General features: G+C 37.8%; 16 protein-coding genes and 2 long non-coding RNA genes across 38 annotated transcripts in view; 9 read left to right on the top strand and 9 right to left on the bottom strand.

Moving 5' to 3' along the window:
• Positions 1–514: 514 nt before the first annotated feature.
• On the top strand, positions 515–14,253 carry LOC110858560 (mucin-2). Of its 3 annotated transcripts, XM_035858660.1 has the most exons (14): positions 515–796; positions 7,717–7,824; positions 8,531–8,759; positions 8,827–9,157; positions 9,227–10,410; positions 10,486–10,560; positions 10,636–11,041; positions 11,137–11,202; positions 11,266–11,292; positions 11,361–11,738; positions 11,804–12,007; positions 12,092–12,520; positions 12,951–13,074; positions 13,352–13,493. In XM_035858660.1, exons 1-13 carry the CDS (start codon positions 793–795, stop codon positions 13,029–13,031), a joined length of 3,522 nt encoding a protein of 1,173 aa, XP_035714553.1. In that variant the 5' UTR covers positions 515–792; the 3' UTR covers positions 13,032–13,074; positions 13,352–13,493. The 3 variants fall into 3 exon arrangements, with proteins under 3 accessions (XP_035714553.1, XP_021963068.1, XP_035714552.1); XM_022107376.2 differs by lacking the exon at positions 12,951–13,074 and having other exon boundaries at positions 13,352–14,253; XM_035858659.1 differs by lacking the exons at positions 12,951–13,074; positions 13,352–13,493 and adding an exon at positions 12,660–12,772.
• Positions 14,254–15,278: 1,025 nt separating this feature from the next.
• Positions 15,279–18,007, top strand: LOC110858399. 2 transcript variants are annotated; one of them, XM_022107169.2, is made up of 11 exons: positions 15,279–15,700; positions 15,775–15,849; positions 15,924–16,004; positions 16,108–16,189; positions 16,264–16,445; positions 16,512–16,665; positions 16,727–16,971; positions 17,047–17,104; positions 17,250–17,323; positions 17,402–17,485; positions 17,562–18,007. In XM_022107169.2, exons 1-11 carry the CDS (start codon positions 15,517–15,519, stop codon positions 17,621–17,623), a joined length of 1,281 nt encoding a protein of 426 aa, XP_021962861.1. In that variant the 5' UTR covers positions 15,279–15,516; the 3' UTR covers positions 17,624–18,007. The 2 variants fall into 2 exon arrangements, with proteins under 2 accessions (XP_021962861.1, XP_021962863.1); XM_022107171.2 differs by having other exon boundaries at positions 15,280–15,700; positions 15,778–15,849.
• On the bottom strand, positions 17,845–20,280 carry LOC110858398 (isocitrate lyase). Its single transcript, XM_022107168.2, has 5 exons — positions 20,053–20,280; positions 19,625–19,960; positions 19,462–19,547; positions 18,650–19,382; positions 17,845–18,589 (listed from the first exon to the last, which is right to left on the bottom strand). The coding sequence occupies exons 2-5, from the start codon at positions 19,949–19,951 to the stop codon at positions 18,284–18,286; spliced, it is 1,452 nt and encodes a 483-aa protein (XP_021962860.1). The 5' UTR covers positions 19,952–19,960; positions 20,053–20,280; the 3' UTR covers positions 17,845–18,283.
• A 3,520-nt stretch (positions 20,281–23,800) lies between these two features.
• On the top strand, positions 23,801–27,164 carry LOC110858471 (malate synthase). 2 transcript variants are annotated; one of them, XM_022107267.2, is made up of 8 exons: positions 23,801–24,255; positions 24,600–25,174; positions 25,258–25,426; positions 25,499–25,551; positions 25,641–25,748; positions 25,828–25,899; positions 25,993–26,167; positions 26,240–27,164. In XM_022107267.2, exons 2-8 carry the CDS (start codon positions 24,613–24,615, stop codon positions 26,943–26,945), a joined length of 1,845 nt encoding a protein of 614 aa, XP_021962959.1. In that variant the 5' UTR covers positions 23,801–24,255; positions 24,600–24,612; the 3' UTR covers positions 26,946–27,164. The 2 variants fall into 2 exon arrangements, with proteins under 2 accessions (XP_021962959.1, XP_021962960.1); XM_022107268.2 differs by having other exon boundaries at positions 24,571–25,174.
• On the bottom strand, positions 27,024–46,025 carry LOC110858470 (ATP-binding cassette sub-family A member 3). 4 transcript variants are annotated; one of them, XM_022107262.2, is made up of 38 exons: positions 45,720–46,025; positions 40,207–40,544; positions 38,871–39,283; positions 38,485–38,733; positions 38,023–38,123; positions 37,781–37,939; positions 37,665–37,696; positions 37,376–37,584; positions 37,125–37,301; positions 36,865–37,046; positions 36,669–36,777; positions 36,471–36,590; positions 36,347–36,397; positions 36,178–36,254; positions 36,050–36,106; positions 35,800–35,967; positions 35,694–35,714; positions 35,536–35,612; positions 35,400–35,463; positions 34,982–35,316; positions 34,689–34,914; positions 34,539–34,618; positions 31,525–31,585; positions 31,318–31,444; positions 30,713–31,192; positions 30,154–30,639; positions 29,956–30,063; positions 29,833–29,880; positions 29,565–29,687; positions 29,395–29,460; positions 29,054–29,299; positions 28,895–28,978; positions 28,684–28,712; positions 28,508–28,605; positions 28,385–28,419; positions 28,265–28,317; positions 28,068–28,202; positions 27,024–27,992 (listed from the first exon to the last, which is right to left on the bottom strand). In XM_022107262.2, the coding sequence occupies exons 2-38, from the start codon at positions 40,221–40,223 to the stop codon at positions 27,681–27,683; spliced, it is 5,415 nt and encodes a 1,804-aa protein (XP_021962954.1). In that variant the 5' UTR covers positions 40,224–40,544; positions 45,720–46,025; the 3' UTR covers positions 27,024–27,680. The 4 variants fall into 4 exon arrangements, with proteins under 4 accessions (XP_021962954.1, XP_021962955.1, XP_021962957.1 ...); XM_022107263.2 differs by lacking the exon at positions 45,720–46,025 and adding an exon at positions 44,168–44,698; XM_022107265.2 differs by lacking the exon at positions 45,720–46,025 and adding an exon at positions 41,648–41,785.
• On the top strand, positions 31,762–34,514 carry LOC110858472 (zinc finger protein 491). 3 transcript variants are annotated; one of them, XM_022107270.2, is made up of 9 exons: positions 31,762–31,919; positions 32,034–32,246; positions 32,316–32,363; positions 32,429–32,551; positions 32,611–32,727; positions 32,785–32,901; positions 32,960–33,202; positions 33,289–33,939; positions 34,008–34,420. In XM_022107270.2, the coding sequence occupies exons 1-7, from the start codon at positions 31,882–31,884 to the stop codon at positions 33,087–33,089; spliced, it is 786 nt and encodes a 261-aa protein (XP_021962962.1). In that variant the 5' UTR covers positions 31,762–31,881; the 3' UTR covers positions 33,090–33,202; positions 33,289–33,939; positions 34,008–34,420. The 3 variants fall into 3 exon arrangements, with proteins under 3 accessions (XP_021962962.1, XP_035714716.1, XP_021962961.2); XM_035858823.1 differs by having other exon boundaries at positions 33,015–33,939; XM_022107269.2 differs by lacking the exons at positions 31,762–31,919; positions 32,034–32,246; positions 32,316–32,363; ... (1 more) ...; positions 32,611–32,727; positions 32,785–32,901 and adding an exon at positions 34,477–34,514 and having other exon boundaries at positions 33,134–33,202; positions 34,008–34,200.
• Positions 46,026–52,017: 5,992 nt separating the features above from the next.
• On the top strand, positions 52,018–59,973 carry LOC110858408 (RNA-binding protein 24-B). 3 transcript variants are annotated; one of them, XM_022107179.2, is made up of 9 exons: positions 52,018–53,749; positions 55,468–55,653; positions 55,714–55,888; positions 55,960–56,052; positions 57,042–57,271; positions 57,338–57,488; positions 58,210–58,294; positions 58,992–59,297; positions 59,367–59,973. In XM_022107179.2, exons 4-9 carry the CDS (start codon positions 55,986–55,988, stop codon positions 59,512–59,514), a joined length of 987 nt encoding a protein of 328 aa, XP_021962871.1. In that variant the 5' UTR covers positions 52,018–53,749; positions 55,468–55,653; positions 55,714–55,888; positions 55,960–55,985; the 3' UTR covers positions 59,515–59,973. The 3 variants fall into 3 exon arrangements, with proteins under 3 accessions (XP_021962871.1, XP_021962872.1, XP_021962873.1); XM_022107180.2 differs by having other exon boundaries at positions 52,021–53,749; positions 55,960–56,040; XM_022107181.2 differs by having other exon boundaries at positions 52,026–53,749; positions 59,382–59,973.
• A 358-nt stretch (positions 59,974–60,331) lies between these two features.
• LOC110858600 lies at positions 60,332–61,197 on the bottom strand. The gene is made up of 2 exons (XR_002548760.2): positions 60,777–61,197; positions 60,332–60,701 (listed from the first exon to the last, which is right to left on the bottom strand). It is a non-coding gene; the product is annotated as an uncharacterized LOC110858600 (long non-coding RNA).
• A 1,497-nt stretch (positions 61,198–62,694) lies between these two features.
• Positions 62,695–64,250, top strand: LOC118438452. Its single transcript, XM_035858765.1, has 3 exons — positions 62,695–63,657; positions 63,722–63,904; positions 63,990–64,250. Exons 1-3 carry the CDS (start codon positions 62,695–62,697, stop codon positions 64,053–64,055), a joined length of 1,212 nt encoding a protein of 403 aa, XP_035714658.1. The 3' UTR covers positions 64,056–64,250.
• LOC110858454 (ubiquitin-conjugating enzyme E2 2) lies at positions 64,097–65,387 on the bottom strand. The gene is made up of 2 exons (XM_022107243.2): positions 65,130–65,387; positions 64,097–65,028 (listed from the first exon to the last, which is right to left on the bottom strand). The coding sequence occupies exon 2, from the start codon at positions 64,970–64,972 to the stop codon at positions 64,391–64,393; it is 582 nt and encodes a 193-aa protein (XP_021962935.1). The 5' UTR covers positions 64,973–65,028; positions 65,130–65,387; the 3' UTR covers positions 64,097–64,390.
• Positions 65,388–65,784: 397 nt separating this feature from the next.
• LOC110858559 (eukaryotic peptide chain release factor subunit 1) lies at positions 65,785–69,117 on the bottom strand. The gene is made up of 7 exons (XM_022107375.2): positions 68,407–69,117; positions 67,514–68,345; positions 67,249–67,430; positions 67,011–67,150; positions 66,319–66,621; positions 66,115–66,244; positions 65,785–66,038 (listed from the first exon to the last, which is right to left on the bottom strand). The coding sequence occupies exons 2-7, from the start codon at positions 67,624–67,626 to the stop codon at positions 65,905–65,907; spliced, it is 1,002 nt and encodes a 333-aa protein (XP_021963067.1). The 5' UTR covers positions 67,627–68,345; positions 68,407–69,117; the 3' UTR covers positions 65,785–65,904.
• LOC118438442 lies at positions 65,910–67,556 on the top strand. The gene is made up of 3 exons (XR_004836798.1): positions 65,910–66,040; positions 66,321–66,408; positions 66,471–67,556. It is a non-coding gene; the product is annotated as an uncharacterized LOC118438442 (long non-coding RNA).
• A 3,104-nt stretch (positions 69,118–72,221) lies between the features above and the next one.
• On the bottom strand, positions 72,222–73,896 carry LOC110858492. Its single transcript, XM_022107295.2, has 2 exons — positions 73,647–73,896; positions 72,222–73,586 (listed from the first exon to the last, which is right to left on the bottom strand). Exons 1-2 carry the CDS (start codon positions 73,748–73,750, stop codon positions 73,232–73,234), a joined length of 459 nt encoding a protein of 152 aa, XP_021962987.1. The 5' UTR covers positions 73,751–73,896; the 3' UTR covers positions 72,222–73,231.
• An 8,623-nt stretch (positions 73,897–82,519) lies between these two features.
• Positions 82,520–111,062, top strand: LOC110858557 (neuropeptide SIFamide receptor). 3 transcript variants are annotated; one of them, XM_035858833.1, is made up of 13 exons: positions 82,520–82,997; positions 83,425–83,669; positions 95,103–95,527; positions 95,986–96,088; positions 96,156–96,217; positions 107,730–107,829; positions 107,899–107,991; positions 108,093–108,162; positions 108,731–108,918; positions 109,090–109,268; positions 109,338–109,393; positions 109,479–109,583; positions 109,740–111,062. In XM_035858833.1, exons 3-13 carry the CDS (start codon positions 95,179–95,181, stop codon positions 109,824–109,826), a joined length of 1,392 nt encoding a protein of 463 aa, XP_035714726.1. In that variant the 5' UTR covers positions 82,520–82,997; positions 83,425–83,669; positions 95,103–95,178; the 3' UTR covers positions 109,827–111,062. The 3 variants fall into 3 exon arrangements, with proteins under 3 accessions (XP_035714726.1, XP_035714725.1, XP_021963066.1); XM_035858832.1 differs by lacking the exon at positions 82,520–82,997 and having other exon boundaries at positions 83,089–83,669; XM_022107374.2 differs by lacking the exon at positions 82,520–82,997 and having other exon boundaries at positions 83,090–83,669; positions 109,658–111,062.
• On the bottom strand, positions 92,726–94,155 carry LOC110858453. 2 transcript variants are annotated; one of them, XM_022107242.2, is made up of 2 exons: positions 93,998–94,155; positions 92,726–93,529 (listed from the first exon to the last, which is right to left on the bottom strand). In XM_022107242.2, exon 2 carries the CDS (start codon positions 93,513–93,515, stop codon positions 93,168–93,170), a length of 348 nt encoding a protein of 115 aa, XP_021962934.1. In that variant the 5' UTR covers positions 93,516–93,529; positions 93,998–94,155; the 3' UTR covers positions 92,726–93,167. The 2 variants fall into 2 exon arrangements, with proteins under 2 accessions (XP_021962934.1, XP_035714730.1); XM_035858837.1 differs by lacking the exon at positions 93,998–94,155 and adding an exon at positions 93,876–93,894.
• A 538-nt stretch (positions 111,063–111,600) lies between the features above and the next one.
• Positions 111,601–117,069, top strand: LOC110858386. Of its 7 annotated transcripts, XR_004836823.1 has the most exons (8): positions 112,677–113,492; positions 114,046–114,142; positions 114,829–114,929; positions 115,006–115,385; positions 115,455–115,724; positions 115,812–115,913; positions 116,664–116,709; positions 116,792–117,069. XR_004836823.1 is itself a non-coding variant. In XM_035858835.1 (6 exons), the coding sequence occupies exons 2-6, from the start codon at positions 113,436–113,438 to the stop codon at positions 115,624–115,626; spliced, it is 807 nt and encodes a 268-aa protein (XP_035714728.1). In that variant the 5' UTR covers positions 111,601–111,841; positions 113,092–113,435; the 3' UTR covers positions 115,627–116,059. The 7 variants fall into 7 exon arrangements, 4 of the variants coding, with proteins under 4 accessions (XP_035714728.1, XP_021962845.1, XP_035714729.1 ...); XR_004836822.1 differs by having other exon boundaries at positions 115,455–115,913; positions 116,792–117,068; XM_035858835.1 differs by lacking the exons at positions 116,664–116,709; positions 116,792–117,069 and adding an exon at positions 111,601–111,841 and having other exon boundaries at positions 113,092–113,492; positions 115,455–116,059.
• A 1-nt stretch (position 117,070) lies between these two features.
• LOC110858385 (mitochondrial amidoxime reducing component 2) lies at positions 117,071–118,666 on the bottom strand. Its single transcript, XM_022107152.2, has 6 exons — positions 118,314–118,666; positions 118,022–118,232; positions 117,772–117,943; positions 117,476–117,696; positions 117,332–117,406; positions 117,071–117,264 (listed from the first exon to the last, which is right to left on the bottom strand). The coding sequence occupies exons 1-6, from the start codon at positions 118,552–118,554 to the stop codon at positions 117,126–117,128; spliced, it is 1,059 nt and encodes a 352-aa protein (XP_021962844.1). The 5' UTR covers positions 118,555–118,666; the 3' UTR covers positions 117,071–117,125.
• Positions 118,667–120,123: 1,457 nt separating this feature from the next.
• The window catches only part of LOC110858556 (glycine receptor subunit alpha-4), a 23,536-nt gene continuing 21,763 nt past the window's right edge, over positions 120,124–121,896 (bottom strand). The window contains exon 19 of the mRNA XM_022107373.2: positions 120,124–121,896. This exon is cut by the window's right edge and continues 37 nt beyond it. Within this exon, the coding sequence (XP_021963065.2) occupies positions 121,631–121,896 (266 nt within the window). The 3' untranslated portion in view covers positions 120,124–121,630.

Here is a 121,896-nt window from a genome sequence, read left to right as displayed (position 1 = left end):
CTTATGTGTTATGGCCAGTCTCATCTTCACTCTCTGACTCATCACTAGATCACAAACAACAGCCAACCTGCTACTTATGTACTTACTACGGACGGACGGACGTTGAAGTTCAAGTTCATGCATCATGCTCGTATGTACATATGTGCCTTTCTCAAGCCTGGTTTCATTGCAAAAATTCGCAAACCACTTCAACATATCCATTTACGTATGGCACTTACTTCTTCTTCTTGCACCTGACTTTGTATTGTATCATCTTCTTCATACATACATCCCACAACCCTCTTTCTTCACATTCTTAACATTAGCTGAGGTTAAGGTTTGCACTGCATGGACGTGTCTATAAGCCATGGATGATTTCACATTTTATACCTTTGCGAATTCTGATCTGATCTTGTGCAATGTTGATGATATGATGATGTGATGTAATTTTGCATGCATTGTGGCTACACATACTATTCTTGTATGTATGAGTGCGAAATATAATATGGTCACTTTGAAACGGGCACTTTCAGTTGCCAATCAATCGGATTCGGAACATATTACAGTCTGTCTGCTGGGGAGCTGATTTTGGCAATCAGGAAAAATTGAGACGATTCGATCCTTGGCCAAATTGAGACTTTTTACTGATTTATTATTATTCGTAGTGACATTTTGTTCTTGAATTTGCATATAAGTGCTAAAATATAAAACATTCTGTGAAAGCACGAAACAAGGTGCGATACATATTTATTGAGAAATACGTTAGGAAATATTAAGAAGAATTGTGTCCCTGTGGACAGGAAGACCTGCAAAATGAGTAAGTACAAATATTCCGTAATTTCTTGTGAAATTAGGAAATCTAATGCTGACCTTAAATTTTTTTATAAAATATATCATTGATATTAGCACAGTTATTTCATAATGCGAGTACTCGCTTAATCCTTGTTTAGCATGTGTGGCATGTACTCACATGGGTCGAACTTTCTTTCTTTCTTTCATGATTGACACGGGATGACAATGATGGATTGCCGTGTGTAATCCTATTCTTTGCGTATGGTTCTTAATTTCATCTCCTGCTCAATCATGTACACACTCATTCAGCGATTTAGTGATAATAGCATTTCTCGTCAGTAATGAAATTATGTATGTAGCTGCAGAGATTGAGTGCAAAATAACTGCATATCAATCAGGCCATCCATTCATACGTACGTACATGCAGTGTTGTTGCGTTGCATTAATAACACAATAATAATAATGTAGTCATCAATAAAATCACAATAAGTGTCAAGATCAGGAAGATTCACACACTGATCTGATGATCAATTGATGCTTTCTCCATTCCATTATTACGAAGAAACTGTAAATATATTCTTCCTGTGTATATACAAATAAGTACATGCACACAAATGTAAATATATTCTCCCACGTCGTCACTTGCCATTTTTTAGCACTGTACTTGTCATTAAATTGGCACTAATGGTGAATGTCAGATAATGGATGGAGAGAGGTACATGACCAACTTGACATGAAGACAAATGAGAAAACCACGACTATGGAGTTTGAAGTTCGATTGAATCGTGTCATAATAATTATTGCCCGGAATGAGATGTAATTATCGAGGAAATGGCATCACATATAACGGAGAGCAGTCGTTCCGGAATGGTAATCCAATAATAAACATTGTACAAACAAACACGCTAATAATCTATCTTGCCAAATTAGTGGACTTATTGTGTTTGAATTTGCGTATGTACATATCTTGTCCCGACTGCAACTGTAATTAGTATGGAACAGAATCCATTTCCGCGTGTGCATATTAATATTCGACAAGTTTACAATTAAGGTTAAACTAAGAAACATTATTGCATAATCATGTGTTCAAAACGGAAGAAAAAGTACGTACGTACCTTATATTTAGGTACTCATTTTCTATGCAAATTTGCGAAAATCATTTTTGCATGAAATCGTAAAATGGTGGTTAATCATCACCCATTAAGGGAATCGGAGTCTCATAATTTCACCCTGTAGGTACACCAATCAGTCTTTATTCTCATCGCCCGAATGAAATCAAGTTCATCAAATACTCATTCACTACTTAAGGGCGTGTTTGAGAAGGATAAGTTCATGTCTAAAAATCATACAAGTTTGACGCTGTATGTACTAGAAATTCTAGTTTGATTATTGCTTCTTGTAAACTTTGGATAAATTCTTCTACAAAGCAATTAAAATTTAACTAGCTTAACACGACCGAATTTTATGATTCCAAGTCTAATTAGATATTTGCTCCAATACTCGTCTTCGCAAGTAATCACAATAAAAATGTACATTGTATACATACAAATCCATCCAACAAGGAAGTGTGCGTATTGTAGTTTGGTACCTTTTCACTAGGATATTCATAATATGACATGTGATTCGTTTCGGTAGTCGACACGCAATCAAAATGCTGTCTCGTTATTCAATTCATCATCTTCTTACTCATGTCATCAAACTGTTGTACAGTAGTCAATCTCAGGCTCATTTAAGTCTGTAATGTAGATGTGGTCATGAATTTTTCAATCGTTGAAAAGTTTACTTTCATGCAAAATAAATGCCTTATTTTCTTTAGATCATAGAAAAAGTGTATCATTTTATAAAGCTGAGTTGAGTATACATAAATATTTCACTTTTACAGTGTGCCCATAGTAGAAATGCGTACATAGTATTTGCTTATACAGCTTTTACCAGAAATTGGCAAGAATTTGCTCCACCTTACTTTTCCTATTGTTCACCTTGATTTAGAGAGACAATCAAATCAACAGCTCGTATGAATGTATGACCTTCCACTTTGTCAATCCGCGTGTGGTAGTGGTGGTGAAAAACCCCTTCGTATTTTAATCTTAACGCTTTTTCAATTGAATAAACTAATGAAATGCCCACCACAATAAACAACTTCATGCATATCTATGCATTCGTACCAAAAAAACAATCTGAAAGAATTTAAAACTACTGCCCACACGTCATACGATACCTAAACATCTTGAAGCTCAAGTGTTGCTTGGTACTAGTTTCAGCTAGCTAGCAAAATGTGATTGCGTCGAGCGAGACCTTAAGTATAATCCGGTCCCTGCCTGGACTGAGTGAATAAATTTGATATAAAACGCAATAAAATTTCAAAAGTCCCGTTCCTAATGGTTAACTCATCTGGTCAACAATAAAGTCAGCGAGCTCTTGCCAAAAGCGAAACTAAACTGGATTGATTTATGTCCCTGCTTCTTGCTCTTTCCTGTCCAAAGTCGTCGTCGTCGTCGTCGCGTCTTGCATAAATACTTTTCATGCAGATTTGGCTTCTCATTTAAAGAAATGCGAGTTGGTTGGCATAATAATATGGCGTTTGTACGTGTAATCAGCTAGAGTTTACACGAGAGTAAAGCTGAAGTGCGTAAATGAGACCAGTGGCCGCGGAAGCTGTGGGGACATTAACATTGTAAGATAAGGGAGGGAGGGGTTTGTATAGCATGGGCAGATGATGGGGACACCGAATAACCGTGGGAACACTGTCCACACGCTTCCGCGGCCATCGAATGAGACAGAATTAAGTGAAACGAATATTTATCAGCAGGTCTTTTGCTTGCTTGCAAGATAAGGAAAGTAATAGGACAAGTACTTCTCACTGATAGTTCAAGTCCATCCAATAACAACATGCACACAAACTCATTAACAACTCTTGGAACTTTTGCGAGATCAGGATTTCGTTGTCCTCGTATTTGCACACAGTTTCTGAGAAAAGACAAATATTTAATGTTAACCCAAACATCATCGTCAACCTTTGTTTCAGGCAGGCAGCATGCAACCAGAGGTACCTGACCTGCCGGTGATAGTAACGTAAATAAATATGAAAGAAACGGTGATGCTGTCGTTAACTTTATTATTGAGACCAGCTCATACCAGCAGGCAACAAAGAACGATTAATTAGTAAAGGAGGTGGATATGTGTCCACACTCGCGAGAAAAATTCCGATCTTGTTGTGAACAAATATCTAGCAAAACAAGGCACGCTACTAAAAAATTCAGGGATGAATCATTTTGTTATTGTATTTTGCAATATCATAAATAAATAGTTGACCAGTCCGAATGCAAGCAAGCACAGTTTCGTCGAAAACTTGGCAGAGTTTAAAGTCATCATATTTTATTTAAGTGTCTGAGGAGATGAGACAAACAAATTGAATTGAAATTACTAAAAATTATGGTGACTCAAATGGAAATCCGGGGGTATTTGAAACATCAAGTGGTAAAGATCATCATCAGTACGCCATTCGTGTCTTAATCGATCTAAAGATCGTTTACGGAGACCACTTGGCGTTTCCCCAGAATTAGGGATTGTTCAATTCCTAATAATAATAAGATTCACCACCCGAGTTAATTTATGCATTTGCATGCCGACTGAGTTTATTTTTGGTCGTGTTGAGTGTCCCGTTGATATTTATGAATGGCTTTTATTATGACTAATGGAGAACTAATTCAATTTGGGTGTTGACCTGTGTAGACGATATTGTTGGCGTTATTTAACTTCTAGCAGCACGATACCGGTGGTGCAAAACATGTTATGGACTTTGCTAATTTTCACTTAGGTGTCAATAATCTGACGGTAAATTGTCAGATCATTTTATTCACCTCGCAAATCATGCCTATTATTTAATATAATTTGTATTCTAATATAATATATGTACTTCTTGAATGAAATCAAGTTAAACATGTCAAAATGAATCTCAAAATGTGAGAAAATTGGCAATTATCTTATTTAATGAAGAGCGAAACTGAATAACCGGACAGATTTACAACTGTAATAAAATGCACAGGCATCAAAAGCCTAACGAGACAGGCGGATCGATAGGTGGTCTAATAAGAAGAGCAAAAATTGGGGATTTAATTGCACAAAAATGTTCCTCCGATATGTTTGACACCAGCTTATGAAACCAACTCCAACTTGTAAATATGCATGTAGTGCTTGGTTAATAAAGTGGATTTCGATGATAAGGAATAAGTCGATGAACAAAATATTGTTATTTGTGAAATCAATCGAAAGATTTGTTTGTACGTGGATTCTGAGTCTTCCCATAGCTTATGAGGTTGTCAGTTTGATATCGGCCATTTAATTAAATCCTTGAGTAAAAGTTGTTCTACAGGATTAATGGACTTCTCGTGTTTATGCTGATTAGTTGTAGGATTCATTTCCCTATATTTTTACATTTCTTGGTTGATTTCTGGCCTGGCGTTGTCCGGAGGATTCAGGTTTTTTTGTGCGAAAATGATTAGGAAACAACTAGCAGAAATATTCGTTTTGGTACAGGAGAAAGCTTGTATAAATCTTGAATAAGTCGTTCATATCGGATATTAACCTTTGTTTATCTCATTATAATTATCACGGTTGGTTTCATAATACATATTCCCTCCCTGGCTGGCTGGCTGTGCGTATGTACATACGTGTACCTGTCGTGAGCACAGATAAGATAATTCCAATTTTTAAAATGCTGACGCCTTTTTTTGCTAACTGACTTTCACACATGTTACAGACATGTGATCCTTCTGTTTAATTGCTTATTTCGATCCGAGGGTAGTTCAGTCAGCCGTTCAACAATGTCAATTTATGCAATTAATGCGAGTGTCAAGTCAATTCTGGACTGGATTTTAACAATGAGATCCTCAATTCAATGGTCAGGTTCAGTGCACCACAACAGTGTGACTGTTCACTAACTATTGTCGTTTATTATATCAGAGGAAGAGACACAACAAATTAGGTCCCACCGTCCTCATTAAAATGCAAATGTACATTTGAACAATTAAGATATGCAGTTTTCTCAGCCACCAACCAACTCGCCCAGCCCACTAAAAGAGAGACAAATGCCCACTGCATTAGAACAATGGACAATGCAGTCTTTTTATTTATTAGATTGGATTAATAAGGGGTTTGGTTTGATCAACTAAGTCTTTTAATCGTAATGCTCCTCATCAAACAGGACTTTTGTCTGGATATAAATATGTATGAATGAACGAATAAAGTTCCTTGACTCTTCTGCTAAAAGGATTAACTTTTAATTTCCACACCTATTTGCATATACATATTTAGAGTCGGGTAATATGATAATTGTCTAGGGTCTTGGGTGATCAAATTGGGATTTTTTTGGGGGTTGGGGATTAGCAGCAATTTTAAAATGGGACAATCAGTTCATTGTTGTCTCATATGTATTTGTATGGACCTTGAATATTTCTATTCCTCTGTTCATAAAATAGTGTATGCATGCACTAAGGACGCGAATTATGATGTCTACCGAGTTACCTACACCGTCTCTCCATAAACTTTCCTGCATCGGCACTTAACGTCACTTATTGTTACGTCAGGCAGGTCACTGCACTGCATTATTTATGTAGCTCCATATAGATAACGGTCTTCTTCCCACTCCGCCGTCGAGGAGTCGATAAGCAAGAATTATCATAATTTGACACGGGGAAAAAATTGCCAGCTACTGAAACCTACCACCAACAAAGTGCATTATTTATTACAACATTCTATCATTCTACACTTTTATGTAATATTGTTAACGATACGGAGCAAAATATCTGTAAATCCAGTCTTGTCCGATATAAGGCAATTTCGTAACAAGTTGGACAACACATGTATTTAGTAAGTGGAAAATAACGCCGTAAAATGTAATGACCAGCCTTCTAAGGTTATCTCGTATTAAATTTTTATGACTGCTGCAAATTCCAGGTGAAAAAATGTACCTTGTTAATCATAATTTTGCACATGCAACATTTTCCTTCCGCTGTAAACGCTGATTGTTGTGTTCTACTAACAAGTTCAAATTATAAAGGAAACAGCTACATACGATATTGAAAGACGCGTTGTTTTGTCGGTAAATTCTGAATGGGGCACTTTACCAATTAATTAAGCCGTCTTAATAAAACCAACTGGTTGGCAAAACTCATTAATCTCAACATTGTGTGGAATACACTTCCTAAAAAAACTCACGCAGTTGATCACCCTTGGTGGCAACATTTTTATTGTATGACTGACTACTGCTGACTGCTTGACAGGGATAATCAACTTTAGTCAGAATGACCATTGACCCATCCATCTGTCCGTGGCAAAAGAATTCTCTTTGTGCAAGACAAAAAGAACGACGGAGAATTATAAGAGAATTATACAGCGATAGAAAAAAACATTAATAAATGTGCTCTCTCCTCCCTTGAGAAGAATAAAATGCCGACTTTTCATTAAACAAAATTTTGAAAATTACTACATATAACGTACTTATAAACACTTCTGAGAAATAAAATGCTACATATGTATGCACGTCAGAAATTACAGAATTTATAGACACAAGCTTTTATTCACGTCAAATTGGTGGTTGGTTGTTGTAAATATGTGGGAGGATTAGCAGGGTTTTGACCATTATGTCACTCGCTTGGCTCACTCTCGCCTTGACCATGACCATTTATGTAAAGCCTTGCGTTGGGCAAAGCTAAAGCAGTTGAAACACGACTTTGTCATTTGACTGCACCACTGGAATGATTGCATTGCATATGGAATTTATGAATGGTATTGGGAGGTGGGGTGTGATGCATGCGGTGAGTTTGCCGTGGTGGTCCGTACTATCTTTTGATTTAGGCGTAATTATAGTAATTAGAATTTTTATAGGAGGAAGGTGCTTCGTCACCAGTAAATAAGTAATTGTCGTAATTAAACAATCAATTGCAGGGTGTCGTACTTGGAGCTGCTTTGAGTTCCTCCTGGTCGCCGGGGTCATAGGACTCGTCATTGCAGATGCAATTCCTCCCAATTCTAATCCGGAGGATAAAGTGATACGTGAGTTTAATGTTAATTTGGAATTTATAAGTCGTACTCTTAATAATGACAAGCACTAAATACTAACCTGACAAGTGGAATGACATCCAACTTGTCTTGTACCTTGTTCGATAACTGCCTAATGATTCGTGACGGTAATCCGGCCTTCGTACATATTTTATAACAAATCATGTTTTTTGATTTGGAAAATGACATTTCTGTCGATCGACAGCAGAGGGTAAAACTTTACAATAGGTATCAGCAACTAAGTATGTACTCGTATGCAAATTAGTAATCAGACTTACTGGAAGGTATGTACATACAACAGGGGTGTGGACAATTTAAATTGTTCACCCCTTCGCTAATATTTAAATCCTCGAGACATGTGTCAGTACGTTGCTTTATGCGAGCAAATTTACATGACGAATGAGGATTAAAGTGTCAAAGTTAAAACAATAACGCTTCTGAATTTATGATTGGGATCGATTGGAACAGTCACGTAGAGCAATTACACGAGTATTTGTACATGAATTAAACCCGTATTGGCTCAAGAACTGCCAATCAGTAAATCTCTAGTCAAAAGGATTTAATAGAACCAGAAATGAATAACATGCATGATTTCTCTAATGTTTGATTGAGTGGAAGAAGATTAGGAGCACAACACCATGAAGTATTTTGTTTTTTCCTTGTTCGTTCATCATTTAATACATATTTTTATGACTTCCAGCCAAACATAGGCGAGTGCGTGGGTCGAGAAAGTTCAAACGAGAAACGCAAGACTGCAAGGAACCCGGATTTTTCTCAAGTTCTATAGACTGTCGCCATTTCTATCGCTGCGTAGAAGTGGAACAGGACAATGCGTTGGATGGAACGATGACGTCGTACTCGTCGTCACCTCCCATTTATAAGAAATATTATTATGAATGCGCTCCCGGAACGATTTTTGACCCCACATTGTAATCATTTAAATACTATTTATTGAAGGGTAAACTTTGAGGACTAATTTTTTAACGTTTGGGACAGGTCGCAATGTAACTATCCAGAAAATGTGAACCCTAAACCGTCCTGTTACAAGGAACCAGCCCCAGCAGCTGCTCCCCCTGCAGTTTCAGACGATCCGTCGAAACCTTGCGACAAGGACAAGGAACAGACTGGCGCACAGACTGGACAGCAACCTGGAGGAGGAAGTCACCAACCTGGAAGCGGAGGTCACCATCCACCACCACCATCCACTGATGGAGAAAACAAATGCACGTCTGAGGGATTTTTTGGGGATGAGGAAAACTGTAAAGCGTTCTATCGATGTGTAGCCAAGGAAGATGGGACTTTCAGTATTTACTACTTTGATTGTGCTGTAAGTGCAAGGATTATTATGTACAAAGTGGAATAAAATGAGGCATTTTGAGACAATGATGTTTTACAGCCAGGAACTGTGTTCGATCAAGCAATCGGAAATTGTAACCATCCATGGGCATTGGACCCTTCTTCAAAATGCTATGAACCTTCGAGCAATAATGAAATTGGGGGTGGTGATGGTAGTGATGGAGGAAATCATCATCAGACTCCAGCACCGGCGACGCAAAGGCCTCCAGCAACTCAAAGGCCCCCAGCGACCCAACGACCTCCAGCGACTCAAAGGCCCCCAGCGACCCAAAGGCCTCCAGCGACCCAACGACCTCCAGCGACACAACCCCCAGCGACCCAACGACCTCCAGCGACTCAAAGGCCCCCAGCGACACAACCTCCAGCGACCCAACGACCTCCAGCGACTCAAAGACCCCCAGCGACCCAAAGGCCTCCAGTGACTCAACGACCTTCAGTCACACAACGACCTCCAGCGACACAAACGCCCGCACCAGATAACCATAATGAAGGGACGGATCATAATCATGAAGATGGAAAACCCTGCGACCACGATAAGCCTAAGCCAACTCCAAAACCAACACCTAAACCCACGACGCCAAAACCAACTACGACACAACCTCCAAAACCAGCAACAGGACCAGATTGCAACCACACTCAACCAATCTCAGAAGGAGGGCCTGATGGGAGCGGAGCATCTTCGGGCGAATGCACTTCTGAAGGGTTTCATCCTCACCCCACCGATTGTACAAAGTTCTTCAGATGCGTCGACTTTGGAAAGGAAAGTCTCACCAAGTTTGACTTTGACTGCGGACCTGGCACCGTTTATGACCCAGACTTGACCACTTGCAATCATCCGTGGGCCGTAAACCCCAACTCGCCGTGCTACCAAGGGAACAATAATGGTGGAGGGAGCAATAATGGTGGTGGTGGCGGTAGCGGAGGAGCTGGAGGAAGTGAAACAGATAATGGAACAGACCATGAAGTGCCCTCTGACAATACTCCGGGGGGAAGTGGAGGTCAGAACCAACAAGGCGGTGGAGGAGGCGGCAGCGGAGATGGTAACAATAAGCCATCGCAACCTTCAACTTCCCGACCTCAACCGTCGACCAGGCCTCCAACATCGAAACCGGACCAGCAAAAACCTCCCGCAGGCTCAACGACGCAACGACCCCCTTCATCCTCACAGACCTGCACGCAAGAAGGCTTCTACCCAGTTCCAAATGACTGCACTCGTTTCTACAGGTTCTAATCTTTAGTTTTATACATTTTATGAATTTGATGTAAATTTTACTAAATATTTATAAATTTGTGTTGCAGATGTGTCAATTTTGATGGGTCCTTTACCAAGTTTGATTTCGAATGTGGCCCCGGAACCATGTATCATCCAGACTTGTAGGCTTATTACTTATTATACAAATTAATAATTTGCACCTCTTGTGAAACAATAAACACCATCATAAATTTCAGAGTGACTTGCGTCCATCCATGGCAAATGCCTGCTGGCAGCCCATGCCGACCTGATCAGGGTACCTCGGAAGGAGGCAGTGGAAGTGGAGGCACCGGTGGTGGTGATGGTGGAAACAACAATGGTGGTGGTTCAGGATCCGGTGGCCAACAAACTACGCCAGACTCGACCAAACCATGCGATAAAGATAACAGCACCTCTCCAGTTGCCACTCCCACGGACGCCCCACGACCCACACCAGCACCGACGACGACTGCCCCTCCCACGACGACACAACCGCCCACGACTACTCAGGCAGTTACAGAATCAACCACGCCGGGAGACGAATCCGAGTCTGACGACTGCAAAAACCCAGTAATTGGCTGCTCTTCCGCTGGCTTTTTTGGTCATCCGACCGACTGTAAAAAGGTACATGCAAAAACTTTTTCTCGTCCTAAATAAGGTGTCTTAATGAAAAACACCATAATATGCAATCAGTATAATAACTCCTTTTCTTTTTGCAGTTTTACCGTTGCGTCGATTTCCATCAAACAGGAGAACGATACACAATCTTCCACTTTGACTGTGGGGTAAGTCTAATTAACACGAAAATTTTAATTATACAATTAATTTTTAACTTAATTTCATTCCAGGAAGGAACTATTTTCGATGAATCATTGGTAAGTTATTTTTTTCCTATTGCCATGAATTTTTTCTAGATTTCATATCTCATTTCAATCAATTCCAGAGCGTGTGCAACCATCCATGGGCCGTCCAACCACCGCCTCCATGCTCGAAATGTTCCGGTTCTAAGAACACCACGAAACCAGATTGTACTCAGACCGCGACCCCACCAGCACATTTGGAATCCGAATCGCCGACCCAATCGACCACCGAAATTCCTACCACGCAAGGATCCACTCAACAAACTACCGAAGTGACCACCCAACAATCCACCACGCCCCAATCAGAGTTCGAAACCGAGCCAACCACACCGGCAACCACAGCGACGACGATGACCACTGCGGAAGCAATTATACAAACGACGACCATGTGTCCAACCTACGTTTCTGAGACCACGGGGACAACAATTACTACAACTCCGATCACAATGACGACACCAATGGTTAGAAAATTACAAAATAATTAAATGTAGCAATTAAATTAATCAACCTTGATTATTGTTTAAAGGAAACCACAACGTATAAGCCCACTACGGTCCCTACTACAACAACCATGCCCACAACTACAACAATGGCAACGACGACAACAATGGCGACCACCACGACAATGGAGACGACTACAACAACACCCACAACGACGACGACGGTACCCACAACGACAACGACGGAACCAACGACGACGACGACAATGGCAACCACCACCACGACAGAGGTACACAAATTCATTCATTAGTGGCACACTGACTTGGTCTCGTAAGAAATTGTAACATTTGTCACCATAATATGTGCAAAATAGGCCACGACAACCACCATGATGCCCACGACGACCACCACCACGACGACTGAAGCACCCACCACGACCACCGAGCCCCCAGAAATTCCCGACTTTTTAATTAATTGCCGCGGAGGCAGCACTTCCCAACCACTTCGACCTCATCCACTCGATTGTACAAAATTCTACACGTGCAACTGGATCGAGGGCGCGTTCGTCGTTAAGGTTGAGAAATGTAAAGATGACAAAGTCTTTGTTCAAGATAAGCAAGAATGCATAGAAGCGAGCAAAGCACCCGAATGCAAAAATGAGACAATTGCCACAACGGAAGAATCCGAACTTCGGAGATGTGAACAAGTAATTGAGAATCACAGGAGGAACAAACCCTTCGTGATGGATCCCAAACCACAATTTGGTACACAAACACCAAGATATCCTCCACCTAATAATGGCGTAAGTTTTGATCCATAACAATTTAGGGCATTGTAAAAAAAACATGATTTTATTTAAGCAAATGATCGTCTTTAAAAATTTGACAATTTTTTAAAAATTTTGTTAAATGGAATATGTTTGTATATACGAATCTATACAGGATTTTGGAGGTGCAAAGTTAACCCACGTGGATAATGTGGATATTCGAGACCTTCATAACCCTTCATTTTTACATGCAAATTCTACCATGATAACACCCCTCGCCTAAAAAAACTACTCCACCCACCACCCTCCCTCCTTGCCCCACACCCATTAATGTAAATATTCTCTCTAAAAAAGCAACCAAAAGCACAAATACTCACTCAATTCCGTTCAAGCTGACCTGATCTGGATGAAATTTGTAAATAATGTGTAAGCCAAATAACTCTTCTTTGTAACCTTTGTATTTCAGAGCCTTGCCACAACTTCTACAACTCCTCAGTCAGCCATCGTCGACTATGGCGATGAGGACATAACTGTGATTCCTTCGTAGAATTATTGAACCCGTAGAATTGCCACCCACCCTTAATTAAAATGTATACAATGCATGTTTTGTATGATTTTCTAATTTAAATGCGTAATGTAATTACACAGCGTTACGGCAGCTTCTTTTTTGCTTTCTAACAAAAATTCGTACTTTCAACTTTGTAAATAAGTGAACAATTTATTTTGATAACAGCATTCTTTGTCTTGAAAATTATTTGCATGCACGCCTGATAATTTTGCATGAAAATAATAAGCATGTCATACATATTTACTTAAAAATTATACATTTCAAATTTTAATTACTAAAACTGTTAATTTAATTTGCAGACCAAGTTCATCAACTCTGACAATTCGTGCCCCGGGGAAGGAATTTACGGCGTGCCTGGTGACTGTGTCAGGTTCTACAAATGTGTCAAAAACAGGGGCGGTGTTATCATAAATTTACTCATGAAATGCCCAACATTTTATAAATTCTACAATGGGAAATGTATGAAAGAATCGACCATGCAAAAAATAGGTGTCTCTTGTGTGAGTGAAGAAAGAAGTCGTAGTTTAGAAGAGGAATTCAGCCTCACGACGGACGACGGCTTACCTGTAATTCACTTCAACCCCGAACTTATAGAAGGATCTGAGTCACTCATATAATTAAATTAGTAATTGGAATTGGACTTAAGTGGATTTAAATTGATGACGATGACGATAAAATGCATGAAAGTTTGTATTCTTTTACATGATTTTCATTCACATAGAGCTTTTTACACTTGAGATTTTGATCAATACTCTTTTTTGTTTTGATGTCCCATAAAAAAGTCATAAATTTCAAATACATTCAGAAACCAAAATAAGGGGAAGAGTCATTCTTAACGTGCCAATAATTATATGTCAATGTTTCTAATTGTTTTTTAACTGATTTCTATGTTGGGGAAAGTTTTTAAGTGATGATAAATAAGTAAGTACTTTCCTATTTCTCGGTGGTGAGAGTAGTAGTAATTAAGTAAATAAATAATAATGGTGCCTGTTTTCTATTCTATGTACTAATACGTATGGGAATAATTAATTAATTATGCATGAAATATCTCTCATGCAATGTGAATACTTTTTTAAGGGGGAATAAATGCTACTTGAAACATTTTAAGCCTAGTTTTTAGCAATAGCGTACTGTTTTATACAAATAGGTAGCCCAAATTCAGCAATAAAATGAATTTCTATTCAGTTGACGTTATTATTTACAGAATTTGTCACGTCTTTTCTTTTTGTTCTTGTTAATTTATTTGTCAAAATGTGTCAAAAACCACCCAAGACACAGGGGAAAAACCATTCGAGAGCTGAATTGCCCACTTATCTTGGCGTCGTCGTCGAGTGAAAGAGATGTCACCAAACAGCCAACAATCAAATGCTTAATACCAATTTTTGAAACTCTCTCAAGCGAAGAGAAATCTGCCCAGGACTAAAAACACACACGACGTCACGTAAAATACGATTCATTCATGCCTTCGAGAATTGGACTTTAGTGTGTCAACAGAGATCGGAATGAGAGCAAAGAAATCCGATATTGAAAGGATGCGGATGAGACGGCAGAAAATTTTGCTGATTGTCATCTCAAATCTTTTCATTTCATCCAATTTGCATACGAAGCAGCATTGTTCGTCATGCAGGGAAGGAAATGGTGATATGAAGCCTGAGTAAATAAATAAATCGTGCCATAGTTAGCAGCAGCAGTGAAGCCATGAACTTTGCATTTTGTTGCATTTAATCCATACTCCTCATCATTTATAGACGGAGGAGACACATTGACATAAAAGTTTTGCTTGGTCGTCGTGATCACTCCATTCTTGTGAAGATAATCTCTTCATACATAAATAGCGACTCAGAACTGGGCCTTTGTCCCTCAATTAAATGATCCAACCGTATGCAAGTAATGCAACCAACGCGCACTAAGGAGTGAGTGAGTGATGATGTGATGTGATACAAATCTTGAAATTTATTAATAGGCACATGCATTTAGAGACGTCTTGTAAAAGTCGATCATTTTGGTTGAGGGAGCAGTGGGTGGGAAAAGAGGATAAGAAGATGGCAGTATTACATGCCATGTATTTGCATATGTAGGATTGACCTCCGAGGGTGGGTCAATGAAAGCGACGTATGTACGTGGACATTATCAGTCTTCGTTACTTAAGTGCTTAAGTTTATCATCTTTACAATTCGAAATTTTTGAAACAAGGTCACAATATAAAAAGTCTCCGTCCGGGATCCGGTCCTCTCATTCAACAGTCAACGCCACAATAGTCACCACGCACGTGTAATTCCGGCAAATTTTGCAAATCTTTTGCAAATGGACGAACGCATCGGTATTTAATAATCTCAAGTTGTACGGGGACAGTGTGAAATAGGGAAAGTTTGATACGCTTTTTTTAGGAATTTTTTGTACACTTTTGTGAGAAAATTGGTGCAAATAAATAACTTTACGACAGAGAGTTGTTGCTAGCTTCAGAATGCGATCAAAGGACCGAGTGATCCTTGCGTCGTTTCTTTGCATTGGTATTTTTCTCGTTTTTGTTGGAGGGTCGCATGGGTCAGCCATCATCGAGGGGGGACGAAGAAGTGTCAGTGAGCTACAAGATGAACTCGAACTTGCGGAAAAGTTTCAAACTGTGACTGGAATCAGGGATCCAAAATGTAAGAAATCAATTTTTAGGGTGAAGGGGAGAATTTAATTTGAGAGATTTGTTATTATATCTGCGTTTAATTAGCAGTTATATCAATGCTGATGATGATACGCTTACAAAATAATCCATGCCAAGCTGAAACTGGGGGAAATGGGACATGTTAGTAGAATATTTTTTGTTTCATAATATTAAATGTATGCGTAGGCCACAAATAAAAATAAAATCTTTAAAAGGTTATCCAAGAAATCAGTGTCAATCTCTGGGAGGAACATCTTCTGGAACTTGCGCGTCCGGATTTGGAGTTTGTTGCACCTGTGCGTATAAATAAAGAGCTTTATGTAGATAAACATTCTCAAAGTTTCTATAAAAAAAATTATCTGAAATCACATTATTTTTATCTTTTTTAAAAATCACCAGTCCAAAAGTCTTGTAACTCTGAAACTAATCAGAACGTGACCTACTTTGTGAATCCTGAGTGGCCCGGAACTTTTGATGGGAGGTAAGTTGTCTTGTAATTAATAGTTTCATCCAGCTAAAATTTGCTTATTTTTTCCTACTTATCATTAATTTTAGTGTCGAATGTCCGATTACGGTGCAAAAAGTGGACTCGAATATTTGCCAATACCGATTGGACTTTGAAGAGTTCAGTTTAGCTCAACCCGAACCAGTTGACCACATTTGTGAGTCTGACGTTTTCGTCGTCGCGGGTGGTCGACCTGTTCCACCAATCTGCGGAGAAAATGGGGGCCAACACAGTAAGTGAATGCACGAAAAATCTACATAACACAATTCTAAAAAATGCTGACCCCTATATATTTAAGTGTACATTGATGCCGGTCCATCCTCGGGAAACATAAAGATCAACATTGTCACGAGTGGAGACTCTTTTGCGCGTCGTTGGCGAATAAAAATCTCCCAAGTTCAATGCAACGCTCAATATCGTGCCAGTGATTCCTGTCTCCAGCATCACACTGGGTAAGCACGCTAAAAAATATATTTTTGTGGAGACCTGTTTTACATTTTCTTTATTTTACAGGATGAGTGGGCGAATAAAGAGCTTCAATTACGGTGATCCACAAACAGTCGGTCCAGAATTCGGGATGCAACTGTCCGCTCAAGAATACTCGATCTGCATTCGGGCGGAAGAAGGATTCTGCGGGATTGTTTATGTCCCTTGCAAGGATTCAGCCGAACCAAGAGAAGCTTTCGTGATTTCATCAACTTCACAAAATAGTTCGGCCCCACAAAGAACAATGTCAGGAGCGGAACAATGTCCATCAGGTAACAGAACAATCTGGGCAGGAATTACGTAAAAATTTTGGTTTTTAAACTCAAGTTTAACATCTTTAATTACAGACTGGTTGGGAATTTCATGTGCCACTGACACCGGGAGGGAAATGCAGACTGATGGAAGGTAATCTACAGTCAATTCCTTTTAACTAATAGTAATTTTGTAAAAACACAAAATGCAAATTTTAATTTAACTTAATTATGATTGCTCGTTTCACCTAAGAAAATGGTTTTAAGATATTTTTAAAATACCTTTTGTATCTCCACAGTTCATGCGTGGACCGCATTTGCGGAGGCACCTTCACCAGCTTGTCTGGATCAACTTCTCATGCCCCCGTTTATTGTATGGCTATTATATTATTATGAATTACTTATCCTAAAATTTTTCCAACTAATGATTATCTTGTGATTAATTTAACAGCGTTCAGTCGTCCATTCACGGTCAAAGTACATTTCAACGACTTTGAGATGTCTGATCCAAGGGCTCCCGACCAAATGAATCGCGGTAATTTTTACTACTTAGCAATCCAATGTTTAAAATGAGCTTGACCTTTGACCTCTTCTGACCTGACTGTTTTCAGGATTTTGTCTCGATTACGTGCAGCAAAGCTGTCCTCAGAGTGGAAAGCGTTCTTTTGATTGATTGCCAGTCTCGCTACACTAGTTTTTTTTTATTCGAAAGTAATTTTATAACTTATGAATTATTTTATTAATTATTTACCATTCAAGTGTACCATTTTTATCCTGCGCTATTATGACCAAAACGAAATCTTAAATTATTTTGAAAGATGACCGACCAAAATGACGAGCAATATACTTAGCAAATGAAATATTACGCATTATGTAATTTGCAATATACATTAATTAAATTAAGAGTAATTAACTTTATTCATTCCATTAAAACTAAAATTAATCGCAAACAAACAAATTAAAATTAATATCAATACCTCAAAAAATATGTACATCACGGCATACCAAGTCTGAATAATTTGTGAAGGGGGAATTAAATTATCAGCAGAAAAATCAATAATCAAAACTTACAATGCCATTTATGGATAAAATTAATAATAAATTATCATGTAATACTAAAATTGCAAACTTTCTAAAATAATAAATATGTATAAAAAATACTCATTACGAATAAAGACATTATACAAGATTCTGTAAATGAAACAATTCAAAAAGCGTAAAATATAAACCTTCACGAACGAGATATAAGTACTATTTAAAAATTTTTAGGGTTGCATAATTCACGATCGATTACCATACGAAATATTTTTCGAAAGCTAATCCGGCATGATGATTAGTGTGCGGCAGCAGCAACTTTTTGTCCAACCTGTTGTCCTTTTTCTGGGACAAACTGAGCCTCTTCGGTGGACCCTTTGAGTGCCGTGGTTGAGCTGAGACCTTGTTGGACGACCTGAGTAACCGTGTCAAAATATCCAGTACCCACTTCTCGTTGATGTTTGACGGCAGAAAATCCGAAATCAGCAGCAGCAAACTCTTTCTCTTGCAAGTCGACAAACGCTGGCATTCCTCCCCTCGAGTAATTATAGGCAAGATCAAACATTCCATAGTTGAGTGAATGAAATCCGGCCAAAGTGATGAACTAATTCAGAACAGAAATTATGAAAGTTTCTTAAATTTTCCATAAAAAATAGTTTCCTACCTGGTACTTGTAGCCCATTGCAGCAATTTGTTCTTGGAACTTTTCAATGTCCTGATCCGCCAAATTCTTCCTCCAGTTAAAAGAAGGCGAGCAGTTGTAGGCCAACATCTTTCCGGGAAAGTCTGCATGAACGGCTTCAGCAAAGGCTTTGGCATACGCGAGGTTGGGCGTGGCCGTTTCACACCAAATAAGGTCAGCAACCGGAGCGTATGCCAGAGCTCGTGAGATGCTCTGGTCTAACCCAGGATTTGTCCTGTAGAATCCTTCCGGCGTTCTTTCTCCAGTCAGGAACGGTCGGTCGTTGGGGTCAACATCGCTCGTGATGAGGTTGGCAGCTTGAGCGTCCGTTCTGGCGATGAGAACGGTGTTGACTCCCATCGAGTCGGCGGCCAGTCGGGCAGCAACGAGTTTGTCGACAGCTTCTCGAGTGGGGACGAGGACTTTGCCGCCCATGTGACCACATTTCTTGGCGGATGCAAGCTGATCTTCGAAATGTACTCCGGCCGCGCCAGCCTCGATCATGCCTTTCATAAGCTCAAAGGCGTTCAGGACTCCTCCAAAACCTGCTTCAGCATCAGCCACGAGGGGAACAAACCAGTCGGAGACGGGAGATGGGGAAGCGTTTTCGACCTGTTCGGCGTAATGGAGTTGGTCTGCGCGTTGGAGGGTGCGGTTAATTTTGGCAACTAGAGAGGGGACAGAGTTTGCTGGGTAGAGGGATTGGTCAGGGTACCTAAAATCAGTAGAATCAGGTATAAAATTCGCAATTTTCACTAAATATTTGCATATGCAATTATACTGCTTTTGCTTACATGGACCCGGACTCATTCGCATCAGCAGCTACTTGCCATCCTGATACATAGACCGATTCTAATCCAGCTTTCACCTGTTGCATGGCCTAATAAAAAACTTTTGTTAATGTCGAATTCAAAATAAAATTGTAGAAATTTACGACTTCCTAATAAGTTTTCTTACTTGATTTCCGGTAACAGCTCCGAGCGAGCGGATGAATGGTCTCTTATGCAAAAGACTCCACAGACGGTCGGCCCCACGTTTGGCCAAGGTGTACTCAATGTCGACCGAACCCCGGATTCTTTCCACGTCCTCGGGGGTGTAACACCTCGTGATGCCTCTCCATCTCGGATTTTCCTTCCAGTCGCGACCCGTGCGTGCAATCCTCTCGATGGCGAGTTGACTAAGGGCGGGGGTCGCGGTGGGGGTGGTGGTGCTCAGGGGACGAATTGCTTGCAAAACTCCTCCCATCATGACCTTCTTCACTCCGATTTCTCCAGTTTTCAACATTATGAATTTCTGTCATACAAAACCCTTTGTTAAGCGATTATCTCATTAAGAATGACGGGGCTATGTGAGTCTCAAATTATGCAATCACCCAATTTACTTACCCGTTAATTAGTTTACTTTGACTGACACAAATGATGATAAATGATGATACGTGTTCCACTTTTATGTATGACTACAATCAGGTTAGAATAGCTTCTTACTGTTAAGTCAGACTTGTTGAAACAATGGTAAATAAATTGTGTGCGCGATTAGTTAGTGATTCTCGTTAGCAAAGTGTTCGAGTATTGAAACAGAACTGAGGTGGTTGGCTTTGAGGACCGACGCTTTTTGAACTTTTTCCTTGATGACGTCGTCTCGAGACTTTAAACCCTATCGACGACCCACAATGGACTGCTTAGGATAGGCAGGCAAACGTGTTTTCATACGAATAAGCATAGTGGTTAAACAAAAATCGTCAACATTGATGCTGCTGCGTGCCTTCTTACACACTCCTCACCCACCATTCAACATTATGTACACGGGTGGATTGGATATTGGATTATGCATTCATGTAACAACTAGAAGGTGGAAGAAGAATTGGTCCAGCAGTCCACTAAATAAACTGCATCAGTGGACTTTCTCTATTTAATACGTACCGTCTCCATTCAATTCATAACAAGTTGTTGGTATTATTCATCGTCAGAGGTCTTTTTGCCGTAGAGTTGGACTTTGCCCCATTTATTTGGTATTCCAAATCACTGCTCGATATGGATGGAAGTTGGACCCTGAACTGTTCCTTTTTTCGTAAAAGTTTGCGTACGCATCAACAACAATCCAGTTACAGACAGACAGAGTTCAGATGAAAACAATATCCTCGTCATATGACAAGCCAAATAACAACAATACATTCTTATCTCCCTGCCTGCCTGCGTGCCACTCCTCCAAAATATTTTTCTTGGAATTTATTTATTGGTTGGTGAGAAAACATTGGGGGATTGCATACATTGCACATCACGGCATGTGATTCATTTTGAGAAAAATTCATGATTTTTCCATGAATATTTCAACGATATACACTGTTTTCTTGGGGACACGAGTTTCGCGTCATCAATTAACACTGATCACATCACGGGGTCTTCTCCTCCATGAGTATTAATAATTAATTATGGCTTGCATAAACAAACAGCGATGTTTGCCTGGAATGAACTAGATTGGACTTTGGTCTGACTCCAATGACACTTTATTCATTATTCTGTATTGATTTTATTGATGCATGAGCCAATTTTTTGCAGCAGTTTCCTCCTGACATTTGAAGAATTTCCTTAAAATAGTGGATGGAATATCCATATTTTTTATTAGAGGGAGATGTCATGTCATGCGCTTAAATTAATTAATAGAAGCATTAAATTGTTAAAAAATCATGGAGGTTTTTTATCATTCTTTCAGTAGCGTGGGTCCATTTATGTGTGAATGTTAGTCTCAATTTATTGCATGACCTAGATCCAAATTGCATTGGTACATTGTAAATTGTGGGTATGCAAATAAGCATAACCATTTGTCTCCGTCTCCAAATATTACCAGCCACAGTTGGTTGGGAACAGTTTATGTTTCTGGTATTAACTGGTAATTTCAGGACTATAATTTTGAATAGGGCTTATAAAATAATGGGTTTTAGTTATAATGACCTTATGGAATATTACAAGACGTTACGAAACAATAAAAACCATTCGTTTCTTGAAGGATTCCGATATGTAATTCTGAATGCGGTGCGATTATCAATAAGGAAATGTCGGTGTTATTTATATTTATTTTAGTGAATTGACAAAAGTGATCCACATTGGACGGATAAGAATGATGACATCTTATGCATTTATTGTAACATGGAAGTCAATAGTCGCTAATTTTAAGTACAGTCAATCCTCTTATTCTTACTTTAATCTCAACAAATATGCGTTATAACTAATTTACTAGAGTGAAATAAATACATATAAATATTCATTTCGAGTCGAAGCTTCTGGTCCTTTCTGGAAATTTATTTCTGGTATGTGCTGGTTCCAATGATGACTAAGGAAGCATTGTCAATTGCATAATAATATAGAGAAAAACCAGGAAATGTAAGTAAAAGAGGCTTAAACGCAAGTCCACTTTCACAAAAAAATGAACCGTTATTCAAATATGTGTCTTGCTGGGAGTATAAGTCCCTGACCTAACACAATCAGAAGGCCTCATTATTATTGCTCTGCCTGTCATTAACTTTGTTCTGGAAGGGTCCACTAAGCCTTAAATGATGCGCAATTCTATGTACATATGTATACACTTAATATGCATATTTACTCATAATAAGGCGTGGTTATAGCAAACCTTGTAGTACCCTTTTGTCAATGTCAATGTAGCCTTGCTGATAAATTATCCATTCCATATTTTGTCAGGGGTAAGGCATATGCAATAATATGCATACGTAGATATGTAGCTGAAAGCATTTACCTGTTTTCATTTGTACGTACAACAACAATAATAAATAAGTTATTATTGCATCCATCATTTCCATATGTAGTTTCCTGGTAATCTTCCATTACGAAAATCAATTTGGTGTTTGCAATGCCAGGAAAATTTCCAGCTTTTCTTTAATTTTCCACTGGGTTGTCATACGTAATACTCACACAGATGCATATACGATATTTGCGCATTATTTGTCTCCGGCATTGTTATGATTTTGTGCAAAAAAATATCTACTGTTTAACCTCTGGAACATTCCATTCATCAAACAAAACATAAGCGCAACAATGAACATTGCACTTTGCACGGTGATCGAGTATGACTAACTAACCTCACCTTATCCATCTGTCAATTATCCATGTATTTTAAGACCAGACCACAACCATTAGGTTCAGTTCAGATCTGGATGTCAGTGGAGAATTCAGGTTCCACGTGGGATCACAAGATTAATTACATTACAAAAAAATACACATGTACATAAGTGCGTACATGACTCGAGTCTGGTCACAAAATTGAGACGAGTACGATGACAGCTGCATTTATGTATTTAGATGATTTAATTTCAGAGTCTGATTATTTTCATATCAAATACTTGATGTCTCATAAGTACGTATGTTTACCAACAGCAACAGCTTTCCTACATATATGAAAGCTCGTTATATTATTATGCCACGTCGTATTTATAGGACTTTATACGGACTAATGTTCGCAAAATTGGACCCGTGTTCTAAAGGTGAGACTGGTTATGTCGATGCGCAACAGCAGCAGCAGTAGCATCTCAAGAAATATTGAGTATTAATATTATAATTTTATTGGTTTCCAAATATAAGGAAATATTCCTGGACAATGTTATCCTTGAGAGATTGCTTTTATGCATTGCATATGTACGATATACATACATATTTATTTCGTAAATGCTCCAAAGTCACAAGACAAGATAGGGCACATCTGCATTTATAAAACCTTGTCAACTCCTCCTCCTCTCTTTCTGGTTCAATTCTTAAGTCAGTTTTCTGAATATTTTCCATATTTGCATCTACATAAATATACAATCATCATCATCATGGACTGGATTTGCCCCTAGCTTAAAGTAAGTAGAAGAGATGCAATAAACTACTGTACTTCTTCTGTCATGCTGTGCTATTAAAATTGTTGTTTATAAAATGGGGCAAGATGACCTTGGGTCCGTCCGACTTGTAACCATGCAGGCATGCACTATTACCAAACTGTGTAAAAATGTAAAGGCCTATTTATCTATCATTATTAATGCGCATCTTCCTCCTCTCTTGTTTGTATGTATGTACATATTGTTGTGTGGAGCACCATTCTCGTGAGAAAAACAAAGTGGAATCGTCCTCTGAAACGCCTCGTCGGTTGCCGGTGGTTCCAGTACAATTCTTCTTGTGTTGTTGTGAAGATTGGTACAAAGGTCACATTGTCACTGCGTTACACTGACTGACTGGTTGAGGTTTGGACCCATCGCCCATCGCTTTTTTTGTGGGTTGGATGATGGGTTGTTGTTGCTAGCTATTTATTTACTTATTGGTGTTTTCATGCTAAACCAGGAAAGGATATTTTTGTGTAATGTGGTGACTGCAGTATCCAATCCACAACTTCCAGTTGTATACAAACTATGGAACTGACTAAACCAGAATAGGAAACAGAGTTGTGAGGATATTATTAGTACATTTGCATATATCGGATAATTAGTTGACCACAGGAATTATATTTCCGATCGTAATATTTCTGGAAATTCAGCCAATTCAGTCAATCATCACGCCATTTACTGTTGCAAAGAATCCGGGCGAAACTCTAACATAGGCTTAAAGGTAATACGAAAATAATAAAATTGTGTCTCAATTTAGCAAAATTTTCGCTATTTCAATACAGTTGATGTCATCAAGTAAAATTTGCATGTATATAAATATTTTGTCATAAAAATAAATTCTTGTTTTTATTAACCTGTTTTAATCTGTTTATGTAATGTCTCATAAAATCCTCGTCTTCTTGACATCGTAAGATCACGAACTGAACAGCCAGCATCGCATGAGCATACGTATTCTGCAAGAAGTTGATGCTAATGTGCATGACAATTGCATGTGAACGTGACTGACTAACCCAAAGTTAATCCATTCCATATACAGATATGATACATCCCGATTTCGCAATATAGGAACAACAACAACATGTTAATCAAGATCATCCTCCGGCCACTTCACCCTCAAGGCGGATCTCTGACAAGATCCACCACTTCCAGCAGATGCTTCTCCAATTCCGCTCCGGCACAAAATTCTAATAAAAACCTGACAATATTTGGAAAATCAAAGTCATTCCTCTCTCCACGAGCCGTATTGGGAGCATCTTCTTATCAAGTCTTCAAAAAGCAGAGATCTACCATGGCGCAAATCGATTTAGCCGTCAATACGCAGAGTGGTTGCTTGGAATTTGTCATCCCACCGGATTCATCAACCAAAGAAATTCTTTCCAATGATGCGCTCGTTTTTCTTAAAAAACTTCACCGGAATTTTGAACCTCGGCGAAAAGAGATTCTGGAAGCGAGAGTGAGACGTCAGCAGGCCATTAATGAAGGTAAAGACGTACTGGACTTTCTCCCAAGCACAAAATTCATCAGAGACGACCCCACCTGGCACATTTCTCCACTTCCACCACAACTTCACAGACGCCGAGTCGAAATCACGGGTCCAGTCGATAGAAAAATGGTCATTAACGCGCTCAACTCGGGCGCAGGTAAGAGGATTCACAGGAATTTGCTAATTTATAAATTGGGCCTGTAATCAGATACTTAGATATTATTTTATAATTGTTTTCAGACTGTTACATGGCAGATTTCGAAGACTCGACAGCACCAACTTGGCAAAATCAAATTGCTGGGCAGGCAAATTTGAAGGACGCGATCAGAAGACGAATTGACTTCACTGCGCCAAATGGAAAGGAGTACAAGTTGGAAGATGAGGTGGCAACGTTGCTAGTTCGTCCAAGGTGATTAAATTTTAACAAATTAAATTCACGTATTATTTTATAGATTTTGAAGGAATAATGTTTGTATTGCAGGGGATGGCACCTGGACGAAAAACATCTCTTAATTGACGGAGAACGACTTTCTGGTAATCCACGTTACTTAATTTCGTCCTTTCCGGTAGTACTTTTGTGTATGCAAAATTTAATTCATGTTTACTTGACTGATTCATTCCAGGTTCGATTTTTGACTTTGGGCTCTATTTTTTTCACAATGCACAAGAACTCTTGGCCAGAGGAATGGGACCGTATTTTTATCTTCCAAAATTGCAGTCTCATCTTGAAGGTATTTTAACTATTGAGATTCTACTCATTTTTTTAAATCCAATTATGCCTGGACACAAGCTCATGATTTTTTTGCGCAGCTCGATTGTGGAATGACGTATTCGTCTTTGCCCAAGATGAGCTTGGCATCCCCCAGGGGACGATTAAAGCAAGTAAGGACACCGACCAGTAATCAATTAGTAACTCAGTTATTCATTATCTCTTAATTTTAGAAATATGTAATTATTTCGTTCCTTGAATTACAGCGGTTCTAATCGAGACAATAATGGCAGCATTTGAAATGGATGAAATTCTTTACGAACTCAAAAATCACAGTTCCGGGTTGAATGCGGGACGATGGGATTACATTTTTTCATGCATCAAGACATTCCAAAAGAAATCTCCACAAACGATTAATGGACCATTCGCATTTCCCGACAGGTTTAACGGAATATAAATACTATAAAATCTATCAATTTACTAATCATTGGCTTCGTTTCCCTTTTCAAACAGGAGCCAAATAACGATGAACGTCCCCTTCATGCGTGCCTACTGTCTCTCCCTCGTGCAAACTTGTCATCGCCGACACGCCCCCGCAATTGGAGGGATGAGCGCCTTGATCCCGATCAAGGATGACTCTGCCGCCAATGAGAAAGCCATGAGTGCCATCCGCGACGATAAGATACGAGACGCCAAGGATGGTTTCGATGGAGGTTGGGTGGCTCATCCTGGTTTGGTCAATCTTGCCATGGCCGAATTTGTCAAAGTTCTTGGGGACAATTCCAACCAAATTAAGAAACCCTTGCTTCTCGATTACGTCCCAAAAGCAGAAAATATCTTGAATTTCCAACCAACCGAACCGAAAATTACGGAGACTGGTTTGAGGTCCAATGTTCGAGTTGGAATTCAATATCTTGCCAGTTGGTTGGCCGGCGTGGGTTGTGTTCCAATCAATAATTTGATGGAAGACGCAGCTACGGCGGAGATCAGTCGGTCACAAATTTGGCAATGGATTCACTCATCGAAAGGCGTGTTGGACGATGGGAGGAAGGTGAACGACGCTTTAGTCGACGCCATTACGGCCGACGAGTTGACAAAGTTGAAAAAGAATTTCCCCAATGTCAAAACCTTTGATAAAGCTGCAGATATTTTCATCCGGTTGTCAAAAAGTCCGAATTTTGAAGAGTTTCTCACTCTCCCTTTGTACGAAACTTTCTAAAATGGGCGATATAAAAAAATTACTGTGTTGCTGCCTGATGGGATGAATGAGACGTTAAACTTGCATACAAAAGAAATATGTTGTTTAGAGAATCAAGAGGATTGACTCATTTATTCTAAATTATAATTAAGTACTAGATTAAAGTATGGCATTAAATTTGTTATTCCACTGATCAACATTATATTACATGATCAATAAAATAAAAATGATACATTCCAATCTTGGCATTTTGAGTATAAAGATATTTATGACAAATTTAATGTGTCATTAGAAACACAGTATCAAAATTTGTCTATCTGATTTTAAGTATACATTTGATTGAATATCTGTATTGCGTAAGTATTATTATGGCTGTTGATTACACCAACCAACCAATGCATCTGTTATCCATCCCTTTAATATAAAAAGAATGGATCCGCATCCGGTTATTTATACATATGACACGTGTCCATCTGCCAATTAGGCACTACCAATTAAGACAAGATATAAACAACCACAGTAGCAGGACAACCACGGTAGGAACGATTAATACCTCTTCTATCTAGAAACAAAATCTCAACATCCTTATTCACCAGATAAAAGTATGTACATTATTTGCACACGAATTAAATACCTCTCACAAAGGTAGACTAATATTACGTTTAGAGATAATAATATCATTCTTTAAGTAGTTATTACACTAATAAAATCAGACCGCGTATTAAATTTTAAATAAAATTAATTATAAAATCACAGTTAAATATTGCAACTCTTACACACCAAACCTAACCCAAGACAGGACGACTCTGCACTTCTGCCAGAATATTGTTTACGTGCGAAGGATAGAAACACTTCCTCCAAAGAGGTGAGTGAAACGGTGTAGTCTTCGATAAGACTTCCGTACGTGGCGTCGTCTTCGCCAGGAACAATCTTGAGACTTTGTCTTCTACTGGTTTCCGACATAATTTCGGGCACTGCTGGAATGTGCATTTTCTTTAATTCTTCCATATTCCTGAAAATCTCGTCCCATGGGATTGTCGAGTCGAGAAGTTGGAATTGGAGAATGTTCTGAAAATAAATAAATTGATATTTTATTTTTGATTGTTTCATGAAAAATCGTGGAATTAATTGGTATGTACGAACTTGATGCTCATCTTGCAGCTCGCAAGGGTCGAATCTAGTTGAGATTTCCGTTTTCATATGAGCTATTATGGGTGAATCGACATGGTGGTGGTGTTTAAGTCTTAGGACGAGCGTGTACCCGTGTGCAAACTTGTTCTGTAATAGGATGAAATAATTTTAGATTTCATTTAGTTTTCAAATCAAGTCAATAAACTTACTCGGAGATATTCTGCCGAACCCATGCATTGGAAACGTCCATTTACCATGATTCCTAAAATTAATTGGGATGTTAAATTTAGTATTAATAAATTTTTAATGAGCATGTAAGCATGTTTTACCTAATCTGGAGCACAGAACTTCAATTTCGTCCATGCTAAAATGAGACGAAGTAAATTATTTACTCAGGTCATTCTGAATTGCCGAGTTTCAATAGCAAATAAAACTAGTAAATATGCACAAACCTGTGTGACGTGAGTATCACAGACTGTCCTGAGGCTTTGGCAGATGAGATTACGTCCCAAAATTGACGTCGAGATGCAGGGTCGACTCCTGAAGTCGGCTAAAGTATTGATAATTAAGTATGTAATTAAATCCTGCAACGGATTACTCGTTGTAATATAATAAGTTATGGACAAACCTCATCCAGAAGGACGACTGGTGGGTCACCTATAATAAAACATTATACTTTAAAGTACAATTTTGGCAGATTTTTCTTACTTGAATTCGCTAAAAAATGTTTGCACTTCACCAATTTCAATTTCTCATGAGTATTACATAATTAGTCAATATTTTGACTTCATTGGTGTGAACTGGATTTAATAAAAAATTTCATAGTACAAATAAATTACCAATCATCGCAATTCCCACGCTCAGTCTACGCTTCATGCCACCACTGTAACTTCCACTGGGGACGTCGCCACTTTTTTCGAGTCCTTCAAAATGAGTTAACAAAATTAATAACTTGGGACAGAATTATCCCCAAACTATAATATTTATTCACAAAATACCCAATTTCAAAAGCCATTTGTCCACTTCTTTCCTGGTTTCACTGAAAGGAACGCCTCGCAGATGACAGAACAGAGTTAACATTTCTCGGCCACTTAGCGAGCTAATAATAGCATCAAATTGCGGACAATAACCAATGTTTGCGAAAAAGTCTTTCTTGTTTGTTCGTAAAGTGTTCATAAAACTGGATGCATTTCCGCTTGTTAAATCCTCATCTCCAGTGAGCATCCTAAAAGTCGTTGTTTTTCCTGGAAGAATTAAGATGCGATATTTTAAAAATAATTTTTCAAGTATGTCTTCCACATTTTAATTGCACAATAACTTGTATAACTAATTTATGTACCTGCTCCGTTGACACCAAGCAATCCAAAACATTCTCCGTAATGCACTCCAAAGTTAATTTCTCTCACTGCAAAAAAAAATTGCGTTGTTCCGTCGAATTATCGTAAAATTCGTTGATAAGCTTTATCTTGAAATTTCCGAATGCCTTGATTAAAAAATGAATAAGCTTACCAGCCGCAAATGATCCAAAGTTTTTACTCAAATCGCATACGACTAATGCGTCCTCAGATTTGGTCATTTTATGAACTCGTTCATTCTCCGCAGCCACATCTTCGTCAACCTTGTATCCCTCCGCTATAAATAAGTAATAATTTTCATTAAATCGGTAAAATCTAAATGATCACAGTTTACATAATTAATCATCTATTTTGGAGACGTTTCCAAATTATCACAGCATAATAAAATTATAAAATGTCATTTTGTAGGTAAGAATACCCACCTTTTTCCATTGCATCTAAAGATTTGCTCGTTCCAGCTTCGAATATTCCTGTAAAAATTGACAAAAAGCATTAAAATAAATTGGTTGAGATTAAAAACTATGAATGAAGATTGCATCACTTACCACCAATCTTGGCCCGAACCCTTTGAAGTACTCCGGACTCTATGAGAACCACGAGAATCTGATATACTAGCGCAATGATCATAACGTACATCACTTCTTGACCAATTCCTGGAAAAATTTAAATAAATACATATTTCAATGTATTTATCATAACGAAACAAACGAAATGATTTAAATATATTCCACGCATTTTTTTACCCGGAATCGTGTATTTTTTTGCATCCGTTGCAGACGTGTAAGTATAATTCCACGTGAAAAATTTCTCTGGTTCGAAACAGGCAGGTATATCTGGGGTGAATTCATTCGCAAATTCCAAACAGTTTGGACAACACTGACGCAGCTGTCCGTCAACTTGATATTTCGGGTTGCAAATAATATCCAGTTCTTTCGACGTGAGGATGTTGCATCTTGAATTGGAAGTCGCAATTGCAGCGAACCTCATTATACTCATGGACCCACCAAAGGAAGAAAAGAGTCGGAAAAACCATCGGAAAGGTAAAAGTGCCGTCGTCAAGTTGGCGTTATCAGCAAAGAAAATTATGATAGGGATCATCATTCCAAACAAAACGTGGATAATCGTGACCCACGCGAATGCAAATGGTGACGACGAAGAGAACAGGCTGAAAAGGTATGAGAAGGAAATGGCAGAGTATCCGTAGATTAGCAAAATCAGGATGATGGAGCCTGAAAATTTGATACAAAATAAATATGTAAGTAATCAATCTTGCAAAACTAGTTAGCCTCAATTTGATCTTACCAAATCCGTCATGCGCCGTGAAGGATCCCTCATTCTCAAAAATAGGAAATGCTATAACCATCAAAAGAATGGCCACCGTCATGATAAAAAAGTCCCAGACGAAAGAAGTTCCCCAAAAGGTCAGAGTATTTACACCCGTCATGAGTTGCAATTGTTTCGAGTTGGACAACCGTTCTTCCGTGGGAAATACGGCGTAACTTGCTGCAAAGAGGGCCAGACCGATGGGTACCAAGGCTCCAAACACGACGGGAACGAGCAACGTAAATGCTGGATTTGGTTGGGCTGCTTGGAGCGTGGCGAACAACTGGTTTTCCAAAGGATGGTAAGTAATGTCAATTGAATAATCTTTTTTGTCCGTCATGGACTTGAGGATAGTGTTGGTCGCCAAATTCATCGAAATTGGGGATGAGTGGAATGGAATCGAGTTGTACATGGCGTTCACGTAGGACGAGTTTAAGTAGGCGGCAATCATGTATTGGTCTGTACAAATTAAGGAATATTTGTAACAGTGGTGCCAATAAGCTTATCATTAGAAAATATTAAATATATATATGGATAAGTATGCGAAGTTTATGCTTCACTTTTTACTAATTACTGTTTAATACCTCGATATGCTCCCAAGTCGTAATCGGCAATTTTGATCAATTCGTCAATCAAATTGGTTGAATTTGGATTTATGTATTGCGGTTGACCATCTTTTCCAACCAGGTTCGAATAAATGTCCCCAGTTTCCTGCAAATGTGAATAAAATAAAATTTTCACTTGCTGAGTTTATCAAAAGTACTAACATATTTATCATTGATGAACCTCACCTTATCTGAACTCGAGTACAATGTGACAGCAGTTTTAAACTGGGAAATATTCATTTTCAACCTACAAAATCAAAATACGATGATTATCATGTGTTCACACCCACTAATAGAAACAATGGTATGCCACTATGCCTCCTTGTTCCTCTTCCATACCTTCTCATACCTTCCCCTGTACAACCTGCTGTGCATTCGTCATGCATTCATCCCCGTCATCATTCTGTGCTAACTGCCCAGTCTCTCTTCCGTTCCAAAAAAGAAACTCTCCCTTCCGTCTTTGCACAATTACTTTTTAAGTTCTTACGGAACTTTTAACTATTTTTTGAATTCGTAAAGTGTGGAATCGTTGATAGTGTCATAATGTCGGGACGATTGTCCAAATTTCAGGCGGAATCGAAGTGAGTAATTTGTACTATGTATATATGCTTATTATCATGTGTTTGTCCATTTAATAAATTGTGATGTTTAAGTTTCAAAACTTAATTGCATGTTATTAATTATTCATTTCACAGTGATATACCAGTATTAAACTGTAAGTGGGCCCCTAAATGTAAACGGGCATTTACGCTTGAATTCCTGCTGGAGGCTCATGAGAAAATTTGTCCCAACCAAAACACAAACACGCCGGATTCAAAAGCCACACCCTCCTCTAGAACCATGACTGCCACCACACCCACCGTGTTCATGAGCCCACCACACACACCCGCATCAGCGTCATCAACTATGTATGTATACAAGACGCATTTATTAATTATGTATGTATGATAAGTAATTATCAACATGTTCTCATTTAGCAAAATTGGTCAAAAAAGAAAGTCTGTTCCTGTTAGTGCTCCAGCGAAGTATGTACATATGTAAATTGCTATTAAGTATGTGACTAATGTTATGAATAATTATTATTATGCAGGAAGTATCGGTGCAAAAACTATAGCGTGTGTCACAAATCCTATGAATTGAAAGATAGCAAGTACAGACATGAACGATTGTGTGGACTATCGGAACAGGATAAGCAAGCACATCTTAAAGCCAAGTGAGTTAACTAATAAGGATAATAATAAATGAAATGTGAATTTTTATGATCAATTTTAGGTTTGGAGACAAACCTAGTCATGTCTGTATCAAGTGTGGAAAGGTTTTTGAACAGACGATCGAAAAACGTCATCACGAGGATGGATGTGCCTTCAACGCTGAACAATTAAGGATAAAGTAATACCATATATATAACGTATGATTTTAGCATTCGTAATTTTGACTAATGTATAGATATGTTGATGATCCTACTCACTTTTGCTCGAAGTGTGAGCGGTTCTTCGTGGACCCAGGTAACTGTCAGAGGCACGAAAGAAGTTGTGGCGTCGACAAGGAAGAAATGATGATAAGGTATGATTATTATTAGTCGTTTTATATATTATGAAATATGAAACAACGCAATTTTTAGGTTGGCTGGAGATCCGACCCACCTTTGTTCGAAGTGTGACCGTTTTTTCTTGCAGGCGTTGAACTGTCAGAGACACGAAGTAAGCTGTGGCGCCACAAAGGAGGAAATGATGATAAGGTATTTATGGTAAGGTAACCAGGTCAAGCGGCTTTAAGGGGCCAAGAGGTTGTGTTTCTCGGACAGACCGGTTTCAAAGGGGAGGATAGTTCGATGCAGGCAAGGAAACAAGAAGCCCTCGAAATAGTACATTTCTTTAATTAATCGACTTTTTTTATACATACACATGATTTTTAGTACGTGCATATGTTCATAATTATGTACATTTGCAGAGCTACGGCTATTATTCTAATCAGTACCAAGGACAGAAGATGTACTACATTAACTCGGAGAGAGAGCTGGCTAACTTGTCCCAAAATACAGATGCCGATTTGATGAAGATGCTATATAAAGCTGTGCGAGGGGACCCCATTTTCTGTTCTTGCATTGACTGCAAGTGTGAGGCATACTTTCATTATGATCTCGAGAAAGTTACCAAAGTTGACTTCCAACTGGCTGCGGGACAGGTGAGCAAGTCGCCACCACCCCCCTTGCCTCGACAAAGACCACGCCCATGCAACCCGTCAGCAATTCAGGCCGAAGTAGATCGTCTGTTCCGTACCTTGAAGAAAGAGATGGGACTTGTTCTCGCCATCCCCTTCAACGTCTACTCGGTCCTCCTCGTTAAAAAGGCAGATTTCCCCGGCTTATCAGACCCCCGTGCCGTAATCAACGCACTACTAGGGACAACGAGAGAAATTGTGGCTTGGCTCTACACTGGTAAAGGGGTTGAGGCAGAAAATGGGGGGATCCATGAACACCACTTTTACGGATCCAGTACGATCCAGAACGAACTGGTTGATGGCGATAAAATCGCCATCCAAATCGCCAGGATGATGTGCAATTCCCAGAAGGATGCGGAAGAGAAAGAGGCGTTCGTTTTGGTGAGCTACATATATACACACTTTCACATGTTAAGCATGTCTGTAAATATAAATTATTATATTTACAGTATGCATCTCAACTTGCTGCTCGGAAGAAAAGTGATGGAGGGGTTAGAATTGTACCAATAAACGTGAGGATGGAGTGGGTGGCCTGGCGACGATTGCCGTATGACACACGTAAATTGTCGCAGGAGTGTGGCGATAAGGGGGTAAAACCGTACTCTTTCACCAGCAAGGATGATAAGCCCATTTTTGAGGAGGGTGAGTTCCACTACCCAATCAATCTCCAACGACAGTTAAGCAGAAACGAGATCAAGGTTGTGAAGTTGCAGAGTAGACGTTGATTTTTTGTTATGATTTTTTTAAATGAATTTTTTTTTCGTATGTTTTCGGTTTTTTTACCGGTGCTACTATTTTTTATCCAACTGCTTGTTTCTGATACCGAATTATACAATAAACGATCAATAATAACTCGTAATAAGAGGTATGAGTGAGTGAATGAGGACATACAGAACGCTCCTTGTTTTTTTTAAATAGATAGAGAGCAAAAATCCTATTAAAAAAAGCGATTGAAGTTCAAACTACGGTGACGAACTTACGGTGGTGAAGACGTTGCTGGAGAATATGCAATGGTGCTGAGCAAAATTGCAGCAATCAGAAGCAATGGTGGAATCACGAACTAAAATCATGGACAATATAAATTTTTAGTAAAATTGAAATTATGAAAAATTTAATGTAATCTAATTTACCTGTGAAATTAGCAGTTTTTTGTTCCTGATTGTAAAGTTGTATTTCTTTTGGAAGAGTCCGAACAATTGGTGCATAAGGAGTCGTTGAGGCCGTCTTTGTTCTTCCTTTTCATTTCCACTCGTCCCATTCATGTTAATCCCGTTGGTGACCCCGTTCGGCTTTTCATTGTGTTTATCTTCTTCAATCATCAGCTCCCCATTTTCAAGGGCTTCCATTTCTCCAATTCTGTCAATAATTAAAACATATTTAATTTTCTGTAATAAATAAATAACTATGAAATGCAAAGACTCACTTCAAAAAGACTTGATCAATTGTGGAAAGAGAAAGTCCGACCGTAACAATTCCCAGACTTTCTTTCTCCGTGTTCAATTTTGAAAACACGTCAGGAAAGATTTCCAATGTTTTTGCATCATTTGGCAGTGACATTGAAATTTCGGTCTGATTGTTTTTATTGTGACCATTGCTGTGTCCATTGTTGTTATCGTTGGATTCCATGATTGCTCGGGGAATGAAGGATTGAACGACATCCAAAATTTCCTTGTTCCCAGATTCTCCTCCATTTGTAGTCAATTTCAGTGTGTAGCCAGTGCCATAATATTTTTTGAGGAAGAGTGGTGTTCCGCAGCACTTTAGATATTAAAAAATAGATTTAAATTAAAATCAGCAGCAGCATTTGTACAGACATAAATCGTATAAATATAAATGCATACCTTTATTTTTCCAGACGCCATCATAGCAATCCGGTCACCTAACACGTCAGCTTCTTCCATGAAACTTTATAAAAAAAGAGAAATTAAATATGTCACAAATTTTCGTTAAAATAATTTTATGGAATCGGAATATTACTGTGTGGTCAAGATTATGGTACGTTCTCCACGCATCTCCAAAAGTAAGTCCCAAATTACTCTCCTTGCTTCTGGGTCCTATCAAATAATATGAAATATAAAATAATTTATTTAAAAAAATCAATTACACGAAAGAGTTAAAATCTTAAATGTATGTACCATTCCGGATGTGCACTCATCCTACATTAGAAGAATTGTTCGTTAAACATTTGTTGACAATTAAATACCCATACATGTAAATCACACATAATAATTACCAACTTACCAGGATGACCACTTTAGATCCTCCAATTAAAGCCATTCCCAGCGACAGCTTTCTCTTCTGTCCCCCAGATAACTCGCAAGACATGTAATGCGTCTTTTCCTTTAAGGCTAACTTTGAAATTAAAGTTTTGGCATCCTTTGCAGCCTCTTGGTGACTCAGTCCTTTCAACTACATTGAGAATTTGGTCATACATTTAAAGAGTTCTCATATGCTGCAGAAGTAGAATAGTAAAATAAGTTATTTTTCTTACTCGTCCAAAGAGAATGAGATGCTCCCAAACGGTCAGGCGATCAAAGAGCATGTTATGCTAAAAATAATTAAAAAATTTAACAATATAGAAAAAATCTAGCATTTTTCTAGTAAATTAAAAATCCACACCTGTGGACACAATCCAAGGGATTCTCGCACTTGATCCATCTCACTTCTGATATCATAACCACTAACAGAAGCAGTTCCTAATAAGTATAAAATGAAAAACATTAATTTTACACAAATAACACATAATCTGGGCGAGTCGGACATTTGAAAGTAGTAATAAAATCAGTACCTCCGGATGGTGGGAACAGACCAGTTAATATTGACAGCGCAGTTGTTTTTCCTAAAATTATGATTTTAAATACATTTTGCATGTTCATTGGACTAAAAAAGCATTAATTTGTGACACAACTTACCTGCTCCATTGTGCCCAAGAAGTGCAGTAATTTGCCCTTCATATACTTTCAACGAAATTCCATCAACGGCACGTTTCTTGCCAAAGATTTTCTTAAGGTTCTGAATTGCCACTCCAACAGCTACATAATGAGAAAAAAAATGCATTTTATAAATACTTCCAGCTCTAGTATAGACATCTCCAATTTGTCCATTCTCACTTAGACCAACGGGTTCCTTTTCAAATCCTGGTCGCTCAATGGGAGCAGCCAGTGAAGCTCTTCGGGTTGCAATTGCCTTCGGAGTGTCGTCAGAGATCCATGTTGATTTCTAAATTGTCAGAAAACATGAAAAATTCCATGTATTTAACATTGCAAGAAGAATGACCAATGAGACATGATAACAAGTTATGTATACCTGGAAAATATAATACCAAGGCTTTCGGAGACCATATTTCGACGGGAGGACATTCTCAAGATAGATCGTCAACGTCACAAATATTACAGTATCCACCACAAACATGATGAGCACGTGGTACAAGGCAAACCCGTCAATGGGGCTTGTGGGTTGAAAAGCAGTTTGCCAATTGGCTCCGACACCTAGAAAATAATTATGTAAAAAGTATTATAAAATCAGAATCTTGGACAAAATTTGCTGATTCATTTTTAAAGTTTTACCTCGTGTTTCAAACGAGTACATGGCTTTCACGGCCCAATGCAACGCCATATTTGGAAAGAGACATGACACCAGTTTGCGCGTCAGTGTTACCGACTCTGCGTTTTGCTCCATTGGAACGGCCAACACCAAGTAGATGACCAACCAAGTAACGATTCCAAGAGCAGTTGCAGTCGTGGCTATAATTTTTAAAATCATGCCAATTAAATTTTGTCTTCATACACAATATATATTTCGCATAAATAAATATTACCTCGATCTGACAGAACTGAGACGAAGAAGCAATACGACGTTGCTGCGATGATGTAAAAGAAGAACACGACCCACCAAACGGTTGGATCACTGTACGGCAAAACTGGACCAGTTTCTTCGTTGAATGTCGTGAAAAATAGGAAAATTACGAGCGTCACAGAAATTACGAGGACTAGAAGCGAGTTGATCATCCATCCGAGCCAGTGAATCCTATGAAAAATACCATACATATTAATAGAACATAAATAAATATTTAAAAAAATATTTTTAAAGGGTTGTTTTAAAAGTACCAATTTGGGAGCCCCATAATTTTCATGAGTTCCTATAAGCAAACAATAAGTAAATATTTACTTCTAATGGAAAAGCCAATAGCAGACGCGTACACAAATATTTATTAATTTCTCACCTTGATTCCAGTCTCCCTTTCAGAAACAACTTTAATGATGATGGACGGGACGATGAAAACAAATCCAATGATCATAAACAACGGTACGGCCAGAGAGTTTAGCTGATCAAACCCTTTGTTTCTGACGTAAGGTGGGTACGGAAAAACTTGGTGATGGATCTAGAAAATTTCATCATTTCAAAATGATTTAAAATGCATTTTCTTCATAAAGTAATTTACAAAATGATAAACTTGAAACCAACCTCCGTATCAACCTCCTTTCCAGAAACCAAAGAAATCAGAATTTTATCGAGCAGAATTTGCAACCCAGTAAATCCTCCGTTCACGTATGAGAAAGCGTTATCTAAAAATAAGAAATAAAATTTGATGATGAAATCATGGAATTTTTCATTCATTTAATAGATTTCAGACCACATAATAAAATCAGTGATAGCTACATATCTTCAGAAACATAAAAATTATACTCTCGAAAAACTTGCTATCTATTTAATATATTCCCAGTGGATCATTATCTACTGCATTATAATGCCTACGTACATGTATCACGTAGCCAACACATACATAAAATTGTTTACTATCTCAACTTTTTGCTACTTGCTATTCATCTGAACTATTCAGACAAGTCTCCTGATATTAAATAATTGGGCACACGTGGGAATAGCCATGCATAAAAAACTGGGCTGTTTTTTTCTTAATCAGCTTACCATCCGATGGGCCAGCAAACTGAATCCAAGGAAAACTGCTTCGTGTTTCAATCGTGTAAATAGGCAACCGGACAATGTAGTCGAGTCTCCCGTCCGGAGTATTTTTAAGATCTTCGACATCTCCAGAGTGAAACGGCTTCCCGAAAACGATAGCTGCACGGACTCGTTGGACAAATTCCTTCGCCGACTCTAACTCGCTTTGCTCGTTAAATTCCTCCAATTCCGCCTCCGTATCGAATCCTTTCAATTCTGCACACAGATTTTATGATAGATCAACATTTTTAAAAAAGATCATGATAGTTTTGAGGAAAAATTGTCTCGGTAATAAACCAGTCTACATTTGAATAAATAAAGGTAAAAATTGAAATTGGTAATAAATTACGTACCCATTCTCTTTGCTTTTATCCTTCCAGCCATGTCCTCCATGATTTGTCTGGTTAAATTATTCTGTGGTACGTACGCCAAGAAGGACCTCTTTCTAAACAGCGTCCTCCTCGTCTCTCCCAGCATTTCCATCTCATCCTGCGACGGAAATATGGTCGTCGTATTCATCACAGTTTTATTATCGTCCACAATCTGCGTTCGGAGAAAGGCGAGCGCCAGGGCGACGAGGGTTGGCAGCAAGATTTCGAGGATGGTGACCATCCAGTGTCTTCTCCGTAAGAGGAGATTCTTCCAAAGGAGGAGGCCAAGCCGTTGACCGAATCCGGCCGACTTTTTCTTCTCCATTCTATTCTTCCTACCTTGTTTGGACACTTGATTTTCTCCCGACTTTTCGTCAGGAATGTCCTGCACCACGCTGTTATTATCATTGAAAGAAGGGGAGGAGGAGGAATTAGTTTGTGCAGGTTTCACGATAATAATTTCACTGTTCATTTCGACCCAAAGTCTTTTGCACCATTAACCAACAACGAGAGAGCAAATGGGTGAATTGACCAGATTTATTTCATGGGCAGCAGCCTTCGATTAATTCTAATTGAAGACCCGAGACACGCTAACCACTTTGAGCCATGCAAAAATTACCAACTAACTAAAGCACGACGAGACAGGAACTTTCCTTATTTTAATAAACCATTTTATTTATTATACTTGGTTGTCTGCACCTTGGTCAAACTCTGGAGGAGTGAATGAAGGCCAAGTAAAAATTCCATACCAAACCACGACCGAAACACGACTGCATAGTGAAATTGGGATTAAGCTCCATTTCAATATAAAAAAACCTACAATATGCAAATTATTGTAACACTAAATGGTATTTCTTCTAGGAGGAAATTATTCCAGAATTGTTGCGTTATATTCATTGCATTACTCAATAATTCCCATTTATTAATCGAGTATTGGCTGAATACGGACTCGTTCTTCTTGGTAAACAATAACTTCTTTTCATTGTCATTTCGTCGGTACAATCGACCATTATGCATACATCATTTTTGGACGTAATATTTGTAAACAGTTTTACTGTTTGCATTCAATTTCCAGGTAAAGTGATGTGTGTTAGTGAAGTTGAACCTGGCAAATGTTCTGGACAATTAATTCGCCTTGTGATTAATGATCCAACATTAGGTACGACTAATGACGTGACCTTGATGTTTGACACCAAATTGCTCTCTCGTATTCTTTAATGGATTACTATACCAATTTGCTATAAATTTGTAATCTGGCTTACGACACGATTTATACATATGCACCCCAATTAAAAACTTGTGTATGTAAAAAACTTACTATCGCTTGCTGGGCATCTTGCTGCTTCGTATTTAATTAAGGAAATTGATCCAGAGTTAGCAGTATTTCACAAACTTATGTATTATGCGGTCAGTCTTTAAAATTGCAAAATATTTCGCTGGACATTGACCAGCGTTACTTGTTTCCTTCAGGTCGATGAAACAGACGGTGGTTTTGGATGGATGGGTGGGTCATTCATCAGTTGGACATTGTTAAAATGTTGCACAAATGTTAATTCATAAACTTTTCATTGCGGGCTATCATATCACAATTGTTTTGAAATAACTCCAGTTGTTCCAGTGAAACGACGATGTTGGTTACAGAATCTGGTCCAGCCTCTGAAATTAGAAACATGTACACATATTTAGTAAGTTTTGGTAAGTGCTAAAAATTCAGTCATTGTGAAATCTGTTGCATTTTAATTTTTTGTTTCTTAAAGTAAACTCCATTTGTAGACATGCCTTATTGTGGAATGCATGCACATTCTCACAATTCTCATAATTAAGTGAACTAGGACTTTTGGACCAGAAGTAAAATAATACATATGCATGTATGCATTCATTATTGCAAAAGCTTGTTTTCCACTGGAGGATCATTTATGGTGAAGTAAATGCTGCAAACTGTTGTTATATTATTAAATGTGTGCATACATAAAAACTCTCCCAACAGACGAGGAATTGGATATTATCCGTGGGAAATTGACCACAATGAGGGAAACAGCGTTCACAAATCCTATTATTATTATTTGCATGCCCCTCTACATATATGCTATGTGCTATGTAAACGTATGTTGGCTATTTTTCCTCTGCTGTGAAAATTGATTTGATTTAAAAGGTTTTCAATTTCAGTGTTGAAATAATTGTGTATCCAGAAAGTGAAGCTATGAACTTGTAAAAACACCGCCTCACCACAAAATCCAACGTACTTCCCAACTTTATCATAAGGATATGAAACTTGTGGAAGGGAAATATCACGACTGGCGTTTTTTTTTAACCATAAAATATTTACGCACAAGCCATACAAAAATAAATTGGTTCTTTAACTTTACCAAAATTCCAGTAACATCTCGTTCCCAATACTTCCGAAATACGTCACGATGCCTTTCTTTTTAAAAATTGGAACTTTAACCACAAATGACGATCCTTAATTTAACCATTTGTTTTACGTAAAACTAGGGAATTACTGAATTTTTTTTCTTGGTTGTGCCAGCCTCCAAAATTTCCACTTCTTTTTTTTCCATTCCAATTGTAAAGTTTTTTTTAGTATGCATGCTCAAAGGACATTCATGCATATTCAAGTCTGCCGAGTCAGGCAGAATAGTGACAAAAAGTAAATAAATAAATATATTTTTCACGATCACACTCCCAACCTTTTTTCTACACATTTATCCAACCATTGCTCATACATACATACACACCTTTGTTCATACATAAATACATACCTGAAAAAGCTTAATGATGATGATGATACCTCTTATTTGAATACCTGACCGAGAGTGACAGGTTGAAATGCATACACGAAACCAAATGGCCAATATAATTTACTTAAATATGCTGTGGTCCCCCCTTCCTTTGCTCGACTAGCCTAATAACTGTACTTTAACTCAACAACTTAGCCTTTAATTTCCGTACCACAAAATTATTCCAACGAGAGTAGAGCAAACGTTGGACCGCATAAAAAAATCTGACATTTGTAAAAAAAACAAGATGCGGGTTTCTTCTTCTTCCTATTTATTATTATACCAGCACTTATGGTTTCACTGAAAGATTTCACATTTTATTTTCATCCGCGGTTTTATTGCTGAGTAATGAGTTTTCGAAAACGAAATCTAAATAAGCACATTTCTTAAAGTCTGTCACACACAGCACCCAAAAGAATGACCCACTTTTGTCCTCTTTATAAGTATTATTATTATTTTGACTGCTTCCTAATCAAAACGTGGTAACTTTCCTTTCGAAAATAACTTTAAACACGCGTCGCTGCAATGGATGTTTAGAAAATACCACGATTTCTGCAATTTTACCAAAGCACACACACACACAAAGAAGACGTAAAGTTTACTGACGTCCCTTCACGTGTATAACTTCTTCATCTTCCTTCCCAACCATTAAATCCAGCCTTATCCCTTCATAATTCGTCCCAAATCTTGGTGAGATCTTTGCACTTGCAAAATAATCTTCCAACACAAAAATACAGATTTCCCTTTCATTCCTATTCGCAATACTTATTCGCAGTCGGTCAATCAAGTCGCCATGATGTTATTAACAATGACGTGTTAACAACCTTTTCTGCGTAAGGTGGATGATGAAGTAAGAGAAGGCAAATACTAAATAAGTGACCATTACACGCCGTCCAATGCAATAATGCAACTTGCAATCGTCGTGCCGTGTCTGTAATTAGTCAAAGTTGGTAACAGAGCAGGCCATGGCTATATGTACTTCATACACAGATTGCTTAAATTGTGCTGCTGTTGTTGCTGAATTGAAGTAAGTGAACTTGTTGTGTGGCATTGCACTTGCAGTTTTTTTTCATTGATGAGGATTGCTTTGGTTGGATTGCTTTGCTCTTGGTTGATGATCCCTTATTGTAAATATATATTGTCTTCAATCAATAATAGAATGTATACATATACCTTTTTATTATCAGTATATGCATCCATGTAGATAAATACTATTCCGTAAAGTTCTGTACGTACGTATGCATTGCGTGTTTTTATTTATCAAAGTTGTTGACTGCAAGATCTTTATAAAAAAAAGTACTTTGCAAGATCTTTCAGTTAAGCAAATCGAGTCAAGTACACGCAAAGAATGAGCAGAATCGTCATTGCATGACATTCAATAGTATCTGCATCTACTTCTTACTTCATCTATTTATTCCATCTGCGACCTATGTGAGTATGTACATACAATCTACTACGGTTAAGGTGAGATGAAATGTGTGAAAATTGTATAGAATCAAGTAACTACATACGCGTAAAAGACAGTGGTGAAGATTTGGTAAAGAGAATTGCAAAATATTTTTGCTCTTTGTTGCAACCTTATTAGCTGCAATATTGTGTGTTTTGTGCAATTGTGGAAGTAAAAATTAATGAGATTAGTTCCGCTGTATGTTCATGCATGTGGTACGCACCTCGGTTTTGACGTATTTTATTTTATATGCGTATTACGGTAGGGATAATAATCAATTAGTCAATCGGATATGAATATGTATGTAACATGCGACTTAAAATTCTAGGTTTACGCATGTATGTATCAACTTTTTGAGGCGTATTAAAAAATGTGCTCTCAATCTTTGCATCGTTTGTGAATATTACAGAAAGTAAGCAAAATTGACGTAATTTGGTTTGATTTATTATATTCAGCAGCACCTTATGCATTTTCTTAAAAAGTGGCATCTGACATGCATGATTTACATGCATGCAACTCTATGTATCCTCAACTAAATAATGTTGCAATTCCAATTTTAATGTGTATCAATATGACTTTTGTGATGAGATTTTCCAAATTTTTATATATTTTTAATAGGATTATAAATTGTTTCAGTGTATTTTACATAAATATCTGTGCCTCCATTTGGAGGGATTTGAGCTTACTTGAGGCTTTTGTTTAATAAGATTGGCCATGTTTTTGTCAGATCATTTAAACTAGGACAACTTTCTTGTTGTACAGATTTTTCCAAGATTATTAACCTCCTACTCTAAATCTTGGTCAATTTAGGATGAAAAGTTGATAAATCCAACAATATTTCTGCTATTCAGCTCTTACTTTCTTCCGCCTTTTGTTTTACTTATCAATCCAAAAGCGATTAACAGCGCCACTCCTGAGATGATTATCATAAACTAATTGCTGCCATTAAGATACCGCATAAACTCTTATTAATTTTTCTGTTCCAAAATATTATACACATGATTTAAACTGATTTTGTACAATCTACAACACTGCAAATTATCTGTATTACTTACACCACAGCAATTTTGAGAAATCATGGGATTTCCAATGTATGTATCCAGCAAAGAACAAGATTCTCCCATCCACTTCACAATCACTTATGATAATTCACCCTGTGTACGAGTGTAGATTTGATTGATAGCTTTATCCTTCCCTGAAATTATTTTCGTTGTTGTGCATGCATTCACTGGAGGAGGTTTGAGCAAAAACTCCTCCACGTGGGGACAAAAACTATCACGAAACTTGGACTTTTCCGATTTCTGCAACTCACAATGAGACACCAATGCAAAAAATGGGTGGCGAGATTGTTGGGCTTTGTCATTAGCACGAATAAGTACAACACTAACTAAAACTCTCTTAATGCTGATTTGAATTCAACGACGATAATATAACGACAAAATGGAATGGTAGTATATTTTCAAATAGGAATGACGCTGGGTTAGATTCACCAAGTAATGTCCACTATCTTACGCAATGTGCACTATACGCTAGAAAATCAACCTGACCTGAAAGACATCTCCCTCGCATGTCTGCAAGCGAACTGAAATTTGCGGAATGGCTTTTGCTGCTTGATCATGTATGAAATGGAAATACAGGTTTTCTACTTTGCTTTGCTTTACCACCTGTGCTTACCTGTGGTGAGTATCTATTAGACAGGTAGGTAGGTCGGTCGGTAGGTGTGTGCATATGCATGTACTTAGGCAGCTAAGTAGATGGTAAAAACAATTGAAATTACTGAAGGAATAAAATTCATTTGGATGGAAAACTAATGTGCAGTAAAATCCCATATAAATGGATTTATAATATCCATGAACTAATATCTGATTCTTATTTGCAAAATACTTACAAGAAGAAGCAGAAGCTAGTAAAAAATATAGTCCAGTCAATTCTCCAGCCAATTTCTATTCCTTATTCTCATAGAGCTGAACATATACGTATAGGCAGAGGTCATGGATTTATTTATCGATGTGCGTATCTATACGTATGTACTTATTTTAAAGTATGGTATAAGTATCCTTATTCAGTTAACTTCCTACATGAAAATTGGTGGGATAAACGAAATCAATCCCAGAGTTGTAAGTACTACTGTTGGGGATAAGTGCAATTCCATAACTTGTGTGTGAGCTATGCTTTATAAAAATACATAAGTCCAGTTAAGAGTTTCCAGTCTCATATGTATGTATGCTACGTATAAAGAATAGTCTAGGATTGGCAAGAATGGGATAAAATGTTACGTTACGTTTGCTTGAACTAAAAAAAACAATTCACACGCTAAGATAATAATAGTGATACTGCATGACTAATTAGAATGGAAATTTCTTTATTTTTGTAGACAAGTCCAATGTCCAATAAGTTTCAGGACGCAGTTCATGCACGTAAAAACAGAGACTGGAGATAATTTCTCAGCTTTTTTGTATACTTTCTTCGTTCATTTCATTCTTTGTCGGTAATGACATTATTACCAAAATTCGTGTTTGCACTACAAAAACATAAGCCCATCAGTGCAAACTAATTTAGTACTTTGATACAGAGATTGCAACTTGTTCACACCATAAATCATATTACCTTTTTGCCGATCCTAATCCCGTAGAAAAACAATTTATGCGAGTTTTCCTATGAGTTGAGGTTTTTGATACTCATTAAAAAATGATTCGTTGATCTTTTCGGTGGTTGTCTCATCAGTGGAGAACAAATCGTTTTTTATAAATTATTTGATTTTGAATTTTTCTGCGACTTCCTCCATTAAAGGTTCGTTAATTTCATGGTGGATTATACATAAGCTAAACTTTAGTTTAATTCGTCTTCATGTAATCACCACGTAAATGCAAAGAACTGGACACGACACACACGGTAATCACCTACCTCACACTTCACCAGCTCTGACAAGAAGACTGAAAAACTTGACGTGTGTCCCTCGATAAAAATTAGCATGAAATCAGGGAGAAAAAAAGAATTGATAGAAAAACTTGCATAGTTCTGTTACGCCTTTTGTTCAGGTGGCATCATCAAAGTGCTGAGACGATGGGCAGACGTACATACACCGAATACCCACTAATTGCAAGACCATGATGTGTAAAATGTACATATATGAGTCTATCCATTCAGCATAATTAATTAAGAAACTAACTGGATACATACAAATACATGTGAATATATGCAACAATATACAGATGTACATATTTATAACTCTATATACACTACTATGCAGTGGCCGCGGAAGCTGTGGGGATACGTGGCGACATTAACATTGTAGGATGGGGGAGGAAGGGGTTTATATAATATGAGCAGACGATGGGGACATTAAATAGATAACCGTGGGGACATTCTCCCTCTGTCCCCTCAGCTTCCGAGGCTATTGAACATGTACGTACATATATGAGTTCATACGTCACATGTAATACTGCAGAAGAACAGTTGGTAAAAATAAATAGTTTCACGATCGAGAGTGGTTTGGTTACCTCGAGGAAAATTGTGGCTTGAATATTATGTCATCCATTATGATGACCCTGTTGACTTTGGAGTACGAGTCGATCAATTAAACGATCATTTTACAAGGCACACAACTACCCAAAAAGTTGAGATCCCTGAGGATCTCGCGACCTAATGAATTTCGAATAATTAATTCAGCAGTGGTGCATTTATTTGCACTTACTTAAAAGTGTAAAGGTAATAATATGCGTGTGTGTGTGTGCAAGATCAAACCTGTAAAAGCTAACACTTTTGATTTTGCCCTTGATTTTGGTCAGGTTTGTTATTTAATTACGACGGGGTCTCAATCATAATGCATCCAATGTACGTACTTACATGTGATATTGGCATTGATTTCTGACCAGATTTTTCTTACCTTTTCTTATTATCTTCGTTAAGTGAAGAAAAATAATACGCTTTTGGTTATATAATTTAAACGCAATTTTCCTTGTGGCATGGCAGTCATGTAAGGACGACCGAGCTGAAGGACCATTCTTCTTGCACTACTACTGTAAATTAAAATGTATGGAACTTCTCATCAACACAATGGTCGTAGTTGGTTGGTTGGTTGGATGACAAACAAATTGCATTCATGCTGACCAACTGATGATCAATTTCTAAAAAATAAGAATAGTGAAATTACAGCACGTCAATCATGCCGCAAGACGGCACGAAAAGCGGTGTAGTCAAGTCCAGTAATTTTTGGAATGACCTTTAACTTTAATTTGAAACAGGATCTTTTGCAGGAGCAAATACTTACGTCGTCGTCTTGAAATGACGCTAATTGCACGGTCCAAAGACCAATTTCATTCAACTTCTTATTCAAATTTTTACGTACGTATGCATGATGATTTTTGTGGTAAATAGCCAATTTCGTGTCTGGTTTAGTGACGTCGTTTTCGTCAAATTCATTACAATACTTTTGGTTGGAAGTACGTAGGTATGTGGGTTAAGTTAGGTAGGTTGGTCGGGTAACGATAGCTGACCACACGATCATCAACTTTGTTCTTTTTAATTTTTGTTTAAAAATCCAGACTGGAATTGGTAAGGCAATCCATTGTTTCAACTTTCAAGACTGTTATAATGCACCTTATTATACAACTTCTTGCATGACCATCATCAACCACGCACGCACGATCAGTTTGCTATCCTCCAAAGAAGAAGACATGACAATTGCTCAAGTTCATGATAAGTGGTAACTTGAATTTCTAGCTGGGACGAGGGCAAAGAGGTACATGGACAATCACAATGGAGGTCTCCCAACGTATGCTCCCAGATTTTGGACAACTAGTGTCAAGTCAATCGGTAATAATAAGTTTAATTAATATGAAATTTGCAAACGACACATCTGCAAATGCTCAGGTTTCGCGGAGATATTTGCTTCCGAGGAGGTTCAAGTTGACAAATTTTACATTTTCCAAAATTATTGCACATTTTCTTCTCTTAGGATGCAAATATCTCCGCCAAACCTGAGCATTGGCAGATAGTCCTTTTACAAATGTCATATTAATTAAATTTGTGATGGATTGACACTGACACTAGTTGCAATATTTGAGCATACATTGGGAGACCCCCATTTCTTTGTTGTGAAGTCAAATAAGCAACCCGTACGTATTTACTCACACCCAATGACAGGTAACTAATGGATCTTATCGCATCATAAACGGGTTCTAAAATTTTTACATCTGAGAACCAAATTGAAGTTTAATGTCGATAAAGAAATAAAATGCTTTATAATTGCTTGGGTCACTCTAATGCAAACCTTACTAAAATCAATAAATGAAAAAGTGGTTCTGCATTTTGCACTTGAAAATCAAGACTATACAATTTAAGACTAATGCAAAAATTGGATTTAATAAATTGGGCGCATTCCAGTTTCTAACCAGGTGCGGATTGAGAGCATCAGAAGACATCATGGAAAAGTTGGACTAGAAATTCTTCTTTTTTTGCAAATGTTGCGAAATTTTACAGAGATTATTTGACTGACAGATTGACCAAATGTGATGTCTTAAACAAGTTGAAAGATAATGATTGGTAAAATCTTAACCTTTCCATCCCTTTTTGTGTTAAAACTCCCAAGACCAAAGTTCAGCAAATCCGAACATTACCTGTACAACTCGCATTAGTCCAAAAATCCGTGTTATGTAATTTCTTTCAACTGACAATGTCTCACAGCAATAAATTCTGTTGCATGTCCCATTCAGAAGCTTGGCAAATGAGTAAACATTAATTTGATGAATTATTTCGCCGACTTGCTCTACAATTTGCTTGTTAAATTGCTCCCCTGTAAGCAGTGCATATGGGATTTGAAGAACAGTAATGGTCAACTAGTTGCGACACAAAATTGGAATTCACTCACACGCAATGCAACCACAAGAATTTTACTTTTTTATTTATTCCTCGACTCTGATTTGGAAAAGGGTATTTAATTCTGAACCATATTACGGACACTATTTAATGCGACAGCTCTTTGTATTAGAATAGTCGATAAAATCTACGTAGGGTAGGTCGTTTCAAGGAAGTACTCGTATGTGCAGTAATATGTATATCATGCTGTAAGATAAATATTTATCGCCATTTTATTCTGAACTTGATTTGAATCCAATATCGCAGACAGTTTAACATGCATCGTGTTCAAGTTCAAGTAGTTTGTGTAATAAGCAAAAAGGTGTAATAAGTAAGACTACGTAATATCTTGGGTTGGAAAATGAACCTTCCTCCAGTCTGAATTTTCAGACTTTCAACCTTGTCCTCGCCAAGTACATATTTCTTCTGTGCCGTGATAGATAATGCAACGCAACAAAATTATTACCGCACTAAAAATCAGCACCCCATCCAATCAAGCAGCATTTTATATTCATTCAAGTTTTGTGAGGTGTCTATTAAATGCAAATTTCCATCCTTGTCGTTGCTTGGTCTACCCTGCGACACACGTGTCGAGTTACTGCAAGAATGAAATGAACCCACAAGTAGGGTACGTATTATGAGAAAATTTTGACTTTTTTGTCAGCTCTATAACAATTAAAATTACTCGTAAACACTATGCACTACGAATTGGGTAGTGTTTATGTATCCATTAATTGGAGTCTTATTTACTGTCCAGACTATTCACTGAATTTTTACTCGTGTGTGAAAAATCCGATGTTTAATGGCTACTTTGGTACATAGTAGTTGCATTTCAGGTTCTTACCTCCGCACGATGGAGTTCTCCCAGGATATGCTCCCCGATTTTATGCAAAATAATGTCAATCAGTCGCAAATTTAATTAATATGAAATTTATAAAAGGCACGATCTGCCAATGCGCAGGTTTGGCAAAGATATTTGCATAAAGAAAGGAGAAAACGCCACAGTAAATTCGGAAAGCGTAAAATTTACCAACTTTAGAAGGTTTTCTGCTCTTCGGATACAAATATCTTTGCCAAAGACAGATCGTGCCTTTTGCAAATTTCATATTACTTAAATTTTGTGATGGATTGACACTAATTTGCCCAGAATCTGAGAGCATACGCTGGTTGACCTCCACTTTCAGTAGCTGAGGAGGTGGATGATCAGAAATTAACTCTGTAAATCATTTAATCACATCACATACAATGAGAAATATGTGTACGTTCCAGTTGAACGGAAACATGCATGTGTACTTCTCGGCGTGTGGGAACCTGAATGACTCATCCCACCAAATCAAACACAGAAATCACGAAAGTTCACAAAAACGAGAATTTATTTCAGAACAACAAAGGAAAACTTATCCAAACGACGATCGAGTAAACCTGGATTGGATTAGTCATAGCTCTTTTATTCCACTGACATCAATAGTGGTTGAAGATAATCATACAGCAAAAGTTGACAAGCCCAATAAATATTTACTTGAGTGACTCCATCACTTTTTTTACAGACCCGCACCCACCACAGACCGGTTTCTACGTTTCTTGGTAGTAAAAATATATTGCAAATCTCCACCTATTGTTTCTGCCGTCACAAATTTTAGGGACGTCCATTATCCTGGTACATAAAACATAAATAAATATGTGTACAAGATGCGGAAAATCTGTCTTGTGCAAAACCAGCAATTTGCACATAGCCCTGGACTGTGTGTAAATGCCTAAATTAAGTAAATGACACGTGTAATTGTACACATCGTGATGTCTGATATCGTGAACGGGGAAAATGTTTACATGAAAATGGATGCATTACACAACGTACAAAATCCTGGTCATAATAATGCTAATTCCAAAAATTCTAAGAAATTTTACATCCTGATTAGTAAAAAAACTAACTCTACAAATTGTTCACGTTTACATTACACAATATGTAATTGTTAGCCGAGGAGGCTGCAAAATTCACAGATTATCCAAGAAACAAGCAGCCAAGCCTTGTAATGTCATTTTTATTTTCACACTTTGTTACGTTACAACATGACAAGAACGACCAACTTGAACAGTTTTGTAAGCATGGAACATGTGCCCAACAGATGCCTTCCTTCACCACCACCACTTTTACTGTTTAAAGTTTAACCGATTCTCCATGTTTTACCCGTTCCGTACGTAAAGACAACCAAGCGGGGGTGGAGTGGATCGAGGTGAATGGAAAATTTGGGTTTTGTCCTCTCAAACAAAATCTCAAGTAGTAAAGTCAAGAAATACTGACAGGATACACCTTTTAAAGACTTTGTCCCGATCCGAACTCACCAAAAAGTTGGCCCTTCCCTCTCCCTCCGTTGAAACAAATCACACATCGCGATCATCATGGATCCTTTAATGATCCGGCTTACTAACTAAAACTACTAACTTGCAGTGTGTGGCCAATGACCCAAAATTTAACCCTGGACAAACCCAGGCATGGCGTATCTGTATACATATAAATCTTCATCAAAAGGATACACAGAAGTTGGACCCACTCGGACTTTCACACAACTGATGCTCTGTTCATAATCGACAATGTACATATGCAGCCAGGGTCCATTTTTTTAAATTGATACTTTAACACGAAACGGTTCAGCACCAGACGAGGACAGGCATCCCTTTACTTACGAATATTGCTCCTTTTCAATGGCCGCGGAAGCGTGAGGACAATGTCCCCACGGTTATTCAATGTCCTCATCGTCTTATATAAACCCTGCCCTCCCCTGCCCTCCAATATTAATGTCCCCACACCTTCCGCGGCCACTGCTCCTACATTTTCTTCCAATTTTGAAGATCCGAACTATACGTATCACACACATCGCGTCTCATCCTCCTTTTTGTCAGTCGGTTGGTACGAGCGGACGACACACATGCATAACCTTCCATGTTTATGACCGCATCTTTTTCCTTGGCTGTGATGTTGATATGACCCATGCCTGCCTGAAAGATCCTTCCACACAACGTGACGCGGCCTTCATTACATTTTTAGGGCCGACTTGGCTTTGTTTTAGTTAGCTAAATTTCTCGTTTCTGAATCAACCAACCCGAAAAGAAGGAAGGAACGAACCCACGCCATAATTTGTTTAAGTTTCAAGTTTGGCCGAGTTTTAAAGAAGAATTGAGCAACTCGAAAGAAATTTACTTGCTGCATGGGAAAACTTTTAGATTCGTTAACTCTTTTGAGGTTTAATTATCACTCGGACAAATTGTTGACGCTCTGCCAAAAGGAGTAAGTAAAATAATTATCTGCTGTATAAAACACTGCCAACTTATTTTCCCCGCAGCAAAAACTATAAATCTTAAATGAGAATATCAACATACGATGGACAAATGGCGTGACGACTAAATGTGCATCGAGTTGTAAAAGATTTCTAATTACATCATCATTACTGGTCTGGGAGACAATAATATTCCGAAAACTGTGATGTAGATCGTGTCCCCCGGAGAAGAAAAAAGTTGAACCTTCTTCACCCATTCTGTTCATAATTAATTACATCTTGTCGTCGTCTCGTGTATTTAGTTTTTCCTCATTTTATTTTTCCAATGACTTTTTGGTTGTGTATGTGTACGATCTAAAATTAGGAATTGAATGCTGCATGCTTCCCCTTTTTAAATTAACTTGGCACTCGTTACAGTTTAAAGACGTAGTTTTGTGGTGTTCTTGTGCTCCGCCGTGTAACAAATACTTGTGTACGAGGAGTAGACTCAAAATAATAATGAATACAATACGGAAGATGTAGAGACAGAGGAACCTTATTATTATTTCATTGGGGACGTGTACTCACCAATTGTTACTCAAGATCACAACGTACGTATGCACTTATCTCTTATTACTATTATGCTAATGCTAAATAAGCAATAGACAGAAAGGGCAGGAGAGAATAAGAAGCAATAAACCGAAAAAGGCATTTAACGCTTCACTTGACGGGAAAAAAAGAGGCAACAACTTACATACGCACGGAATGAATAATAAGCCAATTGAGGAAAGCAAGCGGATTAGTGGAAACTTTGAAACATAAAATTGTAAAACTTATTAACGGCACGAGCCACGAGCTGACACGACGACGAGAAAGGGTTCGAAAGCGTATACGATGCGTACTACCATAAGTTCCGAGTAACAGAGAACGTTCTGAGGACACTCAATGTCATCCGCTTATTGGAGAGGATACTAAATAATAAATTGTGGTATTGGTTGGTGGCGAGGTGAGGACGACGAAGAAGACGTTCTACCCGGAGATACATACATATTATTCACCGAGAAAGACGTTCTTCTTGGTTGGTTGGATTGAAAAACGGGTGGAATATTGAAGTGGGAAGGAACATGAGACACCGGGTTGACTTGTGGCTCATCTTCGTCTGGTTGCAAATAGCCGGGGATATATAGCACCCGACCCGAAGAAGTTCTGCATCTGTCTCTCCCTCCTCGTCCTCTCCGTCGTCTCAACTAAATTTAACTAAACGGGATTCATTTAACGGAGAGAGAGCTTCATTCCGAGTTCGACATCTTGGAAGAAGAATCCGTAATTCGGAGTGAGTGAAACTGCACAACCACGTCGGGCGCTTGAGTGGATACGCATTGGGAATATTTAAGAACATTGAAACTGAATTATTTACTGGAGTGATTGTAGTGTTGTTTAGTTTCGATTTTAATTGTGCTATTGTTTCGTGGAAATTGGGTGATTTATGGGAGAAATGCGAGACCTTCTTTTTTGCTGAACAATTTTAAGGTAATTTGTGGATATTTGTATGTGTTTGAAAATTGGAGACACTTTGGAGAGCCTTATTTTATGAAAAACTGAATTCCAATAGCAAATTAATCTAAAGTATAAGCAAAATATTTAAAATTTAAGGCAAAATTTTAATTAACTGCTATTCTAATTAGCAGGGCAATATTTTCAATTTATTCCTCCACGGTTTTAATTCGTTAGCAGCTCATATCCGCAAGCTACATAGTTTATTAGACGTTCTATCTAAATTTTAGAACACCACAAGTCTCACTTTCACGGGAGACTGCACAAACTCATCCCATCTCATACCGTGCAAAGTTTCATTCCACTGCCTAAAATTATTCCGAGCAAATATCTCCATTTCCATAAATTGTTCAGAGATCCATCCACCACGGCATCTCATCCGACTGGATAAACGACAAGCGACAGTTGGACAGGAATTCCAAGATTTGAAAGATCCATTAAATATTTCATGGCGTGTTTCGTCTTCTTCTTCTTCTTTACGTATCTCACGCCACGCCAGGCTCCCATTTCTTTCACCGTCCTCCTCCCTTCACTTTCTCCGCTCAACTTTTCAATCATTTTATATTACGACAAGAAGCCACTCGGCTCCCCGCAAGTTTTAAGACAGAGCAGAAACGAGGAGGCTGGTATAGAAATTCAAAATTTATTTGATATACATTGACTGCCTCGCATGTAAGATTTTACCCATTTTTGCCTTTCTTCTCCACTCCATACGTCTCGTCCATCCAGCGCTTTTACTTTGGTGAATATTACGACTGCGTATGTTTCATATCCATCAATCTCAATCCTCACCGGAGGGTCCACTTTTGTCTAATGGCAGGCAGGCAGACACAGACAACAAGCAAGAGCCGGGTAGCTGACGGACGGGAAGCTAGTATCTCTCCTCTAAAAAATTGTCTCTCCTACCGAAAAACAGTTTAAACGAGGAACAGGGTTTATTAAGATGAGAAAAAAATACCAAATGGCTTTGTCACTCTCGTTCCAAGATTTTATACCTTCCTGCAATATCCACAAAGATACGGTTGTGTGTAAATATGTAAGACGACGATGATCATACTTCTATTTAGTTGTCGGTTTCCTTCTTGCTTAATTTCATGAAGCCGACGACCATGATATGCTCACGTACGTATCGCAATTTATTTCCGTCCATGCAGAAGAGACAGATTTATGAGATGATGGTAACGAGTACGCAGGAATTTAAAAGGACTTCTTTTTCTCTCCTCTGAAACTATGTGTAGTTTGGAACATTTTCGAGAGGTATGTTGTAATTGCGATGTAATGAAATCAGTGCTGGGAGGAGTAGTCATGTAGCTGGCAGGCAATTCAAATGAAGGAAAAAGCAGAAGAAGAGGGTTGGTTGTAATAAGTATGCTGTTTCTGAAGGGAATCCTTTTCATCGGAGCATCTGCATGTACGAGAAAGAGAGAAAGAGCACGAGTTCCTAAATACTTTGAACGAGATGACAACTTAGTTTAGGGAAATAAGGTTCGGAAGATAAATAGGAAGTTGGGCAGAAATGAATGAATGTGTTCCGCAGCTGTTGCATGATAGAGGAAACATTTGGTATTTTAAAGAATTGTAAATCGCCCTGGTGGGATTTGAGTGCTTCCTTCACCCGAGGAGCGTTATTTATTATCGGGCAACAAAGTATGACAATGTGTCGCATGTATGTACGGATTTATTTGAAATTTCAGTGTCTCATCTTATCATCAGAAGTTCACGTAGAACCACACGCCGCCCCACACGACCAACCAACGCGCAGTGGACACCACTTTTTGCTTTCTCTTCACCCAAACAGTAACTGTGTCGGAGTCTGAGTGGTACAAAAACCACCCGGCTCTTGCCAGAAGGTGTTTGTCTTAAAAGCCGTCACGGTGAAGGTGAGTTTAATCATTTATTTAGACAGCATTTAGACTAATTGTTGATTATATAATTTTAAGCGCTCCGTGGACAGCCCGTGCTCCTCAGCCTCGGCCGCGGGAACGGGAAGCTCAGACCCTCCACCCACCAAAAAGCGCGCCGCACCCCTTCCAACGACTCTGGACGCTATCCTCCAACCGCGTCCAGCTGCCCCTACGTTCTACGTCCCTCCGACCACGCTCATCCTCCCCTCAGGTAAGGATCATCTGATAAGTGTTGCTGCAGATAAGACTGATTATCTATTAACTTAAATCTGAATCTTGTAGAAGACGCCCTCTCCGCTGCAACTGCGATGCTCGCCATGCCTGCAGCCACTCCCATCCCGACAGTCTACTCCACCGCGTCAGGTAACATTTATGGTATTTAAATTTTCAGTATTCTCATTTCTCATCACTTTTTTGCACCCGCATACAAAACCATGATTTCATACAGCCCATATGTAAATACATACGAAAATATGGCTCGCAGTTACTACATATTGTTTGAAATTGGATCCATTCATTTTGCATTATATTATTACCTTCTTCTCCCGTCCGTCAACCGTCTTAAATACCAGGAAGCCTACTCGACTATACGAATGCACGTATGGCTCCGATATTTAATTGCCGTGTTTAATGTTTACTGAAAGCATAATAAATTCCGAATCCTTTTAATTCAATCAAACCCTCCGTAATGACGCTTTCTTGGCAAGAATATCAAAACAACGAGGCAATATTTTCCGAGTGTGGTGGTTGTGTTTCAAGGTGTAATTTATGCATAAATATTTTACGCGAGTTGTATTTATAAAAAGTGCGATTTTTATACACACCAACATTTTTTTAGCAGTTAAGATATTCGTAGAAGAAAAAAAAACGTGAAATAAGATGCAAGACACTTTTTCCCATTCCCACGACCAGCATCAGATTCTTGTAGACGAGCCAAATTTCACAAACTCAGATTTGGATATCATTAATATTTTAAATGAAGTCGTTGACAAGGTTTGTGGCTTATCTGGGATGGAGTGTGACGACCCGAAGAGTAAAAAGTGCTCATACTTACTAGATTTCCCTGACGCTCCCAATAATAAGCTGGATAACAACAGTAGTACCGAGATTGGCAAGACATTTACTAAATTTATTATCAAACGAGGCTTCAGCAATCATCACAATTACTTAAAACAAAACGGAAATAAAAACCATACTAATAACAATAGTGAATATAAACCCAAAAAATCATCCGGTAGGATGCAAAATTCTCCAGGGAAAAATAGCTGGAGAAACCGTCGTGGTCGAGGTTATGAATCGTTTGTTGGATAAGATTTTAAAACGCATATTAAAATCAGAGCTTTCTTTTGTCTGATTAATTTCAGTCTCATCCGCAAACACTTCGGACTCTACGACAGACACGGTATCGACCATTTCTGGCCATCATGGCGGACCTTCCCAGAAGGATACCACGTGGACCAAGCTATTCGTAGGTGGGCTTCCGTACCACACCACGGACAAAAGTCTTCGCGATCACTTCAAGGTGTACGGCGAGATTGAGGAAGCCGTCGTCATCACGGACAGGCAGACGGGGAAGAGTCGTGGATATGGATTTGTAAGATAAGAAAAAAAATCAAAGATTCTGAGAACACGGTTTTTACAATGACTTTGACAAATCCAGGTCATTATGTCGGATCGTGCCTCGGCGGAACGGGCCTGCAAGGAACCCAACCCGATAATTGATGGGAGAAAGGCGAACGTTAATTTGGCCATTTTGGGAGCTAAACCCAGAGGCAACGTTGCTGCGGCGGCAGCCATTGCTGCCACTGGTGGTAAGTCGATGCTAAAATTGTTATTATGATAAGGTCAGGATCAAGTTAGATTAAGGGGAATTACAAATATTGTAAGAATTCTGTTGCGCCATATTGTACACGCCACTCATTCATCGTCACCTTAGCTCATCATCTCATCATGTGTGTTTTTTTTAATGGAAGAGCAGATTGTATGTATAACGCTCCTGCTGTAAAACTTCCATGATTTTTATTTATTTATTTGGTTGGGCTAAAACTATTGTTGTCTTTTGATTCCTTGTTATTACAAAGTTTTCCACGCAGTATTTGAGCATTCACACGTATTTATTTTTTTTGTGAAGTCGAGCAATTTGACAAATCTTTATTTTTTTGCGATTAATAATTTCTTATTTATTGGACTTTACTTGTTGGTGGTGTGTTACTGTTAATTGCTGGTGGTGCTCATATTTGATTGAAATTGATTGTAAATATCTACTTCTTCATTGATTTCAATATGTTTTTTTACAAAATTTTAATTAATTAATGAACTTTGACCTTGTTGGGTTGATGTGATGATTATCTATTTATTACACATATTTATTACTATGCGGCACTATTTATTTATTGATCAGTGATGATATGGAGAGAGAGAGTCGTAATTTGGTGGTATTGTAATTTGTACACATAATAATCTGTAATTGTAATGGAATTGGTTTTCTGGTTGTATTGCGATTGTTTGTTGTTTTTTGTTTGGTGTATTTAGCGTTTCCTTTCGCTGCTACTACAATTCATAGGGCAATAGGTTACCCTTCTGCTGCCACTTCAGCAGCCCTGTTGGCACAATATGGGTAAGTCTTAATCTTGTGATTGACCTGTGACCTCTAACTACACTACATTCATGCTGCACTCATAATATTCACTCACGCTCATGCATTATTATTAAATATTTATCATCTCTCGGGGTTTGGCGCAGTTTTATTTATTTACTTTTTTTAAAAAGCTTATACATAAATACCGTTGATAATTGCGGCTCATGAAAAACAAAATCCTGGATCAAGCGAGTTCAAATTTTGAACTAATTTGAGCCAGGATTCAAATCGGTCACTTTCTTGACAAGCTTTTCTTGGGAGCGCGATCAAAATGGTGTCTGTAAAGGTGCTTGAATTTTTTGAACAGTTTTGGGTCAGTGAAACAATTAGTTATCTAATAAATCATAACTATGCAGTGAAAAGTAGAGTAATATGTGATGTATTTTCACTTCGTGAAATTCAACAGGCATGCAAAACTTTTGTTTTCACTTCCCAAATCTTTGAAATTCTCATATGTATGTAGGACCGATTTTTGTGACAATAATGCGTTCAGTGGTTTTTTATTTTGGCCTGTTGTTCGTGAAAATTTTAGTGGGGAGTGGGTTTTAACGGTGGAGCATATTCAGGGGCGAGACATTATAGATAAATACTTGAAATTCAAACAGTCGAATATTTCCGAAATGTATTTCTCCCAAGTGACCACTTGAATTATGAAGTTGTTAAATACTATTTTCAGAATTCCTGCCAGCTACATTTATCCTCAAGCAGCAGCGACCAACGCGTACGGTGGGGCACCCTTGTTGCAGCACATCTCTGGTCTTCAAGCCTCTCAGGCAAACGCTACTTCGCCAGCGTTAGCCGCCGCCCTTGCGGCCCAACAGGCTCAACAAGTCTCACAACATCAGCTGTACGACGGTTATCATCACCATCAACAGGCCCAGACGCAGGTCAACGCTGCCGCCGCGGGTCACTTGGCCTCGCCATCTGCCGCTCAGTTTGCAGCGGCTCAGGCGTTCGCCGCATTGGCCGCGGATCCATACAAGTATGTGTACTTTTCTTACTTTGAGGGTAAAATTTATGGGACAGGAAAGGCTGAAGAATTAAAAAATAGTTTCTCCAATTTCAGCTACTTGGCCGCAGCGACGAATGGACAATACGCGACGTACATCCCGGCCGGAGCAGGTGGTGGGAGTGCGGCAGGGTCCCTTCAGCTGAACCCGTATGCTGCTGCAGTTGCTCAAGAATCTACAAGAATGTAGAGGCAAGAAAATAATAGCGACGAGATCTTGAAAAAAAATTAATTCGAAATTTTGATTTGTAATTTAATTTTGAAAAGTTGCAGAATTGTTATTGAATAGGTGGCAAAATTTTAGTCGTTGAATTGTTAATAGGAAGAAGAATATTTAGCTATTGTAATACGTATTTTGTGAACAACATTTATGTTAAGATGAAAGAAAAAAAAACAGAAATGATTTGTATTCAATTCGTGCCTTACTCCTGTGGGGATGAACAATTTAACAGTAATGATAATCATAAGTCTCCCTTTAACTCTCTTAGTAAGCATATCGCAAAATTATTATCGGACAAATTGTACTTTGTACATTGACTATGCAAAAACTAAAAATATTTATAATCATAATGACAAAAATCATGCGAGCAATTCAAATTTGAATAAAGAATTGTTACTAAATAAACACTAAATAAAAGTTCGAAATTAGGTCCTCTCAAGGCTCAAAAAATGAGCGAAATGAGCAATGAGCAGAAAAATAAAAAATCAGATTTTTCTGCTCAAACCTTGAACGTACCACTTTTTTTATCGATCATAATTCTTGAGAATCGTGATCTTTATTTGTGGGAAGTTCAATTATTTGTTTATCATTTTAATGGTTCTAAATTCAGTTTCATAATTCATACAATTCCGAAAATAACTGAACGTCAAGAGATATGAGAAATTTTATCATTGTGCATGGCTTTAACATGGCTTTAGAACTACTAAAGAAGAACTACTCTTTAGAACTACTTTGGGTTTCAACAACAGGCATTGTGAAAATATTGCAGGAGAATTAACGAACAGCATTATCTCAAATAATTCATTTTATATAGCAGCAATAAACAATTTTATGTATAAATCAAATGCTTAAAATTTAGATGTAATAGTTTCCAATTTAATTTTGAGTTCCAGTATTTTTATTTCGGCTTCGCTGAATCGTAATTTTATCGCATTGAAAATCATTAGATTTGATGTAATTGAAAGAAATGACCGCACTTTTGTCCAGAGTTTCGTCTTTCTCAGGGTCAATCCCAAAACCCGACTGGTTTAACTTCTCTTTAGTCTCTGTGTACGTTTTAAGAAATCTGTCAAATCCATTTTTTATTTGACTTTCTTCGCAATTAAGGGCAAAGCATCTTGGAGACGACGAAGGAATTCAGTGCGGTTGGTCACCTGCTAAAATATTTTTTTGCGATTAAGGATTTGGTTATTCAAAATTACATGTGGATAACAAATTATCATTTACCTTACCTTAAATGAGGTGTTATTGTTGACGACATAATATGCCATGTCAATTTTTACTTGTGCTGTCCAACGAAATATTTTTCGGCCGCCTACCTCCACGACGCTACTTTTGTTACAACAAATTACGGGATTTGCAACTTTTTCGACACTGGTACGCTTAACCTGGGTCTTGGGACCCATAATGATAAAGAATATGTTTTAGAGAACTTTACTTAATTTTTAAACGAAAAATTGAAGTAAACAAACAACTGATGTGCTGATGTGGAGCAGAATGAGCAGGATTATGAGAGAAAAAATCAACCCAAAACTCGATTTTTTTGTTGAGCAAGAAAATCTGATTTTGAGCGAAATCGCATGCGCACAGCCGAGCAGAAATGATCAGAATGAGCGATGAGCAGAAAAATCAAATCTTTTTTAGAGCTTTGAGAGGACCTATTGTATTATTTCGTTTCAAGGTAAACGAAGAAAATGTGTACATGGACTACACTAAATCGATAATTTCCATTACAATAGGTCCTCTCAAAGCTCTAAAAAAGATCGGATTTTTCTGCTCATCGCTCATTCTGATCTTTTCTGCTCGGCTGTGCGCATGCGATTTCGCTCAAAATCAGATTTTGTTGCTCAAGAAAAAAATCGAGTTTTGGGTTGATTTTTTCTCTCATAATCCTGCTCATTCTGCTCCACATCAGCACATCAGTTGTTTGTTTACTTCAATTTTTCGTTTAAAAATTAAGTAAAGTTCTCTAAAACATATTCTTTATCATTATGGGTCCCAAGACCAAGGTTAAGAGTACCAGTGTCGAAAAAGTTGCAATCCTGTAATTTGTCGCAACAAACGTAGCGTCGTGGAGGTAGGCGGCCGAAAAACTTTTCGCTGGACACTACAAATAAAAATTGACATGGCACATTATGTGGTCGACATTTATACCGCATTTAAGGTAAATGATGGTTTGTTATCCACATGTAATTTTGAATGACCAAATCCTTAAACGAAAAAAAATATTTGAGCAGGTGACCAAATGCACTGAACTACTTCGTCGTCTCCAAGATGCTTTGGCCCTTAACTGCGAAGAAAGTCAAATAAAAAATGATTTCTTAAAACGTACACAGAGACTAAAGAAAAGTTAATGGGTTTTGGGATTGACCCTGAGAAAGACGAAACTCTGGACAAAAGTGCGGTCGTTTCCTCCAATTACATCAAATCAAATTATTTTCAATTTTCAAAGTGAAGCCGAAATAAAAATACTGGAAATCAAAATTCAATTGGACACTCTTAAATCTAAATCCTAAATATATGACTTATATAATTGTTTATTGCTGCTGCATAAAATGAATTATTTGAGATAATGCTGTTCGTTTTAATTCTGCAATTTTTTCACAATGCCTGTTGTTGTAACACAGCCGCGTTAATATCACATAATGATAAAAATTCTCATATCTGTTGACGTTCAGCTATTTTCGGAATTTTATGAATTATGAAACTGAATTTAAAACCATGAAACTGGTAAATAAATAACTGAACTTCCCACAAATAAAGATCACGATTCTCAAGAATTATGATCAATAAAAAAAGTGGTACGTTCAAGGTTTGAGCAGAAAAATCGGATTTTTTATTTTTCTGCTCATTGCTCATTTCGCTCATTTTTTAAGCCTTGAGAGCTCCTAATACAATTAAACAAGTTGATTATCTTCTTACAAACAGCACGGCAATAAAAATACGACGCCAGCTAGAAAAACCCATTTCATATTTAATTACATACTTGTTCGTACATACGTAAATTAAATGGATTAATTAGTCACGCACCATTTTACGAATAGCATGATTAGTTTGCTAAAATTATGCTCCGGATCCGACCAAGAAATTTTTTTTATGGAAACAACTTATCGTCTTCAGACTGTAAGACCAGTTTGGCGATTTGCAAACATGGGAGCCGAAGGGTTTTCCACGTTTGTCTGGGACGGTTGGATTTTTGGCACAATTTTTCTGCAAAAACCGTGGGGTCAACCTCAATTCAAGTCCTACATCGCCATCCAGCCCATTTGGGCCTTGGCCTTTCTCCTAGTCCAAATCTATTTCACGTTAGATGCTGGCATAAATATTTCAACCTTTAACGTTCATCTTGTCAATGACAAACTTATTGAATACATAAACGCGGCGCTATTTATCCTGACCGGAACCACTCATCTGCTGACACTCTTGGTCTTCGCGGTAAATGCGAAGCTTATCGCCACACTTCTCAACAAGTTTTATTATTACAAGAAATCAGAAAACGGTCATCTTGGCTACAACAGCAGAATTACGTGGGGATGCATTTACAGCGTTAAATTGTTCAGTATTTTATTGCTCGTTGGACATGGAGCAATTAGCACGTTTCTTATTACAGAAAAATTAGCTGACGCCTCGGTACTGATCAAATTTTTGGGACCAGTTCTTTACTTCATTGTCGAATTTGTCGGATATGTGGCCATAGATTCGTCCACCATGATCGGATTGTTTCTAGTTACGACAACCGTCTTTCACTTGATGGAAGAGCATTCAGATTTTTGTACCTCTCTTGGAGAAGAAATCGCACTTTTGAGGATGGGAGATGGCGAATCAAAGAAACGGAATCGGATCGATGAGACCTTCATGAAGGAATACTACCTCAAGAAACTGGACGACTTGGAACAACTCTTTGCATCTGCGGACTGTTTCCTGGGACCCTTGTGTTTGATCACGATCTCAGGATCGGTCCTATTCTTGATTCCATGTGCGTACGGATTGGCTACCATTGAAGGATTAAACTATAAGGATACCGTCCTCATCAAGGCGTCGTTGGGGTTACAGATGGGGCTCAACATATGCAAGCTGACGGTACTGAGTCTTGGGCAGGTTGTGAAAAACCAGGTAAACATATAGATGATAAGATTTACTCTTTAATTAGGTGATAACAAGTACGTTAATTTTTCAGATGATAAAAAGAAGGAAGCATTTGGAAGAAATTCAAATATTTCAGGAAAACGATCAAATTGTGTTGTTTGAATCAAGAAAAGTAGACTTTGATCTCGTCGACGTGCTAAAGTTGTCACTTGACTTTGACTGGAGATTAAATGCGTGTGACTTTTTCAACGTCGACCTTCAATTATTGTCGGGGGTGAGTGATGCATATTTACATATTTGGCATAAAGGGAGATAAGGTAAAATATATATGTATGCGATTTATTGTTTATCTATTTTAGATTGCAACTACTGCAACAGCGTACGTTATAATTTTGTTGCAAATACAACTCTCAATGAAGTCGTAGATATACAGTGCACTGTTAATGTGTAAAGAGGAAATGGGAGATTAAATTCAAAAAAAAATGTTTATTCATCTTTCTGGCTGGATAATCAGATTTGTTATCTTGCACATATAAATTATTTTGTAAGTGTTACATCACCTTTATTTAAAGTCGTCACGTTAATCAGCTAAATTCAGTAAATTATGACATGAATAAAATTTAAAATAAAAGAATTACATTGATTATTGACGTTTTACGTATATATTATATATATACATATTTAGCGAGTAATGCGTTATAAATTAAATAAAGTAAATTGTTCTTTCATATAATTCCATGAAATTTCACCCTGCTGAAATTCATCCCAGGTTGTTGAAAGTATTTTCCGTACTTTCCAACGCAGCCCTTGACTCAGCAATCCCTTCTCTCACAATGTCCTCAAACTGCTCGGGATCAGTTTTATAATACAGTGCAGCCGTGGCGTTGAGAACGTCGTCCGTATTCGCGTCTGCCAGTACGAACTGGATTGAGACCAAAAATGACCACACGGTGTGGGCCGGACTCCACATCCGGTACAGCTGCTCCACACAAACGTCCCCATTTTTGGAAATATTAGGGTGAAACATGGACGTGGTGAATTTGAAGTTTGGCGGATGGTACGGGTACAGGTCAGAGAATAGCAAAGTTCCTTCAAAGTAACCTCCTTCATACTTTGTTCCGAGCGGACCCATGATCTGCACCGCCCACAAACGTACGTCGTTTTCCATAATCTGGGCCGATATTCCCCAAGGACATCCGTACTTGTTGAAATCTGAGTAGTCGGATAAAATCCGATTTTTCCACACGCAGTTCTCGTTGGCTTTCCCTTTCGCTGGCCGGTATTCTTGTGGGTCATCTTCTTCACTAGAGTCCAGATATTCTTGCAACATTATTGTCTCCATTTGTGGATTTGTATACAAGTTTGCGAATCCCGTGAGGAATATATTTCTTCGTTGGTCTGTTAATGAGGGCAGTATTAGTAATTAAATTTATGCACTAATTGGTTGATACGATTTGTTTTGATTATGTAATTTCTTATTAAAACGAACAAAACATTACCCTTGTTTTCCCAAGCCGCAGAAAAAAAATTCAGAAGACAACTATTTCCAGGAGTAGATACATGAAATGTATTATAAGATTTTGACCACCGCACCGACTAAGGTACGTCAATTCTATTTTAATAGCACTTTACGACGAGTGTTTACAGACACGTTTATCTACTCGCAAAAGTAAAACCAAACTGCATGAATGAATTTGTCAGAGTGGGAGCTACTACTCCGAAACGTGTGTTGAAGGAATTAAGAAGAGGATATCATGTCACCACAATTTGTGACTCACAAATATTTGCATATGTGCATGTAATCATATCTGCTATTTTTTATTGCTAGATATTCTTAGTGTGCAGCAGTGGTGGTGGTGGTCATGTAGTTGGTATTTAGATAATTGTTTGCAGAAACGTTGGTTTCGTGGAAATCAGTGTAGTATTCAATCAAGTTGTGCAATAAGTACATACATACACACGTAAATACGTAGAATATACGTTGGGTTTTACACGGTGAGAGTTACCTGGTTGTGCACGTTTTTTGTGTGCTAAATGTTTTGAGTATGCACTACCTCATAGTGCTGCTAATACATACATGCAACGTACTTACCAACGTTAAATGAAATTATTGCTATGCTTTGTTTTAATTAACGAAACGAAAAACGCTTTATGCAAGCAATGGGCAGTTTATTTTGCATTTAAACTTGCAAACTGAGGACTAATAAGTAAATACATAACGAAATAAGTTTATTTGCATATATATCTTGTTGTCTAAAAATTCGACCAAGATTTTTAGAATTGCCTTTGAACCTGTCTGATTAAGAGGCCATTTTTGTAATTCAAATATTGGAGTGAGCCTAGGCTCCAGAATTTTAGCAAGTGTTCGATTTGTGGGGGGTCCTCAACGTCTGGAATTATCTGGGTGTCTGTAAGAAATAAATTAATACATTAAATCTGATGAAAGTGGTATAATGCTAAATAATTTGCGCTTGCATTTCTTACCAATCATCCGTTTTTGTGCCGAAAACGATAACGTGCTTGTAAAATTGGACGTCAAAGTCAACGCTTTTTTAATGCCAATTACTCCACTCTCCGGAACTGGTACAACAATTATCGGAACACGCCTCAGTTGCTAAATTGAAGAGATTTACATAAACTGTGCCACTACTTGTTAAGTAACTAACTTTCTAAATATTTTGTTCTTACAGTGCTCAATAAATTCGAAAATGCGTCTAAGGTCAAGGTCACCCTTTTTTCTTGCTGGACTATTCCCAAGATAATGCCAAGAACGGGAAGGTTTGACTCCGAAATGAAGCACTTATCGCACATCAGTCTAAAATTTTCCTTTTGAACTACAGCATCCTCCTTATCATCGGTCATGTACTGAACAAAGTCTGCCTCGCCACTCTGGTGGTTTAGAACTCCCAAAGTGACGGATAACTTGTCAATGACTACAAGTCCAAAGTTGCACGCCAAACCCAGGTTGACGTGCAGGATTTCAGTGTGAAACTGCAGCATAGGGGCGTCAAATATTATGTAATATTGTCGACATAACGGTTTTGTATTACTAAAAATGTAGGTCTCCCAGCGTATGCTCTCAGATTTTGGCCAAATTAGTGCCGATCAATCACAAATTTAATAAATATGAAATTTGCAAAAGACATGACCTCCCTTGGCGGAAATATTGCATCCGAAGAGGAGAAAACGGACCTTAAAGTTGACAAATTTTACACTTTGCAAATTTTCTCCTCTTCGTATGCGAATATCTCTGCCAAACCTGAGCCCTGGCAGATCGTGGTTTTTTCAAATTTGGTGTCGATTAAATTAGTGATCGATTGACACGAGTTGGGTCAAAATCTGAGCGCATACGCTGGGAGACTTCCATCGTAAGAACACACTTTATCATCCCAAATATAAGTTGTTGCATCAATCTGAAGTTTCGGAGAGACCAATGGTATCCAAATACGGGTAATATCGTGCCCATCACTTTCCTCACTCATTTGCACTCCAGCAAATATGGCCAGTCCGGTTTCTGGTACTTTGAATTTACGAGTACGTTAAGTTAATATTTATGGACCAGCAACCAAAGTCAGTGAGATTAGTAAAGATATGTGTAGAACTATTTATAAATAGTACCAGTCATTTTGGGGTCGAATTTCGTAATCACCCATCCAATGGCTTTTTCTTTAAAGGAGTAACGCTCCTTGATTCGAGACCGCGAGACGATGCTTTTATCCAGGATTAATTTTTTCCGGATGTGTTGCAAATCTTGGCCATGTTGAAGGAGGAGTGAGAAGCAAAGGTTAAATTTCGATTTTCTATAGAATTATTTTAGATTAATAAAATATGTAAATATGCATGCAAATTATTATTCACGATAATTATTATTCAAGTTACTCACGATTCAAACTGTTTCAAGCTGCTCTTTAACACAGCGATCTTTTCAAATACTGCTTGTCCATCAGTCTTGATATCTGAGGACGAATCTGCTGAATCAGGACAATCTCCTTTCATGCTTGTGATTGATTTTCCAAGTATTGTAGATAAAAAAAGGTCAAAGTAGTCTTTGGGACTATGCTGATCGTAGTCAAAAATGGACAAAATGGGATGGAATTTATATTTCACGATTTATGATGCAAAATTTGCCAATCGTGGGATTCATTTAATTCTTCATAGCGACGCACTTATACATATATTTTATTATTTTGTACCCATCGAAGAAGATCAGTGGAAGATCCCTCATATATTTAGTGAGACTTGGAGATTGATTGCCGAAAGAAGTGATGTCTGATGTGTACTAATGCATCGTTGTGTTATGACTTAATTATTACAACTCTGCAGGTGTGCCATAACTATATGGAATTTAATATGACTCCAGAAACCGCTTCTTTTATTATAAAGAGACGAATATACAATGTATTATGAATATGCATTTACATACGCTAAACAAGCACCGTTATATAAATATTCATTTATTTGCACAAAACAATTGATACAAAAAGTTGGAAATATGTATAATACACATGCAAAGTGGACTATCCTTTCATCCCACTACAGGATGCTTTAGAAGAACTGGCTGAACACATCGTCTGGTCCACCTAGAAAACGTCTGACCCACTGGACATGGAAATATGACGGGCTTCACGAGGATGTTGTTGCTATCAGAAATTGACCCGTTTTTGAGAGGTTGAATCATTTCAGCTAGAGGATCTTTTGGCTTCTCGGTCCGCTCACTGAAAATATAATGAACAATAAAATATGCAATTTCCAGAAACTTAAAATGCTAACACTTACACAGGTCTACGATCGTAATAATGCTCTTTCCTTGAAGGATTCCTGAATGGATTTATCCCATCGAATATGAATTCTACTAATTGAGAAGAAACGCAGTGATGCGATATAATGGTCAATAATCCGAAAAGTATTAGAATTTGTAGTTTTGTCATTTTCACAATTTTTGAGCACTTTGCGTGCTTACACGAGAATGAAACCAAAGAATAAGTCAAGTCAAGTGGTATGCGTCATGATGTTATATGAGCACTTTTTCTCCTTCTTTGTCGTCGTACATACATAGTGTGCTCAATAAATTCGAGAATTTTTTCCCGCCTTCATGTTACGATAACCAGTTGAGATAAAAATTTATTTGGAATCAAACTAGAAAGGTAATTTTATGAGGAACAACATACTATGAGCAAGTTTTGGCTAGTTGCGTAGTTTTAATAATATCGAAGGGGACAACCTGGCATAGCGCAAAAATAGAACGCATAATAATTTTCACCACAACTACTTGATTTTCAATATTTCATATTTCCGAGGAATTATGCGATCAAGAGTGTATGGAACCACTAAACATCATCCTTAGGTCCCCTCCCTTACTGACAGAAAAAGATCCGGCCTACCTCGCACAGAAAGGGCAAAAACCATGGGGAAAGCGCCAGAAGTGAGAATTTTGGAAAATCGTCGCCGATTTCAAAAGAATTCAAAACTCCAATTGAGTGTGTCAAATATGATTCTTCAAATGACACTTTTGGAAGACCTTAGGGTTCCCCGAACACGTCGATACATATGCCATATTTTGAAAACCCAGGTGGAGAAGAACGAAACAATCGGATTCTGAGCTCCTCTTAAGAGGCACGGTAGGGAAAGTTACAAAAATATCATCATTAAGGATGATAGGGTTTCAAACGTCAAAAAAATATACCAGCGACGAAATGGACGGAATTACACGCATCTGGAATCAGACAACCCTAATGCGCAAAGAAGTTTTAAAAAATATTATTATTTTCGGTCTGAGATGACGCGAATTGGAAAAAATTGGGTGGTGAAAGCGTATTCGCACTTTTTACGCCAAAGTGTGACAATACGCAGGATTACTTACACCGATGAGGTCATAGAACTGGTTCGTCAACCTCAGAAGTCCAATCTATTCGAAACTGGGCGTTTGACCTTCAGTAGCTCTCTATTCTGGCACACGGAGCAAAAATTGTCCATATCGAGCGGCAAAACAATATTGTAGAGTTTTTTTCTTACTAACTATTACCTTCCGTCTCAACCGACGTAATTTTTCTGAACTGTGACATATGATTAAAGTTGGAGGCCTGGGTCTACTCTAAATCTCACATAACTTTGGAGCCCCTGAAATATCGCTTCCAAAAGTTCTGATTTAATATATAACAAAAAGCTATCGTGCCTCAAGGTGTAGATCTGCATGCATAGTTCGGGCTCACAATTATTTCACAGACAGAAATTTCTCGATGTAACTTCAGTTTCTTATTGCTATATAGTTTGGGCATTCCATGCATATGGAAGTTTGTAAATTTACCAATTCATCCGAGGGAAATTTAAAATAATGCAATTCTCGAAATTATTGAGCACACTATGTACATAAAAGTCGTTCAGTTTCGTGGCAAATCTTTTGCAAAGTTACAATTAGTCGTTCGTGGTACACACATACTTCTCAGATTCTCATATTTCAGGTTCCTTTCCTGCACATATGTCCATGCAATCATTCTGTATTTACCAAAGTTGGCCATTAAAAGTCAACACCTGCTGCGGAGGTAGAAACAAGTGCAAATGACGCCGTGATTAATAATACGTTCGATAATATTCTTCACCGCAGCACAAAAACTAGATGAAACTGGTCTCAATATAAAATACAATATTATAACAATCAAGATTATGTATCTAGAGATGCGATATCAAACTTGCTACATTGCCTGCAAAAATGATGGATTGAGTAGCCCAATCACTTCATCTTACCCGATAATTAATTAATTTTGTTCTTCCGAGAAATAGCCAAATTCTCGGTGAACAGAACATGTTGAACGCGTTAACATAATTAATTACTGAACTTTTATAAAACTGGGCCAATGTTATGCAATTTTTTGTTCCGATCCAAAATTGCATCGTACTAAAATTGTGAAAAGATCGATAAACTATTTTGAGCGAGGGTCGAAAAAATGAAAGTTTTTAAAAAAATAACATTAATGTCTTCTTTTGAGCCCGAGGCAGGACTTATGTGCCCGTCATGGTTGTCTGTCTGTCTATCAATTACGCTTACGTAAAACATACCAAATCGACTTGAAATTCTGCACACATGTAGAATCTGCAAAATTAGGAATCAAATTTGAAAATGTGTAAAATCTCTCGAAAAATGTAAAAGTTTTAGTGGTCGTACCCTCCTCAATTATTAATGACTCGGGCTAAATAAGGCTGCACTATGTTTTTTTTGTAAATGACCTTTTAATTGGTGTACTCACATTGTCCAAGTTTACTTTTCTTATCTAATCGCTCAAAGGTCTGCTCTAAATATTTAGTAGTTTTGCATTTTCTAAACTTGACTCATCGATACCGTGACTTCCGACAATCTAACTGCATCCACACATTAATTTTTCATTTCTTGGAATCTCCATTGCACATCGGTGGAATTTATGTGCGAGTGGGATTATCATCATGATACACATATTTGCATAGACAAAGCCCACACAAATTACCTCTAAATCATTACCCAAAGAACTACTATTTGTGCATGTAGCCCATGAAGGTGAAGGTCTTACAAGACATCAATGTCAGAGTTGATGTAATTTTCTAAGCTATAACACTAATTAATCCTTTACTCTTTATTTCCAAATCTTTGTAAATGTATTGTTCAGAAGAGAAAAAAATTGGAATACCAAACTTAACGCGACAACTTGAAGACAGATTGTTACAAACATTTAAGATTATAAATGATTAATGGCCAAATCCTGTTTATTCAACGCCATCAAAACATGAGTAATAGGATGCTCGTAATAATCCAAGTATGTACATATGTACGCACGTAGGTAGATTGTGTGCTGCTGTAAGTAGTCAAGTAAATTGTGGCTGAATGTCAATGTCAATGCCAACTCTTGATCTTGTGTTCATCAATTGAAGGAAATCAACCGCCCATTATTGGCATCCTTTAATAAAAATAAACTAATCTGGAATCCAGAACTAGATAATTCTCTTCTTATAAATGACAAATGAATTTCATCTTTTGAACTTTTAGATCCTGAGCATATTTATTTTTGTACAAAGTATTAAAAGTTTCCAAAAAAGCAGACATTCACTTTTTCAACTCGTGCCTATAATAATTCCTCAACTAGTTTTATAATCCATCAGAATTTTTCATTGTTTCCTTCTACAGTTTCCTTCTACAGTTTAATGCTGGAGAACAATGTGTGTCAAATCTGTGGCGTTGTTAATGAATCAGAAGGACGTTACCACTTCTTGTTTGTGACTGGCCGACAAGAATTTTATGCTTTACTTCAACTTTAGTTTGGCATATTTTATGGCAACAGTCACGATTGCTCATAATTTAGTGGATCATATACTTACGATTAGAGTATTATATAATGGCTGACACGAGTACTATAAAGCACACCTCCAATTTGGTGACGTTATAGAACGCAAGATTATATTTCTTTGCTACTAAATATTTATTTCGCCTGATTTGCTCTTACGTAGGTACGTACGTAGCTAAGTACAAGCACCTCTGATCTTTTCGACGTGATTTACGAATATGTTCCTCCACTTATGATGATGACAAATGATTTGAGTAATGAAATCGTATTGATACAGTTCAACAGTCTTATTTTATGCGAAGAAGGCTCGTCAAAATTGGCGAACGTCTTCCAATTCGTCAATTTAAATTGATTTATTTGTAAAATTTTAAAGATATTAAATCCCCGCATGGCTTGAAAACATGGGATGGAATTAGTTAATACTATCAGTGATAACAAGAGACAGTTATCGTCAGTGTTGTGTCTAGTTCATTAGACGGTTACATAAATTGATAGTTTGAGAAGTATTTTGCAAAATGATGGACTCAAGTTCGTAAATATTTGGCTTACTGGAGGAATCGTACATATTAAGACAGGTAATCATTTCTTTATCTCAATCTGTAATTACCACATTGCATGCAAATGTCACGAAATGGTTATTTTAAGGGACAATTTGATCGTTTTATCATTGCATATGCATAAATATGCTTTGATATTAAGGGTTTTTACCATGCTATTAAATATTGTAATATTTAATCATAATCGATTTTTAAAATGATGATGTGTATACACACATTCGCACATTGACGGAAAGGTGAGGACTTAAGATCAGCATTTTATATGAATGAGTTGATTGAAACGTACATAAAAACAGTTGGTTAAAGTACTTTGGTCAAAAGACATCTTTCATTATAGTAGGGGAAGCATAACTTCCATCAAAATTTGGCTCCCGCGTTCGTATCCCTACCATGCTAATAGTATGGGAAGGATACGAGCGCGGGATGATGGAGGTTATGCTTCCCCAGTATTATGTTATAATAATTATAACATAAATTATTTATTTTTAAACTTATATATTTCGCGAAATATCCGATTGATTTGACATTTAGGATATCTTTAGTCGTTATTGGCACTTCGTTATTCGCAATAAATATTAAACATAACATTCTTGGAGTCGTAACATAAAATAAAAATCGGACAAGTCAAACATAGCGTAGTCTATTGGTTAAAAAGTACTTGTAATTGCGTACGCTTGTCCAACACCTTTCGTAAAAACTTAATCAATAAAAAAATCTTGAGCCTCTCATTCACAAATTTTATCCCGGTGGGGCCGGTGCAGTTAAATTTCCGGCAGGAACCACAACCCCAAGAACGGGGTCAAAAACACCTCCAGCTTGAAAATGCACGGCTGCCTCTAACTCTGCATTATCCTCGCGTTGCTGCCTCCTCCGAACGAAGAATAGCCAGACGAGGAGGATTTGCAGTAGAAACACGAGCACTAGCGAAACGTTGAAGACATTTTGGTAGAAAGAGTTCTCATGCTCTCGAATGCGATTGTAAAAGTCTTCCGGTATCGGGGATGGCCTCTTGGTCACTGCAAAAACGCTGGCGGATGGGTGAAATCCTCCGTCAAAATCTGGCGTGTAATCGGCTGAATCCTCCATAAACGTGCTGGACAAATTACTAATTAAAAATATTGCCGAGCATATTTTTTAGACCAATTCTTCTCACCTAATATCGTTTGTGTAGGGGGCAGAGGCGTTAACGGGTACGAGAATCCGGTGGCGGGCCCCTTCCTTCCCCCGATGATATATCACTTTAAAAAATCTCTCCATCGTAATTTGTTTGACAATTTAAATTAGTGAGCTAAACGTAAATACTTTGACTAGGATGATGGTCGTACTTCGTTCGAAAAGGGCATAATTCATACTTAAAGGTTAATTTTTAAAGGCGAGATACATACAAACGAAGCCTTTTAAACCCAAGTATTTAAGAAATACAGCCTAAAAATGTGTGAAGGAAAGGGTCATATTTTTAAATGATACATTTGCATACATTCACTTCAAGACTACCTGCTTGTCTTAGAAAGATACAGGTTGAAGCAAACTCTTCATTGTTGTGTACACATTTTCCTGAAAACCTTAAACCTACGTCCCTCAATATGGTCATAAGTACTTAATACAGACAGATAATATGCATGGATTGGTACATATATATACATTCATATTATGCATTGTACATTCTTCAGAGTAAGAAAGGTTCACAGAAAACTTTCCAATCGAGGAGTTCATGGACATTTCATGGCACTATGCATATAATACAAATATATGTGGATATACTGCTTTCAGTACTCCCTCGAATTAAGGAAGTTGAATACTGTTACATAAAAAATATCGTAAAATATCGCTGTCAAAGAACATGACGTCAAATCAGGTTTGAAATCTTGGAGTATGAAATTATACTGGATTTTTCTTCCTCAGTTTATCTCAGGGCAAATGGCATGCATACTTATCTAATTGGAGTAGAAATTTAAACCTCCATTGACGATTAGCTGATTGGTGTATGCAAAATTGATGACACTCGTATCGGATTCTCATTCACGTACAAAGCTTATTTTTGCCAAAGCGACTTCTCTAATTGATACCATTTGCTTACTTGATTCTTTGGAACACGCATTATTTCACCCACGTGAATGGTTACTATTGTATAAGATTATTGCGTTTGTAGCAAACAAATTGCTGTTTCGTCTGAAATATGCACTAACAACGCACAAGCTTGCTCAATTTGCGTGATGTTAACGAAATCTCGTTCATTTATTGTCGAATTGTACTCCTCATCGTGTCATCAGTCTTGCAATCTATTTCAAAAAGTACGAAATATATCCTATAAAAAATTTCCAAGTTCTAATCTCACTCAATTCCACGCCACTTTTTGTTTCTTAGAAAAATAACCCATGATACATATTTCGCCATATTTCATGAAATCATTGGGCCCTAAATTATATACCTACTTGGAATAGGGCTAAAAATTCCTAATTATCAGATGGGCATGATTGACAATTGAAGAATCGGATATAAAAACGGTGTCAATTATCATCGACAGTCATTGGTCTCCACTTTTCCATAAAACTCGCAATTTGTAGAATATGTAACACATTATTCGAACGGCAACTTGACGACAAGTCTCATTACGTAAACCTACGTGCATCATTTCACAATTACAAATTGGCAAAAATGGCCAGAGTTTTCCGATCCTCTGCTAATCTTCTGTGTCTCATCTTACTGCAAAACTATTACGGAAAATCACTCCAACAAGAAAGTTCCAACATCGTAGATTTTTTTGAAGAGGAAAGTGAAATCGAAATCAGATACATTTTTGGAAAATGTGAACCCCCAAGTTCAACAAAGGTCGTCAGCAGCCTCCAATTTCATCAATTCACCCATTCCGACAACAAGAATCCTGTTGCAACAGTGCTCCAACTGGGGAAAACTCATTCCATGCATCGCCCTGCCTTGCGACGACTAACAATCGCAAAGATTTTAACTCTAAACGTGTTCGATTTGACTAAATGTCAGGCGACTCAGATATCCAACTCTGTCCACACCCTGCTCAAAACTTCTCGCTACTTTCACAAAGCGAACGACCACCACATCTTCATCTTGGACAATGACCAACTCAATTCACTCCCAATTTTTGACCCACCTTTGATCCACGTTGAGAAAAAAGTTGCGATTCACATCGAGAATGACCACATTAAGTTTCAAACCTTATGCTATTTCTGCAATGAGCTTGACATGAGACAAACTTCCAGCTCAATGTTGACGTATAGCGATAAATTAACCATTAACAAATTATTATCACGACTCTTTCCCGTCACGAAGAGTACATTTCATGGGAGAACATTTCGTGTAAGTTGCTCCACAAATGTTCGAGTTCGAATCAGTCTCCGGCCCAAAGGGGACGGGACTTGGATCTTGAATCCTGGCGTTTTCGAGAAACTTGCGACTCATTTGATCCAAAAGTTCAACTTCACGGCGTCCTTGAGACATGCAACTGGTGGAGGATCAACGGGAAAACAACTCCCCAATGGAACTTGGCAAGGATCAGTTGGCGACGTTTACAACGAAGACGCTGACATCGGTCTTTTAGGAGCCAATTCATTCGAACGTGCTCAACTTGTCTTATCCACGAAGCCCTTCGAGTACCAGTCCGTCGTACTGGTGACAGGGAAGCATTATCAAGTCCTCACCTGGAAGTTGTTATCCGCCCCGCTGGGAAAAAATGTGTGGATTGCGCTCGCCGCCTGCATCGTGGTTGCGGTTCTCTTCATCTTTCTGATGCAATTCTTTTTCAAAAATTTCATCCTGAAGTTTTTCACGTACCGAGAAAAGTCTAAAGTGAGACTTTGGAGGAATGGGAAACTTGTTGAAAATATTTTGGCTGCATTTTTCGAGCAAGAAATCCCAGACCTTAGTCCTCGCCCTTTGCGGATTTTTCTCGTACTCTGGGTCTTTATGGCGATGATTATCTCCACCGTGTACGAAAGCAAGTTGTACTCTTCCCTCGCATTTCCGCCTATCGAGCCTGGTAAATAATTTAGAGTTTTCTAACAATGGAGGTCTCCCAGTGTATTCTTTCAGATTTTGACCAAATTAGTGTCAATGGATCACAAATTTAATTAGTATGAAATTTGCAAAAGATACATACGCAAATGCGCAGGTTTGGCAGAGAGGGTTGCATCTAAAGTAAGAGAAAACGAGAATTTGGAAAATTTGGAAAATGTAAAATTTTTCCACTTTAGGGTGCAAATCCTCTTTGGATGCAAATTCCTCTGCCAAACCTGAGCATTGGCAGATTTTTACTTTTGTAAATTTGATGTCAATTAAATTTGCGATTGATTGATACTAATTTGGTCAAAATCGGAGAACACACTTTGGGAGACCTCCATTGTAAACACTTTCACTTGTACATACATACATACATTTTGTATCCATTCTGTTTTTCAACCTACCTAGAACCAAAGAATTTTCACGAATTGATCTCATCAAACTACGACTGGGGTTTGGACTGGGTTGGCGATATCGCTTACCTAGTGATGAAATCGTCCAATCAGTCCGTGGTACAGACCGTGTTTCGAAAAATGGACATCCACCGAGACTCCACGCTGTGTCTGAAAGAAGTCATTGTCCGAAATTATGCTTGCATCACGTACACGACGTTGGTGGACTTAATCTCGGCCAGGAATTTTTCCAACGTTGCGAAGGCCATCTTAAAGGAGTCCTCATTTTCAATGTACACGGCCGCCATCAGTTTGTGGCTCACGAAGGACTCGCCACTAGAGCCCTTGTTTAATGACGTGATTGGTCAACTTGTATCGCAAGGCTTCACCATCAAATTCTTGGACATGTTCACTTCGATGATGCGAAAGGGCCGGCATGTTTGGGAGGCTGCGTTGAAGAAGGAGGGAAAGAAGCCACCCCGAATATTGAGTGAAGAGCAGGAAGCAGGGATTCAACCTGGCGCAGTGAAAATTTCATGGAAGAAGATTCAAGGAGCTTTTCTTTTCGGATTTGTTGGTCTTTTTGTTGCTTCTGTAGGATTTTTGTGGGAATTTAAGAAGAATGTTTGCAATTCTGTTACAGAACTTACGTAGTTGGCAGATTTAAAGTCTTTTGAAAATTTGGATAACACGGAAGTGTGATCACATTTCAAATTATTTGAAAAGTTTAACTATCTGAAAAACTTAGATATTAAAAATGTTATCATCAAATTAGTAAAATGTATTTAGCCTTGGCCGATCTAAGATTTTATAACTGCGTGACGAAAATATGGCATGCAAAAACCTTTCATCGCAATATGCAGATTTTTGCAAGCTAAAATTATGCATGAAAGGGGGCGTGTTCCCATTTCTATGAAATATGAATCACTCCATACTACATTATTTACGAATTTTGTTGCTTTTAATTTCAATTCGGGAATGAATATTAACTTATTTACGTATTCCATAAATAATAATGATTTACAGAAATGAGGAAAGAGTTAAGAAAACTTTTGTAGTTTATACTACTCTGAATTTGAGTTATAGCTCTAACTTATCCAATCCAGAAATGGGCGTTAACGAAGATAAGTAATGAACATATGTCATAACTCGTAAATGTTTTTAAAGCGCATAAAATCAAATATGGTTAGTTAGTTAACAGTGACCTGTGTATGCACTTTTACTTCTTGCGACATGCTCCTAAAATCTTTGTAATTTTGTGCATATGATAGTTTGTTAAATAAGGAAAAACCACGAAATTAACGAGAAAAATAAATCTCCCATCCCATCTGCAACCAATAGATCAAACCGTAACAAATGTTTATCCACGTCGAGAGCAGACAACCACGCCAATCCTTCATTCCGATTGCTTCCTTAGCATCAACCATTTTCCACTGAAAATGTCATCCTCATAAATTAGGGGCACTGCACTTTCAGCTCTAATTATAAAATAGCAGCTCTTCTTTTAATGTTCCCAAATGTTTCCGAAACCCTTCTCCACGCTGTCTTTGACAAGTCAATAGCCAGCGAGCAGAGTGCAGGAGCAAATAACATGCCAGAAACAAATGGTGATGTTGGCGAAATGACGGAATAAAAAGAGCCTGCTTAGTTTGATGCCTTGTGCCAAATAAAAGTCGATATTTGCTCTGTGTGTTTGTACATACAGCTTGTATTTTATTGTTCCCTGTACCACGACCGACTCAAGATAAACTCTTATTCCGTCGGATAAGGCGGAGATGAAGCTCTATCGTGAATTGAGAAAGTTTGTCACATTCATTCACTTTCCTCTGATCTCATGTTACTGTCTCTGAGCGACATTTTTATTGACTTAATGCTTCCATCTCGTCACCAATTTCGATATTGACTGCTGCTGCTGCACAGCCTGGATCACCGACCCACCGAATGTGACATAATTGGGAAGCATGTGTATCTGTACAATTTCATTACGCGAGGAAAATAATGTCTCATTTTAATTGGGATATAAACTAAGTAAACCCTGTCGTAAAATAATTATCGAGAAATGCAATCTTAAATCTTCCTGGTTGACTGACTCATTTCCTTCATCTGCTCCTTTACAAGAATACTGACTCCGCTAGAATGTTTCGGCGTTCGGTCACGTTGCATAATTTCTTTTACATAACTACCATTTTGCATAATTATCAATTATGCAAAAAACAGCTTTGCATCTGAGCACAAATTGTAAGTTTAGATTAATTACGATCTGTTGGTTATTACCTTTATGAGTAATCCCATCCCACCCAAGCTTAATTATTAAATAACTATGTATCTATGTGAAATGTCATGTTATGAAAAATGATTTTTTTAAAATAAAAATTATGCAATTTGGCCATTATGCAAAGTTACATTATGTAAAGTGGCCTAGGACCATATATCTATTTGAAAGCAACGATTTTCTTCTGCAGGAACAATGTAGGCGACAGGCGGACAGCATAGCAGTCTTAAATTCCCACTCACTCACTACAAATTTCATTGAGTTAGTCTTGCTCCATTTTAAATTCACATCTTCTCGTTTAATGATCTTTCACATGGAAGGCAAAAAAAGTTGGCAAATCGCAAACTTAATTATAAAGCGAGCTTGGAGTTTATGGATCGTAAAATATTTTACGAGATTATTCAAATTTTTGGATGGTCAAGTGCTACGGATCGTGGTGTCATTTTACGTCTACGCAAAAGACTTTCAGAGAAGAGGGAAGAAATCTACTCCACGTTGCGAATTGGTCTCAACTTACGAGCACAAGCCACAAATTAACATGGACGAAAATGCACTCACAAATATCTTCCTTTTGCGAAAACCTTGCACTCTTTTCAAGGTTTATACTCTCGCAAATATTTTGTTGTTGCGAAAACCTGCTGCATTTTGCGACGCATGTAAATAAATGACATCTTTAAACGTTTCTAGACCAGCAGGACATCCCAGTTGAGGGATATTAATTATCCCCCTTTTCCACCATAATAATTCCACCTTGATAAATAAAGGGAGCAATATTTATAATGACCACCAAACCCCATGCAGTAAACACCCCAATCTGTGAATACATGTAGTAAACTGTAATTAGCAATCAGTCAGTATTCATCTTGATTTTTATGGTTATGCACAAATGCGCCTCGACCATGCTCTCTTATTCACAAGCATGCCAACCAACCAACCCACCAGAAAAAGTAGCAAGCTGGAGACAATAAGGCTCAATTATAACGGTCTCACGCCTTCATAATCAATGAGAGAATTTATCATCGCCTCAAGTGTGTAGTTCTCCCAACATAACGTAACATTCACCCTGCGTAGAGCTCCTCTTAGGTCTGACAGCATTTACAAAATCTGAAGTAACGCCACGCCACATACGGGAGACAATTGTTTCAAGACGAATATTACCATTATTATTATTACGATTATTGCAGCGATTGTCAATTTACCAAACCAAACCACCGAAATGTCAGATACAGACATGTTTTTGTGGATTGTTTTTCCCCACACATTGCGCAACGTATGTATGCATTTATGTATCTGGTTGTGGCATCCAGTCATCAAAATAGTAATGGAAGAAGCCTAAGTAAATAACGTGTGAATTGGGATTTCTCTCTCTCCGGAGGACTATTAAGCAACTAATGCGTCGTGATGGATGAGATTAGTGAGGAAATTAGCTGCCCTTGCAGTCACACGAGGCAGGCAGATATACGTCATTTTAAGTACCGCTAAGCCTCTGGGCATCAAGATGAAGGAGATGACACCACCACCACAACGAGTTCACAAAAGTGGTGAGTGGTGTGGGCAGGCAGGATTTGTAAGTGTGCTTTCCTCTCTCCAGAAGAAGAGCAGAGTTGATGATTTACGGAGCGAGAAATAGAAATCGCTGCATTACGAGTCCCTAAATCCTACCACAACGGGGAGAAAGTTGGCTCGGGTTGCGTGTGGTGTGGGGAAAGTTTTACACTTGGTTGGTCCGCGAGCTACCATTTCCTCGAGTGGACTCACTTCCCTCCGCTTCTCCACTTCTTCTTGGAGAAATTATTCGCCCGGAATTGGTAATGAATATGTGCAACGAACTACTCGTATTAGACCAAGATACAGATTAGATAGCAAGGAATTTGCAAAACATTAAGAAACATTCGCAATTCGCAAAATTTCCCTGGATAGGACATGGCACAAGGTGGTCTTATTTAGGATGTGCGTCCCCGTTTTCATCTCTCGATGCGAATATTAGAATGCATGGATGAACATAGTTTGTTTCCAAAAGATAAAATTATCCAGTAAACGGAGGAGAAAGCAGGTAAGCAAGTTTGCATCATCATCGTTACACAACTTTCTCCAGTAAAGAATTGAACCTTGCCGTAATTTTAGATTCATGCAAAACACGAGACCTAATTTGTATTCCGAGTTCTTGGAAAGCCATTTATTAGCAGGGTGAGTGAGATAGGAATTTAATTCCAGATCAGAAAGTCACCTTCACCACTATGTACGCCGGGTGTAGTGTAATAGCACATCGGTCAGTAGTACCTGAAACTCTGCAAAAAGTTATGACCTGGAAACATTTCTTGCAAAATGTGTGTATGTGCACGCGTGCAGAAGCCATTTTCTTAAAACAACTTTACACCAGACCAGAATTTCCACAAATTGATACTTGAATTTTAAGATTGAAATTTTAACGCGTGTTCTTCTCTCGCCTGAGAGCACACCCACCATCCAATCCACCCACGAGAATTACCAAACCACACAAGGAGGACTGATCAGATTACAAATGTACAAATTTCTTCCCAGCACTTGACTCGCGGTGTGGGAGTGACTGCGGCGAAGATTCTATCTATTTGTACAGTATTTAAGTGGAGCCAAGTGAATTTACGGATTTGAAACTGCCATAAATTTCTTGGCCCAATTGCTTCATTGAGAGTGCAAGTGCAAACGACGACTTCTTATTTCGACATGCAATCCTAGAGACTCGCGAGAAGATGAATGTCATCCCGGCACCACCACCACCTCCCAAACTTTAACTTACTCCCTCTTTCATCCACTCCTTTATAACGTCGTATATTACATAGAGACCGGCTTGATTAAGGAAAAATAAGTTGCCTCGGATGTTTATTACCCGTAATAATCTGGTGCCAGTGGTGGTGGTGGTGGCAAGAAATAGTCGCTGTACATAGATAGTGGGATCCGCCAAAATTAGTAATTTCGCATTTTCTCCTTCACTTCTTCTTAACAGATGCATTGAAGCTGCCCATCAGCATCAAATAAGTAGTCGCCTTTTACCATATCCTTAAACCTCGAGATTGAAAAATCTCAAAGCAGAGATCCCTCTCTCTCTTTCCGACGTAAGAAGAAGAATTCTCTCCCTCAACTAAACTCTTTAAGTGAATTGTCCTCGTTAATTCGTCCAACTTTTACTGGGTGGTGGGTACGTATCTGAAATACGTGGGCGAGAGAGTAGGCTGGGCTAACTCATTCCTTGTTGTGAACGCTCTCACGATCGCATCTCATTTTAGTTTCTCTTGTCCAAAATCACGTCAAGAGAGATAATTCTAAAGAAGAACAAGGAACCAATCTGCCCGCATTCTCTTTCTTCTTCATCTGCTTTGAAATGGTTAACTTATTTTTTCCAAGAGAGCTGACAGAACATCAATTTCCGCACTGCTAAGACGAGAGGGTGCTTGAGGGAACAACGCAGCGGATAATAAGACATAAGCCATTCCTCCCACTCTGCTAAATGCTTCCTTTGTTCCTTCTAAAAAAGATTCCCTACTCCACTTTCAATTCAATAGAGAGGCACATTCTGCACAAGCAAACGGCTAATAATAATAACAACCTGGGAGGAAGAAAAGGTAGTGGTAAATAAAAAAAAATATTTTATCTTAGTCAGAGTCAAAAGTGGGCTCTGCTTTCCCTATTTTGCCGTCAAGTCGAGAAGTCGTTGGCGTCAGTGCATTTTCTATCAGAAGTAACCAAGCAGTGGTCGACTCAAAAACGGTGGTGGTGGAAAAACGTTGCTATTATTTTGACCACAGTTTGGTCGAGATTTCACCGAGAGAGAAACGTAAGTCGTGTGTACCATCGCAAACAAGTAAGCTCTTTTTGGGGCCAAGTTGAGATTGCATATAACGGGAGAGAAAATGATCTTGTTGCTCATTCTCATCTCTCGCGTTCCTTCTTCTTCTTCTTGAGGCCGAATCTTGGCCAGCGTTGCATCCAAGGAGGCACCGGAGAAGAAAACTTCATCCCCACCGACTTTCACCACTCTCTCCGCGGATTGCATCAAGTCAAGTCGGTCGGACTTTTACTCAGTTTCCCCATAAAGTAAAGACTGCCTCAATTTTTCGCGTGTTACGGAGAGATTAGGGAAGGCCGGGGGAGAAAGAGAGCAGTTTCGCGAATGGGGCTGGGTTTTACTTAAATGGTGCTAGTTGTGAGGAAACCAAGGATAAATTTTGAAGCCACCACGGCACTTCTTTGTTGTGTTGCAGGGTCTGGGGATAAAGTTGTCCGGGTTGTGAAGGAAGGAAGGAAAAGGAACCATTTCCCGTTGGACTGGACACTTTATGATCACTTGCTAAATAATTCGAGGCCTCGTCGTCCCTTCTTAATTTTGGGCATCGTCTCAAGTGGGTGGATTTCCAGCGACGACACATAACGATTATTGTGGTTGGCTGCGTAAAGGGGGAGATAAATTAAATACGTCAACTATTTACTAAGGCGGATGTTAAGAAAGGTAAGTGAAAATTTAGATTATTTAGTTTTGTTTTCGCTTGTAAATATTTTGTTTAATTTGGATTGCACGGAAATTTTGTATTTTGTCAATATTTCGAATGCTGTCTGCCATTCGTTATCAAGACATGCTTAGAAAAAGAGAAGAAAATGTTTAGTTTGTAAATTAAATGAAGAAATAATTTGGATTTCTGGATTGAATAGAGCAATAAAGTGCAGAAAAAGCGTATTGTTAGATAAAACTGATATCAGTGCAGAAGTAGACTCGACAGAGCTGTCAAAAAGACAAAGGACAGAAAATTATTAGGTTCTTTCCTCTTGTAATCTCTTCCATCTAGCCTGACTTTCTCTTTTTTCTTATCTGTCTCGAAATGTCAGTTGTACGTGCGTGCATTAACTGATGGTTTTTTGGAACAACTTTCTCTCCTCTGTGTAGCGATATGACCATTAACGTTTCATCTGCAAGGAAAGTGTTGCACGGAGAAAGTCTACCTTGCTGGGTGGGCGTGCATTTTTCTGCACGGGCAAAATTCTCGATAGCTGCTGGAATTGTGTGCGACTTGGTATTTTGCAAATGCAAGTAGTTCAACAATTTTCAATTAACATTTTAAAATACAGACATTTTTTTAAAGTGCATTTTAATTGGCATTGTTTATTGTTTTGTTTTTGTTCCAGTTTGTTTCGGTTTTCTTAGCTTGTTTTCAATTTCGGATGCTCATAAAGCAATAAAAATTATTTTATTGCTTTAAAAATTCTTATTAGCAATTTTATGAAAAACATTAAATAACATTTGTTTCATTAAAAAAACCAAAACCAAAACGTCTAGAAACAAAGCAAAATAACGGGAGCTGTAATAATTAGCGAACAAATTGCATTTATTAATCATATATTTGTTTATCTATTCCAGCTAATTATTCATTAGCTTATTATCGCACAGTTTATTTCCTACTTGACAAATGTGTTTACCGAACATGAAAGCAATCTTCCAAATTACACGAAAACACACACACGTTACAACATACTTATTCCATGGACAAGAAATTGAAGCATCTGCTGCTTAAAACTCTTAAATGTGTTTGGTTTCGCTTTCTCTTTATAAAAAAAAGTGGCTGACGACAGGCCCCCGTTAAAGGAAAACATGTGAACCTTCTGTGCTCTCATAAACCGTCAAAATCATCCCGTCTTCCTCTCGGCTGCCTATCTTTGAACGTCCGTATGTATGAACCCTGTCATACATTTTGTCTATTGTCATCCATCCAAACTCAATCCAATTCACTTTCACCCCGGCAGCGAGTGAGTGAGCAAACTGAAAAAATGAAATAAGTAAGTGGAACAAGAGTCGCAAAGTAAATCTTGTTATCGTAGGTTCCGAGAGTTGCAGGATTTTCCGCCCTGTTGACTTTCTTCATCCCTCATCCACGATGATTACTGACATGAAACTGCCATTATTTTGATTGTTTCTTCCTTCTCAGCTGCAGCAAAAATGGCAACAGCAGGACAACCAGAGTCAGTTTTTAGCAGTTTAGCAATGTTATTGGGATCAGTCGAGCGTGGATGTGCAGAAGGAATCGTATATCTCTGGTTGTTGTTCTTTTTGACTGTCACATGTGTTCCATTTTTGTCATGTCCGGCATGTCAGGAACGTATGGATTTTGTTTTTGGACTTTTGTCAGTTTTTATTGAAAAGTGTCAATCTTTTGTCTTTTGTTTCCTCGAAAAGAGCAAAAGAAAGTTGTCCGGTTCGTTGGAGAAAGTTGGATGGATGGGAAACTAATTTGGGGAATTTTATTCCGTTTTTATTCCGTTAATCAAGCTAGCTAGAAAGTATTTAAGGATGCAGTCAATGGACCCTGGTTGGCGTTTGGCATGAATAAGACGAGTTCTCTCAATGATGATAATTCCATACAAATTGAGAGAATTGCAGTGATTTTGTTTATGAGGCAATTTTTTTAAATCCGAGTGAACTACGAAATTCAGAAAGTTGGAAGACCGCTTTACAGAATTTGGTTAACTTTATCCCATAATATTATGTATGTACCCACTCTGTGTAATCCATCATTTTTCATCATTATGCATCCACGGATCAACCCCTTTCCCGAATAATTTGAGCAGACACTTATCTGATGCGTCTCAACCTAAATCAGTTTTGCATATCAATCATTCCCTCTGAATGAGCACGTCGGATCTGAGCATGCCGAAGTTAGCACTCAACAAGGCTACAAGTCGTCTCTAAGGATGTGCACCCGTTCAGACCAGATTTGATTACAGTATTGCAGACAGACAACTGCTTTTTTTTGCAAAATGTTGGGAGATAGCCCTTTAATTCTACACATTTCCAGAGGGCGGATATGCATATAATTTCAACTTTTTCAATTGATGACGACCCACAGTAAAGCTTTGTGTGCATGTTTCCTAGCTCTACTAGATCACATAAATTTTAAAATAGCTATATCTATTGTAACATATGTATTTCTAGGTTTTCGGGCATAGATATATTCCCGATATAAATTGAAAAATATGTAAACCTTTTGCGGAGTTTTTCAAAAATACATAAATTACGAGACGACATTTTTTTACTCGAAGAAATTCGACTACAAAAGATGCAGAACATTATATTCAGAAGTACAGATTTTGTGGAATTTTTTAAAATGTTTTTTTCGTACACATTACATAAATATTTTGGCATTTTTTCATAATATTACATGATTACACATTTCAGCCATGTTTTGTAAATATATATCCGCTCTCTACGCATTACACAACCGTAGATTACGTACAATGATGAGAGGCGAGGAAAAAAGAAATTAAATATATGTTTTTATCAAAGCTCTCAAGAAATGTCATTCTTCTTGTCTCACTTTTTTTCCCCAGAAATATTTATCTACTTATAATCTTTCTTTTATTCCACCCGTCTGTTCTTCAACCGATGTACATACGTAACATCATAATGAAACCTGCAATGCGTACCCTGTATGTCCAAATAATTGAAAATTCCAACAACTTACTCATGAAAACAGACATAAATCACGCTTTCCTTTAATTTCTTTCATGTCATTCCCATTCTTTTCTTAGAGAACCAACCAAACCACCAACGAACGACAGAATTCTTTTCCTCCTTTCACCGCAACTCAAAAGTTTTTTTTCGACGTTATTATTATTATTACATGTTCATTGAATGTCAAAATTGCCAAAAACTTGGTCATCATCCATCCCGATAAGGGACGAGGAAGAAAATGGGTCAATGTATAACTAGAATTTTGCAAGGTGGCAGAAAAAGTCTCTCGTCCTCGTCTCACATTTTTAGGCACGTGGTGGATCGTATCCAATTGAGACGACGACTTAGCGGAGAAGGGCTACGAAAAAAGAGTAGCAAAGCATAAGCCGATCATTCCAATTGCATTTTACCATTTGTCTGGAGAATCCCATCCGAAATTCGGGCGGATTAAGTCGTTCGCTACTTTGATTTACTTTATTCGGCTTTCACCCCGCTACTACTTACGCAACTTTGCTTGCGTAAGTAACCAAGTTGTTTGAGGTACTATTGTCCACATACTTTTCCCCTTTTGGAATAATCAATGAACTGGTCTCAATTCTGGTCGAGAGGCTTCTTGGCGTTTCTCTCTGTCAAACGGAAAATGTGGAACGGGCGGAGGAACGTCGACTGAGATTACTTAAATGAACATGTGGATTTGTACAAAGTGTGTGGTTAGCAGAGGAGAGATTGGATGGGAGGTTGGTTGCTTTTGTATATTGCTTTCACCAAGAATATCGGTTTATGAAATCCCACTGCCAATTTTCCAATAAACATGAATCTATCTCTTACGTATCTACTCATGACTCTCGTAATGCGGGGTAATTCTGGTGGTACGTTCTTATTCATGTGACATGAAAGGACGAAAATAAATTTCCCCATGCTTTTACTTAAATGCTGGAGTAGAGAAAGGAAGAAGAAATGCAAAGTTATGTAAAATGCAGTTCAAAGTTCGGAAACTACACGGAGCAGATTAGGCGTAATAAGATTTTGAATTATTCAATCAAATTATCATTTCGAGGGTTGTTATTCAAGAGATCTGCTCAAATAAAGTTATTAAAGTTTGAAAATACTCAATGAATCCGGAATTTCCCAAAACTTCAAAGATCTCTGAGGAGGAGACAAACTTTAAATGTTTGTGGGAAAAATTCAAGCTGTTCAACATTCATTCATTCAAAATAACAAATGGTAACATTTAAAATGTTTTTTGGTGGGAATGCTGGCTAAATTTAGATAAGTACTCCGTAATTCTGTATACATAAATACATACTGATACGTAGATATGTAGATGATGTAAGTACGTAGATATGCTGCAACTAGTCGCCTGCAGTCAATTATGATGAGGTTGGATAAAATAAAACTTGCACGACTCGCATGCATAGTTAAATTAGAATTTGCAAGTCATTTATTAACTTGGATTTTGCAAGCTCAGTAAACTTTCGCTGCTCACTTTAATGTTGGATTCCAAACTTTCTCTCCCTGCACGAATTAAATTTTCTTGCAATTTGTTCTATAAGAGGATGAAGAAATAATTTAATTCAAGTGAGAGTAATTAAAACACGAAGAAATTAGTCATCATGATGAAACCCTGTCCAAAACGTGTGTAAGTGCTTATCTTGCCAACAAATAAGTTCCATAACGTCTCCTTGATTGTGGTTATGCAATCCATTGTTGCATAAATAACGAATAATATTTATTTTCGCAACAGTCAGTAGCAAATAAACAAGGATTTTGTCCATCTTCAAAAAATACGTCGCATATCACATCATTCCTCAAAATATGATGCAATATAAGCAAAACTTATCTGTATTTATTTATCTGGACGACCTACTAATATTTATGACGTACATACGTACGATACTTATTACGTGTTGGAACATAAAACGTGCCTTTCTAGATTTCCCATGCATCAATATTTCCTGGAAAAAGGACATGTTTTTATTGCCTTGGGCAATCTGTAATCAGAATCATGTGCGTATAAGACGCTAATTAAATTCCTTCGTGCACACTTATCTTCATCCCTTATGTATTATTATGCTTATATTTATATTAGAAACGGTAAGCAACAACAAAGCCGTTAAGATTATGGAGTCTCATATTTCACCAGGAATTTGTTTCTCGTGAGACGAGTGTCATCCTCACGACGAGAGATGATTAACTCTCGACACTTTAATTTGACACAAGTCCATAGATACGCCCCTACGTCAACGTCATTTGGTGTGCGTCACGCTGTTACCACCTTTCATCACCAGGCTGCTATTCACTTCAACTTTCACCTCATTAGACAAATCGTCTTCCGGAAATTTAATTTCGTCAATCTTCCCCTACGCAACTGTCAGTTAAGCATTTTTCGTGAGCTATTTGCCCCTCATTATGGTTTAGTCGACAGCAATCAAGAACACTTCACAATACGATCAGTACATAATCACAGGGAGTAAATATTTATTTACCCGTTTGAAAATAGTCTGGGTAAAATTATGCTGCAATAATACGCAGTATATAACTACGATTTGAATAGACATTCGTTAGTACGTAGGATATGATGAGAAGCTATTTATAGGGCTGCATATGGTGGTGGTTGTGCGGAGTGAAAGTTGAACGCGTAAGATTTATGTGCATGTGTAGCTCCGAGAAAGCTGCTATGTGGCCAATTGACATGAAAAGTCTTAAAGACAGAGGCTCACAAGTCACTCCATGCGGTCTTCGTCTGCTTTTCACTCCACTCCCGTTTTTGCTCGCCTTGTTTGCAACTCTTCGTGAATGGCTTTGCTGTGCTAAATCCTTGTGCAAAATTCTGCACCGGAGATAAAAGTGGTGGGCTGCCTTCATACATATGTATGTATACACGCTCTATTGTTTAATCTACTTGGCTGCAGAATTTGAATCCGTGGTAGGCTACTTTCGCTACTTGCTGTAAAAAAATGTAGGGTGGGACAGCGTGAAATGTGCTTTCACCACCACTCATCTCGTTTTTTTAAAGGTTTTCTTTGAGGTTTTGTATAGATGTGCACTCCTCCTACCTCAATAATTTCCTTCGTGGTGTATCTAAGTACGCGGACTTGAGAGATCAGTCCCATTCTTAGCGTGATAAAGTTGCATTTTCGAAAATCAGAGGAAATATATTTATAAAGTTGAGTGCAACGTCCGAGACGATGTAAGTCCAACAAGCAGGACGTATTTCGCTTTAACTTGTGCCCTTAATTTTTGCCCTTTACATAATTCACCCACCTTTATTGCGTACTTATTATCATTTGTGGAATCAAGTTGTATCGTCCATTAGAAAATTCTGACTTTGCACATTCCTCCACTTCTCGAAAGTGAAAGTGGTCGTGGTAGCAATTTCAGGAATAGTTGTGGCAGTCCGGGTCCGAGCTATCTGATATAATTTACTCTCTACAAAGTGGAATGAAAGAGTTAAAGTTTCTTCTCGAGGATTTGGATTCTACGGTTGCCCCCACGCACAAAGTTTTCCTCCTTGCACTAGGTTAGGCACTTGACATAATTCATGTAATTTTTATGGGCTTCCCAGCGTCCCCCTGTGCTCCTTCCGTGTGACATAATTGCCCAATTTCACTTGAAACCCTCCATTTCTAAGGATTGCGAATGCCTTCGCCTCACTTCGGTGCACTTGTTCTGCGATGATGTGAACATGGGGAAAATACGTTTTTACGTTACGCTACATTGTTTCCAGCGGTAATCGATTGTTGACAGGTTTTCGGGGGGAAAAAATATACAGAAATTGGAATTACATTGAAAACAAGGCATTGTTCCTGAACTTTAAGTCTTAAAATACATGATAGAATTACTATATATCTAGATCTGCAGAAGAATGAAGGGAAATAATAAGGCTCTCGAATACTAACTTTCAAATTTCAATAAAAGGCGGAACTTTGCCCAAAAGATGGAATAAATTCCCAACTTTTTGCCCCTACTTTACCCTGGCACCTCCTCTACGTGCATTAGTTGTCTCCGTCAAGAAGTGTCTTCTCATCCTCCTAAAAGACGCAAATATAGCTGGATGGAAATAAATGATCTTTCAAACGGGCAGCAATTCCATCCTAGATTTGGAGAAAGTGAACTAAAAAAGTGAAAGTATACGCAACCTAGACCGGCCACCCACCAACCGCACACATTTTCGGATGGGTGAGAAAGACCAGAGAATGATAAGGATGAGCCAAATTGTTATATGGCCCAGAGTCCACCTAAACTACGAAATGGTGAATGGATGGAGCATAAAGATGTAAAAAAGAGGTTGTAAAGTATGTACAAAACATGCTAAAAATGATGATTGCTTACTACATTTTGCTCCAAATAACGATATTGGCGAGAGTGGTGTGTGTGCGTGAATGCAAAATTGGCTCGAGTTTCTCTAAATCATTTTCACCAAACGCGAAAACCAGACAGGGTCATGAACGGTTCATTGAGCTTCAAAGAGTCATTTCAGATTTTATACAACCACGACTTACTTTATAGCTCAATAATAAAAATAAATATAGTTCCTCCAGAAATGATGCATTCTACCAGCAATGTTATTATGGTTTTATGATGCCATGTTTTTTTGAACTGCCGTGATTTTGCCAGTCTATGGATGGGTTAAGGAGTCAAAGGTTTTATTCGGGGTGATGCTTCCTTAGCTCAATTTCAATCTTCACTTCCGACACGACACATTCAATGATTTTCATCTTATTCGGTTGAATTGCTCGGTCCGTGGTGGTTATTACATTTTGGGATCAATGGTGGGATCAACTAACTGAATTATATTAAACCACTTTCAAAATGTAACTCAATAGTACTTGACGATACGTCATTTCCGCATGTAACGTAGCCAAGGTCGATTTTGAGCTAACGGGGTTCAAGAGACGCGCACAATTGCGTAATAAACACTTTCACCGTATTATTAAAGGTAAACAAATGTTCAATTCACGATTGCGTATCCTCATCTCATAAGAATAACAGTAAACATTGGAGAAAGCCGTGATGTACATGACTTCTAGGTCGCAAATGGAAAATGATCACTTCATTTCGTCTACACTCCGCACTTTCACTTTCACGGACACATTTCCCCTCATTTCTCGCTGCTCACCTTGCAGCTTTACTTTCTGAATAAATCCTTGCAAACGAATATAAAAAAGTAGCGTCAGAACGATTGAAATTTCCTTTAAAACGACACAATATATGAAAATTACGGTTCAATTTAATTTTGAACCACACCCCCTCGCGCTGCGGGTGGTCCAATTGACCCCATTTTCGAACTCGACCGAGAACTAAAAATTAGAAAACAATGTCAAAAACGGCGGTTGATTATGTTGGCTTGTTCTGGAGATATCGTGCCCACGGGCGGACGGACGGACGGACAAAACGATCGCAATAAGCAGCTGACGCTACTTAATAACCTGACCTAACCCTTCTCTTTTTTTAGTATGCATAAGTTTAAAGTGGAAAAAAACTTGGGAGAGGAATGACGACGACGATGAGCAGGCCAAATCTGCGGAAGTGCTTTCTTTTTAAGTTTGCAAATTTCTTTGTAAATATATATCCAACCGTGAGAGAGGGGAAATGGCGAATTGAGAATTGCAATTTCCGGTAAGGGTCGTTTGGCACTTGGTTCCCTGCTTTAACTTCTCATTTCACATTACATTCCTTAAGCCATTAGTGCCCTGCTGCACACATTTAATGCAGCAGACTGGCTTTCCGAGTTCTTTCTCCAGGTTGCTGCTGCAGGAGAGGAGTGAAAGTGGTGCTATTTTTGCTTTCTTTCACTTTCCGGAGAAGAAGTTATGATAATTATTATGGCGGGTGCACAGCGGGATGGGACAGAAGTGAAATTAGTGCCAGGGGATGAGAGGAGATCATTCAAACTTGGACGAGAAGGTGAGCAGGTCACGGATTTGGATGTAAAAGCTTGACATTTAGATTCAGCAGGAAATTGTTTAATTATAAGATTGCATTTAACTGAAACTAAACCGGAAAGAGTTTCAGAATTCAGAAGTGCTGAAAATAAATTTACTTTGAGACAAAAAACCCCAACCTTATTGGAAATGACAAAATTTATTATAAAAACTGTAACAAATTGTCTTATTGTTATATTTCATTAATAATATAATTATAAAATTTAGCCACCTTTTTTAACTCATCACATCAATCTTATTGGTATCAGATCATTAAAACATAAACATGTGGAATGGATTTATGGAATGGAACAAAAAACTTGTCAGTCAAATTTAAATCAAAATCAAAGTAACGAAGCTAACAGATAATAATTTCAATTGCATAACTAAAACACGCAAACATTAAGTAATGAATGAGAGTCTCTACTGAATAGTCAAATAATAAGTAACAATACATTGTAGTTGCACAAGAACTAATCCTAGGTATACTGAATTTCAGACGGTTTTAGCTGGAATAATAATCAATCATAGGAACGGAAATTAAAGTTTAAAGTCTTAAATTTAAAACCCTAAAAATAGGAGCTCAGTAAATGGCTTGACGAACGACGAGGGTGGCAATGAGGGTGGCGAAAATTCCACCAAAGGCACTAATTCCGGAAGCGCTGCCATTTAACTCTCGGATGCAAGCTCCTCCAACTCCGGCAAGTTTTTCGAAAAAGTTCTGCTCCCATCGGAACCCAGGGACGCAATCGCACTTGTTGATGGCGCAAATCAGACTTTTCTCCGTGTCGCAGGCTTCGGCGTAATTGTTGTCGCTGAAAATCTGAATTCCAGATGCGATAAAGTTGCAAGAATCACCGAAAGTCTTGGCCCCGCTGGCGTAGGTCGAGGCTACCAACCCCAAAGCGACGAGGAGAATGATCGCCTTCATTTTGAGAATCAAATCTGAAATAAAAAGTAGTTTGGAATTTATATGAGGTTGGAAAAATAGGAAAACTTAAATTGAGAATGATTTTTGAAAGTTGATGGTAGCTTTTTTACATAGTGAAATGAAACGAAACAAAACTTTCCATTATCAAACTATTTATGAGTCATTAGGCAATTTTAAAGTTATAAACCAATCAATTCTTGATAACCCAAAGGTTTCAGATAACTGATTATCTTAATGTTATAAAAGTAATTTACGTATTTTAGTTTGCCCAAATTAATAGGTAGTCAATCTTAAGTTTAAATTTTAAACTTTAAAATTGAAATTGAAATTATTTAGAAGACAAAATCTAGCTTTTCTTACTCTTTGATTTGTATCAATTACTTCTAACATATCTCATGTCGTTACTTCACAGTTTGGGAATGGGAATGCGATAATAGGGAAATTATTGTGAAATATTTTAATAATTAATTTGATTTACTCACCTTTTTTCCTGAGCACACGAACAAAATATAGAGAGCAAGTAGGCAGGCAGGCGAATATGTACGTGCAGAGGGCTTGCTGTTCTGTAAATGAACGAAACGAACGAGTCTTCAAATGGCAATGGACGCTGTAGAAATCAGTGCATGGTTATTCTTTAAATGGGATATAGGCATGTGTGTATATAGCATATAAATCCATTGCATTTGGTTATTAGCTATGTATCAGACCCTTGCTTGCTTGCTTGCTTGCATTGGCTTCATTTCTTGAAGAAATGTGAGATAGCAGCATTGATTGTTTAGAATCGACCTTTTGGACTGCCTAAGATTCGACGAAGCGATTGATGACTCAGACTCGCTAGCAATAATTTAATTATGCTGGACCACAATTCTAAATGTTTAGTCTAAAATATTTATGAAGGAGGCGTCAGTCAACGAAATTAAATTAAAGTGCTGTATGAAAATTGTTCCTCTTTAGTATGAAAGGACCTGGCTCAACAGAAAATATTTGATTTTATGACCACTATTTACACAGCCTAGTTTAAACAAACAGTTGTGTCGCATTTCATGATAATGGTTCCTGGATGAGACATATTAATCGAAAAGTCTGGACAAAACGTGATGAACGAGGATGAAAAGAAGACGAGAGACATAATGAATCAGTGTTAATAAACATGTATAATTGAGCAGCAACTTGAGCCTTGAATCCAATGGTTGTTTTTTTTACATATCTGTTAAATTAAGCGTCCTTTTCCTAGCGCAAAGTACATGTAGTCGTATAACACGACGAGATGACGCAGAATCCCATGTAAAAAGAAGGAGCTGAAATTCTACACTACTTTTTACGCGATGATGATGTTATCGTGATAAGGGTTTTCTTTCTGTATTTAATCAAAAACAACAATAAATTGAATGCCGAAACTTGCACGTACTCACGTACTCAGTCTTCTCCATGAAGGAAATGCATGCATGATAAAACTATTTTATGTAACGAAAACATGCAGTTGAGTTTATTTTATTTGCATTTTGATAAATAAAATATTTACATGCTTCATAAATATTTGAAGAAATCGTGATCATTACAAAGTTTGATGTTTTATACTATTTGCAGACAGAATTTCAACGAAGCTCCACCAAGATAATACGTTTCGTCTCAAAATTCGGGGAAAAATTCAGCTCATGACACCATGCTTTTTCTCAACTATGATGACATCTGGTCTTCGCAGGGTCTACTTTCACCACCAAGAGCAGAAGCCCGGATAGCGGACTCCCCCTTGCTCCTGCATAACTTGGGTGCTGGTGTAGAGGCTGAGAAACCGTTCCCCACTTTGTTCCCGTCTCCACATTTTCAGAACAATCTGAGCACTGAGAACAGCTACTTGTTCTCATCGCTTTCACCCGAGGAGAAAAATTTCACGGGGTTTGAAAACTGGACGGAAGACAGCGGGCTGGAGGCGTGGGACGAGTACGGAGGAGTCAACGAGCTCAGATACAGCTTTGGCCTCGGCCTCTTCTTCTGCGTCGCGTATGGAATCGGTATATGATTTTAAATCCTTAAGGGAGCATTGGATGAGACGATTTGATGTGGCGTAGATTTTAATCTCGCTCTGCCCCCATTCAATCTCTTTTAATGCAAATGTCTAAAATGACATTATCAATTTCATCACTTTTCAGATAAATGCAATTTTTGGTATTTTAATATCATGTAATTTTTGCTACTACAAAACTATCGATTTGATTCGATAGTTTTGTCAAATTCGGAATTCATTATCTAGGAAATTTATTGCGAATTAGCAATTTTTTTATATTTTTTTTAACTTTACATTAAAGTATTAAAAGTTGCATATTCATCTGAAAACTCATGAAATTGACGTCATTTGAGAAATTTACATTCAAAGACATCGAATAGGGGTAAAATAAGATTACAAATCTATGCCGAAGTAATTCCACCTTAAATTACTCAATAGTTAAATGCAACACTAATTTTCTAACAGTTTTCCTGATTGGAATCGTGGGAAACTCCTTCGTGGTAGCCGTCGTGCTGCGATCTCCACGTATGAGAACCCCTACAAACTTCTTCATCATGAACTTAGCCTTGTAAGCTGTGCATATGATAGGCGCTGTTTCTTTAGACTCTCAAAATCTGAACATACACTTTTTGTAGGGCCGACCTGATCGTGGTTATCTTTGGACTACCAGTCACTCTCCTCGCAAATATCTATTCAGGTATGTGCCTTCAGACATAAGTACAAAAATATTCTCATTATTTTCTAGAGCATTTCTTATCTCGGAGAGAAATCTAGCAGATGAATGGTATTAACTTGTCACGTGTCACCTATAGATATTCGTGTCTTGCTTTACTTAATTTATGACCAAGGACTGGAGGAGATTTGAGATAAAATCTGCCCCACCGACAAGAAGATAGCCGCGTGGGGCAAGCAAATTATTGCATTTGTTGGAAAGGTTCATTTCATTAAGGAGTAGAATATCGGGAGACGCAAGAAAAAAATCCAACATGTGTATCCGATAAAAGTAATAGAAATACAAGCTTCCTTCGGTTGGCGAAGGAAGAAATGGCAACTTTCAGTCCCGGGAGAACAAGACAAACTCCTCGGTTTAGCGAGTTTACATTGTTTACAAACATAAAAAGTCATAAATCGCAATTGAGCTGGATTCTCACTGCTAAATTGTCTTCCCAAAGCAGTATTTTAGGATTGGCAGGTGAAAGGTTTAGGTTAAGGTCTCTTTTTTTTACTTAATCTTGCAAAAAAGGTGACCAAGGTCTAAATACAACAAGGGTACAATAATTTTGAGAATTTTATATACTCCAACCTCGTGGAGGAATCTGAGCGTGACCCAAATTCCGAGTTTCAAGTCCATGATAACTCGGATATGACGAGTATATTGTGGGCATCATTATCAAAATTTGTACAAGGCAGTAAAAATATTATAATGGGGGATAGGCAATAACACAAAAAGTTTAGTCAATATAGACCTCATTTCTTTATTTGAGCTGGGATTTGGATTACCACTTTATCACCAGCAGCCAAACCAAAACCATGCTCCTCCAGACTCCAACTGGAGTCGAACCCAACCGGAAATGCTACATTGCAAATAATCTCCTTCACACCCAACCCACCAATATTCACTCCTTCTCTTTCTCACTCTCTATGTACTTGTAAAAACCATCCAGTAATAGCAAGTAAGTAATTCTCACTGAATCACTTAAGACGCAACCCTCTCCTGTCAAGCCATTAAATAAATCAAAGTTTCAACTTTCAACTTTGTTTGAGAAAAAGAGCTGTAAAAATGTTTTATCCGAATTGCTCCAGTAATATAGTCCTCAGATTTTGTTCCACTCCTTCCTTCAGCCAGGCATCCATCCGTCCACTAAACCACAAATGGATGAGACGACCCATTTTTTGCAAAAAAAAAATCTATTACTTAATTCAAACTCTTTTGCCCGTCATTATTATTCCTTTCCATGAGAGCCCGTTAGTCTGAAATCCTCCCCATTCTTCCCGCAATCATTAAAAAGTTTGATATTGATATTGCGAAGCAATTTTGACTTTTTGAGTCTCTCGAATGGATGTAAAATTCTTCCTGTTTGCTTCAAATTACATTAGTTGCTGTTTTGTAGATGTGGATTTTTGTCAACTTTGCTGCAACCAATAATTCAATGCTGTTATGTGAAACTAGATACTGTAATATTACTAGTAATCCGGAGGAAAGGAATCGGGGAAACGGGTAATAAATTGAACCCTGAAGAGTCATTAATGTATCAACGACTGTCAAATAAAATAAATCTCTCAAAGTTATCCGAAGAAGGCCGAGTTGAATTTGTCATGTTGTGTGCAACACGAGTTTTTCTCTCCTCGATTCGTTCATGTAACGAGTAAATATTTTCTTACATCAGATCGGATCAAATCAAAGAATTGGCTAGATTTGATTTCGTGTTGTATTATTAGAACAGGAACTAATTCGAGTATTGTTAAATTACCGAGTACAAAGTACAAACTAATCAGAACTATTGTTCGTCCTTGGTCTACTTATTTATTTGTTTTTTGTTTAGAAATGTTGATATTGATTAGCATTATTTCGCTTTCCAAGTTTGAGGAATTCATGTAAGTACTACTGTTGCCGATTTATATTCAAGTCATGCACTTCTTTTCTCGTCAACTTGCTTCATCACGAAGAAGTGATGCCTCGCTCCGAGCTCTTTGTTGGCCATTTGTTTGACGAGAAACTTTGTTTGAATAGCAGACATAAAAACAAATGACAGATTTTTGCCATTTCCTGATGCCCGTCATTACTCAAAATTTGAATTCCTTCATGTTGAGTCCAACTTTTTCGGTTGATGATAACCTGTGTGGTGGATGGGTGTATGTACGAGTGGGTGGCCCACTTTCACTACTTTTTTGGTCCAATGCTACCAACTACGGAATACGAGGGGTAAAAAGTAGCACCACTCTCAACATCATAACTCGAGTGCATTTCGATAAAAACGTCTTTACAAACAGTTTGAGAAATGTTTCTGCAGATGGAGATTGAAATAGAAATTCACATTTGAATCGGATACGGATGCAATTTGAATGGAAATTGGGACGAAACTGCAGAATCATTATTATATATTGGACATCCTCCTCTCCTTCCCTCATGTTCCTGCATGCTTTCTCCTCTCGTAGTCATTGCGGTGTAGAAAAAAAGGAACAGATTTTTCACATTTTGAATTACAAATCTCGAAGGAGGAGGAGGAGAGGAAAAACGTCGATGGAAAACTGTTGAGGTAGCTCCAGACCACTTTTTTTAGGTTATAATTTTAAAAGAGAAAGTTATTACGATGACCGGACCAAGTCGTGTTCCGATTTTATTTATTTATTTATTGAGCACTACTGCGCACTTGAGTCCCTCCGGATGGATCATATATTATCCTCAAGTCTAACACGATACGTTGTTTGCAACGACATTTTCAATTGGAACTAATGAAATAAGTTTGAAACAATTAAAATCACTCCGAGACGTAGTAAGATCCGAGTGAGAGACAAATGAGACGGAACAGAATTAGTTTCTCAAGTCGTAAACTTAAATCTATCCGTCAATCAAAGTAGATTTGCGAAGTAATCCCGTGACGCGAAGGAAAAATAGAGAGAAAGCGAAAATCTGTACAAACGCGTTCGCCTTTCGGCAACAGATATATTTACAAGATTAATCAGTGCAGTGATGGTGTTAGATAATTACACTGACTGCATTTGCAGACAAAGTAGAATGATGATAAACACCATGTAATTAGGAGTAATTGAATTTGTCCTGTCCTGCACGCATGTCACTGTGTTGACCTATCCACTTTTTGGGATGCATGCATATGTAGAGTACAACAGCCTATGACTGACCCTACCTGACAATTTGTGATTCATGCCCTACTTCCTTTGTCATTCAAATCGCCTCTTACAAAGTTTTGCAAGTATGCAACTTATCCGTCACATTATTGTGCACCCACTTCGCCGTTGGAAGAAAATTAGTTAACGTCTTCTGGACCTATCTCTCTGCCTGCCTGCATTCCATCAATCGTACGAAATTGTTGTGCAGCCAGTCACCACGAGTAGCCTTTCTCCCATCACCCACCCCTGCTGCCCTGATCCAACTTGATCCATTAAACTGGCCAAGCAAATTTCCACGAGAGCCGGAAATATGAAGAAAACTTTGTAAATTTCTCTATTACGAAGGTTTTTACGGCTTTCTCTTGTCTTTTTATTATTGCAATTTCTCTCCCTTGTTGATTTTCTGGGTAGCATCGAAGCTGCTTAGTTGTTGTTGATATTGATGGTGTCACTGGCCCCTGCTGCCACCACCCAACTTGACAACTGTGACATGCCACCACCACCACAACCTACGCCACGCCGCCACTATCAGCACAATAGTTGTTATTATCCTTAAGAACCCTCATAAAACGGGGAGAAGGAATGCATTAAGAAGACAATGTGCATCGCAACTTTGTGTCGTCCCAAAAAAGTAGTATTTATAGTACGACGATCAGTACCAGATCCAAAGAGAGGAGAGGTTTTGGTGAATAGGCAAGACGAACGGGCCACCTAATGAACGTTCATTTTTCGAGAGTGGACGACAATTTTGCGAATTTATCACTTGAAAAATTCTACTCCTTATCGTTACACTCTTATCAAGTAGGCTTTTTAAGTAGGACTGGAATTCGTGGTATGCTTGGTATTTGAGATATTTCGTTTTTGCAGCTTTTAATTATTTTTATGACTACAGACTATGAAAACAGGGCACAATCTGGTGAAAAGCATAACCTAGTGCAACATTTGTATAATTTTCTCTCGCTGCGACATATGTATGCACATATAATTTCTCTGTACATCCTTTTGCATGAGGAAAATTTAGAGTGAAAGTTACTCCGTCATGGTTGGTTGCTTGTTTACGAGGAGAATATAGTTGTAATTCTACCATATTCGCTCTCATTCTCGGTAATGTTTCCTACATTGTAAATTGTCTCACTCACCAACCACCACTCGGACTTTATTCCCAGACTAATTTCGTATGCAAAATGCGTCGTGTAAAACTTAAGAATTGCAATGCGGCATCATCACAACAAAGATTTTGTGCAGTATACAAACAAACTCTCACAATTTGTTTTACTTGTAAAAAACCACCCAAATAAATATAAGTCGTGGGTGGTTTGGTTGGCAATTAGAGGAAAGTGGGTACATTGCACAAACTACTAAATCAATTCGCCCCGCTAACTGACAAAGTATAGTTTATGAAATAATTTACACTATAATTTGAAGCTGAGCAAGTATACGTGCAAACTCCTACTCTTTTTTGGATTATACAACCACCAGCAATTACCAAAACCTGGCACCATCTTCCATGATGTTAATCTGAACGCTAGATAATAGTACCAATCGAGAGATTCGTTCGTGCATATTCATTAGAAAGCAGGCCCAAATGTTGCCCAGCTCAACGTCCTCTGAACGAATCGTCTCTTTTTTACCAACAAAAATGCATTTATTTGTAGATACTTTTGCGTCACACATTTTCCAATTTACCAATATCACCATTATGGTTATGTAATGTAATCCTGCCCACTAAAACTTGCGGCGACGACTTTCCCCTCTCTGTAAATGAAGCATCGTCGATCTCCCGATAAATTATTGGCTTTCATACCGTCGCCATAAAATACTTTGCAGGACAGGTTGCGACGAGGGCAAGATGATAATAATCTGATCCTCTCTTCTGACCGAGTCAAGCAGCTCACAATTCATTCCTTCTTTATGTCTGGTCATCCTCCTCGCCTCGCCTTTCTCCCAGACCACCACCACCACCCTTGAACAAAGCTTATTGTACGTAAACAGATTTTGATCTTGATCCCGGCATACATAGTTTACTCGTCCGAGAAATGATCCCATTTACCAATCCGGTGAAGAAACTTGTACCTCTTTTCGCCCAAAGTTTCCGAAGACTCTTCATCCAGGAGCAGCTAAGTAAATGGAATGAGTAGCTCTCCATGGTCTGGTCAGACTGGATCTCTCTGTGGGAAAGAAGATGCTCTGATTCAACGTGCTGAGTTGAGACGAGGAAATTTTTCGGGGACCGGAAAAGTTGGTCCAACCAAGCAACCCAAAAACTGTCTCTCGCTTTTCCATGCAGTGTGGTGGTGTGCGAGACAGACTAAAGCCATGGTTTTGGAGACCGAATCGGAGAGTTGGTGTGTAAAGTTAGTCACTTAAGCTGACATATAAACCAACTTGGGGTTCATTTGATTACATCATTCCAGCCAAGCAGAGACACCACCAGCCGCACTATCGCAGTCTACATTATTCGCGATAAATCTAACAGCATCTTCTTCACATGGCCAGTGTGGTGGTCCGTAAAATGGGTTGATGGAAGGCTATTTAATTACATTATTAAACCAATTAAACGCGTCGGAGAAAAGTGAGACGACTGTTTTTCGGGTGGTCTGCTAGTGGTGGTTCGGTACTTAATATTGGGTTGTTTGCCTTTGGTGCCAGTCCAGCTTTCTCCGTGGGTGGAAATCATGGAGAAAAGAGTTTTTAAAAATGGTGCTGATTAATTTTTGAGACTACTTAATTAATGGAGCCATACTGGCGATATTCTGTCCCCGCGAGCATAATTTGGACCGTAATTTACTTCATAGTGTTAATCGGAGGATTATTCGGGAACGGAATAGTTGCCAGTGTTATTATACGAACTAAAAAATGTGCTACGGACTACTTTCTATTAAATTTAGTCGTTGCAGACCTTTTCGTATTGGTTTTTTGTCTTCCTGCCACTCTCATCTCAAACCTAATCACGCGTAAGTTATTGTATTTGAAAGCTCTTTAAAGACCAAATCAACATTTAAGAATAGCTAAATTTAGCTCCACTTAAAACAAAGGTTGAATTTCGGCTTATCATTTTCATTAAATATGACTTCGCTCGTGGAGTTCCTCGGCATTAGCAAAGTTGTTTTGTTATAGTTTACTCTGTCTCACTGCCAAACAAAACGAAACTGACTTTCCCCAACTGTTCCTCCTCCTCGTAATGAGATGATGATACAAGTTGCTGAGCAGCACTGCAGCCTTCTTCCGACTTAGAAGTTGTTGGACAGTTATTGGCGATAAAGACGAGGATAATCTGTTGTGTCTTATTTATTTAGGCTCACTTACAAAACTACTCGAGCCATTCGATACGCACTTCACGCAAACTAATGCATATGTACGCAGACACAAATCGACTGGAAATAAGTAGTTAAACATGTTCAAGTTATATATTTGGGTGGTCTGCTTCCTTGGTGGGTGACCATCCTCCTCCCTCTTCAAATGGGAACTAGATTACTGAGTTAGTGAAAGATTATGAAGAGAGATAATAGGAAAGATTACGCTAATTGTTACTGCTTTAACCTAGAATTATCTATGTACATAGTATCGATTTATTTACACCCACAGTTTGTCCTATAGAGAGAAAACAAGGTGGATGTGCTCCAATTTAGGGATGAATTTTTAATAAAGACATCCATATTTACAAAGATGAGTCGAGCCGTGCATTGTCTTCGGCTGCTTCATTCATTCAGTAAGGAAACTCATTAACAAGGAAGCCAGACGTTGATGTCACGACGATAGTGCAAGGTTTGACGTTGACGACGAAACTTTTCAAAGCAAAATCTGCCATGTAAGCAGGGTTCGGAAAAACCCAGGGTTTTAATCAAAAAGTAACGACCCAGGGGTTTTAATGGGTTTTAATGGGTTTTTTGGGTTTTAATGGGTTTTATGGGTTTTATTGGGTTTTATTAGGTTTTACATAAGTAATACATTGAACAACAATTTTCACTACTATTGCAATCCAATTTCAATTAATATGCAAATCCTACTTGTCCATGTTAGAATTTGTATCCGTTTCGAAATAGTCCTGTTTAACTGATCATAGTTTAATACTTTATGAGAATATATATTACCTCTTTCTCGAATACTTCCTCTCATCATAATGAAATCCAAGTTTAAAAGTTTTTAAAATTTAATATTTCAATGCGATCTTAACGTGTATTATCAATTCTGGAAAAAATCGAGTACTTATGAACAATGAAAATACGTATGTATTATGATCGAGAATATAATAAGTGCTTTTTACAGACACACTTCTTTTGCTCATAATAAGGTACTTCGCTGTCCATAAGTACTCGATTTTTCCAGAGGTGATAATTAAGATCGCCTTGAAACATTTTAAAAAACTTTATAAATTAAAAAAATACTACAGTATTTTGTTTAATTTATTCGCTGAGATGAGAGGAAGTATTCGGGAAAAAAGTATTAATTATGACAGCAAAATGTAAATTAAATGTAATTAAATTATGTATGCTCACTTAAACATACCTCGTTCCGAAATTATTTTTTTTAAATATTTTTGTCACTTGAAACTTGTAATGGCACTCGCTGATTTATTCCTGGTTTTTAAAACTTACAGTATTAATCAAATAAACTGCTTAGCTGCCATGAAACAACTTCGTCTAACGTACGACAGCTGTTTTCAGCTTTTAGAATATAGTTTTAAGCTGAAACACAGTTAAAACCCATTAAAACCCGAATAAAACCCATTAAAACCCAAATAAAACCCATTTAACATGGTAAAACCCAATGGGTTTTATTCGTTAACAACCCATTAAAACCCATTAAAACCCAAAAAACCCAACCCAATAAAACCCTGGGTCGGAATACCCTGCATGTAAGTAGGCTGAGATTCGTGCTGGTATTTACATCCTGAGACATGTTTATTTCCTACATATTTTTGCTTACTCTGCAGTGCATTGAATCTACCGTGATACGAACCTAGCACAATATTGCATGAACAAAGTGATGCAGCAAAAGAGCAGCAGAGCAGTCTTGGTAATGGGAGGAGTGGTTTTCACTAATAAACATCTCAACCTTTTGTTCAGCAATGTTCATGTCTCATTAATTCACCTGCAGCCAACCCTTCTCCCCTCTGCAACTGATCAGGGGAGGACGAATGCCAAAATGTGGTGAAAGCAGGCGTACCAGATAGATTTCCGTGTACGGAATAAAATAACTTTGCTTCTCGCAAATTCAGATCCGAGCGCCTGCTTTGCTCAGTTGATTTGCAAAAATCAACAACAATTTTTGCATTTACCAGAACATTCGAATTGGTGAATTTTTTCTGGTGAAAGCAATAATTTGATAGAACATGAAACATGTTCCATGGACGCATTTTCCTACGCACGACGAGACTTGGTTGTCCCAATTCTGTCGCAGTTATGATTAAATCCTTTAAGAAAAAGAGATACAATAAATAAAATTGTTTAGTTGGTCTGGAGGCCAAAGATGAGGGTGAGGGTGAGGGAAGGAAAAAAGTGTCTAGTCAGCGTCTAAGTCTTGTAAGCCGATAACCGCTCCTCCCATCCACCATTGCATAATATCAGTTAGTTTAATCTAGTTTTTTATTTCTTTTATCGTGTCCACCAAGTATGTAGGAGGACGTATGGATATCCCACTGAGCTACTAGTCCAATGCGTGTAATGATCATTCGTAATATTCATCATTCATATTATTATTGCTTCAGAAAACAGACTGAGTTTTGACCAAAAATCTCTACCAAACATTTTCAAATTGTAATTTAAGATAACGTTTCCGATATCTCGACTGTTCCGTTTCGAGGTTGTAAGTGGTACATAAATACATTTTGTCACATTACACTTTATCGCGTGCGTGTGTGTAATCTGGTTCATTTTTAAGTGAAAAAGTTCATTTCACTTCTTGACTGGACAAAGCATGCTTGCTGTTAGGACTAAAGAGCATAATAAAACAGATCCATTTCCCAATTTCCATAATCCTGTCCTGAAACTTTTTTCAGTTCCAAACGGAAATGCAAGATTATTTGATTTCTTTATAGACCGCAACAACTTTCCCTTTCAGAGAACCACTTAAGCCGCAAAACTTCCCACCAAACTATTGTTTTAACTTTTACTCGAGCGTAGAAAAATTTGACCGGATTCTTGATGCAAAACAACAAAAATTGCGGAATGAGTGGATGACATGGGGAAAGTCGAGTTGAGAGAAAGGACCACATTCCTTGTTATGTTTATGCGAAAAATAAACTTTGCACGCATATTTGCCTTGCTTTGTTTTAATACGAGTACTACTTTGCATACTACGAATCGGAAACTGCGTGAGCAATAAAATCAGAGAAAACGATTGAACCATAAAGACAGACGCAGCAGGAAGTTTGTAAAGTCGGTAAAATTAAATGTTTTTGTGGTTGTTTTACCCCCAAAATCGGGCTCGTTCGTGGTTTACTTTCTCTATTTCGTGGGGTTGAAGTCCAACCAAATACTTTAATATTTTACTACTCGTCTTCGTGGCTCATTGTCATTTCGTTTCATTTTGTCAGGTCAAGGTCTGTGCAAATACCGCGTGTATTTATAAATAGGTGGATGGACGAACAGACGGTATATGCAAAATAATCCCTGTAAAATTCAAAGATCTTTATTGCGCAAGGTTTAACAAGCAAATAAAAATAAGCTGGACACTGGAGTGGCTTCACTAGAGTTTTGTAAATTTGTACTGAATAATTTAGGAATTATACTCAATTTGCATATCAACACTGAAAGTCCCACAGGCTCGAATGTTGCCTTTCTTTCATCCTCGCATGTGTTTTATCCTCAATTTCGTCATTATTAAAAAACAACGCGCGTAATAATAACGAGAAGCGTCATCCTTGTCAGCGGTTTATTACTCTCAACTTCATTTCGACTAGACTTTCACCCAGTTTTGAATGTTTTCTTGCCTCGTGTCTCCAATTTATCCCGTGGTTGAAGTGTTGATGGTTGAAACACTTGTCACGCTGTGTCATCGTCGTTCCTCCAGAATTTTTCTCGTCTTCGTCTTATTTCCTCCTTCTTTTCAAATATGAAACCTTCAGCAGAGGAGCATTTATCTCTTCACTTTATTACAATTGCTCTTCCCCCTTCGTGGGTTGGACGGGGCTCAAATTTCATTCAGATTCCTTGCTTCAGACAAGTTGCGTGGGTTTTTGTGCGTTACGTTAAATGCGTAATGTTTTCTGTCAGCCAACTTTTTGCGAGGTGCACAAATAACCAAGACGTCATCCAAACATGCGATGATAAGTATAGCGTACGTCACAAAAGTTCTGGTACTACTACACTTACCCTAAAACTATCACTACTCCTCCTCCGGATGTACATAGGCTTGATCCCGAATCAGGGTACACGATATGAAATGATATCGATGTGATTGTTCTCTCTCTCTGAAGAGAAAACGTAATTCAGCAGCCCAGTCCAATTTCTGCGAGCCAAAAATTGTGCGTGCTTGCAAATTACACACAATTCAAGCCGACCTCTTTCAACAATCTACTAGCTTCCTCTAGCCCCGAACAATGCAGATATTGCTGATAGCATAATAGCCCGAGCTGAGGTATGAATGAGAATTCTTCGACTTTGCCCATGTAAGATTCACTTCTCGACATTCATTGCACGGCTATAAGACGACCGACCATACAGATTCGCCTAGTGAGAAATGGCTGAGGGAAACCAAACTCTTTCGACTTCTTTCACTTTCTCCGCTTTGTCCAGGATGCCGAATTGTTAAACTTTCTCTCCTTTTTACTAGTGCTTCTTTTGGGGTTGTGTTATTATAGTCCACCCACTCGGGCGGAAGAAGAAAGCAAATATTCTCACAAGCTTTTTAGCCGTTTGTTACAGGGCTGAAAGAGTTGGGTGAATTTGGCTGGTGGAGATTTGGCGTGATTACGTCGAGTAGAGTTCGAGTTAAGTTAAGGCTGCAATGTTTCTTCTCCTCCGTGTGGGACAACTTGTGGGTAATAAATGGACCCATTTACATGGTTCGTGGACCAGATAATATCTCCGTTGACGGATTATGACATGGATAAGTTGCTGAATTTAGTTACTTTTTGACATCTCCATTCATTTGAAACTTGAAGAAAATGTATGTGGCTGAAGAAAAATGAGAAACCAGGCCTTCACAGTTTTTTATGTGTATTCTAATTGCGTCATTTACTACTTCCGACTGAAACGTAATGATGACGATGATGAGGTGACACACGATACGTTCATATCATCGTCATTACCGTGAGAGTTGGTGTTTTGTAAACAAATCAGACTTTCAGACTTGGTGGCATGTTTTTTTCCGACTTTTCTTCATCACAGATTAATCTAGTTACATGTAAATTATTTTAGCGTGGATTCTGGGTCAATGGATTTGCAAGATTGTTCCGTATTTACAAGGAGTGAGCGTTTCAGCGTCGATCGACACCCTGATTGCGATCGCTTGCGAGAGGTAATTTTACAGTATGGTTGAAATTTGAATGAAAACGTAAGTAATTAATTATGTTTGATTTTTTTACAGATTTTTAGCAATCTGCTACCCCATGAAATGCCAAATATCGTCTCGGAGTTGTCGCATTCTCATCATAATCATTTGGACGTGGTCCTTCATTGTGTAAGGAGAAAAAAACGTGACATATTTTTCTAGCCTATTTAAATAAGTAGATACCTTTGTTCTGGAACTATTTTGTAATAATATTTCCATATTTTATCCAGAACCCTGCCCTGGGCAATCTTTTTCCAGTTGACTCCTCTCAATCCGAATGCACCCAACAGCGAGCTCATGGTAATGTCATTGTTTGACGGAATTTGAATTTGTAATTTATGGCGTTGCATCAACTCAACTTTGTAAAAATCCAGAATTATTCATAGACGATGATTTAATATTCGTTCTCATAGACAGTCAACTTGAGCATCTCATAAGTATTTACACAAACAAAAATCCAGAAAAAAACTGTCACTGCAAACTCAACTTAATCTCCGAAAGTGCCTCATGTTCAATTCTTCTGGAATGTCATTCAATCCAAGCTTTTCAAACTTTCTCTTACACAACGACTGACGACTGAAATACATGTCGCAGTCGTCAGTATAATAACAACGATGTACTATTTGCATTAAAAAATCTACTAAAATGTTTCCATCTCGTACAGTGACCGCGGAAGCGTGGGGACAGAGGGACAATATCGGTTATTCGATGTCCTCATCATCCGCCCGTCTCATATAAACCCCTCCCCCCAATCTTAATGTCCTACATGTCCCCACAGCTTCCGAGGCCACTGATCTTATAATAAAAAAGCTACCCACACAAATATTTGGGACACAAAAATACTTTAATTATCATACCGTTAAATTAGGTCTGCACTGAAAAATGGTGGGACCCGACAGTGGGAAATGTTTACTTTGTCGTCGCCCATTTGATCCTCTGCTATCTGCTTCCTTTGACGCTGATCACAATATTTTACACCCTCATTCTCCGTCGAGTGTCGATGCGGAAAATTCCACAGGAAACGAAGGACCTGTCCACGGAGCTTCTTGTCCAACGGTAATAGAAAGATGACGATAATTAAAATCTGAGACTGAGAAATCGTGTCCTCATTGTGCTTTGACATTAAATACGCCACCTCATTACTCATTTCATTCAAAGAGTTCAATCTAATTTCCTCCTCGTTATTGTTCTTGTTCTTCTCGGTGATGGCGACGGCATGGAATCCAGATCCAAGATGAAGGTAATAAAAATGCTGCTCCTGGTATGCGTCCTTTTCGCTCTGAGCTGGTTACCACTCTACGCCATCTTCACTCGAGTCAAGTTTGGACCTCCGCCAAGCGACTGGGAGGATCAATTGATTAGAACCATTACTCCCATGGCACAATGGCTGGGAAGCAGTAATTCTTGTAAGAATATGGCTCCAAAAATATGTTTTGTTCGTAAATTACGCGGATATTAGAACGTAAATATTACAGGTATCAACCCAATTTTGTATGGATTATACAACAAAAGGTACCGTTCCGGTTTTAAGGTAATTATAATTTTAAACATCAATTATCTACGCAATTATTTATAACGAGTTTAAAATATTTATATCTACATTTTCACCCTTAAAGGCGGTCCTGACCAGTGGATCGTGTTGCTCTAAATTGAGAGTAGAAGCCACAAAGTCGGACTCATCGACATCTCGTAGCTCCAACCGAATGAATCTCTCTACACAGGTAAAAACAACATAAGTACATAAAAATACATGAAAGTACATGAAAATACATAATTTTTTTTGCTACACATATAGGTTTACTCCTTTATAATGAACACTTCTAGGAAGCGTGGAGTGACCGTGACTGACTCCAATATCTAAATTGTGTCGATTACAGGTCACTCGCAACTCGACGTTTAAAGGGAGTGCACCCTTGTTGCATTCCAACTCTCGGGGATCGAACGCTGCGTCGAAGCGTTACTAAAAATAGTTTATTATATTTCTCATTACCATTTTTGTTAACCATGAACACGTTTTGTTACTTTTATTATGCATCATTCATTATTAATTAAGACTTGCGAAAAGTAGTACTTAATTTAATTTGTGGTGAGTTTTATTTAGCTCTGTAAGTTTTTATAACTTCAGTTAATAGTGTAATTTTACCCTCAGTCAGTGATACTCACTACCATAGATAGATAACTCATTTCGGGTAGTTTTTTAATGGTAAATACTTAAACGCTGATAAATATTTGTGATTATGTATTGATGATAAGTGTCGAGTGATTAATTTTAGTTAGTGTCGTCATGTATGTATCTGTCTGTAGCGTAGAATGTGAAATCCATTCCGAATTTGCCAATTGATTGTCCAAATTTAGAATACTCTTTGTCTGTCCATGTGAACAACAACATTTGGTAACTCGAACAATAATACCTAACCTGTAAAAATTAAAAATCTAAAAATACCTATACTCTTATAAAAGTAAATAACACAAATTCAGTAGAAATTGTAGCGTATATAAATAAATCTCTAGATTTGGCAGTATATTTATTATCTGATGGTATATACGAATCTGGGATGAAAGCATGATTAACTACAGTAATTTAACAGTGCAGTAGTATTTTCGCATATTATAAAAAATGCTCGCGTACTTATATTTAATGGAATTGTGGGCTATGTCGTAATAGATATTACCAAGTAATTATAGTCTTATTTATTGTTCTGATTAATTCGTACGTATTCGCTAATTGTGTACAAATAGTCATAAATTCAGATAGCTTGTAGATCTATGTAGATTGTGATAATCAGTCTCAATTATGCTTGTTGATTGTATATTGTGTGTAAATATTTATTGTTGTAGGTTGGAATTTGGATAGTGTATGTATGAATGCATTTTTGTCCATAAATCTCTCCATGTATGTACCCGATCCAAGTCTAATTATCCTTCCATGCACCACCGTAAATTGATAACAAAATATGTACCTAATTAACCCCTAATCACCTGTGACGTACACCTACATACTTACCTATCTAACCAAAATTAGAATTGTCCAGGATTCATTATTGGATTGTTACAAGGTGTGCGTATGTACTGACGCAGAAAGAAGGATGACGATGATGACGTGCACTGCGAATTATATGTCAGGCTAGAGGGTGCAAAATGTTTTAAATATACATACAAATATCTGTAAATTTTTAATAAAATTGTGTACTAAATGGGCATTTCATTTCTTGCAGCCAATAATTAATTATTTGATATCGATGTACATACATACGTAATTTTGCTTATTTTACTGCCAATCATTAATTTCTTGGTGTTAATTCCTGGAACAAATAAGGGAGACGGCATAAAAATCACATCTTTTGTTCAGCAGTCATGCCCAATAAAAATCTCTTAGCAAAAAAACTTGATAGTTGCTCAAAACCAGCCACATTAACGAACAAAGACAGTTCTTTACCTCGTGGCAGTATTACAGACGTACCTACAAATGTATGTACGTCTGGAATAAGCCCCTCACTCACTCTCAAGCAAGGACTATACACCATCTGAATAATCCAATGCACCTGACACGATAAAAAAAATCAGGTTCTTTAATACCATCAGCATAATAATATGTACGTACATCTAATGCTCCCTAGACTTATTCTTTTACAGAATCTCCACCTTTTTTACATGGACATAAAGACACATATGATGTACCTATGGCGAATAAGAAGGATGCAAGATCTGCTGGTGCAACAGTTATGTACATGCAGGAATAATAAAAAGGTGTTTAGTCGTCCAATTGTGGAACCAGGAGCCTGCTTAAGTTCAAGGATTATCTGAATCCCCTATCAATTTAGTTGAATCATTCCATTGGCCACGCCACGTGTGTGCCATTCGTTTATCTCGGGTTTATCTTGTGTTTTGTGTGTATTGCACATACACCAAACGAACCAACCACCAGGAAATTACTTGCGACGAGATACATAAAATATCGATTGATATCATTCGAAGCTAGGTAAGAGGAGGAGGAGGTGGTGGTAGTGATATTAATTATCAGATGTGCAATACTCTTACTTTCAACACGGATAAATTACTTATTCTCCTACATATATCCGCTTATCTGGCCCTTGTTATTGTTAAACTCTACGTATCATCATCAACCCGATAAATATTGACTCACGCTCATGTCGAGAATTTAATAAGGCCCGTTCAATTAAACAAACTGTTGCGATTAGAGAAATTTCCTTCATTTAATACTCACGAGTTGAGCAAAATAAACTTAGCAAATCCCAAATTCGTGTGGTAATGTAAACCGAAAGTTGGACAAATTCAGGACTAAATTTCACCAGGATACCTGCAGCAGTTCAGTGGTTTCGTTATTATATATGTAGCAGCACCCTTGTTGTTGTTCTTCATGTTGATTTAGATTAATTTCTGTCCAACTCAATAGCTGTGAGTGAGTGCTCGTTGGTTGGGTCTCGGTGTGTATAAAATATTAACCCTTTCCCAGCATCGAACGGGAAGGAATATCACATAATTCTGTTCATTTTCTCTTTCTATCCATTGGATTGGAACCTGTAAATCTGCCGTCTCTGTCTCGTTCTGTTAAACTGTCAGTCATTCGCACTTCATATTAGACTCGTCAATTTAACCCTTTTTCTTACTCTACGTGGTGGCTTGAGGATGGCTTAACCGAGCAGGGAACGAACGCTATGCACACACATTAAGTGCGGATTTTGGTACATTACTTACGCCGAGGTTTAGTTTTGGATGGCTGCATTACATTACTTTTATCTCAACCATCCCGCAATATGAAGGAAACGAACGTGCTGGGTACTACTTAAATTACATTAGATTTCGCAGTCGCATAGCTCATTCACTCACATCCACACACACCATTTATGTGGGTTTGAAGAGTTTAACGTAACCGAATTGAAAATTCAATTCATTCAGTTTCATCTTGTCAGTCGTGTGGTGTGGTGGTTTTCAGAGGGGAAAAAAATTGGCATTAGTTTGGTTAACCGAAACCAATATTAGTTTTATTGCAGAAATTTGTAATTACAGAAATATTTTGCAATGCAAAAATTTTAGTGCATAGCTAAGACGAAGCATTTTATTGAACTTTTGTTCACGTGAGACAATAGAGAATAAAGTTGATGTTCATTGTTCTGTTTAACGTCTACGTGCTACATATTACATATCCTAATAAGTAATAACACGAATCTTGACGTTTACTTAAATTATTCCGTATTATTGCACACACAGAACGCGTAGTTGGATGGATGGAAGCAAGAAGCAGGATGTTTAATAAATAGCGAGCAACCCAATCAACCCATTGACGCATGTTCCAGCTAATTTAACTTGGGTATACCATACCAAAACTGATTGCACTAGTTGCATAAATTATTACGCTGTATGAACTCTGCATACACAGCAAATTGTGGAAGTGATCAAATATCAAATCTGAAAACTTTGTGAATGGACGGACAGTGGGCAATACATTTCGTAGAAATAAAATATTTACTGTGCTGTGAGTGCATTGGAAAATTGAGAGTGAAGAATCTGAAAACTGTAGAATTTATTTCTGAGAATCTGGTAACTGTTCAAAAATGGGAGCAGCATTTTCGGGAGGATCGTTGTGCCGGATGGTGGGAGGTGTGGAAATTGTAAGTTGACATTTCTGTCCTTCAGCATCATAATAACTTGAAGTACAAAATTTAGCTTTTTTTCAAAAAACTCTTCAAAAAAAATTAACAGTTTATTAAAACCTGTTATACATATGTGAAGAGCAAACCACGAGGAGGTACAGTTTTACCCTACCTTATAATTTAGCAGCAATAAGTATGTTCATCATGGGGAAAAATGCATGAACTTGAAAAATATTTTAACATGAAAGTATGGAAATAAGGAAAGACTTCATCACTATCTCAATTTTGTTACTCATTTTGAAATTAACTTTTGTATATTTAATTCGTCCCAATTATAATACTGTGCAAAAATATTTAGAGCTGGATTAAGCATTACACGATTTTTTTTGCAAATGGCAAACAGGAAGCTGTACATATTATTATGTATGCATTGACCTTACATGAGCTGAACGCATTTCGTGCAACTCAATGCATGCAAACGTACTTACAATTTATATAAATGACGATGCTGAAAAAGGCAATAATTTGCAGTCCGTCATGATGCTAAATAACTTAAATTTTGAATTTATAGGTGGTGTCGTCTGTAATCATCGGATTCGGATCTCAAGCACTCATCCTCTTTTATGACATGGACGACGAATTTAAAGAAAAATTTGACAGAATCCAATGTAAGTTTTACATGTGGCACCTAAAATAGCGCAAAACATAAAAATGTTGAATATTAATAGCACCTAGAATCATTAAAAATTATCACTATTTTTATATCACGAATTGCTCCCAGCATAGCAATTCTCCATGACCTGGGTTGCCTCACAAGTCACAAGTTTCACAAATTTCCAGAGCATTTTTTTTTTACTCATTAACAAAAAGTCTTTTCATACACCACATTTTTAAAAGATGGTTCCAACCACCAGTGCAAAAATAAGTATTATGCACGAGACCTTGAATTACATTACTTATCTACATATATGTATTTTCTAATTTTAAAGAAGCTTGATTTTTTTGCTTCTGCAAAAGTATGTAGAAAAATAGCAGATGGCTCATTATAAGTGGTGGTGTGGTTTACAGACAAGTCATTCACTTGCAGACAACTTGTTCAATTATGATGGACAAATGTGGGACGAAGTTGTTCTGAATCAGAACTTCTGATGCAAAACCAAGTTTTCGAATGGTCTTCAATTCAACTAATTTTAAAATCCAATCAAAATAGATATGTTTAACTTCTACATATGCAAAAGTAAAAATGTGGCTGGGTCAATAAAGTAGTAACGATTTTTTTCAACTCATCTAATTACATTCTTTGCTTTGTAATGTGTATTTTCAAAATATTTGATTGAATGTCATGTTTTTTCAGATTCAGCAATCACTGCCATGATTCAAGGAAGTCTAACAATACTCGCATCTTTAATGATCTTATTTGCATCTCGACAAAAGCCAGGTCAACCCTACTTGGACGTGAGTTTATTAATTTTTGCGTTATTTTTTTCCCCGTTTTGCACGTAAACATTACACACTATGAAAATATTCTTAGGATGACGCCTCAGAAAATGGCGACGTGGACCACGAAGCGGCAGATTCTCTGAGAAAACCCAGCATCAAAAGTGCCGCATCTCTTCCCCACAATCAATCCTATTTAGCAACAATTCAAAAAATAAAACGGAAGCTTGCCCTCATTTACAGACTGTGGCTCTCCTACAGCATCATTTCCATCGGACTTTTGCTCGTTGTCTTCCTCTGCTCGATGAATTATTGCGTTCAGACCAAAGTTGATAAGCAACGGTATGACGACAAGACGGACGAGGGGAGAAATCCGTTTAATTTGTTGGACGGGAAGAAAATTATGATCCCTCCGTGTTACGCAGAACTGCCAAAAACCATAGCATTACGGAACGCCTTGACGAATGTGTACAGGTGGGTAATTTTAGTTTTTATTTAGTGTTGGAATTTGTAAGTTTAAAATAATTGTGTGTAAAATTCCAGCTATTGCTTGGTGAACATCTTCGTCCTGGTGGTCTTCATGTTTGTCGTGTACTACCAGTTGAAACGGGTCACAAGGATAACACATCAGCCAATTAAGGAGGATAAGATCAAGGTGCTTCCACCCCCGGATAAGGAAGATATCGAGGAACATGGGGTTGAGAAGGGGCAATAATGGTGCTGATATTAGTATTATAAAACTGATTGGGTGGGACATGTCTACTTATATTTACATAAATCCTGGAAAATTGGAATGTCATCTACAAAATCTATGTAACTTAATACTTAATATTATAGACTTGGAGATGAATTCATACCACTTTTCATCCAATTTGTTATCCATTTTTCTATTTATTTTAGGTGAACGAATTTGTGTTGAATGTGGGGAACAAGTGTTAGTATGCAGATATTTTTGAGATTCAAAATGTATATGGATGGGCTGACAGTGTTTTTTACTAATAAGTAAGTACTAAATACACAAGAGTGGTAGATATTTAGTAAACCGATGGTTTGGCAGATTCCCTTAAATATACACCTGTAGTCTCTAATATAACGATGCAATATAACCAAACCAAATAAAAAAAGTTGCGAAAAATATAAAAAATTGACAAATATGTGACATCTCCGAATAAGTAAGAAAATTGGACATTCTGAAACTTGTCATTCTCAGAATTGAGAATATTAACACTGCATTTATGCAAATTCTCGGATTTTAAAATGCTACGAAATGCATACGTACATGCATAAATACGTCATTCAAACCCAAGAAATTAAGTATTTTATGTTAAGTAAATAATTTTTTTTGCAGTATCATTTGTTTTACTGCTCTCCGCAGCTTTGCTGGTTTTCAATTCGTGCGAGGTTAAGATATTTGTCAAGTATTTACAATGTTTACTTCTTCCCATTTTTTTCGCAGTGACATTATGCCCTCAGAAGAGGTTTTGCAAAAAGAATGCAAATTGCTATTAAGTGATGACTCACTAAACAATGATAATTTTCGGGTTCCTTTGTCTTTCGCGTAGTTTATCTCGCTACAAAATATCGAAACTCTGCATAAAACTGTTTAATGACTCACAGAGTTCGGCTCGAGACACTTGTCTTGTCTACCAGTTCATCTCAATAACAAATTGTTATTAATAATAACAAGTTCGATTGGGTTGTGCAGTCAACAAGAAATATTGTTCATTATACTGAATGCGTTGACCCCAATAGGCATATCATACTTATTCGTGGAAGGGATTTCTTTGACAGTGGAAAAGTACGTCTTTAAATTAAATTGTCGTTAAATATAGAAATTGTCAAGTTCAAGTTTCCAGTAATATTTTTGCTCCCATTTTCAGCAAGTATTTAACATGAAGCTGACCAGACTTGCATTTCTTGGCGTTATTGGGCTGATTTGTGTCATCGTATCGTCTTCCGCGCTTCCAGCGTCCACAAAAATCTATCACCTTCAGAAAAGGGCTTCGATCGCGACTGCAGGGACGCAGTCTGTAGGATCCGGCATCGGTGAAACGAACTGCCCGATCGGTTACACCTACTCGACGTATCAGAAACAATGTGTCCGAAGTAGTGGAAACGTGGGAGGAGTTGGCAAATAAATATTTAAAGTTTGAACAATCTTTACTTGCAGTATGTAAATTTGCATGATGCATTTATTCATTTTTTGGCACCAGATTACACTAATGCTGCATAAATTGGGTCGCCAACTTGAATTATAGAATTTTCATTCTTGAAAATGCCGAAATGGATGCCCATGACGGCCGCGTTTTTAACAATCTTGGTAACCGTGGGGTTCCATACTGGTCGTTTTAAGCTTTAAAGTAAAAACCATGATTGTAGATTATTTATTGTTATGTCACAAGTTATGTACATGTTCCTACCTGGTCAGCGTCTTTATCGGTTCACCGTCCTCGATAATTGTTCCAGTGTCGGGATCAATCGTGGTCATTTTGCATCTACAATTATTACACAATAATGAATACCAGATTCGTATGATTAGTTCGTAAAACGAATAAACGACATGCCTTAAGCATGGCTGTGAAGTTTTGAATATCGGCGACTTTTCAACATCATTTCCAATTCGGACAAAAGTCCATGCATCCTCCGCCCATGGTTCGGGAGTCCCTGTAATTGTTATGCAAGGCCGGAATGACTTCATAGGGAATTGACGAGTCATTTTCGAATTTAGTTCGGTCAAGGATTCTTCAGTCATCATCATGTAAGACGTTTCGTCTTGGAATATTCCCTAAAATATGGATAATTACTGTGTCAACTTTCATATTTATTTGATAATTCTTGCATTATTGCAAAGTTTGTGTACCGTATCTCGTGGAGCAAACATTGGAAAAGCTTTCTGGCCAAGGTTAACTTTTCTTTGACTATTTTCGCTATCGTGGTAAAATAAGCGAAGGCCCTCAACCCCAGTAACCTTGCTTAACCAGTCAGAAATCTGATCCCCGCAATCAAGAGCGTACACTTTATCCGTCCAAATCCTATAAATAAATGAGTAAATAACATTTCAATGAACAATGTTTCATGAAAACGGAAATTTAATTTTTTGAAAAACCTGCCTAATCAATTTCTTATTGTATTGAACATCTTTCGGAAATTTAACCGAAATGTCGTCATCTCCATCTTCCCCGACAAACTTTAGGTGTAAAACGTCCTCAATTACAGTCGGATGAATCAGTGCCATGGATGGAATTACTCTCTGCGTCTGGAAACCGCCGTTGGCATTCGTGATTACAAATGACCTGTCTCTCAGATAAGGGTTCGCTGCATCTAAACAACAACACAATTTAGTAATAAAGTGACTTTAATTATTTAATGTCACTCCAAGTTTATATATAAATTATTGCATACCTTGCAGTCCCAAGATAGTAGTCACCGCTTGGGTGACAGTAATGCCTGGCAGTGACTTGACAGGATAGATCACCAAGTCTGAAATTGTGCCAACTTTCACCCATTTTTCGGGTGGATTTTTTTCGTAAAAATCCGAATTTTTCAACTTATTTGCCAATTTGCTCATTATGATTCCCGTGGCCAACCCGCCACTGAAACATAATGCGGAGACTTTTAGTGCCGATGAGTCCAAAGTACTCATTCTCAAAGGGTCCCTTGGTTTTCCCTGCAAATCGTATATTAATACTTGTATCTTGGAGTTTCCTTCTGTAACAAATTATACAACCTTCAACTTGGAACTAGAAACAACGAGGTGGGTTCAGCGATATCGTACAACACCGAACAATTTGTTCAAGGTCATCTTCATGATCGCAGTTAAATTCTGAATGCTGTTTAGCATAAGCTGTAGTGAAGATTAACATGCATATGTACATTGGTCTGCCAGATATTCGTCATTTATCTCGCAAACTACTTATACAGGCCAGAGACCAAATTTGCATATATAATTATCGTCCAATTTCCTCGTTATCTTACAAGAAATAATCAATATGTATGTCATTTCACTATGGCAAATTATATGCAAGAAAAAGGTTTGTGCTTTTTTGCAGCAAATCTAAAATTCGCATTTAAAAATGATTTCTGATGAGAATGCATCAAATGGGACCATATTCGCTTCGCGTTCTTGTGGATGTGACTAAATGTTAAAAAAGAAGATTAAGCGATCAGTAGAATAATATTCGATCGCAAATTGACGGTGTGGAAAGACTTATTTCGGAGAAGCAGTTGGATATTTTTAGAACTCGAGACGTGCATATGCTAATTTTAAATTTCAATAAAATTTATGTTAGGTTATGTTATGGAACGTTCTATTCGGCCACTATTGAAATGCACACCGTTATTCGTTGAGTTTCCTTGCAATTGTCTCCAGGATGAGATTTTTGAAGATATGCAAGTTGAATTGGAAATGATTTTTTGTAGGGGTTAAAAAACAGTGTAATGCAATATGTACTTCATCCTGTGTGACCAATCAGGTATAGATCGACAAACGTTCAGTCAAAAGGTTTAGTTTATGAAAAAAACTTTACAATAATTGCCCAATTGTTACAATTAATCTCAATCACAAAAATAAAGTGCCACTTTCACCCATTTTTCCCCGATAAATCCCGTCTCAGACAAGACCAATTAATTTAATTGAAGTAAAAGCAAAAGTCTCGCTAAGTTTTCAGGTCCTCAAAGTTTTTCAGAAAGTAATTATTTCAAAGTTGGGAAAGTAATCAGTGAAACGTTTGTTTGTTTTCGTGCCTGTTAAGGATTGGAGAAAAACAAGATCCTAAAACAAATTCACACAGCTTTGGAGAAAGCTGGAAATAAAAGTTGTCTGACAAACACTTTGTCAAAATGGAGAGATGACCAACCAAAATGTGAAGCCTATCCAAGCCTGTGTTATAAATACTTCAAATAATGTAGCACCTTAAGATAATCACTCAAAAAAAACGTACCGGAAGTTCCGACTCGGAACTACGTAGTTATTACAAATTCTTATAATAAATGTCCAATTTCATTATTCGACAGTCGTACATATATGCCGCACATATTACTCAGAAATATTTGATTTAAACTTTTTTTCCAAAAAGACTTGGAAACTATTACACACTGTTCCCGATCTGAGCTAATCCAATGTTTAGCAATTTATGAAAGTGCAAAATGGATAAACAACCTTGCAGCGCATGAATATGAAGAATATACGATTTTAGCCTTCTCAACATACATATTTGGATTAAAATTTGTAAATAAAACAACGTTTATATTTCTTCCATTATTACATATGACATGACACATATGATCAGAACTTAACTTACATGTGTGCCTCAGTTTCAATAAGATTATTATGTGAGTATTTAAGTAATTAATTACGGGATGAGAAGAATCAAGTCTAATCCCATTAAAGAAGACTAACGTCTGGATCCTTCATAAGACGCGATGGATTTCATACACAGCTATTAGAATTTGATCCGACATTCTTGCTGAATAATTCATCTCCAAAAGTGGAGCTCTCAGGTAACTTGATTAATTAAGGATCGTCTCCTTGTTTTCGCTTAATCTTATCCCGAAAACCTTAAGAATTTAGCATATTTAGCTCTTACCAAACTAAATTTCAGTTATCCATTTTACATGTAATATTAGAGATTCGATTAAAGTGAAGAGATTAAATTTACCCATGTTTACCAAAATTTTGATACATAACTTTCTCCACCTTGATCTGACTGACATTTAATCCATTAAAGATTGAAACTACTACTTGCTAACTGCATTTGACTAAGGATAAGATTAAAGTCTAATCGAAATTGATTTTTGTCCATGAGCAAAAGCAAATTGAAATCTTGTGGGCTTTGTTTCCCATCCAATCTACAACGGTAAATTATTTACTACGATCTTCCTCTTCCTCTTCCTAAAAGGTAAGGGTGAGTGGTTTGACTGAGCAAACTTTACAAAATGTGAGTAAATCTCGTCCTGAACAAGAAAACAACTTTCTTTCCATACACAAAACTTGTTCATTATTCATCAAACAAAAACGAATAATCTTTCAAAAACAAAATACTTTTTTTGTTCATTATACGTACGCAAATTTTTTTGTTGCGGAAAATTGTTGTTTGTTTTTCTGATAGATTTTTTTAGAGACAGAATAATACATAATTATTTTCTAGTATGCTTATGATTACTGTTTACAATATATACGAAGAAGGATTTCACTCGATGAAAAATATTGCATCCGACTTTTCTTACTTTATAATCTCTTGCTTTCACTACTCCCGTTTCGCTACTTGCTCATTAATAAAATTACAAAAACACAATACAAGTAGTTCCACATGAAAGATTATAAATCAAACTTTCTTAAACTTACAGTTCGAGAAAATTAATTAAAACTAGGATAAAGATTAAACTAAGTTTGAACTGTGTTGGAAAGGCAAACTTTCGAAATTAATTTGCAGTTAGAAACTTGGATTCGTTCTGAAACAAGCATTGTCATTGTGGTGGTAGCAAGCAATAATAATGTAATCCTTCCCTGTTTAAAATATTGGGGGTGTTCACGACGAGTTCGCAACGTTAGCAAAAAAATTTGGGTTGGAAATTCATGTGCGAACTTGAGCATATCCAAAGTTCGCCATTTTTTATGTTGCGATTTTCAATGCAAAAATGCGAACTGGTAATGAATACCCCCATTCGATTGTGTTGCTAACGTAAATCCGTACATTTACATATACATATGTCCACTGGATTTACAGATACAGGTACAAGATCCAGTAGGAAATGACGAATATGGAGAAAGCCAGAGGGAACATTACTCTACAGCACTCGTCAATACTTTTGGCTAACTCCTGGTAATTTCTATTCCGTTTCAAGCCGTCCACCGAGAGCGAGGTCGTTGAAGACTTTTGTTTGTCATAGTTGTAGAACTTGCATTTGTCTTTGGCCTTTGTTGTGTGGTATTGGTGGTGGTTGGGATTATCCACGTATTTCAATTCCCAGCTATTTCCACCAATTG

The sequence above is a fragment of the Folsomia candida genome, unplaced genomic scaffold (genome assembly GCF_002217175.1).
Source record: "Folsomia candida strain VU population unplaced genomic scaffold, ASM221717v1 Fcan01_Sc021, whole genome shotgun sequence".
NCBI lineage: Eukaryota > Metazoa > Arthropoda > Collembola > Entomobryomorpha > Isotomidae > Folsomia > Folsomia candida.
The sequence above is the reverse complement of the archived record's forward strand: the minus strand, read 5'-3'. Positions and strand labels throughout refer to the sequence as shown.

Bases quoted from the DNA above. Each gene is read 5' to 3' on its own strand.
- LOC110858560 (XM_022107376.2), top strand. The intron at 11,293-11,360 runs GTAAGTTATTTT...AATCAATTCCAG, and splicing joins CTATTTTCGATGAATCATTG to AGCGTGTGCAACCATCCATG. The intron at 12,008-12,091 runs GTACACAAATTC...TGTGCAAAATAG, and splicing joins CAACCACCACCACGACAGAG to GCCACGACAACCACCATGAT.
- LOC110858399 (XM_022107169.2), top strand. From the start codon at position 15,517: ATGCGATCAAAGGACCGAGTGATCCTTGCGTCGTTTCTTTGCATTGGT. The intron at 16,190-16,263 runs GTAAGTTGTCTT...CATTAATTTTAG, and splicing joins CCCGGAACTTTTGATGGGAG to TGTCGAATGTCCGATTACGG. The intron at 17,324-17,401 runs GTATGGCTATTA...TTAATTTAACAG, and splicing joins TTCTCATGCCCCCGTTTATT to CGTTCAGTCGTCCATTCACG.
- LOC110858398 (XM_022107168.2), bottom strand. From the start codon at position 19,951: ATGTTGAAAACTGGAGAAATCGGAGTGAAGAAGGTCATGATGGGAGGA. The intron at 19,548-19,624 runs GTAAGAAAACTT...GTTTTTTATTAG, and splicing joins GAGCTGTTACCGGAAATCAA to GCCATGCAACAGGTGAAAGC. The intron at 18,590-18,649 runs GTAGGAAACTAT...GTTCTGAATTAG, and splicing joins CAATGGGCTACAAGTACCAG to TTCATCACTTTGGCCGGATT.
- LOC110858471 (XM_022107267.2), top strand. From the start codon at position 24,613: ATGTTAATCAAGATCATCCTCCGGCCACTTCACCCTCAAGGCGGATCT. The intron at 25,427-25,498 runs GTGATTAAATTT...TTTGTATTGCAG, and splicing joins ACGTTGCTAGTTCGTCCAAG to GGGATGGCACCTGGACGAAA. The intron at 25,900-25,992 runs GTAAGGACACCG...CTTGAATTACAG, and splicing joins CCAGGGGACGATTAAAGCAA to CGGTTCTAATCGAGACAATA.
- LOC110858472 (XM_022107269.2), top strand. From the start codon at position 33,170: ATGCAGGCAAGGAAACAAGAAGCCCTCGAAATA. The intron at 33,940-34,007 runs GTGAGCTACATA...TTATATTTACAG, and splicing joins AGAAAGAGGCGTTCGTTTTG to TATGCATCTCAACTTGCTGC. The intron at 34,201-34,476 runs GTGAGTTCCACT...TTTTTTAAATAG, and splicing joins TAAGCCCATTTTTGAGGAGG to ATAGAGAGCAAAAATCCTAT.
- LOC110858470 (XM_022107262.2), bottom strand. The intron at 31,193-31,317 runs GTATTAAACAGT...TAATTTGTACAG, and splicing joins CGACTTGGGAGCATATCGAG to ACCAATACATGATTGCCGCC. The intron at 28,318-28,384 runs GTAAAACATGCT...AATTAATTTTAG, and splicing joins AGTTCTGTGCTCCAGATTAG to GAATCATGGTAAATGGACGT.
- LOC110858408 (XM_022107179.2), top strand. From the start codon at position 55,986: ATGCTCGCCATGCCTGCAGCCACTCCCATCCCGACAGTCTACTCCACC. The intron at 56,053-57,041 runs GTATTTAAATTT...GATTAATTTCAG, and splicing joins CGCGTCAGGTAACATTTATG to TCTCATCCGCAAACACTTCG. The intron at 59,298-59,366 runs GTATGTGTACTT...ATTAAAAAATAG, and splicing joins TTGGCCGCGGATCCATACAA to TTTCTCCAATTTCAGCTACT.
- LOC118438452 (XM_035858765.1), top strand. From the start codon at position 62,695: ATGGGAGCCGAAGGGTTTTCCACGTTTGTCTGGGACGGTTGGATTTTT. The intron at 63,658-63,721 runs GTAAACATATAG...TTAATTTTTCAG, and splicing joins GGCAGGTTGTGAAAAACCAG to ATGATAAAAAGAAGGAAGCA. The intron at 63,905-63,989 runs GTGAGTGATGCA...TATCTATTTTAG, and splicing joins ACCTTCAATTATTGTCGGGG to ATTGCAACTACTGCAACAGC.
- LOC110858454 (XM_022107243.2), bottom strand. From the start codon at position 64,972: ATGGAGACAATAATGTTGCAAGAATATCTGGACTCTAGTGAAGAAGAT.
- LOC110858559 (XM_022107375.2), bottom strand. From the start codon at position 67,626: ATGAAAGGAGATTGTCCTGATTCAGCAGATTCGTCCTCAGATATCAAG. The intron at 67,431-67,513 runs GTGAGTAACTTG...ATAATTCTATAG, and splicing joins AGCTTGAAACAGTTTGAATC to AAAATCGAAATTTAACCTTT. The intron at 66,622-67,010 runs GTGTGTTCTTAC...CCTATGCTGCAG, and splicing joins CTTATATTTGGGATGATAAA to TTTCACACTGAAATCCTGCA.
- LOC110858492 (XM_022107295.2), bottom strand. From the start codon at position 73,750: ATGGAGAGATTTTTTAAAGTGATATATCATCGGGGGAAGGAAGGGGCC. The intron at 73,587-73,646 runs GTGAGAAGAATT...TAATTTGTCCAG, and splicing joins CCCTACACAAACGATATTAG to CACGTTTATGGAGGATTCAG.
- LOC110858453 (XM_022107242.2), bottom strand. From the start codon at position 93,515: ATGAAGGCGATCATTCTCCTCGTCGCTTTGGGGTTGGTAGCCTCGACC.
- LOC110858557 (XM_035858833.1), top strand. From the start codon at position 95,179: ATGCTTTTTCTCAACTATGATGACATCTGGTCTTCGCAGGGTCTACTT. The intron at 96,089-96,155 runs GTAAGCTGTGCA...CACTTTTTGTAG, and splicing joins TTCATCATGAACTTAGCCTT to GGCCGACCTGATCGTGGTTA. The intron at 96,218-107,729 runs GTATGTGCCTTC...AAATTATTTTAG, and splicing joins CCTCGCAAATATCTATTCAG to CGTGGATTCTGGGTCAATGG.
- LOC110858386 (XM_035858835.1), top strand. From the start codon at position 113,436: ATGGGAGCAGCATTTTCGGGAGGATCGTTGTGCCGGATGGTGGGAGGT. The intron at 113,493-114,045 runs GTAAGTTGACAT...TTGAATTTATAG, and splicing joins TGGTGGGAGGTGTGGAAATT to GTGGTGTCGTCTGTAATCAT. The intron at 115,386-115,454 runs GTGGGTAATTTT...GTAAAATTCCAG, and splicing joins GCCTTGACGAATGTGTACAG to CTATTGCTTGGTGAACATCT.
- LOC110858385 (XM_022107152.2), bottom strand. From the start codon at position 118,554: ATGAGTACTTTGGACTCATCGGCACTAAAAGTCTCCGCATTATGTTTC. The intron at 117,697-117,771 runs GTACACAAACTT...TCCATATTTTAG, and splicing joins TGTTTGCTCCACGAGATACG to GGAATATTCCAAGACGAAAC. The intron at 117,407-117,475 runs GCATGTCGTTTA...TAATAATTGTAG, and splicing joins ACTTCACAGCCATGCTTAAG to ATGCAAAATGACCACGATTG.